Here is a 144,179-nt window from a genome sequence, read left to right as displayed (position 1 = left end):
GACGTTTGGCGGCCCAAGTGTATGAAGGAGGAAAACTCCGAACGGATCTGCAACTCGGGAGGCTCCGTCCGACTTGCGCGCGTGAGTGAATGGGGGGTGGTACCTGCAAAGACACTCCGATGCCTAAGTTAGCAAGAGTGTAAGCAGGTCTAGAGAGTATTGGGCTTAGAGATACCTGAGGGATGTCAGTGTATTTATAGTGGTGAGCCAATAACCACCGTTGGAGTAGTGCCGTATCTTTAGGATATTAACCGTCCCATTATCTTAGGGAGGTTAAGATATGGCTTTATGAAGTGGTTAGAGAGATTTTAGGGGCGGTTACTCATTCAAATGAGTGTTTATCTGCCAGCTAATCTCATATCCGACTTCTTCATACTAAGTCGTGGTTGACTCCGACTTCTTAAGTGGAGGTCGATACTTTGCTAGGCTTAATCTATTGGATCAGGCCTTTTGGCTGGACCTGGGCCCTTAGTGTTGGGCCAGGGTATGAACAATATGTATATATATATTAATTTATTTTTAATATATAATTATACTTCATATATATTTATATTAGTAGCTTATTTTAATAATTAATTTTAATATATATTTAGCATAGTTAATCATTATATATCAATACAAGTTTAATTTATACATCTTTTTTACACTAGTTATTGATACGAAAATAAATTTATTAATATTAGTCAATTCTTAATTAGTTAAAATTAGTCAATTTTAGAGAATTTAAGTCTATAATTTAAAATTTAGGATTAAAATATTATAATTTAGAGTTTAGATTTAAGATAAATAAAATAATTTTTTAAAAATAAAAAAAATTATATATAATATAGTTATCAGAATTTAATTAGTAATTGGTCAAATTATTAATTAGATCGAAATTCAACTGGTTTATCACAATTCTATTAGAGTGTGAATCTCAGGCAACTAAGATAACTGAAGTTAGTGAACCACTGCCCAAATCAGTTTCAGTTCACCTAGCTTGTACTTAGTATAAATATTTAAAATGTAACTGTATCCATTTATTAATTCAATGCACAAGACTCTCTCTCTTTTTCTCTCTATTTCTCTCTCCAACTCAAATTTTTTATACCTTTCATGATATTATAGCTTCAGTTATGATCTATGGAAAAATCCACAATTTTCGTTCCTAACAATCAAGCATTGTCGTTAATAGCCAACTTTTCAACAACAATCAAGCTCGATGAAAATAATCACAAAGCATGAAAATGCTAAGCCCTAGCATGCATTAAAGCGAACCAATTGCAAAATCACATCAGCAATGGATTAGTTCCAAGAAGGTTTGTCAATGATAAAGACAAAGCAGAAGGAAACATCTCTCAGGAATTCGACGATTGGGAGCAACGAGATCAATGCTTAGTCGCATGGATACTATCAGCGATGGATGAGACGTTTGTGAACAAAATTGTAGAATACGAGTTTGCATACGAAGTCTGGGAAGCGTTAGAAGAAAATTTTGCAGTAAGATTGAAATCAAATATGAGAGTGCTAAAAACTCAGCTCAAGTCAATCAAGAAGTTTAATTCTAAAGCCGCATAATATATAACCAAGATTAACAAGGTAACAAATGCGTTAGTAGCTTTTGGAGCACTATTGTCCAAAGAGGAATATTTTGAGTTTGCATTAGGAGGCTTAAATGTAGAGTTTAGTACTTTCATCACCATGATCAATGAAAGATCTGAGCACATGTCAATCAGTGAGTTTGAATCCCAACTTCTTGCTCAAGAAGAGGTAAACGAATGGTTTAGAAAGTCATATTTAACTATGATGCATGCTAATTTAGTTAAAAAATAACCAGAATCTGAAAAAGAAGAAACCAGATATCTTGAGTATGATAACTATGGTAGAGATTATGGAAGAAGCCAAACTAGTAAAAGAGGTAGAGGAAGACATTTTAGAGGAGGACGCTCTTAGTGGCAAGGTCGCGAACCCCAATGCCAATTGTGCGGAAGGATTGGCCACACTATCTGACAATGTTACCATAGGTTGAACCCCAATTATCAAAATCCTCAGCTGCAAAACTCAAATGACCCTCCCCTACCCAATGTCTATTTTCATCATGAACTCCATCTTTAAGCCCTCCTTATAGTTCCATCCAGCAACTTGGATTTAGGGTGGTATCCAGATTCAGGCGCCTCTCACCACATCACTTTTGATTAGATGAACCTGGTCTTTAGCTCAGAATATGATAGACCTAAATAGGTATTTAGAGGTAATGAAAAATGTACGAGTATTGCTAATATTGGAAGATCTATCATGCATGCACCTAAATCAAACAAGTTTTTCAAACTTTAGAATTTGATATATGTTCCAACTATCTTAAAAACTTTGGTCAGTGTTTCAAAATTCGCATTAGACAATAGAGTAATTTTCGAATTTTGGCCTTATACATATACTGTAAAATGCCAGGAGTCAAAGAAGATCCTCTTACAAGGCAAGCTTAGAAACGGTCTGTATAAGTTTGAAGATGTTCAGATTCCAATGTCAATTTGGAATGCATAAAAAGTAAAAAAATTCAGCAATGATTAAAAGCATATGTATGCAAACATTGCTACAAAAAGACTAATACAAAATTAAGAAAACATGACAAGCTCAGAATCAGCAAAAGACTATAATATCACAGCAAAAGTCACAAATAGTAGTGGGAGTAGCTTAGATTGTAACATTGATAGTAAAATTGACAATGAATCTGATGAGAATGTTGTAAACAATCAAAACAATTATGACAATGTAACATTTTCTTTTGCAAATAAATAAGAGCCAAATAAAACTTTCAATAAGTGTTTTATAAACTCTGACCAATCTAAACATTCAATTCTTACTGCATCTGCAAATTCTGAACTCAAAATACATCCATCTCATCTCATACTGTATTTGCATAACTCTGTAACTTCAAACCTTGACAGCAACTCTCACACTCCAACAGATTCACCACAAATAAACCCACACCAAACCTCTACTACTACTCCTTGCCATAATCCCTCACCCCTTCACCTCATCATATCAGCATCTCACTTGACCCATGGCATAGAAAGCTTGGTCATCCCTCCACCCAAATAACCAAATACATACTGAGCAGCAATAATATCTCCATACCAAAAATTAACTCAACCACAAATCCTCAACCTTGTAAAGGCTGCTACATTAATAAAATCCATCAACTACCTTTCCTCCCGTTAATACTCAATACACTCAATCTTTAGAACTCATCTATTCAGATATTTGGAGATTAGTACTAACCCCTAGCAAGTCTGGTCCTTTATTGATGCCTTCAGCAGATATACATACACTTATATCTTAAATGCAAAATCACAAACCTTCAATATCTTCTGTCAATTCAAAACATCAATAGAAACCAAAACAAGCCATAAAATCAAGTCTTTACAAACTGACAATTGGGGGGAGGGGAATATATGTCCACAGCCTTCACCCGGATTATTAACTCCCACGGCATCCAACTAGGCTATCATGCCCATACACACACACACACACACCAGCAGAATAGTTATGCTGAAAGAAAGCGCAGGTATCTAACCGAGACCTCATTAACACTCTTGTCTCAAGCATCCTTACCTTTATTCTTTTGGGATGAAGCCCTTCTTATTGCAACCTACCTAATCAATCGGTTATCCATGTAAGTGCTCAATCTCAAATAGCCAATTAAAATATTTTTTTAGCAAATTTCATATTATAATTTTCTCAAACCATTCGAATGTGCCTGTTTTCCCTCCTGAGGCCATACAATCACCACAAATCTAATCACAAATCTCACAAGTGTGTTTTCATTGGCTACAACCAAAATCATAAGGGATACAAATATCTATCCCCAACTGGCAGAGTTTACATAGCTAAAAATGTCGTGTTCAATGAAAATGAATTTCTCTTTCTCTCCTTATTCAGCAAAGTCTCTCCGAAATAAACTCTCTCATCCACAACAACTATCCTCACAATGACATATACAATCCTTCCCAAATCTCAAAACCAATCCCCTCCCTCACAGTCCAACCACACCAACCCACAGTCTTAGATGTTTATGATGCATCTCCCACTAATATCAATACTATATATACTTCATTGCCTATTACATTAGTTTCCTTTCCTAAAAATTTTGCATCTTCTACTACTTGTGAATTTTTACATACAACACCGAATGAGGCTCTCCCTTCACAGGTCATGCCCAGTTGACAAGCACCAGCGGCTTCCGTTCCTCTTCAGCAAACCTGAAATATTTATCCTATGTAGTCCAGAAGCAAAAGTGATATCTTCAAACCAAAGACACTCACGGCCACAGTCTCCAAAGCCGCTGATTCTGCTGCCCAAATAGACACTGCTTAACTTCTTCTGAAGACAATTTCTAAAGCCCTTGCCCACCCCCAGTGGAAGTGGAAGGCCACAATGGAAGAGGAATATAACGCGCTTTTAAAGAACAATACCTGAAAACTTGTTGATCCACCACCAAACTCCACAACAATTGGTTGTTGATGAGTTTTTAGAGTCAAATGGCACCCTAATGGGACTATCCAAAAATACAAAGCTAGGCTAGTAGTCAAGGGTTTTCATAAAAAAAATAGGGGTAAATTATTATGAGATTTTCAGTCCGGTAGTAAGACTAGCCACAGTCAGAGTAGTATTAACTGTAGCACTTGCAAAAGGGTGGAGAATCCATCAATAGGATTTCAACAATGCCTTCCTTAACGATAGTCTCCATGAAACAGTTCACATGTCACAACCAGAAGATTTTGTCTCGCAGTCATCCCATCAAGTTTGCAAGCTTCAGAGGTCTATCTACGGTTTCAAGCAGGCTCCTCGAGCTTGGTTCAACAAGTTAAGCTCGACCCTTCAACAATTCGAATTTGTCAACACAAAGTTTTCCTTATTCACCAGATTCTCACCCTCTTTTACTACCTACATTGTTGTCTATGTTGACAACATCCTGGTCACCAAAAACTCAGAATCAGAAATCAACAATCTCATTTCACAATTACACAGTGTCTTCTCACTAAAAGTCTTAGGTGAAATCAGCTACTTTTTTGGAATCGAAACTAAAAGAGAGCCAAATGGATCTATGACTTTAACACAAACAAAAATACATCAAAGACTTAATGAAAAAGGATGATATGAGCAATGCTAAGCCAATGCCCACGCCCATGACTGTGATGAGCGGATAATTTGTACGCTTTTTGGCATTGTTTTTAGTATGTTTTTAGTAGTTTTAGTTTAGTTCTTAGTATATTTTTATTAGTTTTTAGTTAAAATTCACTTTTCTGGACTTTACTATGAGTTTGTGTGTTTTTCTGTGATTTCAGGTATTTTCTGGCTGAAATTGAGGGACCTGAGCAAAAATCTGATTCAGAGACTGAAAAGGACTGCAGATGCTGTTGGATTCTGACCTCCCTGCACTCGAAGTGGATTTTCTGGAGCTACAGAAGCCCAATTGGCGCGCTCTCAACGGCGTTGGAAAGTAGACATCCTGGGCTTTCCAGCAATATATGATAGTCCATACTTTGCCCAAGATTTGATGGCCCAAACCGGCGTTCAAAGTCACCTACAGAAATTCCAGCGTTAAACGCCGGAACTGGCACCTAATTGGGAGTTAAACGCCCAAACTGGCATAAAAGCTGGCGTTTAACTCCAAGAGAAGTCTCTACACGAAAATGCTTCATTGCTCAGCCCAAGCACACACCAAGTGGGCCCGGAAGTGGATTTTTATGTCATTTACTCATCTTTGTACACCCTAGGCTACTAGTTTTCTATAAGTAGGACCTTTTACTATTGTAATAGATATAGAGAGTCTTTTGATCATGTTTTGATGATTGAACTCACTTTGGGAGGCTGGCCATTCGGCCATGCCTAGACCCTGTTCTTATGTATTTTCAACGGTGGAGTTTCTACACACCATAGATTAAGGTGTGGAGCTCTGCTGTACCTCGAGTATTAATGCAATTACTATTGTTCTTCTATTCAATTCCGCTTGTTCTTTGTCCAAGATATCACTTGTTATTCAACTTGATGAAGGTGATGATTGACACTCATCACCATTCTCACCTATGAACAAGGTGACTGACAACCATTCTTGTTCTACAAGCATTCGAGGCTTGGTGAATATCTCTTGGATTTCTGATTGCATGATGCATGGTTGATCGCCTGACAACCGAGTGCTCGCCTGACAAACGAGCCAGCCATTCCGTGAGATCAGAGTCTTCGTGGTATAGGCAAGAACTGATGGCAGCATTCAAGAGAATCCGGAAGGTCTAACCTTGTCTGTGGTATTCTGAGTAGGATTCAATGATTGAATGACTGTGACGTGCTTCAAACTCCGAAAGGCGGGGCGTTAGTGACAGACGCAAAAGAATCGCTGGATTCTATTCCGCGCCTGACCGAGAACCGACAGATGATTAGCCTATGCTGTGACAAAGCATCAGGGACGTATTTTCACTGAGAGGATGGGAGGTAGCCACTGACAACGGTGAAACCCTACACGAGCTTGCCATGGAAAGGAGTAAGAAGGATTGGATGAAGACAGTAGGAAAGCAGAGAGACAGAAGGGAAGGCATCTTCATATGCTTGTCTGAAGCTCTTACACCAATGATATACATAAGTATCCCTATCTTTATCTTTATGTTTTGTGCGTTCATCACTATACCCATTTGAGTCTGCCTGACTGAGATTTACAAGGTGACCATAGCTTGCTTCATACCACCAATCTCCGTGGGATCGACCCTTACTCGCGTAAGGTTTATTACTTGGACGACCCAGTGCACTTGCTGGTTAGTTGTGCGAAGTTGTGTTTATGCCATGGTATTGAGCACCAAGTCTTTGGAGCCATTACTAGGGATTGTTTATGTTTTGAAAAGTATTGATCACAATTTCGTGCACCAGACTGCTGCCCTAAAAGTATTAGCCTTTGAAGGCATCCCTTTCGACAATCTAACCCTATACATGTTGGTTGTTGGAGGACTATAATATGCTACAATAACCAGACCAAAAATCTCTTATGTTGTTAACAAGGTAGCTCAATTTCTGCACTGCCCACTTGAGACTCACTGAATGGTAGTAAAAAGGATCTTACGTTACTTGTCAGGAACAATGCATCATGATCTCCACTTCAGTTCGGCTCCAAACCTAAGAATCTACAGCTTCTGTGACTTAGATTGGACAAGTGATGTTGATGATAGAAAATCCACAAATGAATTTAATATGTTTCTAGCTTTGAACTTGGTGCCCTCGGCCAGTAAAACATAAACGGCAGTATTGAAAAGCATCATAGAGACTAAATTCAGAGAAATTACTGACACATTATGAAAATGAAACTAGTCTGTTCCACTAAGCCAATCATCTATTATGATAATCAAAGCGCAGTGATGCTATCAGCAAATTCAATCATGCACAACAGATCCAAACACTTTGTTTTCAACCAATCTTCTGTCAGAGATTATGTTGTTAGGAAAGAAGTTTTTGTCTAATACATTCCAGCACAAGATCAATTAGCCGATACTCTCACCAAAACTTTGTTAGCATCAACCTTCCTAAAATTTAAAAAACAACTAAGAGTTTAAGAAGTACAGCAACAATTTTAGCTAAAATGTTAGACAATTAGAGTATGAATCTCAGAATAACCGGTGCAGGCAGAGTTAGTTAGCCACTGCCAAAATCAGTTTAAGTTCACCCTAGCTTATACTCAGTATAAATACCCAAAATATAATTGTATCCATTTATCAATTCAATACACAAAACTCATTTTCTCTCGCTCTCCTTCTTTCTCTCCCTCTCTATTTTTCTTTTATCTTTTTTAAGCTCAAACTTCTGTTAACTGAATGATTCAGAAAAAAAAAAAAACTAAATAATTATGTAAAAGTAAACTCTACCGTTTATAGTAATAAATATCACTTTTTAAAAACAATGTTATACGTTTTTTTTTGTGTCTCAAATTTTTTTTGTTTCTAATGTTATACTTATTACATTCTTTTAAGTATTTATTGAAAAAAATAATAATAATAAAGATCATAATAAAAAAAAAGAAAATATATTTTTATATTTTTCTTTTAAATATGTAGGTATTTAATAAAGTTTAATGATTATTTTAATAATTATATACAATTAAAAATTAGTCCCAAATAAAATTGAGAAGGAATAAATAGGTTAAAAACTAAAATTTAATAAATATATAAGTTATTATTAAAAATTATATAAAAATATTATGTATACAATAAAATCAACCATTTTATATTTTTGTATAAATATATGTGTAGTTTAATTTATTTTTAATATATATTTTATATTTTATGTGTATTCTATATTAGTAGATGATTTTAATAACCAATTTTAATGTACATCTAATATAGTATGATTAAAAGTTATATATTTTTGTGGGTTTTTTTACGGGTTGTTAAGCTTTAGACTTTTTAATTAAAGTAATTCGATAGCTGATTATATTAATTTATGACTCCGCTAGATAACCAACTAGGAGTATAACCAATTAGAACCAATTAATTGAAAAATAAGAGGTCTATTATAGAAAAAAAATTATTCCTCACTATTCTAATTTTTCAAATTTTTCTAGACTTATACATTAATTTAATAGTTAATAAATAGAGCCATGCTACATATACAAGTCTTACAAGTTGTTATGAATGCGTTATTTAACCGTTTCATGTTTTCAAAGCGCTACATTCACCATGTATTATGAATGACTTTTCGTTTTTTTTTTTTTCGATTTTCATGGTTTATGAAATCAAACTTTGAAATCGTTTTGAAGATAATGGAATTACAGAAATACACCCAAACGATTACAGAAATATATCAAAAGGATTACAGAAATACACCCAAATAGTTACAGGAATTCACCCAAACGATTATAGAAATACACCCAAAAGATTACAGAAATACACCTAAAGGATTACAAAACTACACCCAAAGGATTTAAGAAATACACCCAAAATTCGTTGAAGTACACCTTATGCATAATTCAGAACTCTTTCTCTTTCTCCTCTTCATCTTCTACTGCTTCTTCTTCTTCAAAAACGATTTCAGAGCTTGATGTCAAAAAACAATGGAAATTGAGAATAATGAAGAAAGAAAATAGAGAGAAAAGCACGTAAATGAAGAAGAAGAAGAGGAAGACGAGGAAGAAGAACGTGCAGCAAAAAGAAGAAGAAGGAGAAAGAAAAGGCAAGAAACGAAAGAAAAGGAGAAGAATAAGAGTAAGAGGAAGAAGAACGTGCAGCAAGAAGAAGAAGAAGGAGAAAGAGAAGGCAAGAAACAAAAGACAAGAAGAAGAAAAAGACGAAGAGGAAGAAGAACGGTTCGAAGCGTGTTTTGAGCGTTAGTTTTAATCGCTTGTATGCGAAGAATTTTTCTAAAAAATAATATCAGATGTCCAATAACAAATAAAGGAACTTACAACAAACGGTTTAACATTGTTTTTAAAATAGTTGGTTCAGCAGCTATAGATCAAATAATTATTTGATTTTTGAGCTCAAAAGGCTAGGTCTATTAAGCTATAAGCTAGTCAATGAAATGGATGAGTTATACCCAAAATCACGAATCAGTGATAGAAAGTAGGCAACCCTAGTTCAACCGATTTGATGGTCCAATTGACTAATCACTAAGGTAAGTAATGAGATGTGTGGGTCCACCTTTCATTCATGCTAAAGTTGTTATTGATATATATACATTTCCCTCATAGATCAGATACTAGAGAAGAAGCTAATTAGATATGAAAGATTAGGTCCACAAACATATATCTAGAGTGATGAATATATTTCATCAGAATCATATATAGTGATAGTGGTAATTAAGTTTATACACTAGAATGGTTGTACATGCATGTGTCACTCACAGCTTTATGATGAAGAAATTGCTAATTAGACCAATGAATAATGGAACAGATGGAGAAGGTTCCCCACTCCCACTTTCTTCAATTTCATTATATGTGACCAAGGTTTAAACTTTTAACAACTTTGGATTCTCCAAATCACATCATGTTGAAGTCGACTTTAATCTTAAACAACCAAACAAATTAAACTTCAGTCAGCTTCACGCATGCCACACAAATTATATTATTCGTGCAAGATCACTATTCAAGAATTGAATTAGATCAGATGATTGCCACTTTTTAACCGTGTATGAGTACGTACGGTCCATGATATAGTTTGTATATGATTCTTATTTCCACAAATTTTCTTTTTTTCGAAAAATCACTGCCTCAACATCCAAATATGACTTGGTCCAGATATATATGACTTAGTCTCATCATTCATAAAATGCACATGGTAGAAATGTCATGACTAGTATTAACAATTAACAACTATTTAAATAAAAATGTCAAAAATATTTTTTTTGCAGATATTTTGTATACAAATATAATTTATTTATTTAGCCATACTCTAAATAAAAAAATATTTTTATAATATATCAAAATCTAGTTACTATATCAAAATCCACTATTACTCAGCTCTGATTTATGCTATGTCTTAATTAGTTGGTTTGTTCGTAGAATATTTTGTGAGCTTGAATGTGCGCAGCAAATTAATTAACGAGGAGTGCTAGGGTCAGCGATAATTTAATAAAGTTGCTGGCTCTTAACCTTTTCTTTAAGGAAAAGATATAGTATCTAAAAGCTTGATTAAAGCTTCTGCTTTCAGAAGTCCTCTAAGTGTATGTGAAGTAAATCAACCTTAATTCTAATGGAAAACAATGACAATTAAATAAACTAGTTTTGCATACTGCACCATAAAGCATAGCAGCGATGACTGATGAGTGAACCGCGCACAGAAGCTGAGTTGCGAATATTAGAGCATTTGGATCGACAATGCTCAACACGGAACCATCTTTTCCAATTCTTCCATCGTCTTTTTTAACTAAGAAAGAAAATGGACACTCTTGATTTCTTGGTGATCACCAATTATACATATTATATCTTCATTTTAGACATCAGTTTGGGCATATATATCTTTGGTGGAATTAAATGGTAAAGAAATTAAAATTAGATTTCCAAACCTAATACAAATTAAACCAGAAAAGGAAATGACGAAATTAAACATTAGGTGGTAAACTGGTAATAATTAATAATATGATGATGGAGATGGTGCAATGCAATGCAATCATGGAGGAGGCATAGGGTGGTTCCATTTGAGATGTGGCCATTGATTTGGTGTGATGAAAGAAGGAGAAGAAGAAGCTTCTGTTCTTGGCATGATATTGGTCTGTGACTGAGAAGAGTTGTTATTATTAGCGCTTATGGAAGAAGTGGTGCAGACAGTAGTACTCCAGAAAGAGTAGTTGGCATGAGAGGGCCATTGATGATGAAGGTGAGAAGCAGCAGCAGTTGTATATTCTGCCATGCTGCTCCCTGATGATGATGCTGCTGCTGCTGATGATGATGATGCAGTAGAAGCAGCAGCATGATGATGATAATAGAGTTTGGAGGAGGAGGAAGAAGAAGTAGTAGTAGCAGTGTTGAAGGTACGCTTGTTGGGCTTGTTCTTGATCTTGTTCTTGGAAGCACCAAGAGGAATATTCCTGAGGGTTCCACCTTGTGTCCAGTACCTCTTACATGCTTTGCACAAGTATCGAGGCTGTGACAGGCTGTAGTTGTTGTAATAGCAGAACTTGGTGTTGTCTGAATCACACCGTGGGCATTTATGCTGTGGCGGCGGCCGAGGCGGAGGCGGAGGCCCAACAACTTGCTCTTTACTGACCTCTCCTTCTTTCTCCATAGTGAGAGACAGTGAGACAGCTAGCTATATATGCATGGTATCATATTTGGAGGACTGAGCAATGATTGATTATAGTTGGCATGTTAAATTAATTAAAGGAGTAATGAAATTGCTGCATGTCATATAGTATACTATACAGTGCACAAGAAATAATAATGCACTGAAAAAGTGCAAAGACCAAACCTAATTTTCTCAGAAGGGAGGGGAGGGAGTGGCGCGTTCTCTTGCTGCTTCCACTCTTTTCGTACATGCATGTGCTATTATATATAATGTCACTTTCTTTTTCTACTAGATAAACAATCATTATAACGTCACCAATAGTCTTTATCGACATTTCTTTTCAAATTTTAGCAACAAACATAACCACTTACTCTAAATTATTTTATATGACTTACTTATGAATCAAAACTTATTATAAGAATCTGGTTCATTATCCCCTTCTATGCTTGTTGTTAATCTTTTTTAAAAGCAATAATAGATTATAGGTACCTATGTGAAGCAGATCTATATTCCGGCCTCGTTAAGCACATGATGGAAAGAGAGTGGGAATTCAATGTACTTCACAAACTGCAAGGAGCATACATGTGTGTCGTGTATGTATGTCATCCAGAAAAATCTGGGAACAAGCTAAGTAATGCAGACATTATACATAACAATAACTTTTGAATAGTCGTAGTCGTAGAGATTAGAGAATATGGATATATGTATAAATGATGTTATATTATACCCACCTCATGGCTTGTTTGTGAGTCTATAATGATTATGCGTAGTTAAAAAAGAATGATAGGTAGGTTGAAATGACGCATATCTAAGGTTGTGGTCTCATCCAGATGTCATGCATGAGATGCCTCCTTTGACCAACTGCTCCAACCACCTGGCTTTTCACGCTAGTGCCTACACGTTGTCTTAAGTAATCCTTTCTGTGAATGAGGAGTTGGGTAGTTGTTATGCATAACTGTTCCTATTGAGCGACATTAGATCTCGCCCGCCAAGTTCAACTCTTTTCCTGAATGGAGCTATTAATCAGCCACAGTATGCAGATTTTGCCGCTTTCTTTCATGTTTCTTGTTTAATTAAAAATTTAGAGCTAGTATTAGGAAATAGAAACTCTTGTTGGAACTTTCATTTCTTGCCTCATTCATTCTCTCGCTCACTGCTCTGTTTCACGCCCTTCCTTTGTAGCATCTCACCCTATTATAACGTTTTTACCTGAAACCAAACCCCCCAAAAGGGAAAGACCTATACATACATGCTGAATAATTTGAAGCGCTGATGGAGACTAGCCTATAAGGGAACGCCAAGGAAAGCTTTGCGAGACATCGTTGCCAAACAGTGCAAGTGCAACTGATCGAAACTCAAGTCAAAAAGTATGGTGGGGGGCTAGACGGCTAACGCGTGGAGATGTGCACACTGCCACGTTCTAATTGTTCATTTTTCTTTGTTGGATAACCTGTATTATTCAGTATTGCTTATTGAATGTATCTACCAATTTCATCAAGCCATCGCATTATATTCGGCTGCAGTAATGTTGAAGTGAGTGTTTTCATTACATGTAATAACACTTGAGATCAGATCCACCCACTGCAAACATACAATTTCAAGGCAATAATCAAAGTAATCCATTCGTTAGGAAATTTCAGCTAGACGAAAATCTTCAATTCAATTTAACTCTCAAACAAATAGGTGCCAAATCCGTCAATAAACTCAACATAATAAAGAAACCATTAATGTTTATCACAATCACCCTCATGGAAAATAAGGACTACCAAAAACTAGGATGAAGTTTACAACTTCACCACACTACCCCTGAAAAGAGGGCCTATGCAGTTGCCTTGGCAGCCGCACTGGAAAGCTTGGATCTCCTCTTGGCCAAGCTCTCACTACGGCGCTCCCTCTGTTCCTTCAACCTCGATGCAAGCAACTTCTGATACTCTGCTGCTTCTGACTTGGCCTTGGCAATTCTCTTCTTCTTGTCAGCAATCCTTGCTCGCTTCCTTTGGAGTGTCAAAGGTGTCACCAGTCTTTGTATCTTAGGCGCCTTGCTCACCTTTTTGCCTGAAACCAAACATCCACTACTCAGCCTAGAATTCATCACTAATTGAACCAATATTGGTTCATATCGACAGAAGCATAAAGAGACTAAGAAATTTCGGTGCATAAGAAAATTACCATTTTGGTTGTAAAGGTTCTGCGGTAGGTGTTAACATACTTCCTCACATCATCCTCCTTTGAGAGGTTGAACAGCTTGCGGATTTTGGATGCTCTCTTTGGCCCCCTCATCCTTGGCTTCTCAACATCAGTCAGGCCGGGAAGATCATTGTCACCCTTCTTCACAATCACCAAGTTCAAAACTGAGAGATCAGGGCTGACAATGCACCCGCGAACAGACTTTCTCCTACGCTCTCCATTGCGCCTTCCATATCCACGGAAGCAAGGAGTTCCTGCCCAGTGCATGGCAATCAACATTAAGTCAAAAGAGCTAAAAAAACACTTGGTAATGAAAATCATGAATCATGCACCCTACTTATTGCAGGACAAAGCCAAAATGAATGGCGTGTATTATTTAACAGTTTATAGTCAACCAAGGAAGGAACCTTTAAGCTTTACAATAATCATACCTCTGTGAAGCAAAAGACGAACACGACCAGGGGTCAACACTCCTTGCTTCATTGGGAATCCTTGCTTGTCACAGCCACCGGTGATTTTGAAGACATAGCCTTTGAATTCCTGTATGAAAAAGGTTTTATAAATAATGGATCAACTATTGAAGAGATAGAGAAGACATCGAATATTCAATGGGAATCCAACATACCTCTCCAAGAGCATCACCAAGGACCTCCTGTGAGATCCTCTTGTCCCAAAATGCACGTCTGCATTTTAAAGTAGAATAACAATATGACAAACAAAATTCAGTATGAACAAATCTCTACCGAAAAACTAACAATCTAACATCATCTATCGAAAGTCAGCATAATGAACAACCAGAAGAACAAACTCACAATCAATCTAAAGCACGAACATGTTGCCATAAGGAAACTAGGGTTCATTATGTAATCGATATCAATAGACGAATCTGAAAAAAATACTACATTTGCACTAAACAGCAATGGGGCAAAAAATACAAAGCTTCAAATTCTAACAAGAAATCCGGAGCACGATAATGTATAAAGCAAAATTAAAAGAAGCACTGTTCCAGAGCAGCGCCACTTCAAAGTGGCAATCTTTAACATAACACAGTATACAACACAAGAACAACAACAATAGCAATAAGAAAGAATTGAAAAGAGGAACGGAGAAATTACAGCTTCTGGTCATCGTCGATCTCGAGCTTTTTCTGGCATCCAGTAGTGGGATTAGCAATGTTGAACTGCAGAAAAAAAAAATTCGAAGATTGTTGCTCAGCCACAAAAACATAAAAAAAAAAAATCGAAGCTGAAGATAAAGTAGGGTTTTGAAAGAAGACCTTCATTGTGATGCCGCCGCTGCAAGCTCTCTGCGTGCCTTCCGATTTTGAGCTTAGAACATGCGGCTGGTCAGAGAAGGTAGGGTTAACTCGTTCTCTGGTTTTATATACTCTACTCCTCTCTTAAGGGCCGCTTAATTGGGCTTCATAAGCCCATATCCTAACAAACCCAGGCAAAAGCTTGGAAGGAGTATGGGCTTCATATTCTGTACGAGGCCCACTCATCCGTAGTTTAAGTCCCTTAACCTTTTTTCTTTTCTGACCAAAAAAAAAAAAAACCTTTTTTCTTTAAATTTACAGTTTAACTTTAAGTCTTTAACATTCCCTTTACCTGTTATACTATGTGGCTATGTGCACTTTAGCCTTAAAATGGTTTATAATGCAAATAGTTCCCTCTTAAACTTTGAAAATTTTTAAATATGCAAATTTATAACTTAAATTTTTGTTGGTTTTATTAACATTTAATCGAAAAATGACAGATAAATGATTAGATCAAAAGAGATTGTATTTAATGAAATTTTAGTTAAAATTTTGAGAATGGATTAAAAATCTAGGATCAATAACGGTAATAAGGTAGATAGGAATTGTATAATTTGAAGAAAATTAATGTTAAGGATCCATATGAATAATTGATTAATTACTAATTTGGATTATTGACATTTTTTATCTACAAATAATTTTAACGAAATGAATATTAGTTTTTTTTTTAAAGAAAAGCTCAATAGATAAAGTGAAACAACAAAGACGACACAAAATTTAGTTAATCTAAAGTTATTATGAATAACATAAATTCAAATAGAAGGACATATAATATAACTTTTGCATATAAAACTAGTAGTTTTTTTATTTTTGTTTTAATCTTAGTATCTATGAATATCTTATCTTGGAATTATAGAGGAGCCTCTTCGAAAGGCTTCAAATATATCTTAAATGATCTTCTGTTTAGATATAAAACTAATTTTTGTATCTTGTTAGAAACCCACGTCTTGGGATCTAAGGCTGAGGCTATTATCAAAAAATTGGAGTTTGATTCGTGGTGTATTAGTGATGCTGAAGGTTTTTCAGATGGCATCTGGTGTTTATGGAGGTCAAATTTATGGAACATAAAGTCACTCATTATTCACAAACAATTTGTGTATATGGAAGTACAGTGACAAAACAATGCTCCTTGATTTTTTACTGCTATTTACGCCAGCCCTAGGGTCGGAAACAGAAGAGAGCTTTGGATAAAGATTAAGGATTTAGCTAAAAATGTTAATGGACATTGGTGTTTAGGAGGAGATTTTAACTCCATTCTTTCGATGAATGATACAGGGGGCTCTTCTAATCTTTCTCTTGATACTAGTATTTTTAATGATGTTTTACTTAATTGTGAGCTCAAAGATCTAGGATTCTTTGGACCCTTTTTACTTGGCAAAGAGGGAATACAAAGAGAAGACTAGATCGTTTTATTAGCAATGTTAATTTTTCTGATTGTTTCTCGGATGTAATTCCTTGCTCCTTAGGTTTTGCATGAAGATTATAATAACATGGCTAAAAGTAGCTAGCTGGAACAAAATAGTTTATTACAGAATATCAGCAACTTTGTCAACACTGCTAAGAATTGGAATAAAGAAGTCTTTGGGCATATTTTCAGAAAAAAACAACGCATTCTCCTAAAGCTGGAAGGGATCAACAAAAAAAACTCCTTTAACAATAATCCCTTTTTGGATAAACTCCAAAGAGATTTGTGGAAAGAATATGAGACAATAGCAATTCATGAAGAGACTTACTGGCAACAGATGTCTAGATGTAATATCATTCGTTTCGGTGATAAAAATTCAAAATATTTTCACTCAAAGGCAAATGGAAGACGTAAGATAAATAAAATCACAGCCTTAAAGAGTGAGGAGGGCGAATGGGTGGATAATGTGGACACTTTAAAAAATTGGGGTATTAATTTCTTTAAGAACATATACTGTTCAGAATCTGGATATAATGACTTTGCTGTCACTAATCAGTTTCCTAAGTTACAGGATATAGAGTATCAAGATATGGTTAAAAAGGTTTCTAGTGAAGAGATTAAGAAAGCGATTTTTTTCATGGGAAGCTGGAAGGCTCCGGAAAGCGATGGCCTCCCAGCCAAATTCTATCAAAAAGCCTAGGATGTAGTGGCAACTTCCCTTACGACTTGGGTGAAAGAAGTTTTTAATGAGCCTCACAACATAACAGAAGTGAATAAGACCCTAATAGCTATTATTCCTAAAATTCCCTCACCGGAAAATTTTGGGCATTTTAGACCTATTAGCCTCTGTAATGTTTGCTATAAAATAGTGACTAAACTCATTGCATCTAGATTAAAAAATATATGCCTTCTCTTATTTCTAATACGCAGTCAAGTTTTGTGCCTGATAGGGTTAGTGCAGATAATATCTTAGTAGCACAAGAGGTAGTTCACACCATGAAGAATAAAAAATATGGAAAAGACTTGATGGCGATAAAAATAGACCTTGAAAAGGCCTATAACAGACTGAATTGGCTCTTTGTGATGGACTCCCTCAAAGACGCAGGGATCCCAGATCAAATTCGAAGAGTTATTAGCCTTTGTATATCAACGACATCCATGAATCTTATTTGGAATGGCTTTCCTTCAGAAAGCTTCATCCCAAATAGAGGAATCAGACAGAGAGATCCTCTTTCCCCATACCTCTTTGTTTTGTGTGTTGAACGCTTATCCCATTTGATAAATAATTTAGTTCATGATAAGAAATGGGAAGCTATAACTCTATCAAGAGGGGGACCTAAAATCTCTCATCTCTGTTTTGTAGATGACCTAGTTCTTTTTGCAAAAGCGGATAGGAAACAAGTTCAGATTATCAAGGAGGCTTTAAACCATTTCTGCGAGTGTTCGGGACAGAAAATCAACCTTGGAAAGTCTTGTGTGTACTTCTCCAACAATGTTAATTATACCATGAGACAAATGCTGAGCCAAGAACTTGGAATCAACCTCACAGCTAACTTGAGAAAATACTTGGGAGTCCCTCTCATTCATGAAAGATGCAATCAACAACACTTTCAATTTGTTATTGACAAGATGCAAAGCAAGCTATCTAGCTGGAATAGAAAGACTCTCTCCTTAGCCGGAAGGTGCACACTTGTGCAATCAGTACTATCAACTATTCCTAGCTACTGCATGCAAACCATTGAAGATTCCATGAAGATAGACAAAATTTGCAGAGATTTCTTATGGAAAAGTAGTGATGAGGAGAAGAAAATTCATCTTCTTAGTTGGGACAGCGTGTGTAAACCGAAAGAAAAGGGGGGGGTTAGGCATCCAACAGGCACAAGAATCAAATTTCCTTTTCCTAATGAAGCTTGCTTGGGGCCTCATCCACAATAGAGAAGCGCTCTGGGTCAAGGTTATGCGGGCAAAGTATGGTTGTGGCGAAGGTAGCATGCCTAATATTAAACGCAGATCAAGTAATTCTAATGCATGGCTCGGGATTACTAACGTCTGGGAGAAATTCAAAAGTGGCCTTATTTGGAGGCTGGGAAATGGAGGTATGGTCTCATTTTGGAAAGAACAATGGGTTCCAGGCTTTACAGAGCTATCAGAGGTGTCTCTGGTTGAGTTAGATGAAAACAAACTAAATGAGAAAGTAGCAGATTATGTAACGGAAGAGGGCGAGTTGGACTGGGAAGCATTAAATAGGGTTCTACCTGAGGAGGTCACAGACATTATTCATACTATTAAAGCACCCAACCCCTATGTTGGAGATGATTTCATCAGTTGGCTAGCTAATCCGAGCGGTAATTCTTCAATCAAATCAGCATATGAAACTTTCTACAGTGATAGGGGAGAAGACAACAGACTCTATAAACATATTTGGAAAGCAAAATTCCTACAGAGACTCAAATCTTTTAGCTGGTTGATTACTCATGATGCTCTGATGACAAATTTCAAGAGAAAAAAGAGAGGACTTACCGAGGATGGAAGCTGCACAAGATGCCGAAATGATTATGAGACTCTGCTCCATGTGTTGCGTGACTGTCCTTTCATCCACACTGTATGGAATAGCATTGTCAATAGTAACCTGAAGCCTGACTTCTTCAACCAAACCCACGAGAAATGGCTGGAGAGCAATCTTCTAAAGGTTACTCCTTCCTACAATGGTACACCATGGACCATCATCTTTATTACTACCTGCAACACAGCTTGGAGATGCAGGAATCAGCTTGTTTTCAATAATCAGAATAGTCAACAAGCCCAAATTCAACATATGGTTACAGTTCTAGCAGCAAACTACAATTACATTCTCAGTATTACTGAACAGAGTAGCAAAATTCTCAGACTCACCAGGACTGTGGAGATTGGGTGGGAACCACCTGAAGAGGGCTGGGTCAAGCTAAATGTTGATGGCTCTGTCTTACAACCGGGTAGCAGAGGAGCTAGTGGCGGCATCATCCATGACCCCATAGGTAGGTTTCTCGCCGGTTTTAGCATGAATATCGGGAAGTGTACAATCACAATTGCAGAACTTTGGGGGTTCTTTGTGGTTATGAAATTAGCAGTGGAAATGAGCATCCCTTACCTTGTGGTGGAGTCTGATTCTAGTTGCGCCGTTCACCTTCTTCAAAGTGCCATGGTGGAGAATCATGTGGGAGCTTCGTTGGTGCGTTCCATAAAGGAGCTGATGACTAGACCGCACAGGATGGTGATTCGACATGTCTTCAGGGAGGCTAACCAATGTGCTGACGCTTTGGCTAAGCAAGGACAAGTGATAGAAAAGGGGATTAGGTGATTTGAGGAAGTTCCAGCCATGGTGGTTCCGTTGGTTTGTGCAGATGAAAGAGGGATGAAGTTTTCACGAAAATTTGTTGTTTAGTTTTTTCTGCTTTGGGCCTTAAGCCCCATTTAGTATAAAAAAAATCAATGCCCTCTATATATCATTCATTTCAGTACGAGTAATCTTTTTACCTCACGACAAACTATGAATGAAATCTGAAACGACTTCATTTCTATTATTCGTCTTCCTCCTTCATTCTTTCTTCTTCCTCCCTACGACATTTTGGATTTTCTTGATCACTTGCCAAGAATATATAGATCATTGATTCTCTTCCACCTTTGTTTGTATTTCTATAGACATATACGGCGTAGAACATAGATCACCATTCTTTTAGGAATCCTCCTTCGGGTGCATCAATCTCTGAAAGTAACTAATAAATTTTAGGTGAATTTCAAGGTTTGCATACTGCTCTTTATTTGTACATGGCCAGATTCCCCATACAAACCAAGAAACGATGACAAAACTGTCGACATTTCAGCATTGTTTCTGAATCAAAAGGAGTAGAGGTCCATTCCCTTTTATAAACAAGGCCACTTCTTAAACTCCATAGTGTTTTCTAAGTTTTACTTATCATTCTCTGTATTATAAGAGGATTTCTTTATTCTTCTGCGAAATTCCTTACAGTGAAGCTTCCACAAACAATATTCAGCATCTTAACGGCTGCGTAGGGACACAAAGACACAAAACAGAGGAAATATGGATAGAAACAATGTGTTCAGGGATACTAAATTAGTATATTTTGTGTTCACCTTATAGGAAGGACACAACTTATTTTTCATTTTTTTATTATTTTTGTTGATTTTTTATTATTATATTTTTCGTCTCAAACTTTTTAAATGAAAAAATGATAATAAATTAGATTTTTATAATTTGTTCTAGTTTATCATCGAATAGAATACAAGAACACAAAAATTTATATCTCGTTCTCAGTATTTTGTCTTGTCTTGTTCTCAGAAACAAACGAAGCCAAAGTTTTGGATGAGTGTGGCTATCCAAGATTGTTCTCTCATAACAAGTCTTGCGCGTCGGAGTCTAATAGGCCTTTAGAATGGATCAGTCCCCACAGCTGCTTCTCAGAGTTAAGGATGTTGAGAATATATTTCTTGAGCCTATATCATAACTAAGAATGATAGTTATAGAAATTCAACTCAATGAGAATCTGTTCTTCTTTGGGATGTGTTACAGGAAGAGATGGATTAGTCGTCATAGTCGAAACGGAAGGGCTCCTTTCAAAGGTTATGCATTTGCTTGGCACAAAACGCACTACCTAACCTAGCACTATGCTTGGTGGTACCAATCTTGACCAAAGGGAAATAAAAAATATTTGGGAGGCTAATCTTGAAGATATAGTTCAGAAAAACTTGTTTGGAGTTTTAATTCCAATTGGTTAAAGACGGCGATCAATGCAACAATTGAATTGAATATTCCACTACAGTATAATACATGTAACAAACACATAGTATATTTCTTTTTTTGTGAATGTAAAAAATGAAATATCTGATGTTAATGCAGTTTTATACCTTAAATAACCATTGTAGGTTGAGATCTCAGAGAAGTGAATCCATTTGAGAAAACAGGTGACAGTGAAATATGAGCCAGGATTTCAGACTAATTAACAAACAAACCAGTTTTCTACCTTATCAACATGCATAAATAAAGACATAATTAGGTTAAAGCATATGAGAAAAGGAGATAGGAAAGTAGAGTGTTGATGAACAGAGTCACATGCATGCCAGGTGGCAAAGCTGGAATAGTTACTTGAAACCAACGACAATGAATGAATGAATAGACAAGGTTTCATTATATTATGGTCAAAAGAAAAAAACCTGCACTCAAAACAGTGTATAACAAAGAGTTTAGGAACCAGAAAGAAAAGAAGATTACCTATCAGTAGTAGTAGTAGCAGCCAATGCTTGAACCAGAAGACACACACATTCACTGAACCGCCTAATGTGAAATAATCCTTTTTTTTATTTTCTTTCTTTGAAAACAAGAAACTTCTTCTACTTCTCCTTTCTTTCTTTTATTTCTCGTTCTCAAAATAGGAGCCATGAACGCCATAGTTAGTTTATGGAGACACAAAACCAGCCATATATAATTATTACTGACTACTATTGGCATTAAGACAATTTTTTCAATCGCAACAGAGATTTTTCTCATGACAAAGAAGAGACTGTAAATATAGTTCAAGTAACAACTAACAAGTGATCTATGCTGTTCGAGTCAGTAACTTTTAGTTTATGAGACGACATGGCAAATGAATGCAAATGTAATCTCAGTTTTTTTGTTCCCAAGATATTTTCCAAACTAGTAAGTTAAGGACCAATTTGTTACATGTACTGATATTTATTTAAAAGTTTATCGTTGACCAATAAATTACTGCATTCACAAGATAAATTTTAAAATTCCAATACTTACTTAAACAAATTAACGAGTTAACACTACATCAGCCCAACTTAGTTGATGTGATCTCAGTTTTGTTAATGTAAATTATTAGTTTAAGTCTCTTCATTTGCAATTTTAGGCCTGACAGTTTTTGATTTGTAAGGGCCCACCTACGGTGTCCTTTTGGGCATCCTCCAGTAACATGGTACGGGCCTTAATTAGTCAGATCCCCCAATTGGGGGCCCAGTTCTGCTCCTCCTTACTAAACTATCCTAAGAACTCCCAAACAAAACAGGGGAGATATTTGCGTTCATGGGTAGCCTTTTAAATCGAGTAATAGATATTTGCAATAAACTTATATAGTTATGTGTCCTTGAAAACAATATAAATTATTAAAACTAATATTTTTATCCGTAATAATATTATGAATATTACTAAACTGTAAGGTTTTTAAAATAAGCTGTTGCTCAATATTTATTTTTTATTATAAAATTTTAAAAACTAATAGTACGTAATGATTTTGTAATAAATATTAGAGATTTTATCAAATAAACAAAAAAGAGTGTTATCGTAACAAAACAGTAGCATGTAAATAAATAATTTAAAAAGAATAATATTTTGGTAATAAATTTTAGAAATTATAGTATATAAATTAAAAATAAAAAAATAAAATGAAAAAATATTTTAATTGCAATAACATAGAATAACATGTGATATATTTTAATATTAAATTAATAATATATAACAAATTTTAATAACATAGAATGTCATGTGATATATATTAATTGTGAAATTAGTAATTAATAATTAAGAATAATATATAAGAGATTGAATAAGTAAAAAAAATAAAAAAATAGAAAAGAGAGAAAAAATATTCAATTCAATTATAACGAGAAAATATTATGTAATATGTTTTAATTATAAAATTAATAAATACATATAACGGATAAATTTGTCTGTCATTAACTTTAGAAAAGGAGTTTAGGAATATTTTTTAATTACAACGTATGTCCATTTTTTATATTCTAAATGGTTTTTGGAATTCCCATTCATTAGTACTTTTAAGATTAATTGTGATGCTAGTTATTTTGGTTTGGGTGATAATATTGGTTTTGCTTGTGTTATTAGAGATTATAATGAGAGTTGATAAAGGGGGTGTTTAAGAATGATTGAGAGTAATAATATTTTTTTAGGAGAATTGTTTGCTATTTGGAGAGGATATCTCTTAGCTTGGGATGTGGGTTAACGAGATATTATTTGTGAGACGGATTGTGTGGAAGCATTTAATCTTGTTACTCAAGATGGTTTTGGGTTTATTGATTCATTGGTACTCAAAATAAGAGATATCATGCGTTGGAATTGGCGTGTTGATTTTCGTTTGATTATGAAAAATGCAAACACAGTGACAAATACTATGACAAAGATGACGATGAAGTTATAACTTTTGCATGTGGAGCTTCTTTTATTTTAAAAGGAATTTAAGAATAATCTTAAACAAAATTATCTCTCTATTTAAATAATTCATTTTTTATTTATTTTATTTTTCTTTGTTTAATTTATTTCCGTAACCAAAAATAGATAAATGTTTACATAATTTTATACAACTCACTGAAAATAAGCATCCAACCAAAGACAATTTATACAGCACATTATAGATGACAAAATACCTACGATTGGGATGAGCATGCGATGAAGCGATACTCTTTTTGAGTGTTTGATTTCTTGTGACTTTGAGAATGGTGGGGGTGAGGTCATCTTAAAGTACGTGATTGCAGCAGAGCAGAGTCTGGGTCTTTGGCCTACGACAATGCACTCAATAACACACGCCACTTGTTATTGATATCAATTCAGTGTCCAAATTTACGCTCACTTGTTCCACGTCACACACTCACTACCTCAAAGGGCAAATTAGGCATTTCAAAATTCATACCTAAAATAGATCTACGTGGCTATTTGAAAAGCAAATGTATGAGGCTAAATATGCATTTATTTATTAATTCTTTAACAATAGTTTCTTGAATATTGATATTAATTAATAATTTGTGGATAGTTTTGTCACTATCTTCATTGGTGCTGATGCATCTGAAAAGTCGAAAGACTCAATTCTGATTTGGCGGCAGATAAAGAATAACCAACTTTGCTAGCTACTATACTACTACGCTACTACTACTCCTGCTTAGTTTTCAAAGTCACACATGGAATAATAATATTCTAACTCAAATTGCATTGTACGTTCGAAAATCCAAACTAAGGTTAGGCAACTTGGATCCTTATCGGTTGTCCTTATGCAGTTAAAGTACCACTATTTACATTATTATTCATTTTATTAGTAAACAGAATATATAGCAAACTAACATAACATGCTAAGGCGCGCGTTTAACCATTATTCTAAAGTTAGTTCTGCTCACAATTCACAAACAATGCCAAACCTATTTATTTTTAGGGTGCATCCATTTCAAGTATTATTTTATTATTTAAATTTTATTTTTATGAAAATAAAATATATTTTTAAAAAATTAAAAATTAAAATGATAGTATTTTAATTTTTTAAAATTAAATTTATTTAGAAATAACCTTTTAAACTTTAAACTAAATATAAAAATATGATATTTTTATTTTAAAATTTTTAAGAATTATTTATAATTCTTTCCATCACACACATTTTTATAATAAAAATTTAAATATAGTTAATTTTATATAAATTTAATAGTTAAAAATTATTAAATAATTTAATAAATTTAATTAAATTATTATCTAACGATTTTTAACTATTAATTTTATATAAAATTAACTGTAGTTAAATTTCTACGTATTTTTATTCTTTTGCAAAAGATTTAGTAAGAGTTAAAAGACTGATGGTTAATTAACGTTGAAATTGCTCTTGCTTTATTGTGCTCAGATCACTATTCATAACTATATTGTAATCATCATTATATTCTTTTAGATTATTGATGAATGGGACCGTATTAGTTCACTTCCCTAATATACCTGTGCAATCTCATTTTGATTGAATCAATAATTGTTCAGTCTTCCCACCCGTGATGTATGATTCGTTTGTATAATTTGATATATATGGTCATGTTCATATCATGAAAAAGAAAAGAAAATTCCACATATATATGTTATTGTTAAATGAGCGGGGCTCATATTTTTGGATATGTAAATTTTGTATGTGTTGTATATAATTATAGAAGTGGGTGTATCACGTGATTATCATGTTTATTGCCTAATTAAAATAGTTACTAAATTAAAAGTGATTAATAACAATGTAACCTAATTAGTCATAGCTTTTATATATATATATTGGTACTGTTTATTTTTAAATAAAAAAAATAAGAGGATTCTGCCGTTTAACCTTTATATGCTTCTGTTTCTTTTTTTTTGGTAATTTTTCATTCTATTTCAGTCATTGTTAGTGTGCTCTCAAAGTTTCAGTGCTTTATTATAGTGCGGTGAACCTTTCTCCCCTTCTCTTTTCCTGCCTTCACACAATTTCCCAATAGAAATTGCTAGAAGTGCATCGCCTTCCTTTTCTGCAATTGTGTGCAAGACGGCGACTCCGATCAACAAATAAGTTAAGGAGAGATTTTGATTTGTTCAATTTCGTGGTAACTCCATAGTAGACTCTGTTTCCAGTGATGGTGCTTTTCCAGGGTTTGATGTTCACACTCTATCTCATCTCCTCAATCAACTCACGCACTTGCAGTCGCAATTGAATCGTAAAAGTGTGAGTCCTCTTTCTGATCCCTCAAGTGTATTCTTTCTTCATCCAAGCGAAAATCCTGGGGTTTCAATTATTTCTGTGAAATTGGATACCAAGAACTATAATGAATGGTCCAGAGCAATGTTAATTGCGCTAAAATCTAAGAATAAGCTCGACTTTGTAGATGGCACATTATCGAAATCTAGTGTAGATGATCCCAATTTTTCAGCTTGGGACAAGTGTAATACCTTTGTTGTGGCATGGATTCTTCAATCCCTGAGTAATGAAATTTTAAGAAGTGTCATTTGGAATGATATAGCTGTGGATATCTGGAATGATTTGAGGCATCGTTACTATCAAGGTGATATCTTTAAAATTGCAGAATTGGAAAAAAAATTGTTCTCTTTGAAGCAGGGGGATTCAAGCATCACTGCTTACTTTACAAAATTGAAGGCTATTTGGAAAGAAATTGAAAATTTTAAGTCTATTCCTCTTTGTGTAGCATGTGAATCCATGTGTGTTTATGGGCTGGAAAAGCTTCAAATTCAAAAAAAGGAGACTTATACTGTTCGATTCCTTAGGGAATTAAATGAGCAATACCACAATGTTTGTTCTCAAATCATGCTTGCTAAATCTCTTCCAGATGTTAATGAAGTATTTTCTTTGCTCACACAACAAGAGAGACATTTGAATTTGACTGACAAAAATGTACATGATCCACAAATCGTGCTCGTTGCTGCAAATTCTGATAGCTTTGTTAACCGTGACGGTAATTCAAGATTCAATTCTCGTGGTAGGGATGGATATGGAAGAAGCAATAGAGGGAGGGGTCGAGGTAATTTTGGTCGAGGCCACCCTAAAATATGCTCATTTTGCAATAAGGCTGGGCACTTGGTAGATGTTTGCTACCAAAAACACGGGTTTTCTCCCCATATGAAGCAACAGCCTAGAAGCGCTAGCATCAATATGGCCGCAGAAAAGAAATGTGATGACAAGAGCAGTTCAAACTCAAATCAACTGGCAGATCCAACTAGCTCTACAGTGACATTGTCTCTTGAACAAAGGCAACTTCTTATGTCTATTCTCCAACAAGAAGACACTCAGCCTCAAGGCGCCAATCCAGCTCCTCACTCAATCAACCCTTCCAACACCTCAGGTAACTTTTATGCTTTGTCAATGAGCACACATACTTCTTACTTGCTTACAATAAAAAATTTCTTTCAAAATCTTGGATTGTGGACCCAGGAGCCACTGACCATGTTACTCACACCATATCAAATTTTGCAAGTTATAGACACATCAATCCTGTTTTAGTTAAACTTCCCAATGGCTCACAAATTACAACATAAATAATTGGCACCATTTTTTTCACCAAAGACTTATTTCTCACCAATGTATTGTATATTCTATCATTCAATTTTAATCTCATTTCAGTTTCAAAATTAACTAAAAATTTGCATTGTAAGTGTTCTATAACTGACTCAAGGTGTGAGATTCAGAAATTGAATACCTGAAAGATGATTGGCATAGCTGAGGTGGATCAAGGACTTTACATGCTCACACTGCCTGCAAATCAGAATTTGTTTTCTCCTCCAAATCAAGTCATATCACACATAGCACAAATAGACATAACACATGAATTAGATAATAAAGAAGTTTTGTGGCATTTTAGACTAGGACACATGCCACAAGATAGGATGCATAGCATTCAGAAACTGCACCCATTCATTCATTGTAAAAACATCATACCATGTGATTCTTGTCATTTTTCAAGACAAAGAAAATTACCTTTTATTGACAGTGTTACAGAAATAAAATGTTGCTTTAATCTTATTCATGTGGATATATGGGGACCCATTACTACTCCTTCCATTAATGGTTACAAGTATTTTTTTACTATTGTAGATGAAAAAAGTAAATTTACATGGATATTTTTTTTGAAACTCAAATCAGAGGCAGGTTCCTCTTACAGGCTTTTGTTAATTTGATTCTAACTCAATTCGAAAAAATTATAAAATACATAAGAAGTGATAATGGACCTGAATTTCATCTTAAAATCTTTTTTGATTCCAAAGGCATACAACATCAAACTAGTTATGTTGAGACTCCACAACAAAATGGTGTTGTGGAAAGGAAACATCAAACCATTCTCAACACAGCTAGAGCCCTGATATTTCAATCCAATGTTCCTAAAATTTTTTGACATTTTGCTGTTAGCCATGCTGTCCATCTTATCAATCGAATGCCTAGTAAAAAATTGCATGAAAAATCTTCATTTTAAATTTTGTTTCATGAATTACCTGATCTAAAAAATTTGAAAGTGTTTGGGTGTTTAGCTTATGCTTCCACTTTAACTACTAATCGAAGAAAATTAGATAGCAGAGCTAGAAAATGTATATTTTTGGGATTTAAATAAGGAACCAAATGATACATTCTATTTGACCTGAATTCTAGAGAACTTTTTATTTCAAGACATGTACAATTTTATAAGCTTCATTTTCCATACAACTATACAAGTTTAAAGACAATAACTCAAACTCCCAACATGCATCACATACATGCATACCATCTCACAACATTACTAACCTTGATTTATTCGCAATATATCTTGAACCACCACATATTACACACACTCCCACACATACTCCACACGTTATCAGGGAACATTTCATGCCTTCCCCTACACAAGCACCAAGCACTTCCTCACACACTTTAGGTACAACACTACATGATACACAAGATTCACAAATATCTTTAGCACATTCAGAAAATGTACAACTGGTTGAAATACACCACACCCACATATGGCACCGAGAAGGACCACCAGAGAAAGAAGACCCCCTTCTTATTTGTAGGGTTATCATTGCATGCTCCTGTCCACATCCACCAAAGCTTAAGTGCCAACCACACACAGGTATTCACTCTCTGAGGCAGTAGATTATGATGCTCTTTCGCAAAATCATAAGTGTTTTGCACTACATCTCTCATCCGACCTCGAACCAAAATCCTATTAAGAGGCTGTGGTGCACGAATGTTGGAGAATAGCAATTCAAGATGAACTTTTAGCTCTTGAGAACAATAGAACTTGGTGTCTAGTTGATTTACCAATTGGGAAGAGACCCATTGGCTGTAAGTGGATATTCAAGACAAAATACAATCCTGATGGTATAGTAGAGCGCTATAAAGCGCGATTGGTTGCACAAGGATTCACTCAGAGGCCTGGCTTCGATTTTCTCGACACGTTCAACCCCATAGTAAGGATGACCACTCTACAAATGTTACTTGTTGTTGCCACGAGCAGAAACTGGTTCTTTCATCAACTGGATGTCAACACAGCGTTCTTACATGGAGACTTATCCAAAGAAGTTTACATGCGAGCAGCACCAGGTCTTGATGCTCCAAAAGAAAAAGTCTACAAGTTGGAACGATCCTTATATGGACTAAAACAAGCAAGTAGAATGTGAAATTTAAGTTGAGTGGAGTGCTACAAAGAGAAGGTTTTGTTCAGTCAAAAGATGATTACTCTCTATTTACTAAAGCCACCGAGAATGGATTTACAGCAATTCTAGTTTATGTAGACGACCTTATTCTCTCTGGAAATGACGTGGAAGAAATCAGTACTGTGAAAAAGGTATTGGATGAGAAGTTTAAAATCAAGGATATCGGCAAACTGAAGTACTTTCTAGGACTGGAATTTGCTCACAGTTCAAAAGGATTGGCAATTTGCCAATGTAAGTACACATTAGACCTCTTAGAAGAATTTGGTGTATTGGGTGCCAAGCCAGCAAGCACTCCTATGCAATATTCAGCTGCCCTCTCCAAGAATTTAGGGACGAAGTTGAGTGATTCACTACTGTACAGGAAACTAGTTGGCAGGTTGCTATATCTCACCAATACTCGACCAGATATTTCATATGCTGTAGGATGTTTGAGCCAATTTCTTGACTACCCCACTGATCAACATTTCCAAGCAGGTCTCCATGTACTTCGGTATCTCAAGGGTGATCCGAGTTCAGGTTTTTTTGTCCAAAGGCAATAACTTGAAACTCACAGGGTTTGTTGATTCAGACTGGGCAACTTGTCTAGATACTAGAAGATCTGTAACTGGTTATTGTTTTTTCTTGGGTGGAACTCTTGTATGTTGGCGCAGCATGATGCAAACTACTGTCTCCTGTTCTTCATCAGAGGCAGAATACAGGACAATAAGCCAGGCAACTAGAGAAGGACAATGGCCAGTGTATCTTCTGAAAGAACTCCAGGCTAAGCATAAGACACCTTTTAGTCTCTTTTGCGACAATCAATCCGCTCTTCACATAGCTGCGAACCCTGTCTTCCATGAAAGGACAAAGCATTTGGAAGTGGACTGTCATTTGATCAGGGACAAGGCTCAAGAAGGAGTGGTGAAGTTGTTGCCCATCAAGACAACTGAACAAACAGCAGACATTCTTACTAAAGCTTTATTTCCGGCTCCCTTCAACATGTGTCATAGCAAGCTAGGATTATTGAATCTCTATACTCCTAACTTGAGGGCGGGTATCACGTGACTATCATGCCTATTGCCTAATTAGAATAGTTGCTAAATTAAAGGTGATTAGTAACAATATAACCTAATTAGTCATAGCTTATATATATATATATATATATATATATATATATAGGGGAAAATACTAAAATAAGCCAAGGGGAGGAAATTTTTACGCAAATCTGCCAAACCAAAATCTGGTTCATGAATCAACCAATGCATGTTTATATCTAGTTCGAATCAACTAGATTCGAACTCGATCTATACATAATTCGAATCATGTTGCTTCGAATTATACACAAAACTCACACACACACTAATTCGAATCAACCTGATTCGAATTACACACATACAATAATTCGAATAAGGTTGATTCGAATTACACCCTAATTATTAAAAAAATAATAATTTATTAAAAAATTTATTAAAAAAAATTAAAATTAAAAATATATATTTTATTTCATGCATTAAAAAAAGTTAACAAAATATTTAATTACAAGACTTCTTTAAAATATTAATGAGTTATCAATTTGAATTCCATACGATACTCTTTTGTCCATTTTTAATAGCTCATGAATATTTTTTAATAATTTTTTTTAAATTATATGGTGAGATATTACATGATTTGAATTACGCATGGGAAGTTCAATCACTCTGATTCGAATTATATGATAAGCAATTCGAATTCTATACAATACTCTTCTGCCCATTCTTGATAGCTCATAAATATTTTTTAATAAATTTATTTGAGTTATACCACAAAAAAATATTTTATTCTATGCAAAATAATTTAAAAAATGGCTTAAAAGATGTTAGGAGTACTATAAAAATTTGTAATGACTTAGGACATTAAAGAAATACTCTATATACTCGATAATAATTTAGAAATTAAAGAAAATATATTTTTATCATGTATTTACCTAAATCACTAGAATATTACAAACTTTTATAATACTCATAACATTTTTTAAGCCATTTTTTAAATTATTTTGTATAGAATCAAATATATTTTTTAATTATTTTGGATGGAATAAAATATTTTCTTTAATTTATAAATTATTATTGACTATGTAGAGTATTTTATTTAAAATTTGTATACATGCATATATTTACCTAAGTCATTAGAACATTACAAATTTTATAGTACTCCTAATATTTTTTAAGTCATTTTTTAAATTATTTTGCATAGAATAAAATATTTTTTTGTGGTATAACTCAAATAAATTTATTAAAAAATATTTATGAGCTATCAAGAATGGGCAGAAGAGTATTGTATAGAATTCGAATTGCTCACCATATAATTCGAATCAGAGTGATTGAACTTGCCATGCGTAATTCGAATCATGTAATATCTCACCATATAATTTAAAAAATTTTATTAAAAAATATTCATGAGCTATTAAAAATGGACAAAAGTGTATCGTATGGAATTCAAATTGATAGCTCATTAATATTTTAAAGAAGTCTTGTAATTAAATATTTTGTTAGTTTTTTTTAATGCATGAAATAAAATATATATTTTTTTAATTTTAAATTATTATTTTTTTAATAAATTATTATTTTTTTAATAATTAGGGTGTAATTCGAATCAACCTGATTCGAATTATTGTATGTGTGTAATTCGAATCAGGTTGATTAGAATTAGTGTGTGTGAGTTTTGTGTATAATTCGAAGTAACATGATTCGAATTATGTGTAGATCAAGTTCGAATCTAGTTAATTCGAACTACATATAAACATGCATTGGTTGATTCATGAACCAGATTTTGGTTTGGTGGATTTGCGTAAAAATTTCCTCCCAATATATATATATATATAATAACAAAAAAAGGGTTCTGCCATTCAACCCTTATATGCTCCTGTTTCTTTCTTCTTGGTAATTTTTCATTCTATTTCATTCATTGTTGGTGTGCTCTCAAAGCTTTTATCAGGGTGGTACTAAATATGAATGTGGGGATAATTTTTTTTAAACTATGAAGTGAAGAAAATGGATTGTCTAATTTTTTTATTAAAAAAATTAAAAACCCAAATCGAATGGTTCAATTTGTGTGGGAGAAAAAATCAGAGGGTCTGATTTGTATTTTTAAATTTTTTTTATTTTAAAAACAAAAATCGAATGGTCTGATTTTAATATTAAAATTTTTTAATTGTCTAAAACACTACCACAAATTTTTATAATTTTTTAAATACAAATCGGAGGATCTGATTTGCTCTTGACACCACAATTATATAAAATATTTATACACTCTATAACTGTGTCCTACACTATTTTTTTATATCTAAGTTAAAAAGTGAATGAACATAATATATCTTTCTAATTTTTATTTAATTATCTTCTTAATTTTTAAATTTTATATATAAGTTAATTAAATATTTATTTATTTACTTAATGATTTATATATAGTAGCCCAGTCTAGCTACAAGATGCACTCAACAGTCTATATAATTATTACATTAAACATAAAAGTGTTTAAAAAGAATTGCTGCATTTATGATTTATCTTTTTCTTTGCGGGATTTACGTTCTTTCTAAAAGGGATGGCAATTACCCTCCAAAAAATAACAAAACAAAAATTGTGTAACCACAACAATATAATTTAGAGGAGTATTAAAAATCAGCAAATTTTGTAATTTGTAGTCATTAATTAATTATTATTAATATTTTTAATAGTATTAAATTAATCTAATAGTATAGAATTATTTACTTTCTTTAATAATTAAGTATTGTCTAAATTTTAATAAAAGTACTAGTCTCCTAAACTTTTTCTATAATTCAACGATACACACAAAATTCTTATGAGTATGTAGTATAGCTGTGTGTCACGGTAAATTTTAGAAAGTTAAATTTAACAGTGTTTGTATAGTTTTCTAGAGTATTTGAGAATGTTCTAGATGGTTCTGGAACGTTCTAGAATGTTCTAGAAGGTCCCGGAATATCTTAGAAGGTTCTAGAAGACTCTGGAAGGTCATAGAGTGTTCTAAAAGAGTGTAGATGTATATAGAAGTATAAAGAGTGGTATGAAATAATCTAGAAACATTTAATCTGTGGTAGGATAGATATTTGTAAAAAGGTTCTGGATGATTAATCTAGACCGTTGATTAGATTTAATCCTAACCATCCATTGAGGATGTGGATGGCTATAAATAGGAGATGAGAGTTAGTGTGAATAGTGTGTGAATCATTTGTCACAAACACTTGACCAATAAAGTGTCTTTTCCACCAAGCTTCCTTTCTCTTGTGTTCTCTTATGTTCTTAGCTTTCTTACTAAGCATTGAGGGTTAGGCTGACTTGGTCTTAGCTCAAGAAGTTGAGTAAGTCCGAGTGCCGGCACAGTAGCATTGGAGTGTGTCCAAGGCCGTGACAAATTTGGCATCAGAGGAAGGTTCGAGAGAGAGCACAAGTGGTTTGTGGGTATGGCTTCTAGTATCACCATAGAGCATGTTGAGTCTCAAAGGGGAAGGGATGCTATTCCTTCTCAATGGGGAGGCAAGAAGGTCCGTTCTTCAAGTGAGCCTAGAGGTAAGGACTCTAACTTCTTAGAAGAAAGAGTTTCTATGTTGGAAAATGTTCTATCCTCTATGGATAAGCGCTTCCAAAGGATAGAATATGACAAGGAGACCCTCAAGGCTCACATGTTGGGAGAACTAGATGCTTTCAAAGAAAGCATGCTCCAAATCGAAGAGAAGCTTGAGAATTTCTTGAAGCTATTTGAGGAAGTTCGAGTTTGGTTCAAGGAGGCAAAATCTCGACCAACCATTATAAGGGAGACGACCAAGATTGATCTCCCAAAGTCAAAGGAGTTCAAGGGCGTGAGGGACGCTCGAGAGGTGGAGAACTTCCTATGGAAAATGGAGAAGTACTTTGAAGGCCAAGGGGTGGTTGAAGAAGCAATTAAGGTACGCATTACAGCTCTCTACCTTTCTGATAATGCTACTTTATGGTGGAGGAGAAAATGTGTAGATATGGAGAAAGGTACTTGCAACATAGCCACACGGAAAGATTTCAAAAGGGAGTTGAAAAGACAATTCTTCTCTGAGAATGTGGTTTATGAAGCAAGGAAGAAGTTGAGGGAGTTGAAGCACAAGAGTACGATTAGCGATTACGTAAAGGAGTTCACTACTCTCACGCTTCAAATCCCCAACTTAGCATTAGAGAATGCATTGTTCTTCTTCATTGATGGACTCCAACCTTGGGCAAAGCAAGAACTACAAAGAAAGAATGTTAAGGATGTTGATGAGGCCATCGTGGTGGCTGAATCACTCACTGAGTATCATAGGAGAGACTCTAAACCCAAGTTTTCCTCCAAACCTAGTTCTACTAAAGGTGGGAGAGACAAGGGGAAGAGTTTCTCAACCAAGAAAGAAGAAAAATACTCTTCAAAGAAAGAGTACGAGAAAAAGAAGAAGGCTTTCGTGCCCAAAGCAAGATGTTTCGTGTGCAAGGGACCACACCAAATGAAAGACTGTCCCAAGTTAGGGACTTTGGCATCTATCGCCGAGGAACGAGAAGCTCAAACTCAAGTAACTGAGTGTGTTGGATCCATCCAACACATAAATGCTATGAAGGCCAAAGAGGCAAGCACTGCAGAAAAAAAAAAGGCTTGATGTATGTCAAAGCCTTTATCAATGAAAAACCTGTCATGGCTATGATCGACACTGGTGCTACACACAACTTCATCATGCCTAATGAAGCAAGGAGGCTTGGTTGAAGATAACCGAAAAGAATGGCTAGTTCAAACCCGTGAATACCAATGGCGAACCCCTTAAGGGAGTAGCAAAAGGGGTTAAGAGGACTCTTGGTTCTTGGAAGGGCCTTGTAGATTTCTCAGTAGCACCCATGGACGATTTTAAAATAGTCATTGGGCTTGATTTGCAAAGGAAGGCAAATATAATACCTATGCCATACTACGACGTGGTATGCGTCATGGAGAAAGGGTCTCCATGCATGGTTCCTACAGTCTCTAAAGTTGGTGGACCACCGATACTTTCTGCTATGCAACTCAAGAAAGGGTTCAAGAACGGAGAGATTACAAATTTGGCTCTATTACAAGAGGAGTCAACACCTAAAGGAGAAGACATTCCTCCCAAAATCAAGAAAATCCTTGAAGAAAATAAGGATGTGATGCCTCCCGAGTTGCCAAAACAACTACCACCTAGGAGGAAGGTGGACCACAAGATTGAATTGGAGTCAGGAGCAAAGCCGCCAGCCTCAACACCTTATAGGATGACACCGCCAGAACTCGAGGAGTTGAAGAAGCAACTTAAGGATTTACTAGATGCTAGGTTCATCCGTCCATCGATGGCACCTTATAGCGCACCAGTCTTATTCCAAAAGAAGCATGATGGTTCATTGAGACTGTGCATCGACTATCGAGCACTGAACAAGGTAACCATCAAGAACACATACCCATTCCTTTGATAGCCGATTTGTTTGATCAACTTGGTAGAGCCAAGTGGTTCTCTGATGAGCGGATAATTTATACGCTTTTTGGCATTGTTTTTATATAGTTTTTAGTAAGTTTGAGCTACTTTTAGGGATGTTTTCCTTAGTTTTTATGTTAAATTCACATTTCTGGACTTCACTATGAGTTTGTGTGTTTTTCTGTGATTTCAGGTAAATTCTGACTGAAATTGAGGGATTTGAGCAAAACTCTGAAAAAGGCTGACAAAAGGACTGCTGATGCTGTTGGATTCTGACCTCCCTGCACTCGAAATGGATTTTCTGGAGCTACAGAACTCCAAATGGTGCGCTCTCAACGGCGTTGGAAAGTAGACATCCAGGGCTTTCCAGCAATATATAATAGTCCATACTTTATTCGAAGAATGACGACGCAAACTGGCGTTGAACGTCAAGTACACGCTCCTTTCTGGAGTTAAACGCCAGAAAAACGTCATAATCCGGAGTTGAACGCCCAAAGCACATCATAACTCGAAATTCAACTCCAAGAGAAGCCTCAGCTCGTGGATAGATCAAGCTCAGCCCAAGCATACACCAAGTGGGCCCCGGAAGTGGATTTATGCATCAATTACTTACTCATGTAAACCCTAGGAGCTAGTTTATTATAAATAGGATGAATTATTGATGTATTAGACATCTTTGGTCTCAGTTTTGTTTTATTCTTCATCTTAGGAGATCATTGATCACGTTTAGGGGGCTGGCCATTCGGCCATGCCTGGACCTCTTTCACTTATGTATTTTCAACGGTGGAGTTTCTGCACACCATAGATTAAGGGTGTGGAGCTCTGCTGTACCTCAAAGATTAATGAAGTTCTATTTTCTCTTATTCAATTCTCTATCTTATTCTTATGCCAAGATATTCATTCGTACTCAAGAACATGATGAATGATGATGAGTTAGATAACCCTCATTATTATTCTCACTTATGAACGCGCGTGATTGACAACCACTTACGTTCTACATGCACCACAAGCTTGAATGTGTATCTCTTAGATTCCCCAACAGAATCTTTGTGATATAAGCTAGATAGATGGCGGCATTTGTCTGGATCCGGAAAGTCCAACCTTGTCTGTGGTGTTCCGAGTAGGATCCTGGGAATCCGGAAAGTCTCACCTTGTCTGTGGTATTCCGAGTAGGATTCCGTTCATGAATGACTGTGACGTGCTTCAAACCTGTAACCTGCTGGGCGTTAGTGACAAACGCAAAAGAGGGATTCTATTCCAGTAGGGGAGGGAACCAACCGGTGATTGGCCGTACTGTGACAGAGTGCGTGAGCATTAGCTTTCACTGCGAGGATGGGATGTAGCTATCAACCATGGGTGATGCCTCCAGACTGGTTAGCTGTGCGAGTGACAGCCGCACAGGATATTTCCCCGTGAGGATTGAAAGTAGCCACAGTTGATGGTGAACCCCTATACAAAGCTTGCCATGGAAAGGAGTAAGAAGGATTGAGTAGGAGCAGTAGGAAGGCAGGCGTCCGAGAGCTCTACAGCATCTCCATTCCGCTTATCTGAAATTCCCACCTATGAATCTACATAAGTATCTCTATCCCTTTTTAATTAACTTCTTTCTATTTTATTTAAACCCATAAACCTTTAATCCTCCTAACTGAGATTTGCAGGGTGACCATAGCTTGCTTCATACCAACAATCTCTGTGGATTCGACCCTTACTCACGTAAGGTTATTACTTGGACGACCCAGTACACTTGCTGGTTAGTTGAACGGAGTTGTGACTTCAAATAAGGACAATTATTGAATAAATCCAATTACAATGAATCAGATCAAATAACAGTGATCACAATTTCGTCCACCATTCTCAAAGCTAGATTTGAGGTCAGGATATCACCAAGTGAGAATTACCGATGGTGATGAGCCTAAGACCACGTGTGTCACGAGGTATGGATTGTATGAGTGGTTGGTGATGTCTTTTGGCTTGACAAATGCTCCTGCAACCTTCTGTACCTTGATGAATGAGATCTTTCGACCTTATCTTGATCGGTTTGTAGTGGTCTACTTGGATGACATTGTTGTCTATAGCAATACTTTGGAGGAACATGTAGAACACTTACGAACCGTGTTCAAGATCTTGCGAGAGAATAACCTATATGTGAAGAAGGAAAAGTGTTCCTTTGCAAGGGACAAAGTCCACTTCTTGGGACACATCATTAAAGGTGGAACTCTCTACATGGATCATGGAAAGGTAAAGGCTATCAAAGAGTGGGAGCCGCCAAACAAGGTATCTGAATTGAGGTCATTCCTTGGATTGGCTAATTACTATTGAAGGTTTATCAAGGGATATTCTGCCAAGGCTGCACCATTAACTGATATTCTCAAGAAGAATCACTCTTGGGAATGGTCAAAGGAGTGTCAAAAGGCCTTTGATGAGTTGAAGGCTGCTATCACAGAAGGACCAGTACTAGCATTACCCGACTACTCAAAGGTATTTGAAGTCCACACTGATGCTTCTGACTATGCTATTGGAGGAGTTCTGATGCAAGAAGGACATCCTATTGCCTTTGAGAGTCGCAAGTTGAATGATACAGAGAGGCGATATACTATCCAAGAGAAGGAGATGACAGCGGTAGTGCATTGTCTGAGAACTTTGTGTCACTACTTGCTTGGTTCACACTTCATCGTCAAGACAGACAATGTGGGTACAAGCTACTTCCAAACTCAAAAGAAGTTAAACCCCAAACAAGCTAGGTGGCAAGACTTCTTGGCTGAGTTTGATTTCGAATTTGAATACAAGTCAGGCAAGACTAATGTGGTAGCTGATGCGTTGAGTCGCAAGGCTGAGTTGGCGGCCATTTCTATGGTTGAAGGAGATATTGTGCATACCATCAAAGAAGGGTTGCATCATGATCCATTATCCAAGAGGTTGGTGGAGTTGGCTAGAGAAGGTAAGACCAAAAGATTTTGGCTAGAAGACGACCTTCTCTACACTAAAGAGAGAAGACTATACGCCCCTAAATTGGAAAATCTAAGAAGAAAATTAGTGAGAAAATGCCACGATACTAAGTGGGCTGGTCACCAAGGTCAGCGAAGGACCTTGGCACTCATTGAATCTTCTTATTATTGGCCTCAAATGAGAGATGAAGTGGAGAGCTATGTGAAGACTTGTCTTGTGTGCCAACAAGATAAGATTGAAAACAAGACACCAAGTGGGTTGTTGGAACCTCTGCCTCCATCAGGGCGACCGTGGGAAAGTGTATCTCTAGATTTCATCTCTGCCTTACCGAAATCCGAGGGGTTTGGATCTATTCTCGTGGTAGTGGATCGATTTTCGAAGTATGCTACCTTTATACCCGCTCCTACTGACTGCACTGCAGAGGAGGCAGCATGACTATTCTTTAAGAATGTGGTGACATACTGGGGATTGCCTAAGAGCATCATTAGTGATCGAGATCCACGCTTCACAAGACGACTATGGACAAAACTGTTCAAACTCCTTGGGTCGGAGCTTCATTTTTCAACAAGCTTTCATCCTCAAACCGATGGGTAGACTGAGAGAGTGAATGCCTTACTTGAGTATTACTTGAGGCATTTCGTAAGCGCTAATCAGAAGGATTGGACAAAACTCCTCGACATTGCTCAGTTCTCATACAATTTGCAAAGGAGTGAGTCTACAGGGAAGAGCCCATTCGAGATTGTGACTGGACAACAGCCGCTTACACCTCACTTTATTTCTTCCTCTTACTCAGGAAAGAGCCCTGGAGCTTATCATATGATTAAGTCATGGGAAGAATAAGCAGATGTTACTCATTCTTACCTCGACAAAGCTGCAAAGAGGATGAAGAAATGGGCAGATAAGAAGAGGAGGCATGCAAGCTATCAAGTGGGAGATAAGGTAATGATTAAACTTCTTCCATAACAATTCAAAGCCTTTCGCAAGGTTCATAAGGGTTTAATCCGCAAATACGAAGGGCCATTTGAGATCATTGGACGTGTTGGGGAGGTTGCTTACAAAGTACAACTCCCTCCCTCTATGAAAATCCACCCGATCTTCCATGTGAGTATGCTTAAATCATATCATGAAGACCAAGATGAACCGAGTAGAGGTGACTCAAGTCATGCTCCACCCGTGGTGATTAGATCCTTTGATAAAGAAATTGAAGAGATCTTAGCTAATTGCATTGTGCGACGAAGAGGGGTACCACCAAGTATTCAATACTTGATCAAGTGGAAAGAGCTCCCATTAACTGAAGCTGGTTGGGAAGCTTGTGAAGATTTGTGGCAATTCCAAGAACACCTAGAGCGCTATCATGAACAGAATGCAATGAGGACGTTTGCACATTAGGTGGGGGAGAATGTCACGGTAAATTTTAGAAAGTTCAATTTAACAGTGTTTGTATTGTTTTCTAGAGTGTTTGAGAATGTTCTAGATGGTTCTAGAATGTTCTAGAAGGTCCCAGAATACCTTAGAAGGTTCTAGAAGACTCTGGAAGGTCATAGAGTGTTCTAAAAGAGTGTAGATGTATATAGAAGTATAAAGAGTGGTATGGAATAATCTAGAAACATTTAGATTGTTGTGGTAGGATAGATATTTGTAAAGAAGGTTCTGAATGATTAATCTGGACCGTTGATTAGATTTAATCCTAACCATCCATTGAGGATGTGGATGGCTATAAATAGGAGATGAGAGTTAGTGACTTAGTGTGAATAGTGTGTGAATCATTTGTAACAAACACTTGACCAATAAAGTGTTCTTTCTACCAAGCTTCCTTTCTCTTGTGTTCTCTTGTGTTCTTAGCTTTCTTGCTAAGCATTGAGGGTTAGGCTGACTTGGTCTTAGCTCAAGAGGTTGAGTAAGCCCGAGTGCTGGGACAGTAGCGTTGGAGTGTTGATGATTGGATTTTTGACGGTTTAGAATTTTACTAATGAAATCTCGTTGTAAAGTATAGTTTCTAAACCAAACAATAATCCTTTCATACAAAAAGTTGTTTGTCACTAGTACAAACCCCTAAAATTTATAAACTAAAGTATTTAAACCTCGGGTCGTTCTCCCTAGGAATTGTAATGAAGTGTCTTGTTATTGGTTATGAGTTATTTTGGGGTTTTGGATAAGAAGCATGAAAAGTAAATGGTAATGAAAATAAACTAACAACTAACAAAGCTCTTGGCAAGATGTGAGAACTAGAAATCCTATCCTAGTTACCTTTCTCAATTGTGATGAGAATTGTTCATTGCTACCATTTAGTTAACCTCTAACTATGGAGGTAAGTCAAGTGGATGAATCAATTTGATTCCTCAAGCCCTAATCATCTCCTAAAGGAATGACTAGCTTTAGAGATATTCAAATTAATTAGCAACTTCTAATTATCAATCAACAAAGGAATTAGATAACTCAAGAGTCACTAATTACTCTCCCTAAGCCAAGAGGAACAAACCTACACTATATCTAGAAGAGACATTTCATTAAACACATAGAGTGCAATACAAGTAAACATTATTAAATGCAAGAATTAAAGGAATCTGCAACTACAAAAACAAGAGATCAACAATAGGAAAGCCATGAGGAACAATTATTATGAATTACCTCTTATTGAATTGAAAGAAAATGGAAGTAGCAATAGTAGATCTACAACAAAGTATAAGAACAATATAAAGGAAATTACAACAAAGGAGTAGAAGAATGATGAATGTAACAACAATGGATTGAGAAAGTGAGAGTAGAAGAGAAGATGAATCAAAACTTAGATCTAAGAACTAAACATAATCCTAATTCTAGAGAGAAGTGAGAGCTTCTCTCTCTAAAACTCTAAACTAATCCTAAGTATCTTCTATGTGCTTCCTTAATTGATTGACTAATGCCTTCCCCTTAATCCTTCATCCTTTTATTCCTTTCCCCTAGCAATTGGCGCCAAAATTGGGTTCAGGAAACCTCTTAAATCGCCAGGCACGTGTTGCATTAATGAGGTCATGTGCCGTCATCGACGCGTACGCGCACGGTACGCGTGCGCGTCCCTGGCTTGTTTCACAATGTGCGCGCGAGCGCCTTGTGCGCGTGCGCGTGCATGGCCTAGATCAATTCTTTGGCTTTTTTGTGCTTCTCTCCACTTGCATGCTTTCTTCCTTGCTCCCTTGATCCATGCCTAACCTATTTCATCCTGAGATTACTAGCAAACACATCAAGACATCTTATGGAATCAAAGAGGAATTAGAATTCATCAAAATAAGGCTTAAAAAGCATGTTTTTACAATTAAGCACAAATACGGGAGAGATTACAAAACCATGCCAATTCATAGGTTAAATGCGAGAAAAGGTTATCAAAATGCCCTAAATTCAATACAAGATAAACCCTAAAAATGGGGTTTATCAAGTGTGTCCAAGGCCGTGACATGTGGCTACTACGTACGACAATATGTACATGCCAATATACAATCTTCATCATATGTACAAATAACTAAAGTCAAAGATGCCACACTTCACTACAGGAAACACAGAGGATAGTGGCGACAAATTACCTACAGTTTTTTATATATTTGTCGTAATTTACTAAGATAGCTGCGAGTGGCATCCAATCTCTTCAATGTGACGCAGAATCAACTAGGATTAGCGTCCATTTCATGAAGTCCTGCCGCTAATCCTATCCCAATATAGGGATTTCACCCAAAATCAGTTTATTTGACCCAAAATATATAGTGGGGAACGCGTGAAAGGAGAGTGAAAGCAGCAAACCCTTGTTTTCTGCTCCACCGTGCGCCGCCGTGTCACCGTGGAGTCACGCGGCTGCCGACCCAACCTCCTTTCACCGCCGTCGACCGTTGCCCTCTACTCTACTGTGCATTAAACCCCTAATTCCACATTCACGGTGTGCATAACCCACCTCTGTTTTCTGCACCACAGTGCGCGTCTGGGCCGTCTTCGAGTAGCGTGGCTGCCCAGACATCCTCTTCTCGCCGTCATCAACCGTTCCCCTCTCGTCCACCCCTTACTCCCTCCTCCATCGTTCTTCCATCCGAATTTGTTCCCTATTTTCATTAAAATTTTCTATATCTTCTTGGTTCAGATTATGCTTTCAGGTTAATTTGATTTAGATTTTGTCTATATCTTCTATTAATTTAGGTTAATTATTGTTGTATAGAGTTAAAGGATTTAAAGGTACCACTATTGTGTTTTTGGGTTTGTCTGATGGAATCGGAACATCAAGTTTATATATAATTTCTCTTTTTTTCTATTTTCTTGCATTTGTGAATTATGACATTGGAGCCCATTTTGTCTCATGTCCTTAAGTTGTTTGATGAAATGCAACAAAGTGATACATACCAGACGTGCTATTAAACTTTTATATTTTGCAAAATGAGTTTTTGTTGGCATATAGTGTCAAATCTGCAATAGGTTAAATATAGAACTCGACCTGGGGGATAGCACTTACACTACCTTGGTAGATTTTACTGCTTTTTCTAGAGAGAGAAAAGAGAGTAACACAGTGTAGTGCCACTGTGTCACATATTAGTCTTTACAATGATGTATGGACATTGAAATTGCGTAAAATTAAAGAAAGTCACGATTGTTGATTAGGAAAGAAATTATAACTTCCATAATAAGAGAGAAGATATACAAAAGGGGGATTCAGTTAATTTTTGGATAATGGAAACCGTATAGAGAATATTTAGATAGAATGGACCAAAAATGCTTAACAATTTCATATGAGGAACTAATGGTAAGTAGCATTTGGTTCTGATTAAATAGAAATAGAAATTTAACTAAGAGAAAATATGTCTTCTTTTGCTGGCATTGAGATACTAAACTATGCCTGAAGCTATGTACTTTATTGGATTAAATTTATGACTATTGACATATCTGTGTTTAAAATATAGGACCATATATTTATTACTTGTCAAGAATTGTGATTTTTTGTATTAAGCTAGGGGTATTCGAATTTAAAGCTTGCTTAGAGTCATTAGTATGCTGAATAACTAGCATAAGGATCCTCCGTGTTCTTGAAAATTTTGAGCCTTTTAATAGGATTGCCCATGGGATTTTCAGAATGGAAAAGAAGTCATTTATCTTGTAAAAGTGTCTCTTTACCACCCAAAAATGTGAGTTAAAACTGACCTGTGGCAATACACATATCACATAATGGAGTTGGATAAATTTTCTTCAATTAGAAATTTAGAATGCTTTTATACTATATGCAGTCTACTAGTTATTAGTTAAATAGTAAAGCACATCGTTTGGTTTTGGTATGCATCCCATAGTCTCACTAAGCATGTTGTTATGTAGTTAATAAAAATAAAATGAAACACACCAGGTCATGCGATTAATTTGATTTTCTTAATGAGAAAACTGACCTCAACAAAGAGTGTACACACCAAGTCATGTGATTAATATGATATTCTTTCTTATCTTTGTGTTTCTCATCATTATTCTGATGTATTATTTAGTATCAAAATAAATGAATTTGATGTGCAAATATATATACTTTGTTGCTAATGGTATTCATGTTTCTGAGTTTAGATGATAATGTTATATTTTTTTTATTACTTTGTAAAAAGAGTTGTGAACTCCATGATGCATACCTTACCAAAAAGAACCTTGGTGCATGCATAGGGTGCATACAAATGCAGCAAACACCAAATTCATGGTTACACATGCTGACAGCAATTTATTAATGGTTTTCATAACGTTTCACCTCACCTGCTTTTAGGTATGGCTTTTATGATGACTTGTAAAGGTTGTAGTTGCTTATGGAGGAGCTCCAATCAACCAATAGGTAATAACTTGTGATATTTTGCACTCTGATTCATCCGAAAATCTTTTTGCTTCATACTATTGATTGTTTCTTTTTTCCCCTCATCTCCTTGACTTTGCAGTTTATACAAATGAATGCAATGTAGTTTGTTAGCTTGATGAGGTCACATTTTGCGACCGTTAATCTGTTACTCAGATTCTCAAGTGGATACATTAGTATTTTACTATTTTCCCCCTCAAAAAAGCTTTAAAATTGCTTTTGAAAGAAGAAAAATAATTTAGAGATAAAGTTCCAAGTCTGAAAACACGTTTTTTGAGGAGCTTTTTTCAAATATAACTTCTCTGGAACTCTTTAGAATCGTATATTTGACATGAGTAAAGAAGTGCTTTGTACTTTAATTTTTTACTCAAGGAATTGGCAATAGTAAACTAGTTTAGCTCTACCTTTGTTGAAGCTTTCTAATTCATCAAGTTACTTATGTCAAGCTTTGTTTCGCTGTGAACTCAATCTATTTACACTTTATGCTGGGAGGATAATCCCTTGAGAGCAAGTTGGAAATTCCAATTAGTAGAGTTTGGGATGTTGACATCCGAGTTGCAATCGAGGATCTAGATATATTTTTCTTTTAGCAATGCTAATGATAGTGCTTGCTCTTATGAAATGGTGTGTTGTTTTAATTGATACTTTTCTTTTTGCAATTTTTTCTAATTGCAGCGACTTGTATAGGATTTTCTTTCAAGCTATGTGTTTCTGGCTGTTGGAAGGGTTGGTTCAAAGAAAAGAAATCACAAAAGATTTCCTCTGCTTTGTTTTGTTCAATTCAGGTTTTTTCTTTCAACTATTTTCCCTCTTCTATTCGAATGGATGCTCCAGTAAATAATAAATACAACTATTTGTAGAATATAAATTTTGTTCCTCTAATTTCATCTATGATGGTGTAGCTAACATAGTGCTTCATTTCTCACTCGATCATTTATTTATTATGTAGGTGTACTATAATTTTCAATTGAGGAATAAAAGAAATAAAGGTAACAATTCTCTTAAATATATTCCTATTATTATATCCAAGTACTTCTTCAAAGAGGAGCAAAGCTACAGATTTCCAAAATTTGAAATTTTTTCTTTTCTCTTAACTAAGCTTTTTATGTGTAGTTTAAATACTAAATGTGCTTTTTATATTGTAATTCACACTGCAGGTGAAGGAAAAATTGTCTGTTGGAAAGGTGGTTATTGATGAAATTGCTGAATTCATTAGAGAATCTTATCCAAATAATGAATTAGGAATTGTATATTGCTTCTCTATGAAGGAATGTGATCAAGTACCTCTGATTTTACTTTCTTTTTCTAACATACATTTCATATATTTCAAATGTCAAATTTTGCTGTCAAGAAAGCATAATGTGCTCATTTCAAGAGTTTCTAAGATTGAGTAGTATTTACCCTTAGAATGGATTTCACTAGAAAAATTTTTTTTCGATGGTGTTTTTCACTTATCCTTTACATTAGAGGCGGTTTTGTGGTAAATATAAAGTGTTGAGTTATTTATTATAACTACTATAAAGTATTGAATGATTTGGTGCTTGTTTCCATTTGAACTACTACTTTGGTATGAGTTTATAAATGTGGTTTTTTTTAAAGCCCATGTATGAAATTGCGGTGGATCAAAACCATCGCATTTTTTTTAAAACAAAACCTCACATAGATTTGCGGTGGTTTTAAAATCGCTGCAATTTTTTTTAAAATACACTGGCCAAATAGCGGCGGTTTTGAAACCGTTGCAAAATTAGTTATTTGATTTGCTGTGGTTGTGCCAGCGGTTTCTTAGAATCGCCGCAAAATTAAATCTCCACCCCAAAACACGCAACTAGGGTATACAAGGCCTGATCCGGCCTAGGCCCGAAGGATTTTGGGGCATGTTGGACCGGACCCGAAGTGGCCCAGGGCTGACCCGAGAAAAAAAAATGAAACCAAACGGAGGAATGAAACTGGGACTGGACCATGGCTCGGGTCACCCGGCCCAACCCGGTGGGGATCATAATTTCTAATTTTCTATTTTCTAGCTAGGGCATGCATTCACTTCACGCAAGCTTCACTGCCTCTGTGCCTCACAAGCCCTCTTATAAGCACATTGACCCTGCCACAATGCCACCCTGAAAGCCCAATCCCCTCTCAGCCCTAACCCTCAGGCCCTGACGGCGCCGCCGCCAGCCCGTCGCAACCCTCTCTATGCCTCTCACCAACCATCGCACTCTTTCCCTCTCTGCCCTCTCTTTGTCTCTCAACAGCCACCATGATGGCGCCAATCACCGATCCCCATCCTCAGAGTCACAAAGGTGGTGCACTGCTTCTCGGTTCCCAGTGATGACATCTCTCGACGACGACGACAACTACAAACGGCGACGGAGCTTCTCTGACCCTCAAGGCTTGAACAACGATGGCGACAACGACTGCTTCTGCTGCTGGTCTTCTTCTTCTTCTCTTCTCTAGCCCCTGCTCAAGTTCAGTTCAGGTAAATAATTTTTGTTTTGAATTTCTTATTAGGGATTTGGTTATTAGAATTTCTGATTAGGGATTTGACTATTGGAAGTTATGATTAGGGATTTAAGATTTTGATTATTGGAATTTCTAATTAGAAATTTTGATTATTGAAATTTATGATTATGGTTTTGATTATTAGAAATTTAAAATTTTTGATTAAGAATTTTGATAATTGTTCTGATTCTGTTCCTCCTGTTAGCGTTTTGATTAAGTCTTTATTATTCTTTCTGTTATTGAAATTTCTGATTAGAAATTTTGATTATTGAAATTTATGATTTTGATAGGATAGAAAACATAGGAACATTGAGATGGTGTTGACTGAAAATTTATGTGTTTATTGTGTGTATTTGTCTTGTTTTCAAAACAGATTTGTGTCTTGTAATGTGTATAGAAATGTTTGGATTTTGAAGTGGAAGAACACTAGAACTTAAGGACAGTGGATATAGATAGTTTAGAGGTTTAAATTTTGGTGGAGAAATCATAAGTTGATAGTAAAAAAACTTTTATATATCAATTTAATCGAATATGTCAAATTACTTATAGATTTTTAACTATTAACCTCTAATGAAGATGCATCTGATTTTTTACCTTAAAATTAGGATATTCTAATTAAATATTGATTTTATTTGTTTACGATACGAACAATGGGAGGAGAAGATAATTGTGTTCCTCTACCAATCATCGAAGAGAATAAAACAATAGAAATTGAAGCTGAAAATCTTGCTACTCCTACTCCTGCTATTGATGCCTCCACAATCACCGAAGATAATTGTGTTCCTCCACCTAATGCACCACAACTAGATGAAGAAAACAAAGATGCAAACAATGAATATCTAGAAGTTATTCGTAAGGGGAAAAAAAATCATATGTTTGGCAGAATTTTACTGAACTTCCATTGATTGAGACAAAGGGACAACATCAGGCTAAATGTAATCATTGCCAGGAAAATATAGTTATCACCCTGTTAAATAATCTCTTATATGAAAATGAGTAATTTTATATGTTTTGTAATTTTTAGGTTTTACTAATGCATCCATATCACAAGGAACAAGTTGACAACATTAATAGCAATTGATGGATGATGACTATTCTTCTGTGGTTAATGTTTTGTGTTATAAAGACTATGAATTAAAGTTCTATGTTTAGGAAGTACAAGACTTTAGCATAATATTTTGTGTTATTTGTATGTGACTTAATTATTTGGTGTTATTAGACAATATTAGTATTGATTGTGGTTATGCTTTAATTTTAGATAATGGTTGGTTCTGTTATAATTTTTTAAGTGAATTTTACTATGTGAATTGTGAAATAATGATTGAAAATTTAGAAATTTTTACATGCTAAAGACTCGGTTTTCACCCGGCTCGAATGTGTGTAGGTTTCATTGGGTCTAGGCTCGGATTAGAGTCTAAAAATTAGACTCGGTATATTTTTCGGGTCGGGTTTGAATGAGGCCAAACCTGGTTTAACCCGGCCCATATACATCCCTACCCGCAACGTTTTTGAAAATGATGATATGTCGTTTTGTGACGGTTTAAAACCGCCGCAAATCCATAAAAAAATGTCGCTATTCAGCTTGTCTCGCTTAAATTTTATTCATCAGAAAAGTATACGGAACAGATAGAGTTTGCTAAGTTTTACCAACAACAATTAATTATTAATTTTAAAAAGAAAATTTAAATAATTAGTATTAAATAGAATTTGAAAGAAGGATTAGGAAAATAGTAACCGCCCTATAAACGTCTCCACCCCTTCTCATCGTAACTTCGGAAGTGCCATGGCTTCCATCATGCAGACCACTGCATCGCCACCTCTGTAGTGCGCTGTGCACATCACCACTCTCCCGTCGCACCGCTAGCTAATTTGTGTCACTCGCATCCACGCCGCTCGCCTGTCGCATCCTCGCTGCTCGCGGCTTGCATACCCAAGGCCAAGCCTGCATTTGCGCCACCGCGGCCTCAACCTTGACGATCCTTTGCGCAGCACTGGTGCCCTCCGCAACAAATCCCCGTCGCTGCAAAGCGCTCTCTGCAAGCGCAGTTTCCTCTTCCGCAGAACCACCGTAGTTCCCTTCCCTTCGTGATTTGCATCGCCGCCGACCATCGCAGCGTGCTCTCTCTCTCTCTCTCGTATCCACCTTCTCAATCCTTTTTACTTCCTTTTCGGTGAGCCAATTCATCTTCTTTTACTTTTTCTTTTCCGATTTCTTCCTTTTTTCTCTAATTTAATTTAAAAATCAATTTCTTTTTAAATTATTTTGGTTGTTACAATATACATGTTATGTCTATTATAGACCAAGATGATGAGTGTGGAAGTCGATGGATCTGTGTCGAAATTCATGATTTTTTTTTTTGGTTGTTGGTTCATTTTAAAATTTGCATTATTTGTTGATTTTGTGTTATGTTGTTGCTAATGAAGATTTAGGTATGCAATTATTTTTGGAATATGATTTTACCTTTGTTGTGAAGTTGTTGCCCTATCAAAAATCATGAAAATTTTGCCGAATTAAAGATGTGAATATTATAAATTAGGTTGAAAGTTTTATGTTTCAAAATGTGTTTTTTAACTCCTTAATTTTGACATAAATTATCGATCTGATAAAGACTATTTTGACATAAGTTCTAGCCAGATTTTTTCTCAACTAATGACCAATGAAGGAAGATAGAGAGATAGGATCAAACATGCTACAAATATTGTAAATTCTTGCTGATGTAATAAAAAGTATCATTTATAAAGAGGTAATTATAGTTAGATGCATTTACTTATAGTTTGTGATACAAATATTAGAGTAATCTTTGTTTTTATCATGTTTTAAGATTTATAATATTAAAACCTTTCTATGATATAAGTATCTTCTTCTGCTTCAGTTGAAAGATGAACAATTGTCATAAAATCATAAATCTAATTTTTGATAATTACTTTAATTAATTTCTCTTGTACAAAATATTAAGAATAATGTTATCACACATGAGGCCATGAATGAAGGAGCAATTTCTTTAATTTTTTCAAAGAAGCATTTCCATCAATTGCTAAATCATTGAACTGATTCTGCCCAACTTTATTTCTTTACATTACTTTTAGAGATGAGCTTTTCAAACACTGCCTAATAGTATTTGATAAGAAGGTTCTTCTATTTGGGTCTAATAGGAAAAAAGAAGGTTAATTAAAAAGATAACAAACATGTTAAAAAAATCTATTAGTTAGAAACTCAAGTGGAACCACCTACAAACAAATTGTGGAAACTTTGTAGAACTATAGTTATGCAATAATGTTATTTTTCTATTCATGATATTTTATCTACTATTAAATATAATATAAATTTTATTTAAATTAAAATCATATTTCATCAAACAATAAATAAAATTTAAACTTGATTGTTGCTTAAAGTGTCTGACTCATTTTGGTATAAAGATAACTGATTCAGGTTGATGATTATGTTTCTTAGTTCTGGAATATAATTGGTGCTCGATTACATAAGTTACTAACCTTCAAATTTAATCTCCTTATCTATATTAGCCGATCATATGTTAGGAGGAGCAACTGAAGTAGATAGATCAAGACATCCTAATCCATATGAAGACCCTGCGGTGCCCTCTGATGCTGAGACTGACCAAAATAATAACTAATTGATTTGTTTTAAAATGTTTTTTAAATCCTTTGTGTCAAATTTTTTGCTTTTTGCATAAGTGATTGTAAAGCTTTCAATATTTTGTTGAAATTAGATGCCAACTATAATGTAAAATGGTGTTGCTTACAAGCCTTTTATTTATACATGATGTTTGCTCGTGTATTATCAACCTTAGAATACGACATAATATTCTTCTCAAATTTAAAGTTTATTGTTTAGTTTCATGAACCGTGAACTTTGGGTTGTAGTCAATTATGTTCAGATTATATGACAAATCATTATTTATTTCTTATTTATTTTTGTGGTCTTGATCAAAAGTTGGTCCTCTTTGCTAAAGGTAGGAACTTGTATTCAAAGATTAGATTAGGTGCACCAGAATGAATTAAATCGTACCTGATTTTAAGTAGTTATGAAATTAATGACATATCCAATCAAGTTTTAAACAAAAGACACATCCATCACAAAGAAGTTTGAAACACAAGACACATCTATAAGGACATATCTAACAATTAAAGACACATCCAATCATTAGTCGGTTAAAACAAAACAAGTGTTTAACAAATACAAAAAGACATATCAATGTCTTAACAGAGAAGGCACATTCACACTTAAATTTTTTTTACAAGAGATAACCAAAGAAATTTCACAAGTCTTAAAAAGCAACATCGAAGTTCTAAACAGATGACACATCCATTAAAAACACATTGAAATAAATTTTAAACAGAAGACACATCTATTAAAGACACTTCCAATAGAAGACACATTCATTAAAGACACATCCAAACAAATTTTAAACAGAGGACACATCCAACAGAAGACACATCCAAGTATAAACCGGCTAAAACAAAACAAGTGTTTAACAAAAGCAAAAAGATATCATCTGGAGAAGCATCTTTTAACATATCAAAAAAATTAAATATCTCTGCCGTCTTCATTTCTAACAACTTCTCGTTGTATGCTAATTAATCAAACAAAGCATCTTAAGAAACTACAATAGAATAATTTAACTAAAAATAATGAAATACTAAGCTAGTACAATTTCTGCCTAAATGAAATCAAAGGACACAAGGGAATGTTATGACATTCTACTTTTCGTTCCGAAGAACATACAAGTTGGCTTTTAACAAGTTTTTGAGCATCTAATTATTTGTAAGATCCGGTGAGCAAGGGTCTTATCAAAGAATTCTCTATACTGCACAAGCTTTTGTTTCTTCTCCATCTATGCATCTCCCGGAAAATTAGAACAAGCTTTTTCTTAGGAATTCATGTCAAGCACCATGTGATCAACCATTTACAAGTTCTGACTTTGCTCCTAAATCAACAACAGAATAGATTTTCCATAGTTATAAACAAAGACTAGCCATTCATGACTAATTCAACATCTCATCATAAGCATATAGAGCATATAAGCATACTCTGCAACTGGATCAATTAGGTATATATTAGCAATAAAGCTTTCCAAAACAAATAACTTGAACCTTAACTCAAATTGACACATCCCAATAGTCTAAACTAAGCTGCTAGATACTTATCATGATTCATGGTGGTCATTACTTCTCCTTGAATGGTGATGCCATTCAATTTGAATAATACCCAAAAGTTTTCCAGAGAACTTACCCGGGGAAATGTATTCATATGATCCAGCAACCTGGACATGGCACCGGCACCAACATCAGCACCTCTGTCACCCGCCTCACGCTACAAGGTCTTAGCAAGCCCAAAATTTGCTACATGAGGCCTAAACACATGATCAAGCAATATGTTATTGCTCTTCACATCCGTATGAACTATAGCAGGCACACAATCATATGGAATTAGTGTTTAGTAATGATAGATTTTCGGTAAATTCAATTCTATGTTGTTTCCATTATAGCATATAACTAATAAAAAGACAATGAACTCATCATAGCATATAGCTAAAAATAGCAAAGTTACACTAAACATACAAATAACCAAGTAACAAACACATAGTGGCAAATAAAAATCAAATGAAATTACACGATATGAAAGTCCAGAATCAAAATTCGACCTTAAAATCAATATATAGCATTATATTCCCATTAAAATAAGCATGAACTAAAGGAGCTCAATGAATTGCAATTCAGAAAAAAGTTACAAGGAAATTATATGAAACTATCTCAGGAGAAACATCCAACTAAAATCAATGAAAAATTCATGAATCCAACAAAAATCAAGACCATCACATAAGAACCATGAATACCAAAATCGAAACAGCTATTGTTACTTAAAACCCTAATAATATACTAACCAATTGGAGAACACCGGGATGATTGCAGAGAGTGGTGTGCGACGGTCGGCAACTAGACGTGACGGAGTGGCATGGACACAGAGGTTGTTGTTGTTGCGGCCTGGAGGAGGCAATGCGTCGTCGACGCCTTCAGACGAGAAGGACACCCGCAACAACATCAACCTCCATGAGAACTAGCATCGGCGGCGTCGACCTCTGTGAGTAGCAGCATCGGCGGGGTTGTGTTGTGGTGTTGAAGATGACGGCGTCCTCGCGGGTGGGCGGAGCAACTCGGGCTGCGCATGTGGCAGGTAGAGGCAGCGTCGAGGAGACCTGTCGACAGGGCTAATGGGTATGTGGCACTGGAAAAGGATATGGGGGTTGGAGCTATAGTGTGTCCATGGTAACAACAAAAGAGTATAGGGTAAATTAGAGTTAGTGTGGTAAACTAGTGAAATTAGAATTAATTTGGGTTAATTGAGGATGTGACTTTTGAAATTAAGTGAGTTTAGGGTGTGTTTGGGGTTCACGTTGAGGAACAAAAAAGCTCGTTTGAACGTCTTGAACGCTACATTGTTATGTTTGGCAATTTTTTGGAATCCCTAACCCAGAATTGCTTTCACCTGTGAACGTACGTTCATGAGAAGTTAAAAATTCAAGCTTTTGCGTTCACGTTAGGAAAATTAATGACCGTTGGAAGAGTTAAGTAACAAATCTATTTCATATCTACCAATTGTACCCTTCCTTTCTTCTATAAAAAGGATGTCTATAACCACATAATTTCACACAGTAGTAGTTCTCTCTATGTTCTTCGTTACATAATTTTTTTTTTATCAAACTCTTTTTCAGATTTGTTTCCATCACTGCCAAGGTAAAGATTTTAATTTTCTTTTTAATATTTTTTAGTTCTTTCTTTCATATTTTAATTTTTATGTTTTTTATTGTATTTTTTATTTATATGATAAATATTTTTATATTATTTTTTTAGTGTTCTGATGTTATTTTTTTAATTTTCTATTGTTATATTTTTATTTTTTTATTTATATGACAACTATTGTTGATAAAAATTTTATTTTTATTAATTTTTATTATGTTTTGTTTATATAAATTATTTTTTCTATCCTTTATTGTACTATATTTATGTTATGTATAAAATTTTTTATTTTTGTTATTTGATTATATTCATATAAATTTTATTTACTTTTTATTATAATTTTTTTGTTCATATGATATATATTGTTGGTTGTAATTATTATATACTATGTTTGTATAATTTTTTTTTGTTTTTGTCTTTTATTTTTATTGTACTTTATTTGTTTTTATTATATAGTAATTATAAGTAATAAAAGAGTCATAAATAATAAAAATTTATAATCCAAAATATATTAAATTAAAGAGTACTCACAGAACTAAAATAAATTATAAAATCTTTTCTTCTTGTTTAACATTATAAAATGTATAGTACTCTTTTTTATATTTTTATTTCTTATTATTTTTTAGTTCATATGAATTTTTTTTATCCTTTACTGTTCTTTATGTTTAATATGTAAGGTGTCTTTTTTATTTTTATTTGACTTTGTTCTTTTTTATTTTTTACTTATTTTTATCATTGACCTTTTTTATATTATTTTTCAGTATTGTAATCTCTCATCTCTCAGGTATGTTATTAATTTTTTTATGATATTTTTTTATTTCTTGTTCATATAAATTTTATTTTTCTTTTTTTTATGCCCTGTATTTATATTGTTGGTTTTATATGATATATATTGTTGATATATATTGTTCATATGAATTTTATTTTTTCTCTTTTATTATATTTCTTTTATTCATATGATATATATTGTTGGTTTTATATATATTATTTTTATGAATTTTTATACATGAATTCTCGTTTTATATTTTATTATACTTTATTTTTGTTTTGGCTGAAATTTTTTATTTTTTATTCGACTATGTAAAATTTATAATTATAATTTTTATATATTATATTTTATTGTAACTTTTTTTATAATATAGATTATTGATCCCATCAAAAAAGACAAACTAAATAAAAAATATTCATAAGTATTAATAAAATTATAAATGTTGGATGTCAAAAAAGTCTTATAAGAATAAAATTATTGAGAGTATGGTATAAAAGGGTAACATATTTGATTAAATACTCTTTTATATATATATATATATATATATATATATATATATATATATATATATATATATATATATATATATATATATATATATATCCAAAATTTATATTTTTTTTAATAAAATAATGAATAACAATGAATTAATAAGTAAATATTAACTTTATTATAAAATGAATTAATAAGATATATTCAAATATTTAAAATAAAAATAAAAATAATAGAATAATATAAAAAATTATTTTAATTGATGTCTCTTTTAGTAATTTTTCATCTAAAAGTGATTTTAAATAGTATAATTCAAACAACATTTATTTTACTATAATCAATTTTGATATAAAAATTGCCAAACATAAATCACGTTAACACAAACTTACTTTTCATCAAAAGCAAATTTGTAAAATCACTTCTATGCAAACTCTCGTTTGCAAACTGAAATCCAAACACACACTTAGAGTCCAGTCCAATTAATGAGAAGGGCAATGGATTATGTTGATGATTTTGTTAGGGGAAGGCAAATTATCGCATGCGACAACAAAACAAATTAAACTATACTTCATTTATTGATAGGTAATGCACCCGTATCAATCAATATTGTTATAAAGGTAATATACATTGTTTAAAATGTAATTTTATAAATAAATAGGGTATTATTTATAATCAAAATATTATAGAAATCCGTAATGAGTTCTATAAGAAGAAAGGGGGTGGGTACGTAGATAATGGCATAATGCGACCAAGGGCTTCAGAGCAGTGCACATGTTAAGTTTCAAATTCCCAATAAATGTAGCACCAACCAAGAGTTGCAAAGTCCACAAAAATCATGTAACCCTCAGAACCAAACAAACGAACAAACAAACAACAAACACAAAGTTGTCACGTCAATGCCATGTTTTCTGGCTTTCCCATTTCTATCTTTTTCTTTCCTTTCATGATCACAATTTGTAGTCCCACTGGATTCCTCTGATCTTCTTCGCCTTTGAGTAAAAAAATACTGAATCCGAGGGCGGAAAAAAAAAGGAACTATCTATCTTTGCATCATTGCTTTTTACGGCTGCTCAACCTTTTTCCTACTACACCCTGACTCAAATGAAATGGGGTCCCTACTCCCTACCACAGATGATAAAACAAAATAAAATAAAAATTTCAACGCCCCTTCATCACTAGATATATTTATGGGTACTAGTAATCATCATTTCATATCTCACACAATCAGGGAACGATAGAATTCTTATCGGTATGAATAATCCAAACATTACTACTCTTCCATATTAAACAGTCATTTACTAAACTTTTAAATGATTTTCCTTTTAAGGATTTAAGTGAATAAATTTTATACACGTATTCAATTACGTATTATTGCGAGAATATATTGAGTCGTAGAGAGCTTCAAGTAGTTTACTTTTAATTTGGGATGAAATAATGTTTAAAATGAGTCGTTGTCATAAAGGAGAGTTTTGGTCGTGTGTTGAAAGGGTTTTACTAAAAATAATTTCAATTATATTTTGTGTGGTGTATAGAGTTCATACAAGAGAAGAGAAATTTGCTGTGTGGGAGAAATTGAGTTATATTGCAGAGTTATGTCAGCCTTTATAGGAGATTTCAACGAGATTGTGCAGGTGGAGAGAGAAAGGATGCTGTCAGATTAACAGAGTTTTAGTAAGAATTGGATAAAAGAAGATATGCAACTGGTGCACTTCCGCTTAGCGATCTTACAATTGGATTGACAGAATTTTAGTAAGATTAGAGTGATTGAAGATATTTCCATGAATACAAAATTAGGAGTACAAAATCAAGAATACACTATAAAAAGGAGGAGCACAAAAAATGGTTGATGAATTTTTTTGTAATTTTTTTTTAATTTTTTTATTTGCTTGTTCTTCTTGCTCCACTTATTATGTTGAGTTCTCTTGTTAAAAAAAAATACTTATTTAACATAATGTATTATTTTTTTAATTTTTAAAATAAGTTATACATATTTCTTCATTCTTTTCATATAAAAATCTCTTTATTATTATAAAATTGTCCACATTATTAGTGAGGAGAAACTCATAAAAATTATTAGAGTTCTTTTCAGACAAAGATACAAGTTCAATGACACACATACATGTATTATGTTGCGGTATGCTAAAAAAATTGATTTATTTTTTAGGAGTAATTTATTTAAATCAAATTAAACTAATCGATTTTTGTTTTCATATTACAACTAGATCGTTCTTTAAAAAAACAATTTTTTAGTTAAAGTGTAACATAATAGGTATCAATAGTTGAGCCTATATTTTTACGTTAAAAAATTCTTACTATAAAAAGTTACTTTATTAATTTGTAAGAATCGTTGCAATGCTGAATTATGTACACAAACTACGTTGTATATTAAAAAACAGTGGATGACTCTATTGATTGAAATGAAAACCAATTTGATTCTCTTGTTCTCTGTGAACGAAAACCGCCCTGCGCTTTGTTATAACATTCATTATTGTTATATTTATTGTTGCCAATTATTGATGCGTGCCCTCAGATTGAAGCAACCACAGAGACACAGTTGAATCGCAGAAGAAGAAATTCAAACACGCCCATTAATGCATGCAAACATTTCATCACGCACACTAGTGTAAATTTAAAGTCCCTCTGAATTTCATAGCCACCCTGCACGACCTACATTCAAGAGGCTAGAGAAAGAGAAACGAATTTATGATCGTTGTTTATTTCAAACATTGTCTCTTACAATATTAATTTCCGATTCATCACCATGGCTTCAAATAATAATTATGTGTGTGTTAATTATGGGAATATTATATCATTAATCAGTTTCATATTTTTAAACGAGAACTTGCCTTTGTATTTGTTTTTCTGCACGCCCATTTAAAGAAGGATATAAAAAGAGTCAAAGTTGGGTTCTACTTTCTCTTTCACTCACTCATTCACTCAGAACAGAGCAGGAAACAGAGCAAAAGAAAGTAAAGAAAATAAAAGGAAACCTAGAGTACTATTTTGCAAATACAATTAATTGCATAATAATAATAATAATAATAATAATAATAATAATAATAATAATAATTTATTTGATTATCGATCGGCAATGTAAAATAACCCCCCATTACAATTTTAATCTCTCACCCTGTCTCCTGAGTCCTCATCCTCATCAATGCCATTGATATAAAAGTCTTAAACAAAATCTAAAGGAGAAACCAAACCCGAAAAGAAATTTAAGAGAGGGGGGAATCTAAGGCGATGAAGGAGAAGCTGCAGTTGGGAAGAGAGGGAGGAGGCGGGGTTGAACCTCCCTAGGAGTGGTTGCCGGAGAAGGATGGAGGTAAAACCCTTTCTCGTTTATGGCCCTCTCTTCAGCCTCCCTATCCAAAACGGGAGTGGCGGCGGCGGGGGAAGAGGAACGACCAAACGGGTCCGGAATGAGTGGAGTGACAGGGCTAAGAACCAGAGCAGGAAAATCGAGGATGCTGGGTGACAGCAATTCATGATGATGATGGTGGTGGTGATGATGGTGATGATGATTCCGAGGAGAAACAACGTTAATAACGTTAACGTTAATGTTGTTATTGGATGAAGCTCGACCAGTTGGGGGGAGCAGAGGATTCAGCTTGAGATTGTTCCTCCTTTCGTAGAGCTTGAAACCCGATTGCTGCTGCTTCTTGTTGGGAAATGTCTTCATCGGAGGGATATGGTGCTGGTGGCAGCTCTTGCTTCCGCTGGCGGTGGCGTCCTTGCGGCCGGTTAGCATCTGAACAACGTGCTTGAAGGAATTACGGTCAGCCTGAATGAATGTTGTCGGGAAAGAACTTGCCGGTTCGGATCTCCCGAGGTTCCTCTGAAATGGCGGCGGAGGAGGTGGCGTTGGCGGCAGTTGGAGGAGGACATTGCTGTTGTTGCTACTTGTGCTGCTGTTAGGGCTGCCATGGTGGTGGTGGGTGTAGTACCTTCTTGGAGAATCCATAGCTTAAGGTTGAACTCAAACTAACTAAAGAGAGAAAAAAGAGTGTGTTTTGTTTTTGGTTTGGTAAGAAATGTTTTCGTAATCGCAAGGGGTGTAGGGCCCTCTCCTCTATTTTTTTTTTTCTTTTTCTTTTTCGCTCTCACTCACTCTGTTCACAAGAATTTCTCTACGCGCCTTTTATAGCGTCACTGCCTCACTGCTGCTAGCTCACCCTTACTCAGCGTTGAACTCATTAAATTTTATTTTTAATTTCTCCTCATTTTCAAATTTAATTCATGGATCTTCCTTCCAATTTTTTCTTCTCCTATTTAATGATCTCTTTGGATTTTTCTTTTCTTCTTTTGACTTCAAAATTAAATCACACTCTCTCCCCTCTCTCCTATATTATATATGAATAAATTTAAATCTTTTAAATTTTATTTTAAAGAATAAAATATAATTTTTCATCATTTATTTCATAAGCAAGACAAAAAAAAATATAAGAGAAATCACATTTTATCCCCTCAAATAAAAATTTAAAATTCAAATAATCCAAATTCAATATAAATAATATTTGAGAGTCATAATTTATTTTTTTAGCTTTTTTTAAAATATATTTATTTTTTTATATTTTTTAATTATTGATAAAATAAATGAATAATTTTAGAGGTTACAAAATTTAGAAATGAAATTAGAATGAGTGTTATACCTTAACGTGGTAATTTTTTGTATTTTTTAAAACTATGAGAGGTACACAAATCGGAGGATTTGTGTTTAAAAAATTTTAAAATTTTGATTTGTGTTTAAAAAATAAAAAAAATTGGAGTACACAAATCGGACGGTCCGATTTGTGTACTCCAATTTTTTTTTTATTTTTTAAACACAAATCGAACAGTTCGATTTGTACTCCGTAAATTAAATCATCCCACATTTTAAAAAAAAATTATTACGATAGATCACAATTTAAAAAAAGACCATTATTAACCAAATATTAAAAATAAAAATGTGAATTTTAGAAGTAATAAATATGTAAATTCTAAATGTTATATACAAAGAATAGTATTTGAATCAACAGACCGAATTTCTCAATCATGGAGCATCTTTTAAAAGTTAAAATGCAATAAAAGAAATTATTATTATTATTATTATTATTATTATTATTATTATTATTATTATTATTATTATTATTATTATAGGATAATTAAACTCAACAAATATATTAGCAACTAGTTACTATTTTTAAAATAACAATATAAAAAAAATCAAACAAAAGGTTTTTTTTAACTAATAATTTTAATTAGTATAGTTTGGAGAGAGATTTAGATAGTATATAATATTTATGAGATTATAAGTTCAAAATTCATTATTGTCAGTCATATAAAAAACAGTTTTCTACTTGAACCAAAATCTATACAAGCAACTAAAATTCAGATGAATTTAAATTTTTTTTAGGAAAGCAAACTTTGATTATGTTATACAAGAAATTAATAATTTTTTTACAAAAATATTATTCTTATAATAAAATTATCTATTAAAATCAGCTATCAATATATTTATATATAAATATGTAATTTAATTTATTTTTTAATGTATATTTATATTTTAATATATATTTTATTCTGACAACTAATTTGAAAAACTGACTTTGATATATACGTAACATATTAGTTTTTTTTTATGATAAAGAGGAACATTCTATTATAATATTAATATAGCAGGTAAACAAGACTAATTTCCTTTTCGCTCCCACTCTCGATCAAGATAGTAAAAATCTTAGAAGGTTTTCGCCGCCATCTCAACTTACAAGGCGCCGGCAGCCTGCCCTAGTTTCATTCTTTTCCCTCTTACTCTTTCTTTCTTTTATTGTTTCTATCTTTTTTATCTCACTTTTTTTTCTTATTCTCTCGTTTTTTTGTTATTCCTATCTTTTATTTTTTTATTTTCTCTTTTTCTCTTCTTTCTCCTCTTCCTTTGGTTCATTTGTTTACCGTTCTGGTCTTAGTTTTATGTCCTGTAGGTTTTAAATTTAATAACTTTTTTATGGTGTATTTATTTTTTTTTGTGAGTTAAGTCCTACTTTAATTCTTGAGATTAGTAAGTTGCATTGATTTAATTCCTAACTTTTCAATTACTACAATTTGGTTCACCAAATTCAAAAAAGTACACCAATGTAGTTCCTTGTGTATTTTTCATCGTCGAAATTCAATGCTGTTAGTGATGTGGCTCAAACCTTACCATGTTGAACATATTAAAACGACATCGTACACGTTTTGGCGCTAAAAAAGCACTAAACGACTTCGTTTTAGGGTTTGAATAATATTAAAACGTTACACCCAACTCTTTTGAACAATACTAATTGTTCAAACCCTCAAACAACGCTGTTTAGTGCATTTTTTAGGGCCAAAATGCGTACAACGATGTTTTAATATGTCCAATGTTAAAAGGCTTGAGCCACGTCACTAACGGCGTTAAGCTCTAACGACGGAAAATATACAATGGACTTAATTGGTGCACTTTTTGAATCTGGAGAACCAAATTGTAATAATTAAAAAGTTAGAGACTAAATTAGTGCAACTTGTCAATTTCAGAGACTAAAATGGGACTTAACTCCCCTTTTGTAGAATTTTTATTTTCATCTATAGATAATTTTGATATGGTTGTACATATCTCTTCAGATCTGAGAGAAAGATATAGTGAGAAATAATACTTTTCTTGCATGAAAATATTTATATATCAAAAAAATGTTCAAATTTATTCGTGTTAGAATTTATGATACTCAAGAATAATAAACTTGATAATCATATGCTCTTCAAATATGAGATAAGATACCACCTATGTATAGGTGATGAACAATCGAAAAACAATTATATAATAAATATTAATGCCTAATAAACTCATAAACGTACGGATAAGTCAAACAATTATCTAAGCGCATATTGTGTCATAATTTACGAGTTAGAAGTCAATGTCTTAAAACAAATTCCTTTTGAAAATAATGTTTGTAGTGATGACAAAAAATAAGATTATTACATTTAATAAAAAAGACTTATATTGGAATAATAGAATGTAATAAATTCTACATTTAAATTTGTTGGAGAATAATAAAAATGGTGCTTTTTGTTTTAGACAAAAAGTTCTTTATTTACCACTTTAATAAAAACTAACAAGAATTACATAAATAATCATTACGTTCTAATTTTATAAAATTGCTTATAAAATCAAAAGATGAAGTTTTATTTTTTCATTTTTACAAATAGTGCCAGCGACATTGAATGATTTTTCTCATTTTTGTTGTTTTTTTATTTTATTTATATCCTTTGTTTGTAAAAATGGCGTGAATTTTATTTCTCATTTTCACAACCTTTATTTATTTCAATGTATGCGTTTTATTTTATAATCTTTATTTATTTCAAACGAAATTGTAGAAACTTGAGGTGTAAATGAAAAGCTTGAAAAACATGTAAAGAATAATATCATAAATGAATTTAATTTGAGCAATGAAAAAAAATCAGAGAGTTCAAGAATGTTAACAAGGTTCTCATACCATAATAGAATTCATGATAATAATTCAACTATAATAAATTTGATAATCAAATACTACACAAATATGATACAAAGTATCATCTATGTATAGCTAGGTAATGAACAAATAAGAAAATAACTAAATAATAAATGATTAATACCCTATCATGAACAAGAATATTAATCAAGATCAATTTAATTAATATAATATTCCCCAACCATTTTGACAAAAAAAAAAAGAAAAAGCTTTCTCCCAATTTCGCAACACATTTATGGATATTGAAATTAAAGAGACTTGTTAAAATTCTTTATAATCGAAATTTGTATCCACTTTTAGTACATAATTCAATATAAAAAATATTTATTTTATTTAGAATTAAATATAATATTTTTTTATCATCATAAAAATATAATACTTTTCTTTTATCTATAAATGCCATTTTATTTCGCTATATTTTAAACATATTTTTTTCTACAGAAAAAGATAAACACTGTTAAAAACAAAAAAAAAATTCAAAGATACATGTCTACAGAAATAAGCATGGACATGTAATTCCAATTATTTAAAAAGTGTAATAAACTCATAAATATACCTAGGTCACACTACTATCTAAACGTATGTTGCCCCGTAATTTACGATAGAAGTCAATGCATGTCTTATTAAAATGATTTTCTTCTGATGATAATATATTAGATTATCTTAAAAAATAAATGTAAAAGAGTTGTCTTGGAATAGAATATAATAAGTTCCACATTTAAAATTGTTGGAGAATAATAAAAATAATGTGTTTTTTTTAATAAAAGATTCTTTATTTACCGCTTGAATAAAAATAACAAGAATTACGCAAATAATTTTTACGTTATAATTTCACAAAAAATTCATATAAAAATGAAGGAGAGAGTTTTGTTTCTTATTTTTACAAAAGTGCGAGTGACATTAGATGCTTTTTCTCATTTTTGCAACACTTGCTAGTTTTCCATTTTCGCATCCTTTGTCTAGGAAAATGGAGTGAATTTTCTTTTTCATTTTCACAACCTATATTTTATTTCAATGCATGCATTTTATTTCATACTTTGTTTTATCTTATTTTATTTTAGATTTTATTTTATTTTATTTGAACTTTATCATTTTAGAGTAACAGTTCATTTATAAAATATAAATAATTCTAGTTAGTCCTATGTTATTATATGAAGATATTAAATTAGGATGTAGACGGAACTGTCAAAATGGCACACAAACTGAACTAACAGAATGGAATGCATATGAAACTATAGAAAAAAGGCGTAAACAAAACAGTTAGAATGGGGGCACAGATGAAACTATCAAAATAAGGCTCAGATGAAAATGGACACACATGAAATTATCGGAATGGAGCGTAGACGGAATTGTCGAGATAGGGTGCGGATGAAAGTGTTGGGACAGGAAGCAAATTAAGGAGGATACTAAGGCTCTGATACTATATCAGAATTCATGTTTATAACTCAAAAATAATAAGCTTGCAATTTAAATGCTGTACCAACATTATACAAGGTCCCACCTATTTACAGGTGATGAAGAAATAAACAAAGAATTAAATCATAAATGCATAATATCCTATTTATATGGGTAATGATTCATTCATTTTGTATGCAATAACAGAAATTTCCTCCACTTCCTCTCCCAATCATGCATCATCTAGCATCATTAACAAGAGTACTAATCAAGAACAATTTAATTAATATTCAAATATCCTAATATTCTCTAACAATTTGAAAAAAGGTAAAGATTTTTCACAATATTGCAGCACATCTGTAAATATAGAAACTGAAGAAACTTGTTAAAATTCTCTATATTTGTACACCTTTTCAATACGTGATTAAACATAGAAAATGTTTATTTTCTTTTGCATTGAATATATTATTTTTCTTTTATTTGTAAATTTTGTTTTATTTGACTATTTTTATGGATATAACTTTTATTTTAAAAAAGAGAAACACTCTTAAAAAACAAAAACTTTAAAGACCGTATCCACATGGATAAGTATGGACTGATGGACACATAATTCCAATTATTTAACTCATAAAGTGTAACAAATTGATAAATATACAGATAAGTCAAACAATTATCTAAGGGCATACTGTGTCGTAATTTACGAGTTAGAAGTTAGTGTCTTAAAATAACTTTCTTTTGAAAATAATATTTGTAGTAATGACAAATAATTACATTATTACATTCAATGAAAAAGAGTTGTCTTGGTAATAAGTTCCATATTTAAATTTGTTGGAGAATAATGAAAATGATACTTTTTATTTTAAACAAAAAGTTCTTTATTTACTTCTTTAATAAAAAAATAACAAGAATTACATAAATAATCATTACATTCTAGTTTTATGAAAATTCCATACAAAATCAGAAGGCGAAGTTTTATTTTTTTTTCATTTTTACAAATAGGGCAAGTAGCATTGGATAATTTTCACATTTTGGCAGCTTTTCTAATTTTTTTATTTGTGCATCATTTTTTTGTGAAAATGGACTGAATTTTATTTCACGGACTTTATTTATTTCAAACCGAATTGCAGGAACTTGATATGCCAAAGAAAAACTTGGAAAACATGTAAAGAATAATTTCGTAAAAGAGTTTGAACATTGAAAATTTTAGAGAGTTCAAGAATGTAACAAGGCTCTGATACTATCGTAGAATTCATGATAATAATTCAAGATAATAAATTTAATAATCAAATACTCTACAAATATGATACAAAGTACCACCTATGTATAGGTAATGAACAAATCAGAAAAAAAAAACTAAATAATAACTGACTAATAACCTATCATGAACAAAAATATTAATCAATATCAATATACTTAATAAAATCTTCTCCAAGATTTTTGACAAAAAAAAGAAAAGATTTTTCCCAATTTCGCATCACATTTATAGATATTGAAACTGAAGACACTTGTTAAAATTCTTTATAATCAAAATTTGTATCCACTCTCAGTACAGAATTCAACATAGAAAATATTTATTTTACATAGAGTTAAATATAACATTTTTTTTTATCTGTAATTGCCGTTATATTTGGCTATATTTTAAACAGTTTATTTTTTTCTACAAAAAAAGAGAAACACTCTTAAAACCAAAAAAATTCAAAGATCCGTGCCTACATAGATAAGCATGGACATGTAATTCCAAATTTCCAACTATTTAAAAAAGTGTAACAAACTCATAAATATACCTATACGTCATACAACTATCTAAACATATAATGCGCCATGATTTACGATAGAAGTCAATGTCTTATTAAAACGATTTTCTTCTGATGATAATGTTGTAATAGTGATAATACATTAGATTATCTTAAAAAAGAATTTTAAAAGAGTTGTCTTGAATAGAATGTAATAAGTTTCACATTTAAAATTGTTGGAGAATAATAAAATGATGTGTTTTTTAAAATAAAAGATTCTTTACTTACTGCTTGAATAAAAATAACAAGAATACACAAATAATTTTTACGTTATAATTTTACAAAGAATGCATATAAAAATGAAGGAGAGATTTTTGTTTCTTATTTTTACAAGAAATGCCAATGACATTGGATAATTTTTCTCATTTTTGCAACATCTACTAGTTCTCCATTTTCGCACCCTTTGTCTAGGAAAATGGGGCTGAATTTTCTTTTTCATTTTCACGGCCTATATTTTATTTCAATGCATGCATTTTATTTTATACTTTGTTTTATCTTTGTTTATTCTATACTTTATTTTATTTTAGAGTAAAAGTTCATTTTACTCTCTAAAGTTGTTATATATCCGTGATTAAAATAGTTTTTTATATTTATTTTTTAGGATCTTAAATTACAAAATATAAATAATTCTAGTTAGTCCTATGTTATTATATGGATATATTAATTTAGGATGACGGAACTGCCAAAATGGCGCCTAGACAAAACTATTAGAACAGGATGTTGACGAAACCATGGAAACAAGGCGTAAACAAAACTGTAAGAATAGGGCATGGATGGAACTATTGAAACAAGGCTTTGATGAAATTGGGCACACACAAAACTATCAGAATGAGACACATGCATAACTATTGGAATGGAAGACATACATAACTACCGAAATGGTAGATTAGCATGGACATGTAATTCCAACTCTTTAAAAAAGTGTAACAAACTCATAAATATATCTATACATCATAAAACTATCTAAACGTATAATGCGCCATGATTTACGATAGAAGTCAATGCCTTATATATTAAAACAATTTTCTTCTGATGATAATGTTATAATAATGACAATATATTAGATTATCTTAAAAAAAATTGTAAAAGAGTTGTCTTGGAATAGAATGTAATAAGTTCCACATTGAAAATTGCTAGAGAATAATAAAATGATGTGTTTTTTTAAAATAAAAGATTCTTTACTTACCGCTTGAATAAAAATAACAAGAATTACGCAAATAATTTTTACGTTATAATTTCACAAAAAATGCATATATAAATGAAGGAGAGGGTTTTGTTTCTTATTTTTACAAGAAGTGCCAGTGACATCTGCTAGTTTTCCATTTTTGTACCCTTTGTCTAGAAAAATGGATTTAATTTTTTTTTTCATTTTTGCAGCCTATATTTTATTTCAATGCATGCATTTTATTTTATACTTTGATTTATCTTAGTTTTTCCTTAATTTTTTTTATTTTAGAGTAAAAGTTTATTATTTTACTCTCTAAATTAGTTATATATATGTGGCTTAAAATAGTTTTTTATATTTATTTTTTTACTATATTAAATTACAAAATATAAATGAGTCTAGTTAGTCCTATGTTATTATACAGATATATTAATTTAGGATGCAGACAGAATTGCCAAAATGGCACCCAATCAGAACTATCAAAGATTCAGAATAGGATGTAGACGAAACTATAGAAACAAGGCGTAAACGAAACTACAAGAATGGGGGCACAAATGGAACTATAGAAACGAGGCTCAGATGAAACTAGACACAAACAAAACTATCAGAATGAGGCACATGCATAACTATCAGAATGGGAGACATGCCAAACTACTGAATTGGGAGATAAACATGGACATATAATTCCAATTATTTAAAAAGGTGTAACAAACTCATAAATATACCTGTACGTCATACAACTATATAAACCTATGTTGCGCCGTGATTTATGATAGCGGTTAATGTTTTATTAAAACAATTTTCTTTTAATGATAATGTTGTAATAATGACAATATATTTGATTATCTTAAAAAAGAATTGTAAAAGAGTTATCTTGGGAATGAATGTAATAAGTTCCACATTTAAAGCTGTTGAAGAATAATAAAAATGATGTGTTTTTTTATTTAATAAAAGATTTTTTATTTATTGCTTGAATAAAAATAACAAGAATAACGCAAATAATTTTTACGTTATAAATTCACAAAAATGCATATAAAAAGGAAGCAAAGAGTTTTGTTTCTTATTTTTACAAGAAGTGCCGATGATTTTAGATAATTTTTCTCATTTTTGTAACCTCTGTTAGTTTTCCATTTTTGGACCCTTTGTATCGAAAAATGGAGTGAATTTTCTTTTTCATTTTCGCAGCTTATATTTTATTTCAATGTATGCATTTTATTTTATACTTGGTTATATCTTAGTTCATTCTAGAATTTATTTTATTTTAGTGTAAAAGTTTATTTTACTCTCTAAAGTTGTTATATATACATGACTTAAAATTGTTTTTTATATTTAATTTTTTAGTATATTAAATTACAAAATATAAATAATTCTAGTTAATCCTATGCTATTATATGGATATATTAATTTGGGATGCAGACGGAACTACCAAAATAGTGCCCAAACAGAACTATCAAAACAGGATGTAGACAAAAGTCACAAAACTATGGAAGCAAGGCATAAAAGAAACTGTAAGAATGGGAGACAGGGAAAACTACCGAAATGGGAGATAAGCAGGGACATGTAATTCCAATTATTTAAAAAAGTGTAACAAACTCATAAATATATATGTACGTCATGCAACTATCTAAATGTATGTTGTGCCGTGATTTACGATATCAGTCAATGTCTTATTAAAACAATTTTCTTCTGATGATAATGTTATAATAATGACAATATATTAGATTATCTTAAAAAGGAACTGTAAAAGAGTTGTCTTGGAATAGAACGTAAGAAGCTCCACATTTAAAATTGTTGGAGAATAAAAAAAATGATGTGTTTTTTTTTAAATAAAAGATTCTTTATTTACCGCTTGAATAAAAATAACTACTTCGCAAATAATTTTTACGTTATAATTTCACAAAAAATGCATATAAAGAAGAACGACAGAGTTTTGTTTCTTACTTTTACAAGAAGTGCCAGTGACATTGGATAATTTTTCTCATTGTTGCAATTCTGCTAGTTTTCCATTTTCGCACCTTTTTCTAGGAAAATGGAGTGAATTTTCTTTTTCATTTTCACAGCTTATATTTTTTTAAATGCATGCATTTTATTTTATATTTTGTTTTATCTTAGTTTTTCCTATACTTATTTTATTTTAGAGTAAAAGTTTATCCTACTCTCAAAATTAGTTATATATCCGTGACTTAAAATAGTTTTTTATATTTATTTTTTTACTACATTAAATTACTAAATATAAATAATTCTAGGTAGTGCTATGTTATTATATAGATATATTAATTTAGGATTCAGACAGAACTGCCTAAATGGCGCCCAGACAGAACTATAAGAATAGGATGTAGACGAAACTATAGAAACAAGGCGTAAACGAAACTGCAATAATGGGGGCACAAATAGAACTATCGAAACAAGGCTCAGATGAAACTGGGCACAAACAAAACTATCAGAATGAGGCACATGCATAACTATCAGAATGGGAGGCGTATAGAAATACCGAAATAGGAGATAAGCATGGACATGTAATTCCAATTATTTAAAAAGGTGTAACAAACTCATAAAATATACCTATACCTCATACAACTATCTAAACGTATGTTGTGCCGTGATTTATGATAGCAGCCAATGTCTTATTAAAACAATTTTCTTTTGATGATAATGTTATAATAATGACAATAATATATTTGACTATCTTAAAAAAGAATTGTAAAAGAGTTGTCTTGGAAATGAATGTAATAAGTTCCACATTTAAAGTTGTTGCAGAATAATAAAAAAATGATGTGTTTCTTTTAATAAAAGATTATTTATTTACTGCTTGAATAAAAATAACAAGAATAACGCAAATAATTTTTACGTTAGAAATTCACAAAAATGCATATAAACATGAAGGCCAGAAGGAGAGAGTTTTGTTTCTTACTTTTACAAGAAATGTTAGTGATTTTGGATAATTTTTCTCATTTTTGCAACCTGTGCTAGTTTTCCATTTTTGCACCCTTTGTCTCGAAAAATGGAGTGAATTTTCATTTTCATTTTCGTAGCTTATATTTTATTTCAATGTATGCATTTTATTTTATACTTGGTTTTGTCTTGGCTAATTCTAGACTTTATTTTATTTTAGAGTAAAGATTCATTTTATTCTCTAAAGTTGTTATATATACGTGACTTAAAATAATTTTTTATATTTATTTTTTTAGTATATTAAATTACAAAATATAAATAATTCTAGTTAGTCCTATGTTATTATATGGATATATTAATTTAGGATGCAGACGGAATTACTAAAATGGCACCCTGACAGAACTATAAGAACAGGATGTGACAAAACTATTGAAACAAGGCATAAACGAAACTGTAAGAATGGGAGACCGACAGAACTACTGAAATGGGAGATAAGCATGGACATGTAATTCCAAAAAAGTGTAACAAAGTCCTAAATATACCTATACGTCGTACAACTATCTAAACATATATGTTGCGCCGTGATTTTCGATATCAGCCAATGTCTTATTAAAACAATATTCTTATGACGATAATGTGGTAATAATGACAATATATTAGATTATCTTAAAAAAGAATTGTTAAAGAGTTGTCTTGGAATAGAATGTAATAAGCTCCACATTTAAAATTATTGGAGAATAATAAAAATGATGTGTTTTTTTAAATAAAAGATTCTTTATTTATCGTTTGAATAAAAATGCATATAAATATGAAGGACAAAGTTTTGTTTCTTTTTTTTACAAGAAGTGCCAGTGTCATTGGATAATTTTTCTCATGGTTGCAACCTCTGCTAGTTTCCATTTTTGCACCTTTTGTTTGGAAAATGGAGTGAATTTTCTTTTTCATTTTCGTAGCTTATATTTTATTTCAATGCATGCATTTTATTTTATACTTGGTTTTATCATAGTTCATTCTAGACTTTAATTTCTTTTATTTTAGAGTAAAAGCTCATTTTACTCTCTAAAGTTGTTATATATCCGTAAGTTAAAATATTTTTTATATTTATCTTTTTAGCATATTAAATTACAAAATATAAATAATTCTAATTAGTCCTATGTTATTATATGGATATATTAATCTAGGATGCAAATGGAGCTGCCAAAATAGGGCCCAGATAGAACTATCAGAATTGGATATAGAGGAAACTATGGAAACAACTAACAAGGCGTAAACGAACTGTAAGAATGGGGCATGAATGGAACTATCAAAACAAGGCTCAGATGAAACTGGACACACACAAAAATATCAGAATGAGGCACATGCATAACTATCGGAATGCACACAAAAATATCAGAATGAGGCACATGCATAACTATCGGAATCCATGGGAGACAGACAGAACTACTGAAATGGGAGATAAGCATGGACATGTAATTCCAATTATTTAAAAAAGTGTAACAAACTTATAAATATACCTATACGTTATACAACTATCTAAACGTATGTTGTGCCGTGATTTATCATATTAGTCAATGTCTTATTAAAACAATTTTTTTCTGATGATAATGTTTTAATAAAGACAATATATTAGATTATCTTAAAAAGGAATTGTAAAAGAGTTGTCTTGGAATAGAATGTAATAAACTCCACATTTAAAATTGTTGGATAATAATAAAAATAATGTGCTTTTTTAAATAAAAGTTTCTCTATTTACCATTTGAATGAAAATAACTATTGCACAAATAATTTTTACGTTATAATTTCAAATAAAAATGCATATAAAAATGACGGACGGAGTTTTGTTTCCTATTTTACAAGAAGTACTGGTGACTATATAATTTTTCTCATTTTTGCAACCTCTACTAGTTTCCATTTTTGCACCCTTTGTCCAGGAAAATGGAGTGGATTTTCTTAGCTTATATTTTATTTCAATGCATGCATTTTATTTTATACTTCGTTTTATCTTAGTTCATTCTAGAGCTTATTTTAATTTAGAGTAAAAGTTCATTTTATTCTCTATTGTTGTTGTATATCCGTGACTTAAATAGTTTTTTATATTTATTTTTTTAGCATATTAAATTACAAAATATAAATAATTCTAGTTAGTCCTATGTTATATGCATGGATATATTAATTTAGGATGCACATGGAACTGCCAAGATAGGGTCCAAACAAAACTATCAGAACAAGATATAGACGAAACTATGGAAATTAGGTGTAAACGAAACTGTAAGAATGGGGCACAAATGGAACTATCGAAACAAGGATCAGGTGAAATTTGGCACAAACAAAACTATTAGAATGAGGCACATGCATAACTATCAGAATGGGAGACGGATAGAACTATCGAAATGGGAGAATGGACATGTAATTCCAAATATTTTAAAAAGTGTAACAAACTCATAAATATACCTATACGTCATATAACTATCTAAATTTATGTTACGTTATGATATGATTTACCCGTCAATGTCTTATTAAAAAAATTTTTTTCTGATGATAATGTTGTAATAATGACAACATATTAGATTATCTTAAAAAAAAATTGTAAAAGAGTTGTCTTGGAATAGAATGTAATAAGTTCCACATTTAAAATTGTTGGAAAATAATAAAAAATTATGTATTTTTTTAAATGAAAGATTCTTTATTTACTGCTTGAATAAAAATAACAAGAATAATTATGCAAATAATTTTTACGTTATAAATTCACAAAAATGAAGGAAAGAGTTTTGTTTCTTATTTTTACAAAAAGTGCTGGTGAAAATTGGATAATTTTTCTCATTTTTGCAACATCTCCTTGTTTTCCATTTTTGCACCCTTTGTCTAGGAAAGTGGTGTGAATTTTATCTTAATGCATGCATTTTATTTTATACTTTGTTTTATCTTAGTTTATTCTAAACTTTATTTGTTTTTGAGTAAAAGTTCATTTTACTCTCTAAAGTTATTATATATCCGTGACTTAAAATAGTTTTTTATATTTATTTTTTTAGTATATTAAATTACAAAATGTAAATAATTATAGTTTGTACTATGTTATTATATGGATATATTAATTTAGGAGGCAGATGAAATGGCACGTAGATAGATCTATCAGAATAGGATGTATAGGATACTATGGAAACAAGGCATAAATGAATCTGTAAGAATGGAGGCATGAATGGAACTATCGAAACAAGGCCTAGATGTGAAACTCAGCACAAATAAAACTATCAAAATGAGGCACAAGCATAACTATTAGATTGGGAGGCGTACAACAATACCAAAATGGGAGATAAGCATAGACATGTAATTTCAATTATTTAAAAAAGTGTAACAAATTCATAATTAATATACCTATGCGTTATACAATTATCTAAATATATGCTGCGCCTTGATTTATGAAAGCAGTCAATGTTTTGTTAAAATAACTTTCTTCTCATGATAATGTTGTAATAATAACAATATATTATATTATGTTAAAAAAAATTGTAAAAGAATTGTCTTGAAATAGAATGTAATAAATTCCAAATTTTAAATTATTGAAAAATAATAAAAATGATGTATTTTTTAAATAAAAGGTTCTTTATTTATTATTTGAATAAAAATAACAAGAATTATATGCAAATAATTTTTACGTTAATGCATGAATTTTATTTTATATTTTATTTTATCTTAGTTTATTCTAGACTTTATTTTATTTTAGAGTAATAGTTTATTTTACTCTCAAAAATTTTTATATATCCGCTGATTTAAAATAATTTTTTCTAGTTAGTCCTATGTTGTCCGAATGGGGCACGGATAGAACAAATAAAAAAATAATTACATGACAATGCAGTTCAAACTTAAGTTCTTCTTGTTATTGTATACTTCCTTTGATAATGGACTATGCTTTTTCATATATATTGTTTTGTACGATAATTATTAAATTATATAATAAAAACGTACAATATTTTATTAGATATTATTTTAATTTTATATTCACTTATATTTAAATTAATAATATTTGTTATTATACATAATTATTAATATAAGTATAAATATTATTAAACATGTATAAATAAAAATATTAAATATTTGTATTATTTGTAATTGCTGTTTTATTTGACTATCTTTATTAATAAAATTTTTATTTTAAAAAGAGAGAAACACAATAAAAAATCCTCTTAAAAGACAGATATCCATAGAGATAAATATGACACCTAATTCTAATTATTTAGCTCATAAAGCGTAACAAGCTCATAAATGTACGGATAATTCAAACAAGTATCTAAGCGTATAATGCGTTGTAATTTAGGAGTTAGAAGTCAATGGCTTAAAATACACTTCTTTTGAAAATAATGTTTGTAGTAATACAATTAATGATATCATTACATTTATTGAAAAAGACTTGTGTTGGAATAGGATGTAATAAGTTTCACATTTAAATTTGTTGGAGAATAATAAAAATTATGCTTTTTGTTGTAACTAAAAATAACAAAAATAACAAAAAGTTCTTTATTTATCGATTTAACTAAAAATAACAAGAATTACATAAATAATCATTACGTTCTAGTTTTGTAAAAAAATTCATATAAAATCAGAAGTTTTTTTTTTATTTTTACAAATAATACGGTGACGTTAGATAATTTTTCTCATTTTTATTTTTTAAATTTTTTATTTTTGCATCTTTTGTTTGTGAAAATGGCGTGAATTTTATTTCTCATTTTCACAACCTTTATTTATTTCAATGTATGCATTTTATTTAACACACTTTTATTTATTTCAAATGGAATTATAGGAATTTGAGGTGCCATTGAAAAGTTCGGAAAACATGTAAAGAATAATATCATAAAAGAGTTTGAACAATGAAAAAATTCAGCAAGTTCAAAGATGTTAACAAAACTCTCATACCATGATAGAATTCATCATAATAATTCAAGTATAATAAATTTGATAATCAAATACTACACAAATATGATATAAAGCACCACCTATGTATAGATAATAAACAAATTAAATTCGAAAACAACTAAATAATAAATGACTAATATCCTATCATATACAAAAATATTAATCAAGATCAATCTAATTAATATAATATTCTCCAACAATTTGACATAAAAAAAGATTTCGCCCAAAACTATCATAACTCTGCTGTTTATTTGTGTTCTTGTAGGGTTTAATTACTCTGTTGATCCCTATAGTTTTGTGAAATTTTTAATTAGATCCCTATATTTTTTTTTCCTTTTAATTAGGTCCCTGCACCAAATTTTTTTTCAATTAAATCCCTACCGTAACAAAACCGTTTGATTTAACAGAATATTTCATTCCTAAATTGAATATTCTCTCAATTTTTTCTAAATTCATAAATTGTGTCCCTTTTTTTATTTTGAAAAAGACAAAATTAACCCTTTACTCTTCTTCTACCTTTCCGTCTCCCTCCTCTATTCCAGCCTCTCTCTCTCTCTCACCTTCATTCTCACCATTTTTTCTTGGAAAATCACGGATTTTGGAGCTCTGAACTTCGATAGTCCTGTATTACAGGGACGATCGTGGCCGACTGGATTATATTTCACAGTCATAGTCGGAGATAGAAGCTCTGAAATGTCGCCATTATTTGGATTTTAGACATAGATTCGCATTTCTGCAGAGCCTAGGAACTGAAATCGGGAAGCTTTCTCCGTCTCATGCGACAGTGGAACCAGATTTAGGTGAGAAACTAAACAAAGTTAATCAGAGCTGGAACTGTGTACGTTTGATTCTCCTCATTGCAACCTTGCAGCGGTGAATCCAATTTTGATGTTTGTTTCTATCTGCTGGCTATAGCTTCTCTGATTCATCTCTTTTTCTCTCCTTCCTTACGTTTTCTTCTTCTGCAGGAAATCGAAAACTCGCTTGTTTATTTTCATTACTCCTTTGCGGTTTCCTCGATCTCTTTTCCTCATTTCTATTTTCGTGGCTTTCTCTGTTTTCATTCTTCTTATTCTTTAATATCAATTAATGGCTTGCAAAAATCTCTTTTCATTTTCCCCTTTTCTGTATTTACAACTTTTTCTTCCACCTCCTTGTTCGATTTTTTCACATTGTCTTGGTTTTAGAATTGGGGGAAAACAATTCGAACTTGGAGGCTTCGATTTTCAATGTAAAATTGGATTACCAAAAATATTCAATAATATCTGCACCTCCCTCATTTGTTTGCCATCGTCCATCTTTCGATGCTGACTCAGTGAAGATGTAAAAGATGTTTCCGTCTCACGCCTCACACAATTCTCATCTCTTTTATCCTTTTTCTATTCATTGAAGATCGTAGACACTTGGATGCACATCTCGTAGACTCACTACAACAAATATGGGCTTTAGCAACGCCAAATTTTGCAACGCCTTAAAACCGTTCTCTAAGATAGTTTTAGATAACGGTTTTTTGTAGTGTTACTGTTGAATTCAATTTTTCATTATTTTATAGCAACAAATTAAAACCGTTCTCTTAGACTATTTTAAAGAACGGTTTTATAACCGTTCTTTAAAAATTGTTGTCAAAACTGTTGTCTATACCAGTAACTTTGGCAACGATTTTTTTGTTATCGTTGCCTTAGGTAAAAAACCGTTGCCAAAGCGTTGCCTAAAGTTTTGGGAACGGTTTTTCAATCTAGGCAACGGTTTTTGACCGTTGCGAAAACCCTTATTTGTTGTAGTGACTATTAAGTTCAAAATCAATTGCTTACATGAAAAAAGATGTAGCAAAATTGATTGTGTTAAAAAATTCTGATTATGAGTTCTGAATATATATGTGTTTTGTTTGTAATTAAATGATTATGTCACATGACAAAAATTCTATTTTTGATCATGCTAAAAATTAATTATGACAAAAATTTTAGTTTTGAATTTGTGTTGTATGACCATTTCTGCCATGAAAAAAGGGAACTTGTTGGTAGAAGAAGGGTAAAGATAAAAAAGAGGGCAAGAAGATGATGGAAGTGAGGGTGAAAGAAAGAAAAAAAGGGATGAAGATAAATTTGTAAATTTATATTTTATAAACGTTTTTTTTTTTTAATTTTTACCGTTAATAAGGATTTAATTAAAAATTTTAATATGGTATAGAGACCCAACTAAAAAAAAAAAGTATAGAAATTTAATTAAAAAATTTACAAAATTATAGGGACTAAGAGAATAATTAAACCTTCTTGCAGTGCTTGTATGCTCATCTAAGTATGTGTTTTGTTGTATGTCTTTTGGTTTATTTATTGTTCTTTATTCTTTATTGGGAGTTTTATGAGTAGTGTTTTATAAAAAAAAAATAAAAGTCAAATTAAAAAAATTAAATACAGAGATAGCGGTTACAAAAATCATATTTGGTTTGTTTGCATCAAAATTCTCTCCTATGCATGTCACTCTTTTGCTTGTAAAGTTATAAAATACAAATAAATAAATGAAAATAAGCAGAAGCATATAAGCATTTATAAGTTTTATGGTTTCCACTACTTGCGTAAACTAACTCTTCGTCTTCCTCACTGTTATATTTAAGCAACTAATTTTTCTTTTTTATAATCCATTCAAATTCTTAAACACGGTGATTCTTTTCTCTTTTTAATTTATTTTTATTATTTAATTTTCAAATTTCAAAAAAGATTACCATCACCATCTTGTTCTCTTTTATTATCGCACGCTAAGTTTCATAGACTATATTTATGTTCTCAGATTTATTTTGTTAAATTTTTTTAATCCAATTATCCAACTAAAATATTTATTAATATTTTATTCGATCTAAATAGAAATAAATTATATCAATTTTTTATTTTTTAAATCGATACAAATTAAATTATTAATATTTTTTATTATTTTAAAAATTATATTTTTATAATTATAAATATTTATATTTTATTTACAATATAAACATAAATAAATTAACTATAAATAAAATATGTAAAATATATATGTCAATTTTTAGTATTACAGTACATATTTAAAATTTTGTGATTTATTTTATTTATAGTATAAATAAGATATAAATATTTTTATTTTATTTATATAGTAAATAAAATATGTAATTTAATGTAAATTGATAAAAATATTTTAAATTATTTATATTCATAAATAAAATATTTATTTTATTTAGAAAAATCCGTTTCATTTGATCCTAAGTTGTGAGTCGTGAAAACACGCGCGGAGGGAGAGGTTGGGATTGGTCATTGGTGCAAGAAGGGTTTCCAAATGGTAATGTTAGTGATATTTGGAAGAAAAAGTATATGAACCAACTTCACATTATTCAAGGATAAAATAATTTAATTAATTATAAATATAATAATTAATTTTATTTATTTATAATTTAAAATATTAATTATTAAATATTTTATTATATTTAAATTAAAAAAAATATATTTAATATCATTGCAATGTAAATTATAAAAATTAATTTAATTAATTTTTGTCTTTTTACTTTTTTTATTTAAAACATAATAAATCAAAAAACAGATTTAAAATTATCCAATTTATAAAAAAAAAATCCTAATATCTAACATAAACATTATCTATATAAAAATTTTAAATTTATACAAAAACATTTAATTAATTTTTGGGCTAAAACCATCTTAATTTCCTACCATTATTATATTCGGAATTTTAGAGAAGCACGGGTGGGGCTATTTCTTTATGTTATAAGACAGAGAAAACAGAAATTGTCAAATTGAGTTTAATATTTGGCGTTGACTCTCTCTCTCTCTCTCTCTCTCTCTCTCTATGATATCATGCCTCTGACGACGGCTAAGCAAAGGCATTGCATCCATTGTGCAATGTTTCCCACTTTTTCAATCTTTATCTTCCCCTTCTGCATTAATTATCTATCATCTCTGTTTATACAAATCGGCTAACTGTCTTAACCATATTATATACTAATTTTATTTCCCTTCTTTTGACCAATATCAGATCATTCTTATTCTTATTCTTAATATAATAATAAAATAAAAAGGCTTTAAAAATATTAATAAAAAGCGACACATCTTAAAGATTCATAGAAATTAATGTCCCCACCATCCCGCTATATGATAATTTTAGATACTAAAGTTTGAAAACCATGCTATATCTGGCTTTGTTATGTAAAGATGAAGAAAGTTGTGAATTCGGATAAAAAGTCAAAGATTAATGGGAGATTATATTAGACAAATGTAGAATTTGTTTTTACACCTCTAAATGTTAACGCTAGAAGCATCATTAACTTCAATTCCTAGTATTACAATAGCATATATAGTATAGGAAACATTTCAAGTGCACCAGGGAGCACCGGTACACCAATTGTTTTAATCGTTGATTTTAATTAATATATATTATATATATTTTTTATAATTCAGAACAACGGTTAAAACAACTGGTACACCGGTACTCCCGATGTACTTGAAATGCTTCCGTTAGTATATTAGGTTTGAGGTTTCTAATAATTATTACTTAGCAACATCCATGACTAAATTATTCATCATAACCAGATGAAGGATAAAATTACCATTAGTCAACAAGTAATGATAACTCTTCAAGAATTTAGTTAGGATGTCAATATGCAGAATGTATTCTTTCTAAGTCGCTTTCTTTTTCTGTTCTTTTTTTTTCTAGAATGTAACGTGTGTATAGTCTTTTTTTCTCGTATTAGTAAAAGAACTACTCTTATATATACTTTTAATACATCTTTAAAAAACAAAACCTTCGTTTCAACTTTCAAGTCTTGATTTTCACAAGGTGCGCGAATGAATTTAAAACCAAACCTAACAAGAATGGCATTATGGGACTTTGTGTTACATAATTTCTTAAATTCTAAGCTCTAATAATTCATCAATGGCATTATGGGTGGGAGTTGAGAGTTGATACTTAATGGTAATTCCTAGTTTTAGCATCCTAAGTGATGAAAGAAGGCTAGAAGGCAAGAAAAAGTGATGAAGGTGAGTGAGTAGACGTAGCTAATCCAAGAATTCCCTACTTTTTATGTAAAAAGGGAGGGATCGAAAAGACTCCATAATGGTACGAGGGAATTAAAGGGAAGGGACCACAATCTATGAACGTTGAAACAAATTGCAATTTGCAACACTTAGCAGCATATGGAGCTCCTCTAATCATAAAAAATGACTCCGTTATTTATGTCTGGACAAGTACAACATTTATTCAAATGAATTGACAAGCCCTCACGCATTAACAAAACTCAAAGTTCTTGCATTCATGTTGCTGCACATGCTTTTTATTCATACTTCTTTTCTTTCTTTTCCTGATGGGATGGATGATTTATTACAAATACCATCATCTTTGTTTTTCTTTTTTCGCTTAAGCAAACTAGTGAATAACTAATCACTGAACCAACTCAATTTTTTATAATCTCTATACCATGTTTTTTGGTTCACTGACCAAACATTTTACCGAACCAGTCATTATGAATCTAATTGTTATACATTATGGGCTTGTTTGTACTTCATTTAAATCGATAAAAAGATCTTTTTTCAATGATTTTTTTAGTGTTTAATAAATTTTTAATAGTAAAAGTTAAAGTACTAGAAAAATAAAAAATATATATATTTTGATAAGCAATAATTTACATTTTTTTTAAAGATTTTGTTTCTTTAGATGTTTTTTACATAGTAAACGAACAAAAAATACTTTTATCTTATTTTACCCAAACATAATTGATAAATAAAAATATATTTTTATATGAGATATCCAAATATAAAATTACTTTTATTTTTGTAAAAGATATTTTAAAAAAATATTATTTAAAAAAAGATTTTTTTCGAAAATGATACCCAAACAAATCCATATATTAACAGCATAAAAGAGTTTTATATTATTTATTATTTAAACAAATTTTTGTACAATAATAACCTATAATATCTTTGTTGTACAATACATAATCAAATAAGGATCTCAAATTTTAGTGAGTTTTAGATAAGGATTCATGTATTTCAAAATGGAATGAGCTAGAGCTAGAGCTAGAGCTAAGTAGGAGTTGACATTTCCCTTATCTTAGGCTCCCTTATTGCCTCATTTAGCCTATTCTACATTATCCTACTCCTCCAGTCCCACATATACATGTCGGCCAACAATCATGGAACATGCCAACTGTTTATTGTACTTTATTAATGAAATTGTTGGTGCATCGCGGTCAACCTTCAGCCTTCGGAATCATGGGAGTATACTTTCCATTACTAACTTGCTTTGCTAATTGGTTGAGTTTCCTTCATCACAATTGACACACCTGTCATGGATAACAGGTTCATGTAGAGTCTCAACGATATATATATAACATTATGACGAGTACTCCTTCTCATCAATCCAAACATTCTGATGAGAACTAATTTGTATCAGTTCATAAGAAAAAGGAATTAACACATTACACCTTTTCTTAATCACATTCAATAACACATTGCAGCAATGGAGCGTTCGTGTTCTGCCATCTCTGTTTAATGCAGTATGCAGTACGAGTGAAAATAGTTCATAGTCGTGTTTCAACTTTCAAGATTACTGTTTATTTTGAATAATCCACCTCTGAACATATATGGTACCATCATGAGTAGCAGTGGATGAACTGTTAGTGTTTGATAACTGACAGAGTGACACTTCAGAACTTTTGTCAATGATTAAAACCATGTGGGGGGTGACAGAAGTAATATAATCTTGAAAGCTTCCATTTCTCTTGAACACTGAAAATAATTCCACCAAGAAAGACATTGGTGGGAACACATAGAACACAAGGCCTATCAAAAGTAACAGGGATTGCACCCTTTGTTAGACACAGGCCCAGATTCATTTCACATTATAATTCTTGAACACCACTATGCTTCTATTTATGTAGAATAAAATGCTTCCCAAAGAAACATACTGCATGTGCAATTAGGCAATTGTCGATTTTGGCCCTTGATCCCAAAATTTGTGAGTGAACAAACCAAAATTATGTCCTACTGTTCCTCCTGTGCTACATTGACTTCCCTATTGGAGTGTTGAGCTGTTCTGCTATTTTAAGGATTGTTGGAATTATAAGGATTCTGCACAAAATTACTGTCAGTTGAGTTGTCAAAGCAACCAAAATAGCAAAGTAGAAGCTACACATATGCCAAAACTTGGGCACAGTTCCAATGCTTCCCGGCCCCTTCTGCCTACATTATTTTATAGTACTGCCTGCTAAATTCTAGCATAAGAATAGATTGAATTAGCATTTATTCTGTGACATCACCGTGAAACTTGAAAGATTAACCTGACATATCATCTCTCAATCTTGAGGTCCATTCATACAATTAGCCAAAAAGAAAATTTAGTACCTAATCCACCTATCTTGGATTTTGGTCTGGACTCCCCCGCTCCAATACCTAAACTATTGTTTTTCAACCCATTTTTTTTCATCTCAAAATAAATCAGTCAGCCCAAAAATAAAAGAAGCTAGAAAAGATGGGTATACTTCCACATGCATGATACATCCTACTAGGAATATCATTGTGGGAGAACTTTATTTCGTGTTCCTCCTAATTCAGAATACTAGTAACTGATAATGTATAAGAATAGGCCATTTAACACATTCAGCAATTTGAATGGATGAATTTCAATGTTTTGTATCCCATGATTTCTTGTTATTTAGATCTAAAAGTAGAGGCATTATCAGAAAAAATTCCTACATTTGAACATAATCAATACGAATATTCGCATCACCACACCATTTAACCAGATAAAGCAAATCAGCATACCTTTTTAACGAGACCATGAGCTGCCATAACTCCATAAAGCTTGTGCATAAGCATTTCTTCCTCTACCTAATAACCAGAACACTAAAATTCAGGACATTCAAGATTTTGTAGATGCTCAGACGAATTTGCGTGCTCAATATATTACTCACCAAAGTAAAAAATGACATCACTTCATTATGTCCCAGAATATTAACAAACGAAGAGAAAAAAAATAACAAAATTAAATTAAAACAACATGACAGTAAACAGCATTAGAAGCGGGGACAAATTCTACTAGGAAATAGATAAGAGACCAAAATTGCAAAATCAAGAGTATATGGCGGTCTAGAACTCGAGCTAGTTAACACAACACAATTTTTAAAGGCTTTGGTATCTGCCTCCATCGACTAAACAGTAAACACGTATGCAATCAAGGCAAATTGAACAATTTCGAAATGATATCATAATCATGAATGGCTTCCCAAAAAATCATGCAAGAGAATTAAATGAAATGCTCTAAATGCATGGGGTGCTGAATTTACTATCAGATATGAGTATCAAAGTGTAAATACAAAGAAGCAATGTATACTGTTTTTTTTTTTGTTTCCACAGTATTCCCAACCTGCAGAGATCAAAGATTAATTTGTCGCAGATCGAAGTTCCATTTAAGGTTTGCCATGGCCAATTGGTTGCTGCATATACAAGACGGGATTCGAACTCAACATTTAAGCATGTATACCGTAATATAAGCATAATAGACAAATGAGACAGAGAGCTGATAAACCAAGACGATATTAAAATCAAAGCCGCCACAATTCTAGGTTACGAATTTAGCATCACAAAACAAAATCATATTCCAAAAGACAAAACCATCATAAAATTAGAGGAAGGTAGAAGAACCTGAAGCTTTTGGGCTTGATGCAACAGTGATCTATATGCTTCTGTAAGGACATGGTTGTGCTTCTCCATATGCCTGTTCAGCGCAAACAACAATATATATAAAGAACTAATTTAAAGGGGAAAATGAAAAGATGAAGTAGAAAGGGGGAATTTACTTGAACAAGTCCCCTGAATAAGCTGGATTAAATTTTCCATGAGGATTCAGGTGTGGAAAAGGGAAGCGAGTTCATGAAAAATGCAAAAAGCTTTCACCTTTGTTGCACCTCCAAAATTTATCGTTCATTAGCATATTCAATTAGTATACTATATATTAATTGGGCTGATATTTGGCTATTTGCACAATTAGTATACTCAAGTATACTTTTATGAATATTTTACTATTCTAACACATTTCTAGTAAATTTTAAGTAATTTAATACTCTATGGTGAGAGATTTGTTGGTACTTCCTAATTTTTTTTTAAATAAATGTAATGAGTCCAACAATAATCGCCGTAACACTATTGCACAAGCATGTGATCCACGAATAATGTATTTGGTATATGACAATTTTTTATTACAAAGATTTTCATATTCATTCAGACAAAATTAAGTGATTAGCAGATAAGATTTCGAGGTATTAAGTATTGTTTTTGTACTATAAACTATACATACTATGGTATTAATAAATAATGCTATCTTAGATTAGAGATAGAGTAGATCATATGAAAACAGGGTTTTGACTTGGGAAGGCATTAATAAAATAGACAAAAGAAACTTCGAATGCAACAATAGCTTATAGACAAAAGATAAATGAGAAATATAAAGTAGACGCTGCAGCAGATTAAACAAAAGACAACAAGAGTTTTTTATACGAAATATAATCACAACCAGATCCATCTATTACTATCACTCTTATTGTATAGTAATAATCGAAACCCAGACACACTACACTAGAATACAAACATAATTATTCTAGCACTAGAAAATGGAAACACCATATGCGACTTAGACTAATTTAAATTCTTGGTTCATTTTGGGCAATTGGGCTGAAAAGCAAGAGGCCCAACAGTGTAGAGGAAGAAGGGAAGCTTGGAGTCTGAGACATAGGGTTTCTGTGGCCTTAGAAGAGCACCGGTGATACCGCCATGGAGGTTAGAGGGTTTGAGGCCATTGGGCGCACTGACCAACACGACATTGCATTTGTGAGCACCGTAGGTGGTTATGGACTTTGGTGCCTCAAGGAAGAAGTAACCGTTCTTGTCAGTCTTGGCTGTTTGGACCAACTTGTACCTTGTGTTGTTGCATTGGAGCTTCACAGTGGCATCTGCAAACACAAAGGGCACACACGTCATTTGCCGTTTTGTTGTCGTTTTGCTCTCAACGACAATGTACTATAGATGCAGCTTTAATGAAACCACTTAAATAGACAAAGCTTCTGCTGTACCAACACTACCTACCATTCTCTCTCTCACAGTTCCCATACCCTCACTCAATTACGGAAAAAAGGTACTTTATAAAAATAATTGTAATTACTTACATAAAAACAAATAAAAATATGGTTGGATAGTGGTCACGCTTGACTGGAGTCTTTGTCATGCGCATTTAACTCTTAACTATTATCATAAGGGCTATTTTAAGTTCTAACCGTTATGTTAAAAATAACGCTATATATTTGTCTACTTTAACGGCCTTTTTTGTGCGCATAAGGCATAACTGCATAATACTTGCATTAAAAAAAATTTATTATGGGAAAAAAAGATTTTGATTTTGATTTGTCGAAAATAATTTGTTAGTAAGTATACAGTAGATCTGCATATATAGAAGAGAGGAGGAAGGTAAAAGTTATAAGGAAAGATAAAAGTAGTTGTAGTTGATGAATAAAGTGTTAAAATGAAGAAAAGGCTGAAACTTTGGACTAACCAAGGAGAGGTAGGGCTCCCAAGAGAGTGTCAACAGAAGCATACTTGCAGGACTTGACATAGACAACACCTTGAACTGCTACAAAGCTTCTTGGAACAGGAGAAACCGGAGGGTGTGCCACTGGAGCTGGCGAGTGAACAGGAGGGTGTGCAGGTGCAGGTGCAGGGGTGGGACTGTAATGTGAGTGGAGAGGAGTGGGGGTCGGTGTGGGTGGAAGGTGGTGATGGGCCACTGGAGCCGGTGCTGGTGAGTGGTGGTGGTGGTGGTGGTGTGGTGGGTAAGCAGGAGAGTGGAGTGGTGCTGAAGTAGGAGAGAGAGGGTGTGGGTGGTGGGGATGGTGGTGGTGATGAGGTGATGCAGCAGGTTGTTGAGTGGGAGAAGAGGATGGGAGAGTGTGAAGGTCTTGAGCAAAAACAGTGAGGAAGGAGCTCAGAAGGAGTAGCACTGGTACTGCCATTTTCTTAAGCTAACAAAGAGAGTGAGTGAGTAAGTAAGTGAAGAAGTGAAGCAGTGTATGTTGGAAGTATGGGTGGGTTTCATTTATAGGGGTTGATGCCATTTTCTGCGCTTTTTAATCATCCAATATTATTTGAACGAACAATTTTATAAAGTAAAATGTTGATTATCATTAATTTTATAATTTTTATAAAATATATATTTTATTATCTTAATTTATGAGCGATAAACTTGGCTCAATTTTTTGGTTATGGAGGAGGGGTAGGTGTTGTGCTGGGTTATGGAATAAGGGGTGTTACATTGAAATGTGGGACAGTTTTTGGCTGAGATATGGCAGAAAGAAGTTGGACTTTTCGAGTTCTTTGTTTTGAAAATTTTGTAAGTAAATCGGAGGGTCTGTTTTGCTCGTAGTATACAAAATGCACATAAAAGAAATTGAACCGTGCGATATGTCCTCATCAAAACGGATGGTCCATTTTCTTTGTTGGATTTTTTCTAATTTGGTTATACTAGTCGCTGGGTCCGATTTTTGCTTGAAAATTTTTTTTAATTTACAGTAAATGAAATCGGACGGTCCGTTTTTATTATTATATAATTTTTTCGAATTAGGTTACACAACTCGGTTGGTCCGACTTGTGAGTGTATATATATACTTGCTAAGGTGTGCAAACCAAAGACAGCCGACCAGATCCAACTTTCTTCATCTTGTTCGAGTTCTCTTCTTCTTTCTCTGGGTTTAGTGTAGGGTTACTTGGGTTGGGGAAAAAAAGTTGATGGTGAAGTTGCTATTTTTGTTTAAGTGAGTGGAAAGAATGGATGATAGAGTCTTTTTGAAAGTGCATTATTTTGGTCAGATTTTGTTGCAGATACTTGAAAGAGTAAAATTTGTTTGTGAAGATCCGTTAGATGTTGTTATTCCCTTCACAATTTTATTTGAAGAGCTTAAAGGCGTGATTTGTGAGAAGATAGATTCGGAGATGTCAAGAAAAATATCATGTATTTTATACAGATATCCGGAACCAGTATTTGGTGGATTCGTCCAATTTCAGACCAAATATGTAACGGACGAAGCAAGCATGCAAGAGATGTTTTCAATGTATATTGAAAGTCGTGCTCAAATTTTGTTCATCGAGTTGTACATTGAATTCAAACAATCTGAGGCCGATCGAAATATTTTATGAGAAGACTACGATAGTGAGAGTGAGGAAGAGTTCGAAAGCAATTACGAAGTTGTTGGTGAAGACGGAGATGAAGATTAAGTCGACGGCAGTGTGGCTCCGAATGTGACAGATGTTGCAAATGCCCTCGCGAATGAAGAGCCATTTGAGGAGCCATCTTTCATGTGAGTTTTGGATTTGGAAGCCATGTATGATCCGGAGTTTCCGGACTATATGAATGCAGATACTCGTTTATCATTTATAAAAGAGGTTATTTAGACAAGTTTAAAATAAAAAGAGTTTGAGTTAATTAGTATTTAAGGTCCAGTATTCATTTAGTTAATATGTTGAATAGGATTTATCAATAAGTATTTGTTAGAGTATTTACGAAATTATTTAGGCAATTGTTACTTATTTTTAGTTATTTAGTTAATTTATATTTGTTTAGTTACTTAGTTAATTGGGGTTTATTTATTAGTTTATTTATTAATGAGTATTTATTATAGTCTTGATGAAGTTGATGAAGTTATGTAGGTGATTAGTATTTATTTTTAGTTATTTAGTTAATTTGTATTTATTTAGCTAATTAGGATTTATTAATGAGCATTTGTTATAGTATTTATTTTTAGTTGTTTAGGTGATTAATAATTATTTTTTGTTATTTAATTAATTTGTATTTATTTAGTTATTTAGTTAATACAGGGTTTATAACTGATTGTTTATTATAGTATTTATGAAGTTATCTGGAAGGTTAGTATTTATTTTTAGTTATTGAGTATAATTTGTATTAATGTGTTTGTATTTTTATGTAATTGAGATTTAGATAATAACGTAATGTAAACCTTATCTATATAGTTATTGATGATGTGAGTGATGATTTAATATTTAATTTTGGCCATTAAACAATCGTGTATTAAATACTTATGGTATTGCTGCCTTTCTGGCAGAAGTTCCTTTTGTCGCAGATGGTGAGTTCGCCGTGGGGATGGAATTCAGTTCCAGGGAAGCTGTTATTAAGGCGATGAAGGAGTATACCCTCCGAAGATCTGTAGACTACCGTGTGTATAAGTCGGAGCTGTTGACATTTTATGCGAAGTGTACACAGTACGGGTCAGGATGTGATTGGCTTATCAGAGTTAGCATGATCAGCAGAAAGCACTGTTGGATTATTAGGAGGTACAACGGCAGTCACACTGTACCAGAGCAACCATTTCTCAGGATTATTCGAAGCTGGATTCAAATACGATTGCCGAAGCCATAAAACCGTTGGTTGAGGCTGACCCCTCTTTAAAGGTAAAATCAGTTATTGCAGAAGTGCAGTCGAAGTTCAACTACACCGTCAGCTATCGAAAAGCATGGTTGGCAAAGCAAAAGTCCGTTGAGAAAATATTTGGAGGTTGGGAAGTGTCCTACGAAGCGTTGCCCATATGGTTTGAGGCCATGTGTTATAAGGAGCCATCAGCTGTCGTACATTTTGAGACTATGCCTGCATATCAAGGGGATGACTTGGTAAGTGATATTCGGGTATTGCATCGAGTCTTTTGGAGCTATTACCCCTGCATTAGAGCGTTCAGACACTGTAAGCCAGTTGTCCAAGTGGACGGGACTCGCTTGTACGGAAAGTACAACGGTTGCTTGTTAGTGGCCGTTTCGCAGGATGGTAACAACAATATCGTCTCGATTGCATTTGCTATTGTCGAGGGAGAGACCTCTAATGCTTGGCACTTTTTTCCTTAGTAACCTGCGTTAACATGTTGTGACTCGGAATGGTGTAGGGCTTATATCGGACCGACATGAGTCCATAAATGCAGTTGTGGAACGTAGTCACGGAGCTTGGTCACCTCCTAGAGCTTTCCATATGTTTTGCATCAGGCATATAGAGTCGAACTTTTTGAGGAAATCCAAGGCACCTTACCTGCAAAAGCTTGTCGTCAACATAGGTACCATTGATTCCTTCAAAGTTTGTTATTAATGAAACTGCGAACAATCTAGACATCCTGAAATTTATTTCTTGTTTGGTATATGATATTGTTTAGGATATTCGCGGACGGTTCACGAGTATGAAGTGTGTTACCAGCGTTTACGAGAGCGGGACGAGGCGTACACTAACTGGTTAAACCGTATTCCCTGTGAACAGTATGCGTTGGCCTTCGACGGTGGCTACCGATGGGGTCACATGATGACTAATCTAGTGGAATGTATCAACTCATTCTTGAAGGGTGCACACAATCTCTCGATCACTGCACTTGTGAAAGCAACGTTCTACAAACTTAATGAGTTGTTCACACGGAAAAGAGAAGAGGCGGAGGCGAGGATTAATGCAGGCCATGTTTTTACTGAGCATGTGACCTCCAAAATTTATGCAAATCAACTTGTATAAGGAAACATTCAGGTTAATTGTTTCGACAGACAGAATGAGGTATTTGAAGTGCGTGAGATGCCAAGTGGAGTGGAGTATGCTGTTGACCTCCATCGTCAAAGATGTGACTGCGGTGAGTTCCAGGTGGACCGGATTCCTTGCCGGCATGTGTTTGCATGTTGTGCAAATCAACGACTAGATTGGCAGGTGTATGTGCATGACGTTTATAAGATGGACCAGGTTAGACACGTTTATCGGGCTAGGTTTAGGCCACCAGGGAATCATACTATGTGGCCTTCTTACAATGGTCCTCAATTCGTACCGAACCCGTACCTGAGACGCGTTTCTAAAGGTTGGCCCAGGATGACGCGCTTCTTGAATGAGATGGATACACGTATCTTACGCCGTCCGAGGCGATGTAGGCAATGTGGATCTAAGGGACACAGTCGTATTAGATGCCATTAGGGAGGTGGTCCAGGTACCGACAATAATGCGCAGTAGATGTATATGATATTTGAAGCATTGTAACCTATGTAATGCCTTGTATGATAAATGAATCATTGCTACCTGTGTCACTGTACTTTATGATAATTGAATCATCGTAACCTGTGTTAATGTACTTTATGATAGCTGAACCAGTGTAACATTTGTGAATGTACTTTATGGTGATCAAATCATTGTAACATGTGTCAATGTACTTTATTATATTTGAACGATCGTACATAGTTGTCAGAACCGAACCGGTGATCGAACCGGTCAAACTACTAGGTCACTGGGTTTTCAACAGTTCATTCTAGGTTTGACCGGTTCGTACTGATTTTCTGATCGAACCGGCCGGTCTGGTCTGGTTCACTGGTTTTTCAATCGAACCGGCCGGTCTAGTCCAATTCATCGATTTTCTGAGCGAACCGGCAGGTCCGGTCCGATTTTGATAACACTGCCATCGTAACCTGCGTCATTGTACTTTAATGAACAGAAGGAACATCAACTAAAACATACAATACAAGACTTAGTTGGGACTTAGGAGACTTTAGTCATACATAAATAGTTAAAGTTTACATTAAGAAAGATAACAGATACATAGATAAAACTAACTACAACATAACTACTTTCTCGCTGTCCACTTTCCAAAGTTCACGATGTTCTTGCATTTCTTTGCGGCCTTTTTGAACACAGACAGAGTGTATCGACTCGCGCTACGATGCGGTGGATCAATCCTGAGATTGTAGCCTTTGCCTGTCTCACCTAGAGTACAGGTGTCACCTGTACATAAAACCATCAAACCAAGCAAGTATATAGTATAATCAACCATAACCAACATACCATACATGAATATAATATCATCAACTGAGAAAGTTAAAGTATACAGTATAATCAACTGTACATAAACATACCATACATAAACATACTATCATCAATTGACCAAATAGGTATAAAGTTTAATCAACCTTAACCAACGTACCATACATGAGCATAATAATTGTACCTGCATTATTTCGGGATTCTTCATCCTAGTCCATGTCCTCATCCTCTTCCTCCTCCATGTCCTCCTCCTCATCCTCCTCGTCTTCTTCGTCATCTGGCTCATCCACTAAGTACTCATCAAATGCATGCTCAACAATCTTAGCATTTTCTTCAATCAGAGTCATTGAAACACGGTTCGGATTTTGACTATTAAGAACTCGTCGACCACCATCACTCCTGCTAGAATCAACAGATACAATCCCTCTAGAAGCACCCGAGTAGGTATAAAATGAATACCTCGCGTCAAACGAATACCTACCCACCATGAAGTCGGCCTAGTGGCTTTATTGTGCTTGGTCGGCATCTGAGATCATGAACCCAAGCAACTGGCTAAAAGAACCTCCCTCTCCTGAGTTAAAATGTGGCAGATGTATCGGGAACGACGTAGGAAATTGTGTCTGATATACATACTGGCTTGTGGAATGAGGTTGTTCTTCTGGCGGTGGAGGTGGAGGTGGAGGTGGAGGTGGAGGCGGTGGTGACTATGGTTCTTGCTCTTCATTATCATCATCCATAACCTGGTCACCCTCAACATCCTCTTGGACCGCAAGATTCGACAAGTTCAAGTAATCGCCATACTTTGAACGGTACTAGTACATATAAGTATCTAATGGCTGCTGTGGAGCCATGGGTTCCTTAGTAAGAATGTGATTATACCTGTTTGTCTACTGCATCACCCAAAATAAATGAGTCGTGGCTGTGGTCCAGTTCAGATTCTTATGACCACTTAACACTTCTCCGTGTGCACGGTCTAGATTTCATTCCTGATGAGGAACTCCCTGAACGAAACCGAACTGTCGTCTAAACCTGTCAGTAGCATGTCATTCAATACACTCAAAAGATACCAGGCACCGTTGCACTCCAAATCACCGAGTGCATGTAGATATCAGTAGGAATTATGTCCGGATCAACACGATCAACAGAATATACAACCCACAAAAACTGGTAACAGTAAAGCAAGCAAATAATTAAAATCCAAATAAGTAAATCACTAGACCTGACCCACATACAATGTCAATGCAAACACACCTGGCCTTCCTAAAGTTCATCCAAGGCCTTCCTAAAATGAGCAAGCTTAAGATATCTATAGACTCTGTCTCCACGCTCCCAGTTTCGCCACCTAATATAACGTATCTTATTAACACAATTAGTTTCTAAACATGAAGATACCAGGTAAATGTAAGATAGTCTAACCTGTTTGAAAGCGGAAAACTGCGAGGTTCCCTAAGAACCGGTGCTAGATATGGTAGGCACATCTATGCCCAACACATTAGAAGTGTCAGCGGACCATCGATTTCCTTACAATCAAAATGTGAGGCCCTGCATAAACTCTTGTACAGGTGTGCTAGGCAGGCTGATCCCCAGCTATACTTGATTAGTATTATACAAAAGAAATCTATTATAGACACTAATATAATTAGATCTGCTCTTCATAGACAAATTTGGGATTTGCGATCCCAGGTAAGATCGGTTCAGGATCATGGGATCCTTTTCCAATACTAGCAAAATCACTCAGTAGAGGTAGAAATTTCCAGTGGACAGATGCCCCAGACTTGTCTCCAAACAAGATCGTATCGATCAACAACATGATGTGGCACTTAACGTACACCTGTATATTGTTCTCATCAGTCAACTGTAACCGTTCTTTTAAATCCCGTAGCCACGTCAATTTTATGCCGCTTCCTCGACAATCTGACTTTCTCGGTGCGACCCCAAATTAATGCAGACACTCTGCCTCTGAGGCCTCAAAACTACTCAAAGTCATGCCTATCACTGGAAGGCCGTCGGTCGGAAGACCAAAGATCATAGCCACTAGGGGTGGCAACACTACCCGAACCCGCGGGTACCCACCCCGCCCCTACCCGTTCGGGGCGGGTAATTACCCGCACCCGCACCGGTGCGGGTTTTAGCGGGGCGGGTTCTTGGGCGGGGCGGGGCGGGGTCGGGTTTAGGTTAAACCCGCCCCTACCCGCGCCCCTGTATATATAATAGATATATAAATATATATTTTTAATATATAATATATGTAATATATATAAAATAATTAGTAAAATGATTAATAACATTGTATCATATTTAAATTTTTACTTTAATTTATGTTATGAACGTAAATAATGGTTATATAATTTTTAAAATTTTATTTTATTTTTTGGATTTAATAATTATTGGGGCGGGTTAGGGTTTAACATTTTACTACCCGCGGGTAGAAGCGGGGCGGGTTCAATGCGGGTTTTTGTTGAGCGGGGCGGGGTCGGGTAGAGCAAAAACCCGCCCCTACCCGCCCCGTTGCCACCCCTAATAGCCACGTCTTCCAGTGTCACAGCACATTCACCAACTGGAAGGTGAAAGGTATGTGTGTACGGGTGCCACCTTTCCACTAAAATATTTACCAGTGCTTTCTGACATTGAACTACTCCAATCTGACTAACATGGTAAAACCCAGTTGATTGTAAATGCTCCTCCACTCTCTCATTGTACCGATCCGGAGGGACAGGGTGATCACATGTCATCATCCGTAAAGCCTACAAAAGCATAGCAAAAGCACGATTCAAATTACACAATTATCATACATAATTTTAAAAATATCATTAAAACATATAATTATATTGAATCTGATTTACTAAGTAATAACATTTTCATCTCTAATTTTAATTAATGTACATAGAGCCTATATCTAAGTTGCTGCAGATAATAGTTACTAATACATAGTTTCACTTTCTATCTAACTAATAATGTTCCAATGTAATAATCATAAAACCTCAACTAAAATAACATACTTCTATACATTAAAAGGCTAATAGGAAACAAGTTATTACTACCAAAACCGCAAATAAATTATACTTTACAGATCGTAATTTACTATTTAAAATTATCAACATTGTTCTAGAAAAATATACACCAAAAGTATCCTAAAATTATAATTTTTAGAATTAATTATAACAGTTAACTAATTAATTATTATTTCTAAAATTATTATAAAAAATTATAAACAAATTATTCTTAATACTAATCTATTATATTGAATTTAATTACAACAGTTAACAACTATAATTTCTAATATTATTACAAAAAATTCTAATATTAATTTTTTTACTTCTAATCTGTTATTAAAAAAGAATCTAAACAACAATTAACTACATTTAAACATATATATTTCTAAACAAGAACCAACTACACTTACGCCTTATTTAAACATTTATTTTTAAATTTCTATCAATAAATCTATACACTAATTCATATATATGTTCTTAGATCAACTCCTAACAACTATAAATATCCTAACAACCATAAATATAATTAAATTTCTAAAAAGAATAAAAAATCTGCAAAAAATAAAAAGAAATTAAAAAAAAATTTACCTAATCAGAATAGGTCAAATATTTTACAATGTGAAGTTCCGGATGATCAACATTTCTAAGATGGAGCTCTATGTGTTGGGTGGAGAAAGAAGAAAAAGTGAATTTAGTTGGTACGCATGCAATGACTCGGTTTGGTAGTGTTAAAGGGGCACCATTTGTGGAGAGCAAGCATTTAGCGACGTGTGGCTTGGACAAGCGCAAATCAGATGGTCCGCTTTTGGACCAGGAAATTGGAGGGTCCGAGTTTTCATCATCAAATCGCAAGGTCCGATTACTGTGTTCCTGATACCACAGCCCGATAAAACTCCCCTGCTCTCTATATCCCTGTCCTACACTAACGTTGCCATTTTCTTAGGGTAACAAAGAGAGTGAGTGAGTAAGTGAGTGAAAAAGTGAAGTAGTATATATTGAAAGTATGGGTGGGTTTTATTTATAGGGGTTGATGTCCAAATTTTTTGCGCTTTTTAATCATCCAATAGTATTTGAACGAACAATTTTATAAAATAAAATGTTAATTATCATTAATTTTATAATTTTTATAAAATATATATTTTATTATCTTAATTTATGAGCGATAAACTTCTCACTTTATTATTTAACTAATTTTTTAGTAAAATGTCCATAGTACATAACGTTTACATATACAAAAGTACAACAATCAAACAAATAGCTTTCATTATAGATATTGTCTCTCTTAATTTTGCATCGATCATCACACCTTTCATGAAATGCTTTTATCAAATGTTTTTAGCTGCATCAGAAAACAAAATGTTTTCATGAAATAACTCAACAAATAATTTGATGACCAATCTAAATTCTCAAAGCAACTTTTAAGTAAAAATGAAAACATGATGTGGTTAGACAAATGCCATAAGAAGTGCACATGCATAGGTGCTTGTTGGGCAATATTTGGAATTTTTCACTACTTGCTAGGCAGATATACAAGTTTCCAAGGTCTTCGGTAATAGCACTGTTCTTTTTTAGTAATTAAAAAAAACCCTTACATCAAATAATTTGCCTAACCTCATCATCACAATCATCAAACCAAGACAAAATAAAAGACAAATTACTTAATAAAATCCCATGGATTTAAAAAGTAGTAAAAGCAAAAGTTAGAAATAAAGAGAGTGGGGACATGGAACAAAGCATGTTCAAAGCAGAGAAGTGAGAAAAATCAGGGGTTCTGAAAAGAAGGCGAGTTCTATAAAAATGGAGTCCAAGTTAGCATAATGCATAATCTGTGTTTGGTCACTTGTGAGAGTTTTCAAAGAGAGAGAGAATATCTTAGACACACATGCATGGTCTTACGACCCTATATTTACGTAATAAAAGTAGGGATAATTATAAGAAACCACTCAGATATAGGATTAGAATTTAAAATTTTTAAAATTAATATATATAATAGAAATATTTTAATTATTTTTATAAAAATAATATTAATTTAGACTAATTAAATTTGATTTATTTTTTTATTAAATTAATTTGTTTGATCTAATTTTAACAAAAATAATATAATTTAACTAATTATATGTATTAGATTTTAGTTATTAAAAAATATCTTTAAAAAAAATTTTAAATGACTTTATTTGAATAAATTTTTAATTATAAATACAAATTTTGATAATAAATATCTTAAGAATACTACTTCAAGATACAAAACTGGAGATTTTCTATTAAAAATAGTATTGTTAAATGTTAAGTTTCAATTACATTGAATAAAAGAAATTGCTTTATTAAATAACGGAAAAGCTCTGCATACAAGCCATTAGGGCTTGTATGCTTTACAAGTTTATTAAATAATAAATTTAAAATACTCGCTCCTCCAGCTACGTTGATCACACGCGCTATATAATATGCCGCGTATATCTAACTTCCAAATTTAAAATATTTGTTTCCTTCTTCGTTTTCGTTATTTTGAGATTTGGTTGTTCTTCTTCTCGCGCGTTTTCGCTCATTCTTCTCCATCGATCTTTTCCTCTTCTTTTCTCACTGGTATGTTCTTCGTTTACGTTCTGTTTTTCTCTCTCTGCAACTCGAGCTTCGTTTTCTCTGTTGATTTGTTGTTTTCTGAAATCAAAGTTCGAACTCGTTTTGAAGATAATGGATCCTTCAAGCTCAGATTCTGCGCTGAATCCAGGCGATGTGGATTATGAATTTGAATCTAACGAAGTTCCTGAGGTTTGATTTACAGTAATTTGTATAGCATTGTGTTGTTTAAAAATTGCTGAACATTGTTTAATTATCTGGAATTTATAGCAGACGCTCGGGTGTAGATCAATCTCTTCTTTGGGTGTATTTTAGCTATTAGTGTGGGTGTATATACACTTTACTGGTTTTTTGTTATTTTTAATTGAGTTGTTGTTGTTCAGTTGTATTATATGTATTATATCAGACATGATTGTGTGTGTTTTAGTTTTTGAGATGGTGTATTCTGCAGTCTGTGTATTCACAGTTTATGGCTTTAAAGGTCATTCTGTAGTTGAGTTGTTTCGGTTCGGGTGTATCATATAAGACATGATTGGGTGTATTTTGTATCATATCTATGGGTGTATTCACAGTTCTGACACGGTTTATTGTGCAGCCTCTCTCTGTTGTTGATGATGAGCTTGTTCCGAAGGTCGGAATGACCTTTAGGACCCTTGAAGATGCCGGAAAATTTTACAGGAACTACGCCAAGGCTGCAGGTTTCTCTACAAGAGTTCGGTGCACAAATAGGAAGGGAAACGAGATTAAGAATCAACTGATTACATGTAGCAGAGAGGGAAAATGGAAATCTAAAATATCTCCAACCGAGAAGACCAATCCGACAGCCGGTTTAAACTGTCCTGCAAGAATTTATATACACACATTGAAGGATGTCGGTGCTTGGATCATTTCAAAGGTTGTGCTGGATCATTCACACCCCTGCTGTCCAAGCAAAGCAGAGATGCTCAAACAGCACAGGGAACTAAGCATGTCCATTCGTCGTACGATAGAGAATAACGACGAGGCCGGTATCAGACCAAGCAAAACCTACCAATCATTTGTTGCGGCTGCCGGGGGTCACCGCGAGTTAAATTTCATCGAAAAGGACGTGAGAAATTACATTACCAGGGAAGTGCGGAATGTTTCCGAACAAGAAGATGCAAAGGAATTCGGGAAATATTTGTTAAGGATGAAAGAGAAGAATCCGAATTTCTTTTTCGAGCTCCAACTCGAGGAGGATCAATCGATTAAGCTGGCCTTTTGGGCCGACGCAAGAAGCAGAGCGGCCTGTGAGTATTTCGGAGACGTCATTTCATTCGACACCACCTACAATACAAACAGGTAACAAATTGTCCCTTTTTATGATGCTAAATTAATTTATTTTTACTAATCCGCAGCAGAGGTGTATATTGGCCGTGTCATTGGGTGTATTCTAAGCATTTGTTGGGGTGTACCTAATGATTTTGCATTCTGGACCATGGCACTTCGTTTCAGGTATAATTTGGTCTGTGGTTCTTTTGTCGGGGTGAATCACCACGGCCAGTCAACACTTCTTGGATGCTCTTTGATGAAGAACGAAGAAATTGAATCATTCAAATGGTTATTTCAATGCTGGCTTCGTTGCATGGGAGGAAACGCTCCGAAAGGGTTTCTCACCGATCAGTGCGCATCAATGAAAAGGGCTTTAGAGGCCTGTATGCCAACAACAGTTCACCGCTGGTGTATTTGGCACATCATGAAGAAGATTCCAAGCAAATTAAACGGGTACAAGGCACACGCCGATGTCGAACAACAAATGAGCCATGTTGTTTGGAACTCTCACAGCAAAGACTCATTCGATAGGAATTGGAACGATTTTCTGGTGAATTTTGGTCTTGCGGACAACAAGTGGCTCTCAGGTAATGTGTTTTTAAATTCTGCAGCAGAGGTGTAAATTGTACTGTCTCTCGGGTGTATTTTACAGTGTGTGTTTGGGTGTATTATGCAGATCTGTACGAAGACCGTCACATATGGGTTCCTATCTATCTGGACCACCACTTCTGGGCAGGGATGAGAAGCACACAAAGGAGCGAGAGCATGCATTCATTTTTTAACAAGTACATCACCCGTAACAGCTCGCTCATTCAGTTCGTCAAACAGTACGATAATTGCCTCGGAAGCAGGGAGCAAGCAGAGAGAGAATCAGATGCTGCAGATTTTCATACGGTCATACCATGTGCAACCAAATCCCCCATCGAAACTCAGTTTCAAGATGCGTACACCCAAGCAAAGTTTAGGGAAGTCCAAGCCCAATTCAGAGGAAAGGCGAATTGCATCACCAGATTAAAGAATTCTGCTCTAGGCTATTCAGTATACGAAGTCGGAGAACAAGTTTCCAGCTCAATATTGGACAAGTTCGCGGTTACCTACGACTCAGTTGCAGCCGAGGTAAAATGCCAATGTTTATTATTCGAGTCGAGAGGGATACTATGCCGTCACGCACTAAGCGTGTTAAGCTTCGAACAAGTAAGCCAAGTGTCCCCTAGGTACATACTGGAACGATGGAGCAAGAAGGTAAAGAGGCGACACACACACATCAAGAGCAGCCACGACGAGCCACTAATTGAGCCAAGAAGCAAGAGGTTCGACCAACTTGTTTTCCGTTCGCAAAATATTTGCGAATTTGCCTCCGAATCAGAGGAGCTGACTGCAATTCTGCACCGTGCGTACGACAACGTCATGGCCGAGATGGAAGCAGTAAAAGCCAAAAGGAAGGGGACATCTTCTTTATCCCACGAAGACGCCAACTTGGAATCCGTTAACGAGCTTCAAAGCCCGCCAAGGATTCGAACAAGAGGACGTCCAAAAAACAGGCTAGGTTCAAAGCTGGAGAAACAGATTGCAAATGCCACAAAGAAGAAGAAGACAAAAGTTTTAAGCGAGGTAAATGTGATGTTCTTTAAATCTGTGGCGATTGAGTTTATTTTTCTAGTTAATTGTTTAGCTAATGCGTGAGTGTTATATTCAGATAAACCTGTTTGATGCTGCATCAGCGGCGCATTCAAGTAGCAGCCAATACCAGGGACAAGTTATAAATTATCAGTTCAGGGTACCAGCAGCAGGGGATAACTCTTTGGGTGTATAGTTATAGGGAGTATGGGTGTAAAATCCCTGTTACCTTTGGGTGTATTTTTGTTAATAGACAATTTACATATAGACACATATATAGATACATATAGAACAAAAGCTGTAAAAATTCACAGGTTATGGGCGTATTTTTCAGTTGATGTTTTTTTTTTTCATATTTTAGTAGTTGTAATTCATTCATTTTGAATACTGCACAGACAGTTGGGTGTATATTATTACTCAACCTCGGGTGTATTATTAGACTAGCGTTGGGTGTAACAATTTATAATATGCGTATGCCTTGATTTTTTGCTTTATGTTTTACCACCTGTAATACAGTTTTTAAATACATCACAGACAGTTTATTAGCACAGATAGTTTAACTATGGGAAAAAATATACATTGAATAAATTGAATGGCAAACATTTACATCATTTGTTCAATTTACAAACTACCCAGTTTCTATATCCTCAGAATTAATCTGACAGAACGGACTCAATAATACAGAGGATGGCTTCGACAGCCTTATAGCACTAGTCTCTCTAATTGCCTGATCTCTCTGTCTATTCAACTCACTAAATAGTATCCGGGAAGCATATTCCACTCTGTAGTGGTCCACCTCCTCCTACAATTAAAAAGTATGTTATGTTTAAACAGAAATATTAATTCAGTAAAGTAATACAGAGTTATATACTTCTAAAGACAGTTACCTGTGTCCAGTTATCCCATTCATACTTCCCCTTTTTAATGTTTTCCGGCTCTATTAACTCAAGCCACTTCATTACGTAAATAGCGCAGTCATAGCTGAAAACGAAGAAAATAAATTACAAATCTCATTTAGGAAAGTTTAAGGTTCAGAGTCACAAATCTATACCTTGTTTTTTGGCCTGAAATTTTAACATATGGGGCTTTAATTTCCTTCTCCTTTTCGCCTTTCTCGAGAGGTTTCCCGCCGGCATATGCTATCAATCTCGAAAATACATATCCCTTAAATACCAAAACAAGTCAGTAATACACCCGAGTCAATTGACAAGACACACCCAACTTAATATGGAATATACACCCAATTGAATATGGAATATACACCCAATTGAATATAGAATATACACCCAACTCAACTTTCAAAACAGACGTATCTATTAAAGTAAAGAAGACAGAGGGAACTTACAGTGAATTTATTAATGTCTTTTCTCTCATGGCTTGGAGCTTTTTTGTGCAGCGGGTCAAGTATTTGACATTTCCGCGTTCTTGTATTTATCAGCCATAACCACCAATGTCCCGAGTGGCAAACAGGAGCAAAAATCTGAAAGATTGCCACATTTCAACAGTCTGTTATTTTACTTGGCATATAAGTAAATAAGCGTACTAACAAATTTACGAAACAAAAACTTACATATGGATGCGAACTTAATTTTTTCCTATCTATGAAGGGGATGAAATTGGGGTAGGCTTCCACCCTGAATTCTCTGTTCGTTTTCGGAGATATGAATTCCCCCTTTGGGTGATCAGAAAGTGCCATGCTCTGCAAGAATTGCAATACAAGAAATGAAAACATGAACATAAACAACTTACACCCAATCTAAGCTAAAAAAATACACCCAAACCAATGCATAAAATACACCCAAAGTTCGTAGAAGTAACACTTACCACAATATCTGGGGGGAGACAGTATATTTGTGCATGAAACCTCTTTTCCTTTTCTGGTTTAGGATGAGGCAGATGGCAGATACAACCTAGAAATCAATTTTAAATTAATAACCATTGCAGTTGACTTTGGTGTAAAAACATTAATGTTAGTCTAAAATTACCTGACATTCTATATCACTGTTTGCCTGGAGGGATGCAAGGTGCGTTCTCATCAAAATGTACTCTCCTTGGCCAGTCACAGTGCATATCTCCTCAAACTCGTTAGTATCGCCCTTTGCATCCTCCTTCAGTCTCGTCCCTCAGATGTAGCACTTTTCTTTCATATCATCCGGAATTTGATTTGTTCCCCCCGGTGTTTCAAACTTAGCAGAACTTTCTCCCCCAGTCTCCCTCCGAATTTGCGGACTTTCGTCTTTTCCCTTTGCTAACTTTTGGACCAAACTGTCCAATTGTTCCAGTATAGTTGCAGTTTCTGGAGATTTTTCCCTTTTTGTCTCCTGCGTCGACGCTCCCTCCTGGCTTGAATCTGTCAACCCGAGGCTGAATGATGGCATCGGCAGATCTGTTTTAGGAACATAGCTTGCTGTCCGTGCCATCATCAACAGGGCAGCAGCGTCCTCGGCGTCTGGATGACTGCATCAGTATGTATAAGAATGAGAGTAAGAATAAGAATATACGGATGACAAGCAAGGATTGATTCTAGTCTAATTAACTTACATTTTTGTTGGAGCTGGGGGAAGCTTGGGTGTTGTTTCTTGATGTTGTTTGGGGGTTTCAGGAGTGCTGCACAGTTGCACAAAATCGATCAGGAAGAGTATACACCCAAACTCTTAGCAAATATACACCCAAACATTAAGCAAATATACACCCAATACTATTTTCTTACGTTTCTCTAGCCCCTTCAATCTGTAGCATAGGGGTTGGTTCGGAATCTGCGTCAGTGGTTGTTTGCTGGGATGGCGGCACAAAAAATTGGATCGGGACTCTAAACAAGAATAAAAATGAAAGGTTAACAACATATTTGAAAATATTAAGGTTATAAGGTTGAAATATTCTTGCATGTCTCACATTGCAAGCGCTTCCGACGGCGTTTGTTCCCTAACAACCATCATATTCGAATCGTCCGGAGTCAACCTAAAATACACGCAAAGAAGGTCAACAAATACACCCGAACAATTCAAAAAGAAGACGGGCTTTGTTTTTTGAGAACTTACATAGTTGCAGTTTTTGCTTTTTTTTGCTGCCTTTTTTTCTTGAATAAAATAATAAAGGGCTTTTTTTTCTAAAAAAAATATATACAGAATTAGAAGTAGAAGTTATTAGAAGAAGAAAAGTAACGGTTATTTGAAAGAGAAATTACATGCTCTGAGACGACAGGGTTACACTACTCTGTTCTGTGCGTCTTTGAGAGGAAGTATCATCACTTCCCAAGTTGACAGCCGGTAGTCTAAACAGATTTCATGTTATTCAAAACAAATATACATCCAACTTAGTGAACAAGATACACCCAACTTGATGCACAGAATACACCCATATTGTTTCACAGAATACATAACAAGATTTTATTAAATAATAAAGCTTCTTACGTTTCAGAGGACACATAGCGATCTTCTGTCGATCCCAGGTCAGGCTGGTTGTCCCTGCGAAACAAGATACAATTATTAGCAAACAAAAGTCACCAAAATCTCAAATACACAGCACAGCAAGACATACCCCTCTGCAGCAGATTTACGAACGTTTTCCCCTAGCCATTCATCGAGTTCGTCACTCGATATTTCATATGTCTCACTACATTCATAAAATAAGACGTTAACAAAAATAATTACGATGATAGACCATAGTATAGCTTACGAGGTACTGTACCCGTCAAAGTATTGATCTTCTTCAGGAGGTGAATCCTCCACAACTACTTTTTTCTTTTTTTGTGGTGTTCTGGGTGGAAAAAAAAAACAGTACCAATCAGAAATAAAAAATTAATTTTATCACAGAATTTTATCCAAAGAAGTGCTTACTCTTTTGGAGTTGTTTTTGTTTCTTTCTTTTTCTTCTCCTTCTCCGCAGGCAATGATTCTTCGCTCCTATAAGTCAATAACAGACGCTTCAGTTAATACACGAAATCTTTATAACGAAGCCAAAAGAAAGGAGTAATAATTTCAGGACATTACTCGTCACTTGGTTCAGATTCAGATTCTGAATCAGAATCCGACTCCTCTTCCCTCTGCTTTCTTTTTCTTGAGTCCATTCTGCAGGCAAACAATCATCATTTAGAACATACTAAAAATACACCCAATTGAATTCATGAGACACACCCAACTGAGTATACAATATACACCCAACGCAGCAAAAGAAACACACCCTGCTTAATAAGCTACATACACCCAACGTGGACAAGCAAAATACACCCAAACCCTATAAAGAAATTACACCCAAGTATGGTACCTACTTTTTCCCCTTTTTGCCGGGGTGTTTAATTCCCGAATCCTCCGAGTCTTCTTGAGCCTCAGACTCAGAGGTAGAAGTGTCACTCTCGGTAGTTTCTGTCTCCGAAGACGATGTTGAGCTCGCCTTCCTTTTTTTTGTTTTTTTTATTTCCTGTTCTTTTTGTTTTTTTTCTTTTTTTCTCATTTTTTCTTTTGTCTCTGCCAAATTCAGAATCCCCTGAAACATGAGATATTTTAGTTAGCACCATTAGGGTAAATAAAGTACACTAACTTATTATGATTACTCACCAAAGTTTCCTCTCTCTCTTCATTCATTCTTTTCACCAACTGCTCCTTAGTCCAGTTGGCAATCCATGGCTTTGGTGGTCTTTCACCCCTGTTGTTGCGTTTGTTTTTTGAAAGGTGAAAGTAGATTATCATCAGGGCGAAGAGGTAGCCATTGATTGCCTTCTTCTTCTTCTCCTGGTAGTCTGTTATGCCCCTGATCATGAAGGTCAAGACATGCCCCCCCCCCCAGTTTCTCTCCTCTATGCCCTCCATCTCAAAAATCGGGACCAGGTGCACCGGCGATATTTTGTTTATCGTCGTTGGCAAAAGGAACGCCATCTGTATGTAGAGGATGAATATCCTCTTGAACATCAGGCGTTCCTCTTCGTTGCCAACGCCGATTTCCATCATTTCATCGGTAAGACTTTTGAGGGTCTTACCCTGGAATCTTTTATAAATTATTTTGTCAGATTCAGAAAGTTTCTTGTAGTCAACTTTCTCAGGAAATAGATCTCCTACAAAAAGGAAAACAACAAAGCAACCAAGTCAGTTCAGATACACCCAAGCATCAGGTTAATATACACCCAAGCAACAACTTAATATAAATCTATAATTTTGAGCTAATTACCTGTTGCATTGATGCCAAGCGCATCACCTATTTTTTTCGGGGTTATATGGAAAGAACCATATCCTGTCCTCAGTTTGTTCTCCCCAAGTTTGAAGTTTTTTGCCAACTCTCTCAAGAGTTGGTGATCCACCCTCAGTGGTGGGATGTGCATCAACCCACCGAATCCAAGATCCCTGACAATGGCCTTCTTCTCCTCAGTCATGTTTCTGAACTTATCATTCAGGAGATGTGTGACACATTTGAGGTCTTTGGTTTGGTTTCTTGCTGCCATTTTCTCTGAAACTAAAAATACACCCAAAGACATCAGTAATATACACCCATATATATGACTCAGATACACCCATTGATAACAACTAAGATACACCCATTGATAACAGTAAGATACACCCATATATGAGTCAAGACAGCCAGATATTCGCAAGATACACCCATTCATAACAGTGAGATACACCCATTCATAACAGTGAGATACACCCAAAGATCTCAAACAAGATACACCCATTGATTACAGTGACATACACCCATAGATATTATTCAGATACATCCATATAGATATCAGACAGATATCACTCAGCCATGCTTCAATATAAAGCCACATTACAAGGTTAAGCAGTTTACACCCCCGAATATACGCAATAAACCCCCAAAAATCAACAAAAATAGCAGGAGAACTTAGAACGACGTAGAACTAAGAAGAACGACGTATAACTCAGAAGAACGACGTATAACAAAGAAGCAACAGTAACAGTAAACCCTATCAGAACGACGTAGAAGAAAAGTAAAATATACAGTATTTTAATGCACTTACGTTGAGTATTCTTGGTTTGTTTTTTCTTCAGATTCTTCTTCACAGAGAGGTTGATGGTGTTTTGATGCAGTTTTCGAACTACGATTTCTATATTTTGAAAGTTGATCTTCGCTCGAAAATGAGAGGGTTTCGTTGATTTGAAAGTGCCTTGAGAAATGGAAGAAGTGGAAGAAGTGGAAGAGTCTCCCATACGTAACCGTTCGAATGCTGAGCGCGTGATTTGGACGCGGCATCTTGTCTCTCTTTCGTGCGCGTGTTTCGTGTTTGGACTGGGCCAACTTGGTTGCTTGTATGCTTGTATGTGTAGCAGGCCCGATTAAATAAATAATTGATTATTAAATTCTTGAAGAATGCCATTATGCGCATGTTAGCAGACATTTATAAATACTTGATGGGATAGATTATCATTCGTAATTTTTACCAAAATCCCCCCCCCCCCAATGCTCGTTTCAAATATGTAAATAACTCTAGTCTACAAAGCGATCGAATGATAACATTAAATAATTCTCTATTTTCTAAGAATACTCTCATTTTATCAGATTTATTTATTTTAGATATATATTTTATATTTATCTCTTAAATATTTATATAATTTATTTTTATATTTAAAAAATGTAATATTAAATTTTTTTATTTAAAATATATTTTTATATTATTTTTTAAATTGATATATTAGATTTTTTTTAAAATAATATAAAAAATAATTTTTTATAAAAATAATTTATTTAATTATTAATTTTAATAATATATTTATTTTTTAAATAATTTATATATGATAAAAAATATGCTTACTTGTTTAGAATATAAATTTTATTATTATATTTGTATGTTTATGATTTTAATTATACTTTTAAATATTTTGAATAGATTTACTTTATTATAGGTGGAAACTCAGGTGAAGTCGATTTCACGTAAAATTGATATATGAGAGCCGTTAGATGAAAATTTACTCAAATCAGTCAAATCATCTAACGGCTCTCAGGTATCAACTTCACGTGAAGTTCGACTGCACTTGAGTTTTCACCTTTATTATATTATATTTTACATATAAATATATATTTCATTAGGTAATTAAATAAAGATATATTTTTTTAATAAAAAATTTAATAACCAAACTAACCATTAATTATGTTGGTAAGAAGTGATCTACGGTAGGAAGAGGGATCGAGTGAGATGACGGGAGATAGTGATGACGTCCACGCTAGGACAGCGAAGTTAAGGGCGATGAGAATTCAATGACATCGTTAAGAGATGATGTGCTAAAAAAAGAGAGATTATGTGAAAGGACAGTAGATCGCGACGACTTTGGTGCTGTTTCTTATCACGACTGCGATGGCGATGCTTAAAACACTACTAGAAAAGTAATTATTACAAAGGGATATTTCCGACGGATTTTATCCCACGAAAATACAGATGGAATTACAGAGGAATTTTTTGTCGGAAAACAAAAAATATGAATTAGCATAAATTACAGACGGAAAAAGAAATCCGTCGATAATTCCGTCGGAAAAATTAATTTTTTTTTTCATGAAAAATAGTTACAGACGGAAAATCTGTCTGTAATTAAATAGACAAAACGCTGCATTTTATTAAATTATTATAGACAGAAAATCCGTCTGTAATTTAAAATTTTCCGTCGGAAATATTTGATATTTTAGGTTTATGATGGTTGGGGTTATGTTTATCCACGAGCTCCATTCATTCACATCACACAAATCAAACCTAGCATTTCCCACAGCGCCACCGCCGACGAGCTTCTTCTTCTCCTTTCCTCACCCACAGCGCCACCGCCGGCCACTCTAACCGCCGCAGCTACTTTCTCCTTCTTCTCCTCTTCTTTAAACACGGAACCAGTAGAATACAGCCCCTGTGTCTCTCGTTCGCAGAACAAAGCAAGCTCAAGCTCCACCACCGCCGTGCCTCTCTCTCCTTTTATCCCCTTCAGTTCTGGCTCGCATACCTTCGCGCAAGCCCTAGCTCCGTGGCGACTAAAATCGGTTCCACCGTCAGCCGCGGTTCCACCTCTCTCTTGCCCCCTGTTCGAACCGATATGGTGCGTGAACTAGGGTTTTGGTTTTGTGGCAGTGGTTGTTCATCGGAGAGCCACTGGCGATGCTCCTATTCTCAAGCATTCTAAATTCAAGGTGATCTTCGTATTGGCAGCATTATATTTTTCCCAGACTTCAACTCAAAATTCATATGATTTTTTTTGCTTATCGTAATCGCTCTGCTTTCTCATTGTTTATTGTGATCTATGTGCTTTCTCAGTTCCTTTTTTAGTTACTAATTCAAACTTTTGATTGAGGACCATGATTGGTTTGAATCTGAATTATAATTGTTTACAATATTTTGTCAGTATTAGTTTGGGAGGGAACTTGACAATGGTGGATCTTCCTGGTATAACTAGGGTTCCTGTTCATGGCCAGCCTGAAAATATCTATGATCAGATCAAGGATATTATCATGGAGTATATTAGGCCTGAAGAGAGCATTATTCTGAATGTTCTTTCTGCTACCGTTGATTTTACTACTTGTGAATCCATAAGAATGTCTCAGTCTGTGGATAAAACTGGTTTGAGAACCTTGGCTGTTGTAACAAAGGCTGATAAGTCTCCTGAAGGCTTGTTGGAAAAGGTAACTGCTGATGATGTTAACTGGTTTGAGTTTCATCCAATGCTTTCAAAGATTGACAAATCCATTGTTGGTGTTCCTGTTCTGGCACAGAGGCTAGTTCAAGTTCAAGGCATGATCATATCCAAAACTCTGCCCGAAATTGTGAAGAAAATCAATGAGAAGCTGACTTACAAGCTGACTTAATTTCACCAAGATGCTCAACCAGAAGTTCTCCCTCAATCACGGGTACCTCTTCATATCTTTTAGCTGACTTCAAATTAAATTATGCAAAAATATTTATCTAATTTGTTTATTTGGTTCTTGGTTGGAATCTGATTGCGACCAGCGTTTCGATGGGGTCTACTGAGATCCCTTCTCAGTCAACGGAGACTATTAAGATTCCTACCGCTAACTATGAGTTTGGTGCAACCTTCATTGATCATCCCAAGGTGCTTTTCCCCCCTCTGATTTTGCTTAGTTTCGTTTCATTGTTGTAAGTTCCAACACTCATTGACGATGATATTATTGTGCTTGGTGTTGGGGAGAATATTGACTAATGGAAGGCTCAATGCAAGAGTCAAGTGCGACGTCTCTGAAAATCTCACTCTTAAAGCCAATGCTCAGGTATTTATGCTCCTTTTCTATTATAAGGGAAATGCCACAATTTTTCTGTTGTTTATGAGCCTTTGATATTCTGCTACACAATTTCAGAGGAGTCTCAATGCACAACATAAACAGTCGTCTTAACATGATGAACAAAAACAGAGAGATATCCCTTTGTGGACTGAAAATGAGGGCTGTTCAGCTTTCAACAGATCACAGCACAAGTATTGAAGAGGTGTGTTTCCTTCTTTTTTTCAGAAAAAAAAATGTTTTTGTTGATCAATGAAGTAAATAACAAATGGTATTTATTTTGAGAAGCTAAGGAATTGTGGTCACATCTTGAAATTCTGAAATGTGATCCACTAGACATACATTAGTTATTGAATTGCGTTCTACTACTTGGTGCTTGCATGTGTATGTGTGAGTTGTTTGGAATTTGAATAATTTTGTTTATATTTCAGTTTTTTCTGTCTCATTGGCTTTTATTCACATTTCATCATCATAATATTTTTTACTATCCCCTTTTTGTGAGCAATGTCTGCATATTTTCATATCCATGATTTACGCATGCAACACATATTGCAGTCAAGAACAAGATTGACCTTATTATTTAGATGAGATAGCTTGATTGAAACTTCTAAAAATGGATAAGAGCAAATTAAAAGGAAAAGTTTGTGTGGTGCTATTTATGAACATAATTAATTATAAGCCTTTACTAGAAAGAAAAGTTTTCGTATTTTTAAGATGTTGGTTTTATTCCTTTGCTGATTATTTTTTTTCAATTTTTCTTGCAGGAAGTGTTTAGAATAAGAGCAGAACACCCAGATGATAATCAAGCCATATTGAATGATAGAGTGAAAGGTCAATTAAAAGTCACCAGAGCATTTGGTGCCGGATTCCTGAAGAGGGTCAGTTGATCTTCTGACTTTGGCTATCTGAAATTTAGTTTGCTGTACTCCTTTTGTATTAAAGACTCCTCTGATATTAACAAAGCATTGAAGTTAAGGTGCTTTTCTTTTGTGTGGTATATTGGTATCATGGAAGGGAGCATGATAACCATAGTGATTACGGCGTATTTGATGAGAACATGGAAGGGAGCATGATAACCATAGCAACTATTTTCTGCAATTCAGATTTTCACTAGCAACACTTTCAGGTTTCTCTTATACTTGATGGTTGGCATATTTCCTTTTTGTTAAATTACAGTTTAACTTCCTTGGTAAAGATTCTATCAAGTATGAGAATACAATTGAGGTTGAGCTTCCTGTTTACGATGCAATTTTGAAGTTCCAAAAAGGTCAGGAACTGTCTTCCCATCACTAAAAAAAAAAGAAGAGAAAAAGACAAAGAAACTTTATTTGTTACCATTATAAGTGAGAAGCTTTCAAATACATTCCTGTTATTAATTTTCAGATAAGCGCCCCGGGATGATCTTTTTGACAAGTTGGATACAAGTAAATTAAATGCTCATCTGAAGGAACTCATGCCTGGCCTAACTGCAAAGGTCTTCCGTACATTCAATGCATCTATCACGTTGGATGATATGGTAAGAACTGCTTTATTGAAATGGCATGTTCTGTGTTGTAGCAATTGGCATTTGTATATTTTGTTAATAATTCTATGTCTGACATTGAAAGTGCTCTTTCGTCCACCCTTATCCATTTAGGTTAGAGGGCAATTTTAACTATTGAAATTTTCTATTAGCTTTTAATTTTGGCACCATTGGAATATTGGATTACCTCTTTACATGTCGAAGGTCATAAAAATGTACAAAGCACAGAACTATGTGCCAATAAACATGGGAAAAAACACAAAATCTTCTCTTGGAGCTACTCACCATGAAATTCTATAATAAATCCTTGTGCTTCTAGATATATTCCAAGTGGAAAGTTCATTTCTTATGTATTTATGATGATTTCTTGTCTTGGATTATATATGGACATGCATGCTTAATTTTCCTGGAATCATGTGACAACAGTTGAATAAGGAAACTAAAGAGGGTGATGTTGTCGAAAAGATTCTTGTTTATCAACATGCAAATAAACAGGTAATTTCACTAAGTGATCAATTCTTTATACCAATGATATTGCATTTGTGTAATTTTTTTTTCATGTTCAAGTTTTATTGACTTGTGTTTTCCGTAAAAGGTTGCAATCATTTGTAATCATCAACGCAGTGTTTCAAAATCTCACTTGTCACAAATTGAAAAGTTAACAAACAAGATTGGTGAGCTTCAGGTAATGGACTTGTTACTGGGTGAATTTCTTGATTGATATGCTTGAATTTTACAGTAGACTTGCCTTGTGGCTCATAAACATATAATTGGATTTGGCTTAATCTTGTAGGATGTTCTGAAGGAGCTAAAGACAGATTTGGACAGAGCAAGGAAAGGAAGGTCCCCTCTAAAGGGTTCAGATGGAAAGACAAAAAGGAACTTAGCCCCTGAAGCATAATATACCTTTTCCGAAATTCTTAATGATTGTTTTGATTAGATGTGATGTATAATTTTGGTAAATGTAATGCACAGGCTAGAGAAAAGATCTCTCAAACCAATGCAAAGATTGAGAAAATGGAACGTGATATGAAGACAAAAGAAGATCTGAAAACTGTGGCATTGGGCACGTCCAAGATAAACTATCTTGACCCTAGGATTACAGTTGCCTGGTGCAAACGGAATGAGGTTCCCATTGAAAAGGTGCTGGCTTCTTTTCTTGTATATGAAAAGTTATTTTGTTGTGTTTCAGCATATTTTTGGATAAAATCATTAAAAATCAGTTTTTGCATACCTGCATTAATTTTAAAAAATCATTTAAATATGAAACTGAATATATAAGAAAATGCATGAATGAAGAATGAAAGATACCTTGTGAAAAGAAGAGTCTGTAAATTAAGTTATTAAAGAAAATATTAAAGAAAAAAGACTTTTTATTGGTCAACTAAGTGGAACATTTGGCTTGCTGCACTTTCTATAGTTTTGAGATTAATGACCTTAATTCAAAGCCAGTATATGGTGAGCATGATCATGATTTTCCTGTCCGGCCAATGAGAGAATTTCCTGTCCAATTTTTCTTGAAGGTTATTGTAGAAGAGATCAAGCACTCCCAAACTGCTCATGTCACCAACTTGTGGAGGGACTTTTCCAGTGAATTAATTGTGGGAAAGATCAAGTGCTTCTAATTTCAACAGATTCCCAAGAAAAGTTGGGATTTCACTTGAGAGATTGTTGTATTTGAGGTCTAAATTGATCTGGAGATTTTGGAGTTTTTCAATTTCTGTTTTAGTATGGAAAATAACACAGCTTTTAGTATAGTTGATAGTTTTAGTATGGTTGAATAATACATTGAGGATTATAGTTGATGTATCAATACATTTTGTTTGTATTTTGAATTATATTGACTTGTTTGTTTATTATAGTACTTTTCTTTTAGTTTGATAATACAATGAATTTGTTTATTTTTTTGAAATATTATAAATATTTGAATACAAATTAGATAAAAATTTGTATTAAATTTATATCTATTTAGTATGAAAACAAGTTTATTTTGTAATTGAAAAAATAAAAAAATTCAATTTTATCTTACTGACGAATTTACAGACGGATTTTCTGTCTGTAATCAGAGTGTGAGATCATTTTCCAAGGTTCAAATTACAGACGGAAAATCCGTCGAAAAATCTGTCTGTAATTACAGACGAAAAATCCGTCTGTAATTACAGACAGAAAATCCGTCTGTAATTACAGACGGGAAATCCGTCTGAAAATCCGTCTGTAATTACAGACGGAAAATCCGTCGGAAAGTTCGTCGCCTTTGGGAAATGGATAGAAAATTTACAGAGGGAAAATCCGTCGGTAACTGATAAAAATCCGTCTGTAATTTTTCGATTGATAATAATTTCCGACGGGGCTTTTACAGAGGGACAAAATCCGTCGGTAACCAAAAATCCGTCTGTAATAAAGAGTAAATTCGTCTGTAAATCTGTCTGTATTAATCAATTTTCTAGTTGTGAAAAGATGGAAACTATATGATGAAGAATGAATGGAGGAGTGGAAATGTATTTTAATTAACGGGAGTAGAATTTTAATATTTTAAAAAATTATACCATTACCATCTTAAATAATAAATTACAAAATAACCTAATTAAAATATGACAAATAATTTATATATTATTTTAAAAAGAGTTTGATAGAATTCACCTCAATTTTAATATCTGTCATATATCTATAATATAATGTGGTGTTTTGTTTGAAAGATTTAGTTTGGTGTCATTACAATACAAAATAGCTTTTTTATGGCAACGTTGAAAATAGCTTTCGTTGCCCCTTACAATTAAACTCTTTTAATTTCTCCCCTCCTTTTGAGTAGAATAATAACAATATGTAAAACCAATCGTAAAAAAAAAGGAATTTTAATTTGTATCTTTCAAGCTTTTCATTGCATGTGCTAAATAACCAAACATTTTTGTTCTAAAATATTTATAAGTGATCATTTAAAATATGCTATGTAAGGGGAAACATGGGAAGGGTGAGAGAGTCCAATGAAGCAACAATAAAATGGAGAAGGAATACTGATTACAAGGATTCAATGAGGGGATTGATGCCAAATAAATTCAGTGCTTAAAATGTGTGCATTGGTTTGAACTTTGGAGTCTACAACAAGAAATGACTTATTATAAACAATTCAGTTTCTTATTGCTTCTTGATTCGTTACGTTACACTTATGAAGTTGACTTACTTGACTAGCTAGTACATTCATTTATTAGACTTCTCTCAATCTTTATATATATACAGTAAAATATTAAATTGGTTAATTAAATTATACCGGATTGACCGTACCTTCCACGTGAGTCCAATCAGATGGATCAAGAACTGGTTCTACCTAAACTGGTGCAATTATATTATTATTATTATTGACGTTAATTGTTATAAATTTTATATTCAGTAAATAAATATAAAGATCTTTTGAAATTGAACTCTTACTCTAAATTGGGTTCAAGTTCACAAGAAAACTATATGAAAAGGTTCAGAAGTTACTATGAATATACAAAGTAGTGATGGTCCAAGAAATGAGAAAGAGACTAGGTCAATTAAACTTTGGATTCTTGAAATTTCAAATAGGGTTGGGAAGGGTTAGAATAGGATAGGTTTGGACTTTATCCGCGGATCGAAATTTTTTTAATAATTTTATCTTATTTTATATGTAAGTTGAAAATTTTTCAATTCTAATCTTATTTGTATCTTAAAATTCTAAATCCTATTTTATCATACTCTATTCGCAGAAAAATATAAATTTTTCAAAATAAATATAAAATTCAATCATTCCAAATTTTATATATATTAATAAAATTCAATAATTTTAAATTACTAAATTAACTAATTAACTTAATGATTATTCACTTACTTTAAGCTATTATATGAGAGAAATCGTAGATTTAACTCTCACTTCTTTTACTATATATATAGTTTTTAAAATATATGTGTTATATATTAGTAATACGGATAAGATAGAATAGGGTAGGATATACCTTGAACCCGCACCCGACTATATCCGTAAACAAACCCTAACCACTCTTTACCCTACTCGTGAGTACGTATAGCCAGCCTTAAAATGATTATAAGCGGATATATTTTAAGCCATAAAAATTAATACTATTATCTATAAATTAAACGACAAAGAAAATAATTTAAATTATTTAAAATGAAAAAAATAATAAAATAATAAAATAAATTAATCACTATTAAACTTATAATTCTTATGTTACGTGAATCTTACTATTTTAAATTAAAAATGAATATATATCCTCTCATTTAGTACTTAACTAATTAACTCTATTAAATTAGAAGATTTTGATCCCTATAAAAAGGCTCTCTCTGTACTGGTTTAAGGTAATAGTTAAATTATTGTAACAAATATTGATAATAAAAGTAAAGTTGGAAAAAAGAAAATCAAGCTTTATTTTGTCGGATCAATTTTGGAAGAGTAAAGGAAATGACAATGCTGAGCCCCATGTTAAACAAATAAATAAGTTCAATATAACATTTAAATAATAAAATTTTCCCACTTAAAATAAATAGTTAAGTAATCATTTCCTATGTTACAAATATCATATTAAAAAATTCTCTCTCTTAAAAATTCAAATTGCTATATAGACGAACATGAATATTTTCTATATATGAATATTATATGTGTTGGTAGCAATGGTCGAAAAAGTGGCAACCGACACGGACATATTTTGTTTGAAAGATTTGTCCAAAATTATACTCATAACATTTCATCATTGTATGAGGACCATAGGAGAAAAAAAAAAATTCAAGCTTTTTTCACTGTATGAATGCGACGAGCAAAGAAAAAGATATAGACATTCATGATTGTACCGCTCAAAATCAAATTGCTTTTGTAAATTTTCCAAACAACAACGGCCACATATATATCTCTCTTTGGCATCCATCAAAGTATTTAGAAAACAACAGTAACAAATATATAGATTGTGACCCCACACTACAAATTTAATGGCTTATCCTGTTATCCAAATCTTTTCGAGTTGTAATTAATTTGCGATCTTGTGCCTCTTTTACCTTGGAAACGCTATAAATGAATTTTGTGGGGCTACCCTCGCAATATCTACAAGTTTAGACTGGAATATTCTTTCATGTCAACATAGGTAAATTTTTCTTATCAATATTGTTAAGTTATAAGGACAAAAACATTCTAAAACGAAATTAATTAACTAATTAATTAATTAATTAATTAATTCAAAATTGTTCGGATACATTGATAGAGCTACGACTAACAATGGATATGGTAGAATAGATTAATTTTATTCGCAGGTTAAAAATTTTATTGAAATCAGAGGCGAAGCTGAAGCTATATTGTAGAAAAGGGGACAATGGTTCTCTTAATTATAATTTTTTATATATAAATTATATGTAAATTTTAGTTTAACCTCTCTTAAAATTTTATTTTAGTTTTATTTTATTGTGTAAATATTTTTAGCCTTTCTATAATATTTTATCTAGTTTCGCCCCTGATTGAAACTCTACCCTATCCTATTCGTAGATTGAGAATCTCTCAACCCTAACTCTACCCGCATCCTAAAGTTCTAAACCCTACCTTACCCTACCCTACCTGCAGAAATATCAAATTTTTCAAAACAAATATAAAATTCAATCATTCCAAATTTCATACATATTAATAAAATAAAAAAAAACTAAATTCAAATTAAAATTAAAAATAATAAAATCTTAAAGAAATCTAATATAAAATTACAAACATACATATTATTATAAATATACAAATGCTTTAAATTACTTAATTAACTAACTAGTTTAGTGGTTACTCACTTATTACAAGTTATTATATGAAAGAGGTTATAGATTCAAATTCAAATTCAACTCTCACTTCTTTTACTATATACTTAATTTTTATAAAATATGTGTTATATATGAAGTGCGGATACGATAGAGTAGGATACACCCTAAACCCATACCTTACCCTACCCGTAGGCATACCCAACTCGAACGAATTGGACCGGATTGAATACCTGCGGATAGGGTATGTATTGTGAGTCCTAGATAGAACACTTGAATACTAAGATTATTTTGAGTTTAGAATTTAAAAGAAATTCAGTGATTAGAATGACAAATCTAAAAAGAATTGACAAGAAGAATACCTATAAAAAAATTTGAAAATTTCATGTTGGCAACTAAGCATGAGGGTTGCGTTCGTTGTGGGACTTAACCCAACACCTTACGGCACGAGCTGACGACAGCCATACACCACTTGTGTCTGCGTTCCCGAAGGCACCCCTCTCTTTCAAGAGAATTTGCGGCATGTCAAGTCTTGATAAGGTTCTTCGTTTTGCATCGAATTAAACCACATGCTCCACAGTTTATGCGTATCCCGTCAATTCTTTTAAGTTTCATTCTTGCGAACGTTAAGAGTTTTTTATGTAAGGTGTTAGAATTATAATTATCAGAAGATGAATTATATGTTAGAAAGTTGTTAAGGTCTCGTATTTATATTCTTTGATTCGTTAAGAGATTTTCGAATTTATAATTATTAACTCATATAACAATTTATCTAGAATTTTAGAATATTTGGATAAGATACTATTTAACCCACGTTATACTTAAGAATTTATATTCAACATTTGGTACATTCGCTAAGATTTGAATTTAAGTGCAGTGTATTAAAAGATATATAATTTTATCAATTGAGCTAGGTTTCAGCTGCGCGTTATTAAAACTTATGTAAAGCTTCCAATCTGTGTTTGACTTGGACATTAGGATAATCTTAGGCATTATGAGATTCTTCAAAAGAAAAATTAAAATGAAAATTTATATGTATTTATTTTTATATAAAATTGATTGTTAAATAATAATTTATTAAATATATTTAATCATCTAATAATTCGCAACTATTAATTTTATATGAAGATCTCTGAATGTGCATCTTTACCAAATAATAAATTCACAAGCTTTGGTATATTATGTAGAAATCATGCTCAATTTATTACTAATTAAGCAACCAAAATCTTGGCCAACATGATTTATTAGTGCAACGTTAAATGTGGAAGTACGAAGGAATGACAATGAAAAGGAAGGTATATACAAAGTGCCTTTGGGCCCTCATCATGAAAAAAAAAAACAGATAACATGAAAAGCCTACTATTTCTTTATTGTTTCCATATCAAAAGATAATAAGGGAATGCCCAAAAGCCCAAAATCTATGGAAGTTTTTTCCCATTGTAAAAGCCCAACAATGAGAATCACCAGTCCAGAAAAGACTCCTAGCCCAAAAAAGGAAAAAGAAAAAGAAAAATAAAAGAAAAGTAAATACATTGAATTTTCTACAAGATGATAGTCAACTCTGACGCCTTGACGTTGACAACAATCATCTATCATAATCACATTGAATCACGTTCGCTTAATTTGAAAATTACAACTAACATGCTTAGTCACGTTGTTACTTGTTACATGGCATCTAAACAAAGAAAGTTAGGCTTTAATTTACTCAAACGTGGATAGAGTAGTCATGTAAACCTATTAAAAAAAATGAAAAGCATAATACTAAATTCTTAACTAGTCCAACTGATCCAATTGAATTTAGTAAAATCACGTGAAATCATCTCCTATGGATTCATTGCACATACTTATCTTATGTAATATTAAACATTGTTAAAATCCGAGAACATGACTTCATCACAAAGTGAGAAAAGTGTCATGAATGTGACTTGTTCACAGTGATAAACTTTTTCCACAATTTAGCATTAAATGAGAGAATAACACATTTTGAATAAAGTTAGTTGATGCCACACGGAATTAACAAAAGCGAAAAGAACTCATAGGTTTTGATGGTAACATACATGCATGAGAAGAAACCTACATGTGAATTAAGTTACTCTGAATACTCTCTCATATTGCTAAGTTAGAGAGGAACAAAAATATCAAATATCTCGGAATTTACTTTAATATTCTCAAAAATATATACTAATCAATGCTAGGGGTGCACATGGGCCGGGTGAAGCCGGGTTTGATGGGACCCAGACCCAGACCCGACCCGAAATATACAACGGGTCTATTTATTAGACCCGAACCCGACCCTAGACCCGATGAAACCAATACATTTTCGGGCCACAATTATACCGGGTGAAAATCGGGTGAAAACCGGGCCGGTAACATTACATTACGTTGATACCTTCTTGTAAGCTAGCATGTAAAAATATCCAAATTTCCAAGACTCCAACCATTATTTAACATGGTAAAATTCACTTAAAAAAATATAACAAGAACCAACCCTTCTTTAAAATTAAAGCATAACCACAATCAATACTAAAGCAAAACCACAATCAATACTAATATTGTCTAATAATATCAAATATTTAAATCAATACAAATAACACAATATTATGCATTAGCCTAAAGTCTTATTCATTCTAAACATAAAACATTAACTTATAGTCTTATAATGACTAATAACACAAAATATTAAGGTTTACAATACTTAAATTCCACATAAAAATAGTCATGATCCATTACTACTAATAACACAAAATATTAATTATGTATGATGACCGGGCCACCGGGCCGACTTCGGGTGACCCGAGCTATGGCCCGGACCCGACCCGAAATAATGACCGGGTCTATTTTTGAGACCCTAACCCGGCCCTAAACCCGATGAAATCACACCAAATTAGTCCCTAAAGTGTTCGGGCCCGGGCCGGACCTTCGGGCCGGGCCGGGTCTGTGCACCCCTAATCAATGCTATGCTTATGGCCCTCTTGTCTTTTCCGCATTTTTTGCTCCCTTCACTTTCATCCTCTCTTCAAGTTGCAATTGAATTTTGCTAACTGTACAAGGCACATAATTGAAATGTATAATAGATTCGGCTTTCAAATCTTAAAACATCTACAGAGTTAGGTGTACTAGACTAAAATTGACTGATAAATTACACTAAAAATAATCTAATCATATAAGTTTAAACAATCTTCAAATAATATTTATCACATAATTCAAATCTATACACCAAATTTTATTGTATGCATCACAACATTGTCCAAGTTAATTTTATTCAGCCATGCTGAAATAGTACCTCAAATTCAATAAGCACAAAATAGAGTTAACTAATTAATCTTTGCCGGTTTGTTATGCAGATTTCATTGCATCAATAAGTTTCCTTTAAAAATAAATTACTAAAAGAATGTAGAGCTGGGAGATATTAGACTATAAAGAAACAAAAGAAATATGAGTATTTTATAACTGTATTAACAACAAACAAAAACAGGAAACTGTGGTCAAGAAGAAAGACTGCTCCTAACCCATTGCCATAGCTTCAATATAATTAGTGTGTATGCACAATAGGGCAAATAAACACGCTTTCGCCTCAATGTACACAAATCAATTTACCCTCCATAAGAATTTCATAAAGATTACTACAACCAGAGCATTTAAAAAAAGTAATAAAAAACTTTCTTTTCTTTTCTCGACTAAATTCCCATTTTGGTCCCTGAGATTCACGCGATTACTCATTTTGGTCCCCGAAATTCAAAATTACCTATACTGGTCCTCCAGATTCAAGTTTTGGCACCAATATGGTCCCTCGACTCTTTCCGATGATGATTAGGCAAATGGAATGCTGAGATGACACCCTTCCTGTCACGTTGAACGCTGTAACGACTAGTTAATGTGGCGAGGGTTGTATTTGTATCCAATTTAGTCCATGAAACCCTAATTATCTTATTATTTATCTGAGTTATAATGACAAAGTTTTAATAAGGGGGACTAAATTGGATACAAATACAACCCTCGCCACATTAATTAGCCGTTATAGCGTCCAACGTGACAGGAAAGGTGTCATCTCAGCACTCCATTTGCCTAATCATCACCGGAAAGAGTTGAGGGACCATATTGGTGCCAAAACTTGAATCTGGAAGACCAGTATAGGTAATTTTAAATTTCGGGGACCAAAATGAGTAATCGCGTGAATGTCAGGGACCAAAATGGGGATTTAGTCTCTTTTCTCCTTTTTCTTCTTGTCCTTTTTTACACTCCAAACTTACCATTTTTTAATTACAATGGACCTGGGGTGCTATCACTACTACAAAAGCCAGGCTACTCAGAAGATTCATGAGAATCTAGGTTTAAGTGCTGGACCGCTATTTGGATGAGAAGGACTAAGCTTTTGAATCCAATGAAGAAGCCCTTTCTTATGATCCTGGTACAAAGGGTTTTGCAGCAGAGTCAAGGTTCCGTCCAATGCAAGTGATGATTCGAATTGTTCTAACACCTTAACAACCTGCCAGAACTCAGGCCTCTTTTCTGGATGCACGGACCAACATTGCTCGATTAAAGCGCGCATTGCAGGTGGGCAATTGGAAGGAATAACAGGCCTTGAATTCTGAATATATACAAACATCACAGAAGTGTTAGAATTGCTTGGGCAAATCCTATAATTTGAAATGTCATAATAAGAGAGAAGGAAAATCTATGAACAAGAAGGCTGATCACCCTCAAATTTAATAAGCTCCATTCATGGTAATCGGTATCAGCGAGAATGAAGAAGCCATTTGCGTAAAATTATAATGCAAGTTATTTCATTTTCTAACTAGTGGACCTTCCCTGCCAACTTTGCCAAGTATAGATGAATATAGTTTCTACCACTCCACCACTATTTTAAAAGTCATGCAGCCAAAGAGGTACCTCACCTAGGAATTTTGCTATAAAATATAAGGTGTTTTCAGGCCATCAATGGGATACAAACATAGATTAAAAAGTGTAAACAGTCGTCTTAAAGACTAGAGAAAGCTTAGAAAAAATAAGAAAATGTATCATCAACTACGTGATAAAATCTTGGAGAAAAACAAGGCAAAAACCACGTAAGCATTGACAATAATAAAAGCCATATTGATAAAAGGCAATTTAGATATTAGCATATTACAAAACATATCAGTTAATGGAGCATGCATTCGTCTAGCAGAAAGTGAAGTGAATCAGTAACACAAATCCAGTTTTCAATACTCTTACATGGTTGCTATTCAAACAGATCCAAAACAACCACTAACCCCAAATGATACAAAGTGATCATAGCAGAAGGAGGATTTGGATGAAAGAAAAGGGGCAATCATGCTTTTCCTATCCAATTATGAATAAGATTAAAACCCAATGTGCACAGAAGTCTATACATGAAAGAGAAATAAACTTGAGGAACTTTACAAAGAGGTTATGCATTAAAAAGACTTAATTGCAAAGGAGCATACCTTATTTACCACTGCAAAAGCAGCCTGGATGGGAGTCATATCCTCATATGGTATTGTTCCGGTTACCATTTCCCACAGGATAAGCCCAAAACTATATACATCAACCTTTCTCCCATAGGATTTACGTTTGATCATCTCAGGTGCCATCCAGCGGTACGTACCAGGGTCATCAGCTAATAAGTCGCAATATGCTTCCTCACAAGCAATCCCAAAATCAGCAATTTTAAGGTGAAAGTCTTCGCTAATAAGGACATTCTCTGGTTTAAGGTCTCTATGAATGACACCTTGAGAGTGTATATATTCCATCCCGCGCGCAATATCCAGAGCAAAAGCAATTAGTTTCTGCATAGAAATAGTCTTTTTCTCCAATTTATGCAAATATGCTCTTAAGGAACCTTCTGCTAGATATTCAGTGATAACACAATAAACAGGTGGTTTTCTGCACGCTGCTACAAACTGTTGAATCAGAAAAAAATATATATATTAGACAGTTCTCTAAATTACCAGCCTTGATATTATATTAACTTTCTCAACAATATGTGAGCCAACAATCAAACTAAAATACAAGAAAGAGGATGCATAAAGTAGTGTCCTTATTTCTACATCACTGAAGGATCAAGGAACTAATGGATTTGCCTTCCTTGCATTCAACAGAATAACAGATAGTACTCTGTAGTTGCACAACCAGAATTTGTGAACATGATGTAAAAAAGAAGGGAAATGGATCAACTTGGTTACCTTTATAACATTCTGATGGTGGAGGCGAGACAAAAGCGAGACCTCTCTAATGAACTGATTCTCCAACCGATAAGCCATGTTTCCATTTTCGTCGTCATCTGGCACGCGGATAATCTTCACAGCAACAGGCTCTTCGTTATACATACCATGGTAAAGTCGACTGTGAGCCCCATAAGCGAATCTGACACCAAGGAACAGCTTAGAGAGGTCCACAGTCCACTCTTCAGCTGTTTCCACAGCAGTGACCCTTCCTCCACCATGGTCAAAGTATTTCGTCCACGCAGATTCCTTGCGGTGCTTTGACTTCTCTCCCAATTTCATTGATGCAAGTTGCCCAATTGGACTACCTTGAGGCGATTTTGAATTCGACAACGCCTTGGTTTCTCTACAGTCCTTAGTGTGCTGGTTCATTAACTTCCCCATAATTCTCTTCTCCTGGTCTTTCCTCCGAGGAGTGGTTGGAGTTGAGAACCTCTTCTGCTCATGCTGGGCTTCCTTAAACGCATCGGAGAGAAGAGTTACCGGCAAAGGGGACAAAGATCTCTGCCTATTCGTTATTGGATTTCTCTGAACCTGTGACACGTTAGATACAGAGTTTGGATTATAAGGAACTGCAGGTGCCGCAGCCGGCGCCGGCGCTGGCGCTGGTTGTGCTGCTGCGGGCCTTGATTTCAGAGTCCCTGAGTTCTGCTGCCGCTGAATGCTGTTAGGAAAAGAGCCCAATCTGGAATACTCCAATCGGTGACAAACTGTGTGAGAGAACTTAGCCCTCCTTATCCAAGAGCTGCTGCTATCTTCATCCATCTTATAACCCCAAAGATCCCCCCCCTAAGAGACAAACTCTAGAACACCTTGCAGGCACAAATCAAAACTATCTTTGAAGAAGGCTCAACGCTAAAGAGACCAGTTTTCCTCAGACCCATCAATCAAAGACAACAGAGTTTGGAGAGTTTTGAATTATAAAAAACCAAACTTGTGAACAGTAAAAATGAGGAACCATTCAAACCAGAGAAAACGAGGCAAAGGGGAGCTGCTGATCTTGTATGAAAGATCCAGCTCCATTCAGTGAAGGAAGATTCCAACAGACATGAAGAGTTTGAAGAAGAGAAATGCTTTATGAAATCAAAGAAGAAGACTTGGCCTTTGGTAGCGTCCACAGCCAACAACACCCTCTTACCATCCAAATTATGAAAGTCAAAGACCTCCCCACCTTCCGTAAAAGCCTGAAAAAACCCACACAGATACCAGAATAAACTAATCCATCGAAACAATGTATTTAACTTCAAATCAAATTTACTTTTTATTTAAAAAAAATTATTTCCTTTTTAATATTGACAATGAAGACACAGGCATGATTGCGTCCCCCATTGACTACACTAATCAGTAATAATTACTATTAAATAATCACGAGACCATTGAGATCTTATAGCAGATAAACAATTCCCAGATACAGAAACAAAACAAACTACGTCACACACAAAAAAAAAAGTCGTCTTTTTATTAGAAAAAAACGGAAAATTAATTAAGGGAGAAGAAAAGGTTGCTGCTTTGTTACAGTGTTAGAACTGCTAATATTTTTTTTTAAAGGAGTCGTGAGAGAGATATTTTACCTTGAAATGGATAAAAGAAAGGGCTTTCACAAAGGTGGAGAAATTGAACCGGCGTGTGCTACAAGAATTGATGTTTCTGTATTCTGTTAAGAATATGCTGGCGATGCCAGAAAATTCCTGCACCTAATTCCATTTTCCGCACAGAGAAAGACAGACAGAAAGAAAGAAAGAAGGAGACGAGGGACTCTCTTTTTCATTATTATTATTATTATTATTATTAATTAAACGAATCATATTATAGTACTATATAATACGGTGTAAACTAGTATTTTCATGTAAAGTTATTAATTAAAAATTATTAAATAATTTAATATATTTGATTAAAGTTAAAAATATAAATATAGTTAATTTTTTGTGAAGTTCATAATTTAGAATTGTTAGATAAAAATTTAATTAAATTATTTAAACTATTTAACGATTTTTAACTATCAACTTCACATAGTAATACTAGTAGTTCTGAATGGTCAACGTAAAGAAACCCTGAAAATAATGACCATAGATTCTGAGATGGACAATATGTTTCAGAAATAGTAACGGTCATGATTAGTTTTGTGGTGTTGATGGGGATTACGCCTACGGGATAGAGTAGCGTAGCGTATATGGGTATCTTGTGAGTAATTGAGAACATCACTAATTTAGTAGTATCTTTAGTTTCAACTTTCAGGGGTAGCGTTATATTTGTTGATTTTCACAATACTAATATTTGATTTGATTTGATTTTAAATATAAATTGGATTGGATTATGCTTATATGATCTTCTGCTTTGTTATAATAACCAAACTAGAAAAGCTTATCAGACTAATGTAAATTGAACTAAATATGTTCTATGAAAAAATAACTATTAATGATATATATAGATTTGTTTAAAATTATCGAGATGGTCATAATACAATAACGCTTTGTTAATGGGGGTAAACTAACCTTCTGTCTGTAATAGATTTTTTCCTCGTAAACTTAGAGAATATTTTTTGTTTATTTACATGTGATTGTAATAAATAATGTATTTTAAAAATAATTCTTTAGTAGGCACAAATTATTGTAGCACGTGAAATATTGTTGTAATGTGTATAAAGTTGGTTAAGGACACAAAATAGAAATGTCAAATTATTAAGAAGAACAAGGTACATCATACCTGATAACCATAATAAGGAGAATAACAGAATGAATTCTCTTAATTGTTTTTTTAATTATTTTATTAAGTATGATATTTAATTTTTTTATATTTTTATTTTTAATCTTATTTAAAACAATGTATAATAAAAAATAATATTTAATAAAATAACTGAAAAAAATTAAAAAGATTTATTTTTGAGAATAATAAATAAAATTATCTTAAATATTATACAGTTTTTCTTTATTTTTTAAAAATTTATTTTGAATAAAAAAATGTTTTTTTATTTATTTATATTTTTTCTAGGATGAGATTTGAATATAAAACTTGAAAAATTGGAAACAATTTGACTATTACTAGGACTGACTAGGTCAAACTGCTTGTTGTTATTTATTATGTATTTGATTAAATATATTAAATAATTATATATTATAGATTTAATTATTCAGTTAGTCTTTATAATTTTATAAAATTTATAATTAAATTTTTATATTTTATAATTAAATTTTTATATTATTTTTAATTTTATAATTAAGTTATTTTTATGTCAAAAATATTAAAATTAGTGAAATATTTGTTTTAAAAAATATATGGTCAAAGATTTAATTAGATTTTTAATTATGAATACTTTTAATTTGCAGAAAAATATTCAGTTAATTCTAATATTTTTACATTAACAATGACCTAATTATAAAATTAAAAATAATATAAAAATTTAATTAAAAAAATATATAAAGAACCTTAATTATAAGTTTAAGAAAATTATAAAAACTAACAGAATATTTAAATTTATATTATATTTTCTAATTGATATATATAATTTAAAAAATTTTCAATTAATATTATTTTTATATTTAATTAATTTTATTTCTATTTGTATTGATTTATTCTTAAATTAAATATTTTTTATTATACAAAATTATTAAAATAAATATTAAATTTTATTAAACAGTAGCAGATAAATAAAAGAGTTCGAAAAGATGTTATATAATAACTAATAACTGATTAATCAGTTAATATAACAAGTGATGAGAGATTTCAACTACAGTTGAATGAGATATTTAGAAAAAAAATATTTCGCTAACAAAAAAAAAATTACCGACGTATATTTATTTAAAATTGTCCAACACCCATGTGATAATAATTTAAAACGAAAATCATTGTGCCATATTACTTATGCGTGACATAATCAATTTAATAATTAGCCTACAAACTTTAATCTATAATTTTTTATGTATAACGTAAGAGTATTATGATACAATAAGGAAATATAATTACAAGTTGTTTTCAATAATTTTGTGAAGGCTGAAATACGTGAATTATTGTTGATTTGAATAAAAAAATCTTGGAGCGGATGAGGGCCCTAAGAGGTAGGAAACCACAGAATAAAAAGTCAGAAGAGACGGAGAGAGAGAACTTTTGGTTTTGGTTTTTTGTTTCTTGTTTTTGTTGTGTTCTGAATGAATGAATGAGAGATTGGTAAGTGGAGGAATCCAAGTGTCGCTATCGGAGAGAATAAGGTACGGATAGGATTTCATTTGAATTTACGGTAACGCTATTGCTTCATTCGTGAAATACAATACTATTATAATTATATTATTATTTTTGTCTATTTCAAGTTCTCAACTAACCACGAAGCTACGTTCGTTGTGCTTGGTTTGGTACGGTTTGCACGGTTCGTTTGGGCTTCGTTCTTCGCCGGATTAGTGGATCCCACTTGTTAATGGGCCTCTATTGATGTTTAATAAAAACAGAATATAAGTCCAATTAAATTATATATCAGTTGGAGAAGGACAAATTAATATGTGGACGTGATTGATCAATTGATGACTACCTTGGTTTCCCATTGAGAAAATAATAAAAATATTCAACTTTCATATTATTAACGGGTTTTGGGATATTTTATTTACAAATATGTGTATGCTAAATGTATTTAGGTTTTACATTGTTATTATACATCTCTGAGTATACAGACCAAAAAACTATTAAGTATATAAACCGAAAGCGGTGTACTTTCATAATATATAAGAGAATATTTCATATTTCAGAGGCAACATTGACAGTTTGCATTTTGAAGTTTTTTTTTTTGGTATTTAAATAGGGCTAAAGCCCAAAATTTCAGAGTAAGGAAGTTCCTCTACAATCATCAAACAAAATTTGTCTCAAAAGTGCTGGTGGCACATCAACAAATTTTGAAGTTTTTCAATTGGTAATGGTAAGTTTTTTTTTTTGGAAGTACTAGACGGTTTGCACTTTATTGCTATTTGCTAGAGCCTAGTACTAATGGAGTAAAGAGTAAAAACAAAACGAAGCTGGCAAAATCTACTAATGCTTGCTTGGTCTATTTCATATTTTCATTGGTTGGTCTAATTGGGCTTATTAGTAGCAAAAGCCTAGTCATGTTTTCGAATGGGCCCAATCAGTTTATAAACGCTGTCATTTTATAAGTGCCTTCAGCTGATATTAAATGGGCCTGCTTCTGCACTTCACATATCGCCCTCGCTAAGAGAGCTTGCCCAATTGACCAAATTGGATATGAAAAAAACACGCAAATCAAGAGCACCAGATTAGAGAAAACTTCCTGACCCAATTAAAAAAATGTTTTTTGACAAAACTATGAGAGGACGTGACCAAAAATTAAAAACAAAAAAGCTCAAGAAGTCACCTGACATAAATGATCTTTGTCCTGCAATAGATGCACTCGGATTCAAGAATTGATTGAGGCCAATAACAAATAGAAACTTTAGGGCTTGTTTCTAAGAATAGGATAGGACAAGATACTGAGAATAGAATAAAATAAGACACTGATGGATAAAGATATAAAATTTTGTATTCTTATATTTTATTTGGTGATAAACTAGAATAAATTATAAAAATTTAATTTATTCTCATTTTTTTCATTCAAAAAATGAGATAAAAAATATAACAATAAAAAATATAATTATAAAAAATTAAAAAAAATAATGAAAGAAAAAATAAAAAATACGTTGTTTTTCTTGTTAGTGTCTCTGTGTCCTTCCTGTTAGGATGGACACAAAATACATTAATTCAGTGTCTCTGAACATATTATCTATATCTATGTCTTTTCTGCCAAATACAATTTTGTGTTTTAGTATCCCTATCTCAATGTCATATCTCTATAAACAAACGCAGCTTTAATATTAATTGCGTGAATGTATAGTGTATAGGAATATTCACGGATACGGATCATTCGATCATCAACCGACCAAAATTGTTCAAACCAAATTATACTAATTTTGTGCCTAATGGATAATCGGGTATCCAAACCAACCGGCTTATCCGATTAGGTTTAATTTATATTAATTCAAGAACATATTTACTCCTCCATTTGAGAGACCAAGAGTGACAAGTTCGACCATAATGAAACATGTGCGGACAACTATAAGTATGGCATTTGAGAAACAATCCCGTTATATTATTAACAGTATTTTTGTTAATTTTTACTAATTTTTATTTATAATGGTATTTAATAGAAGTGTCTTTGTGAATGCGTCTAATAAAAATATTTTTTTTATGATAGTGTCTAAAAGAACTATAAAAGTGTCTTTATATATATATTTTCTGGATGTATCTCTTTATATATGTGTTTAAAATATAATAATTAATTATTATTAATAATAAATTAACAGATAGTATATTAGTATCCTATACTTTTTTTTTTTTAAACATAGATAGAATAGGAGAAAAATAAAAGAGGAGCTAATGTGCATGGGCATGGCTAATGTGGGATATTGCCGGGCATATATATTGGAAAAGTAAAAGAGGAGCTTATTTTTTTGGTGAAAGAGAGTCTTAAAGAAGGAGACAAAATTTATACTCTTTGTAGGAATGATATAAAAAAATTCTCTTTTTTATATAGAATTTAAGTGAGTAATTATTTTCATTATGACTAATTATGTTGACATAATAATAGACCTCATCATAAATTGGATTTCTGTTTTATTATTGTTCGAAAAATAACGACTCAGTTGTTTCCCATCTCTTCTTGAGAAACAAGCGGGCTATTTCTTTGCAAAATTGTGCTCAATTTCATATGTGGCAATTCCGCCAAGATCTCTTCGTTAGTTGGGGGAAGAATCCACACGAATCGGATTTTTTGAGGAGCATATCGAGCTATTAACCATTTAATCTAAATTTATTTTTTATTTACAAAATATATAGTAAATTATTTTATATGGCAATATTGTTTAAAAATAAAGGGTTGTATGATATATAATAAAAAAAATATTTGTGTCATAAGTTTTATATTATTAAATTGTATTAAAAGTATGTTTACCGTCACAAAATTTAAAAATTGTAAATAACAATATAATAAATAATATTTTTTATTGTTAACTTTTAATTTAATTAAGCATATTTAGTGAATTTAGATGCTAGCAAAAATTAGTGTAATTTATTTTATTTTAATAATAAAAAGATCATTAAGTATGTATTGCTCATAATATAAAAAAAAATTAATTACAAATGGATATTGTTAGTATGACTAATTATGTAATATGTGAGTCATATTTCTGGAATACATTACAATTGTATTTTGGCTTACAATATAACACAATGAATATATTTTTTATTTGGAGCTTATTTATTTCATTGATTTCTATAATTTTATGAAATTTTTAATTAAGTTTTTATATATTTTTTTTTAATTGAGTCTTTGCTCTAAAGTTTTTTTAATTGAGTCTCTATACGATAAAAAGGACCTAATTAAAAAAAATTAATGCAGAAACCAAATTAAAAAAATATAAAGACCTAATTAAAAATTTTACAAAATTATAGAAACCAACAAATAATTAAACTTTTATTTGGATTTAACAAAGTTTACTATAATAGTAATAACAATAATAAATATGGATTAAAAGATTAAATGATTCAAAGTTCAAACAAAATAAAATATATAAACTGAAGCCTTTTATTGTAGTTGTTAAAGATCGATAAAAAAATAATTTTGTAGTGAGGTTTATCATCTTACTAAATTTAATTTTAATTAGTATAATTAGTCAATCAAAATTTTGACCTAACCACTTGCAGAAAAAATAAGGCCCTTGTACTTCTCCTGCAAAGAATACATATTTTGTCCCCCTTTAAACACTTGTCAAGCTCTCCAATGAACCAACACATATCTATAGGTATAGAAATTTTTTTCTTTCTACACCATAGAACTCACCTTGTCCTTATGGTAGCTTAAGTTTAATTTTAGATGATGATGTAAGAGATTGTGTCAACCCTAAAGTTGCTGCATTATAATTCTTTTTTGGGTGCTAAGTGTCGATGATATACAAAATATATATAATCTTATTTCTCTTCAATCCAAATTATAATATTTATTTAAATATAATTTTGATGATATATTATTCTTTTATTTTTTTATTACATATTTTTATATTAACTTTTTTTTATTTTTATAATTTTCTAGATTTTTTTTAATTGGATACACAATTACCAAAATCGATGTAATTCAAATTTAATTAGTTTGAATTCATTAAAAAAAACTATATCTAATCTGAACCAAATGGAATCAATTAAAATTTAACCTAATGTGATTCTTATTATTCGAATCACCCTGTTGCTTAAATACATCTAATGGGGTGCGTGATTATTGTGCTAACAAACATGGAAAACTAAATATTAATTGTTTATTAGCTAAAAAAATATTAAATCCCAATCCTTTTCCATTTTTTATAACAAGACCTAAGTTTCAGGAATAGTCGATTTTTCAATACAAAACACTAAGGGTGCTTAAATTTAAACCGATTTAAATTAAACCGTTTATTCAATCCAATCTAAATCGAAAACTGATTAAAACTGTATTAATTTGGATTTGATTAGATTCTATTTTTTGTAAATCACTAGATTGAATCGAATTTCGGATCTATTTTTCATAACCGATCCAATCCAATCCAAACCGCACAATGTGCTATAATATTATTATTTTATTATTATATTTATAATTATACTTATAACATGTTCAATTTGTGATACATTTTTCTATTATTCATGTATTATTATTATTTAATAAATATTTTATGTTCAAAATATTATTTATTTATTTATTTATTTTAACTAACCTATAATTTTATTTCTATTGTTATGTTATTGTTGATTTTTTTAAGATATTGTTAAGACTTGTTATGTCATTGTTGGTTATTTAAAATTTGATGTTGAAAGTTGTTATATGTATTTAATTTTTTTATTTAAAAAACCGTAAACCCAAACCGATCTAAACCGCTTGTAATCGGATCGAATTTTCAAAAAAATTCATCCAATTTAAACCGCACCGCACATAAATTAAGCGTTCGAATCGGATGATCTTTTTCCTTAAAACCGAATCAAATCGCACCACAAACACCCATACAAAATATCACTTCGGTGAAACTTATTGCTATCAAAATTTATAGATAATAGATAAATAAAAAAACAATCTAGCTACGTTATCAACAGTATTTTTGTCAATTCTTATTTATAATTGTATTTAATAGAAGTATCTTTATAAATATATCTATTAAAAATATTTTTTTATAACTGTGTCTAATAAAAATATTTTTATAAATATATTTTTTAAATGTATTTTTTTATACATGTGTTTAAAATATAAAAATTAATTATTATTAACAATAAATTAATAAATTAATAGATCGTATATTATACCCTATATTTTTTTATAGAAAAATTTTAACCCAAAAGATAACTACTCATTTAAGAGAATAAATAAATAATTGCTGTGATCACTAAAGGATATATAGTATACAATATATGCAAAAAACTTTGTTTGGTCGAGACTACGTATTCGTTTTATTTGAGAATTAAAGATCTAAGGCATGATTCTCCCAATAATATTTTTTTATACTAAAAGATTTACTAGAAATCTAGAACTACTGATCCATACCTTTATATAATAATGCAACACTATTTTGTAATTTCGCCTTGGATTTTTTTTTTTTTTTTTGGCAATCATCCACTCAAGGTTCTGAAAACCGAACCGGTCATCGAATCGCTCTAGCTACTGGTTCACTGGTTTAGAGGTTCAACCGATTCGACCGTAGTTAAACCAAAAAAACCGTTTTATAATAAAATAAATAAATAAATAAAATAAATAAATAAAGTGGTGGTACTACATTTGTACCGGCCTTGTTGTCTTGTTGGTAGTAAGACATACATAAACTTCAAATCTCTCTACATGGTAGTACTACATAGTTTTACATAATCATTTTGACTCTCATGCAATGAAATCCTGGACTAGGATGAGTTATTAATGAAGGTAAAATTGACACAGAAAGTGTGTTGTATCTTTGATTTCTTTGATCTACTTTGTTTTGATTTTCTTAATCAAATGATTGTCTTAAACCAATGGCCTGAACCCATACTTGATATGCAGTAAATAACTTCTTTCAAATAGACATAACCCTAGTAATAATTTTAGTTGAAACTATGATCTACCTACCATACAGAACAACAAAAAAAGCAATAACAAAACTGCTGACCAAAAATAAAAATACATATTAAGAACTGATTAATGAAAGTATGAAACCAAATACATGTTGATCCAACAAACTAAACCAAACAAAAAGGAGAAAAACTATGAAGAAAAAGATACAAACTAAACCAAACAAAAAGGAGAGAGAACAAACAGTATATACAGGTATACACAAACACACACACACACACACACACAAAATCAAAGAATCAACCAGCCATTTTATGCAGAACAGGAGAACATTAGGCCCACAAGAGAAAAGAGATGGCCATTGGTGTACATGTTTAGTCTCAGAGACTGAGAGACAGAATAATGTAAAATACTACCAGAACAATTCTAAGCAAACTTCATTATTCAATGTGTATATCCTGCAGTAAACCATTATACAACTAATGTGTATTAGAAGCGGGTGATACATATTCAACTATTAATTGTTTTCTTATTAGTGTAAACTCTAAGAGTTCAAACTACAGGTCCCTCTATAGGTGAGCCATAAATACTTTGAAACTTGAAAGCAAAAGTTTTAGAATAAAATTAATTTTGGTGTGTTGCTCTTACTCTTCTGCAAACCTTTTTCTAATTTGTTACCTTAGACATCTACGCTGAAGTCTGCAATTAACCTTAAAATTCAAAGTGCAACTCAATAACCCCTCTTGTATATTCAATATTTACTCTTCTCTTTGTTCCAATTTTACAAAAACTTCCAACAATTTTGAGATTTCACTTAAGAAAAAAGAGACTGAGAGACAGAGAATATTGATGTGCATGTTATGTGACAGTGTGACACTATTGGTTGGGAAGTTTTGGTGAATGCAAAGTTACAGCGACAAACACTGCACAACAAACTGTGAAGAAAATTTATACCTAGGGTTAGTGGAAGGGTCGAACAGAGTTGGCGGTGGCGGGAAAACACTGCGCGACGGCAAGTGGAGCTGGCGACGGCAAGTGGAGCTGGCGGTGGCTGCGATTTCGACGGCTGACCGCGACGGAGAGTTGCTGCCCGAACAGATTTGGCTGACGTTTGCTCCACGGACGTTGTAACGGCGGCGGTGGCTGGACAGAAGTTGCGCCGGAAGCTCGCGGTGGAAACTGGAGACTTGAGAACTGAGAGCGAGAAGTTAGAGTGGAAGGCTGGAGGCTCGAGAGGAGAGGGCCAGAGGAGTGAGTGGGTGGGTGACTAATTGGGTAGGGTTCCTTTCAGCATGGAAACGCAAAACGCAACGTTTTAGGCAAAATTTAGAAAACCGACCGGGTCACGGTTCGGTTTGACCGACCGGTTTCCGGCCGGTTCAACGGTTTAATTCCGATTCTTAAATTAGACGGTTTTGCCTTCTGTTCGAACCGTATTTGCTAACGATTCGCGGTTCGACCGGTTCGACCGGCCGGTTCGAACCGGTTTTCAGAACATTGCATCCACTTCTTTTTCCCTCGTAATTTAAAACAAAAAAAAAGGCCAGTTAGTATCATCATTAAAAAGTTGAAAAAAAATTATTTTAAATAAAGAACATTATAATGTGTTTTGACAGACATTATTAATGCTCGTAACACGCTCATTCCAATAATAGTTTTATTATTGTGCAATATAAATTGGTCAAATTACAAAGTAACTGAATTGTCAAATTATAAAATATTGTGCTTCTGTGTCATTTTATGTAGATTTAGTTGATTTGAATATTATTTTAAATTCATATAATGTTATGCAATATAAAAAATAATAGAGATATATGTGACTGGTATTTAAATGTATGTGATTAATATTTGAGTGTATATCAATTGAATTTGAGCGTAATTAGTGCTGTTGTCCTATATATAGTGTAACTAGAAACAGAGTATTATCTTGTGCTTTTGGTGTTATTTTATACATGTTTAGTTGATTTGAATATCATTTTGAACTCATATAATGTCATGTAATACAAAAAATAATAGAGATATATGTGACTGGTATTTAAGTGTATGTGGCTGGTATTTTGGTGTATGTGACTAGTATTTGAGTGTATATTAATCGAATTTGAGTGTAACTGGTGCTGTTGTCCTATACCTAATGTAGCTAGAAATAGAGTATTGTCTTGTGCTTCTAGTGTTATTTTATGCATGTTTGGTTGACTTGAATATCATTTTGAACTCATATAATGTCATGTAATACAAAAAATAATAGAGGTGTATGTGACTGGTATTTGGGTATATATAGTTGGTATTTGGGTGTATGTGACTAATATTTGAGTATATATCAATCGAATTCGAATGTAACTGTTGATGTTTTTATTTATTAATAATTTTTTTTCTTTCCAATAAAAATGCAAGCAAGAACTATAGTGGAAAAAAATCCAATGTAAGCACATATATGTTAGACCAACTCTATTTTTCATTGTATAAATATAGCTTATTTAAATGATTATCGTTTTGTTTCTTTACAGAAAACTAAAAATTTGAGATGCTCAACAAGATTATTGAATGAAAAGTTTCAATACATGAGCGATGAAAGAGAAAGTCATCGTCCGAGAATTGAGATTTGATGGTTTGATGCACATCCCTCCGATAAATCTACCACATAAACTCTTGAAGCAGTTGGCATATAGCTTTAATGTGATAAGAAACAAATTGGACACCCGACACGGTGAATTGTCCATCAACCCCGAAAACATAGGAGCTGCACTTGGCTTGAATGCATCTGGTAACTGATTGCACAAAACCTTTATATTTACATTCTTTGTAATATATTATTCTTTGTAATCTATTATTCTGAACTCATATTATCTCATGCAAGGTAGTGAACTCGTAGTTTTTATGTTGACTCGGAAGGCCAATATAAAATCGTAATTCGTAAAATCGTAAGACGAAACGTAAACATGACTCGTAAATTTTATAAGTCTCAAATAAACCAAATCAGTGAAATCTGAAATCACACATAATTCACAAATTATAACTAGTCACAATTCTTCACAACTCAAGTTCAGACAATAACACTAAACTAAATCCAAATAACAAATAAAACACCCAAATTGTTAGATGACATTCTTAATTCTAAATATATATCCTAACAATATATTAGATTCAAAATCTTAAGCGGCGCTAAGCCCACAACATAAAAATAAAAAAAAAAAGAAAATAGAGCAAATTAAAAAAAAAAAAAAACAGAGCAGAACATATGTATATTACATGCTAATGGCTATAATATATGCTAGCAAACCAGATTAATAACTAAGCAATGAAAATTGAAAAAATTAATAGAATTCATTTAAATTAAACACAACAAAACTAACACAAACACCACAAACACAAACACAACAAAGAAAATGAGGAGGAGGAGGCTAATAGTGAAGCAGTCAGTGACATCCAGCAATTCGAAAAGAAGAGGAGAGCTGCAACAGCATGACCAAACCACCTATGGTGCTTGAGTGATGGTGAAAGGGCAGCAGTGCAACCAAGCTACACTTACGTTGCTTTAGCAATGGCAAAAGGAGAAGAGAGGGTTGAAAGAAGAGAACGAGAGACATAGAAAATTGTCACATCAACCACCACCACTAGTACCCCATACTTTGATTTCAGAATTGAGAAGAGAAAGGATTCAGATGCAGAATGGGAGAGAGAGAGAGGGGAGGGGAACCTAGGGTTCCAATCCTTTTTAAACACAAATTGGGGATTGAGCTTGGGCTTGGGTTCGGATTGGGTGCTTACTGGGCTGTGCAAAACTGAAATTATAGACCAATTTTCTTCATGAGACGTGGGTCGTCATAAAACTCTCGCTTCCAACGAGTCTGTGATTTTCCTCGGTGTTTCTGCGCGGTTGCAACTCCACCAACACAGATAGCAGAAGCGCGATGGAAAGATGGAGCAGAAGCGTAGAATCATGCGTTTTTATGAGTAAAAACGCGATTTTGTCTACCTTGATCTCATGTAATCAAAAAATAAATTGAGGTGTACATGGCTGGTATTTTGGTGTATTTCAAGTGAATTAGAGATCTTATTTTGCTGTTTTTGTAAGGGATTTGTTTTCAAAAAAAATTAATTTTAAAGAGTTATCTGAGGAGGAAAAAGAAGTTTTTAGAAGGTTCCAGGGCAAAACATTGAAAAATCTATATTCAAAAGGGTTTTCATCATCTATATTCAAATAGCGTTCTTGTTGCCAACAACGATAAACAAAGTTTCTTTAGTTCACATGTCTCCAATTTTTCATATGGACAACATAAATGAGTGGAATTGTGGTAGTTATGTCCTCAAATTCATCATCAAGGGCATAGGCGATCACACTTGAAAAAGAAAAAATCCATTAATGGCTGCCTCTATGCCTTGATGATTGTATATTTTCCTGAAACAAAACACAGAAACAAAAATGCAGATGCAATCCCTGAACCTCCCTGGGTGAGGCATTGGAATAAGGAGTTACTGCTTCAGAGGATCAAATCTAAAATTGACGGTCATATAGTAACTAAACACAATCTTATCAGTGTTTGGGTGTATTTGTTTTATGTACATGGTGTAAACTAATGTTTTAACTGTTTCAGTGTATTGTCAAGAGGGCATAACTAAAAAGGAAATTGAAGACAATTAAAAAGGAAGAAAGGAGAAAAAAAAAGACAAAAAAAAGGACATTTCATCAGAGAGTGATATTGTTATTTTTTGGGATAAGTATGATTTTGGTCTCTAACGTAGAGGCCGAAAATTTATTTCGTCTCCAGCCTTTTTTTCGCTATAAAATGGTCCACAAGGTTTCAGTTTGTTTTAAAATCGTCCTTTTTACCAATTTTATTTTTTATTACTAAATTACCTCTCATTAAAAAAATTTAAAATAAAATAAATATAAAATAAAAAAAAGAAAGAAAGGGATAAAAGAAGCAGGGTGGGTGGGGAGAGAAAGAAAGAAGGGGGGAGCGAGAAAGGGGGGAGGGTAGAGGGGGGAGAGAAGGGGGACGCCATGCCGCCTCCCGCCGCCCGCCGTCCGCCGCTTCTTTTTCTTCTACTTCCCGCCGCACCGCTGTCCGCCGCTTCTTCTTCTTCTTTTTACCGCTGCCCCACCGCAGCACCGCTGCCCGCCGCTTCTTCTTCTTCTTCTTACCGCCACCCCCACCGCCTTCTTCTTCTTACCGCCGCCCCTACCACCGCACCGCCGCCCGCCGCTTCTTCTTCTTCTTCTTCTTCTTCTTACCGCCGCACCACCGCACCATCGCACTGCTGCCCTGCCATCTGTGATCCTGCCACTGCCCACCCGCTTCTTCTTCTTTATACTGCTGCACCACCGCACCGCCGCCCTATGGTGCGCGAAATTGTGAACAATACTTTTTCACAACTCAAATAATCCCCGGTAATGGCTCCAAGAACTTGGTGGCTCAATACCATGGCATTACACAACTTCGCACAACTAACCAGCAAGTGCACTGGGTCGTCCAAGTAATAAACCTTACGTGAGTAAGGGTCGATCCCACGGAGATTGTTAGTATTGAAGCAAGCTATGGTCATCTTGTAAATCTTAGTCAGGCAAACTCAGATGTATATGGTGATGAACGAAAATAACATAAAAGATAAGGATAGAGATACTTATGTATATCATTGGTGTAAGAGCTTCAGACAAGTGTATGAAGATGCCTTCCCTTCCGTCTCTCTGCTTTCCTAATGCCTTCATCCAGTCCTTTCTTACTCCTTTCCATGGCAAGCTCGTGTAAGGTCTCACTGTTGTCAGCGGCTACCTCCCATCCGCGCAGTGAAAGCTAATGCACACACTCTGTCACAGTGCTGCCAATCACCGGTTTGGTTCCCTCCCCTACCGGAATAGAATAACTCTTTTGCGTCTGTCACTAACGCCCAGTAGGTTACAGGTTTGAAGCACGTCACAGTCATTCAATCATTGAATCCTACTCAGAATACCACAGACAAGGTTAGACCTTCCGGATTCTCTTGAATGCTGCCATCAGTTCTTGCCTATACCACGAAGACTCTGATCTCACGGAATGGTTGGCTCGTTTGTCAGGCGAGCACTCGGTTGTCAGGCGATCAACCATGCATCGTGCAATCAGAAATCCAAGAGATATTCACTAAGCCTCAGATGCTTGTAGAACAAGAATGGTTGTCAGTCACCTTGTTCATGGGTGAGAATGGTGATGGGCGTCAATCATCACCTTCATCATGTTGAAGAACAAGTGATATCTTGGATAAAGAACAAGCGGAATTGAATGGAAGAACAATAGTAATTGCATTAATACTCGAGGTACAGCAGAGCTCCACACCTTAATCTATGGTGTGTAGAAACTCCACCGTTGAAATACATAAGCATAAGGTCTAGGCATGGCCGAATGGCCAGCCTCCCAATGATCTAAGATAGCATAAAACTCAAAGATAGCTACCAAGATGTGTTTTTTTACAATAGTAAAAGGTCCTACTTATAGAAAACTAGTACATAGATGAGTAAATGACATAAAAATCCACTTCCGGGCCCACTTGGTGTGTGCTTGGGCTGAGCAATGAAGAAATTTCGTGTAGAGACTCTCCTTGGAGTTAAACGCCAGCTTTAGTGCCAGTTTGGGCGTTTAACTCCCATTTGGGTGCCAGTTCCAGCGTTTAACGCTGGGATTTCTTGAGGTGACTTTGAACGCCGGTTTGGGCCATCAAATCTTGGGCAAAGTATGGACTATCATATATTGCTGGAAAGCCCAGGATGTCTATTTTCCAACGCCATTGAGAGCGCGCCAATTGGGCTTCTGTAGCTCCAGAAAATCCGCTTCGAGTGCAGGGAGGTCAGAATCCAACAGCATCTGCAGTCCTTTTGAGTCTCTGGATCAGATTTTTGCTCAGGTCCCTCAATTTCAGCCAGAAAATACCTGAAATCACAGAAAAACACACAAACTCATAGTAAAGTCCAGAAAAGTGAATTTTAACTAAAAACTAATAAAAATATACTAAAAACTAACTAGATTATATCAAAAACATACTAAAAACAATGCCAAAAAGCATACAAATTATCCGCTCATCACAACACCAAACTTAAATTGTTGCTTGTCCCCAAGCAACTGAAAATCAAATAAGATAAAAGGAAGAGAATATGCAATGAATTCCAAAAACATCTGTGAAGATCAGTATTAATTAGATGAGCGGGGCTTTTAACTTTTTGCCTCTGAACAGTTTTGGCATCTCAATCTATCCTTTGAAATTCAGAATGGTTGGCTTCTTTAGGAACTTAGAATCCAGATAGTGTTAATGATTCTCCTAGTAAAGTATGATGATTCTTGAACATAGCTATTTATTGAGTCTTGGCTGTGGCCCAAAGCACTCTGTCTTTCCAGTATTACCACCGGATACATACATGCCACAGACACATAATTGGGTGAACCTTTTCAGATTGTGACTTAGCTTTGCTAAAGTCCCCAATTAGAGGTGTCCAGGGTTCTTAAGCACACTCTTATTTGCCTTGGATCACAACTCTTATTATTTTTCTTTTTCTTTTTTTTTTCGATTTTTTTTTTCGTTTGCTTTTTCTCTCTTTTTTTTTTTTTTTTTTTTTTTGCTTCAAGAATCATTTTTAATGATTTTTCAGATCCTCAGTAACATGTCTCCTTTTTCATCATTCTTTCAAGAGCCAACATTCATGAACCACAAATTCAAGATACATATGCACTGTTTAAGCATGCATTCAGAGAACAAAAATATTGCCACCACATCAAAATAATTAAACTATTATAAAATTCAAAATTCATGCAATTCTTCCTTTTTCAATTAAGCACATTTTTATTCAAGAAAGGTGATGGATTCATAGGACATTCATAACTTTAAGGCATAGACACTAAGACACTAATGATCACAAGACACAAGCATGGATAACATAAAGCATAAAAATCGAAAAACATGAGAATAAAGAACAAGGAAATCAAGGAATGGGTCCACCTCAGTGATGGCGGCTCTTCCTTGCCTTTGAAGGTCCTATGGAGTGCTTGAGCTCCTCAATGTCTCTTCCTTGCCTTTGTTGCTCCTCTCTCATGATTCTTTGTTCCTCTCTAATTTCATGGAGGAGAATGGAGTGTTCTTGGTGCTCCACCCTTAGTTGTCCCATATTGGAACTCAACTCTCCTAGGGAGGTGTTTAGTTGCCCCCAATAGTCTTGTGGAGGAAAATTCATCCCTTGAGGAATCTCAGGGATCTCATGATGAGTGGGATCTCTTGTGTACTCCATCCTTTTCTTAGTGATGGGCTTGTCCTCATCAATGGTGATGTCTCCCTCTATGTCAACTCCCACTGAATAACAGAGGTGACAAATGAGGTGAGGAAAGGCTAACCTTGCCAAGGTAGAGGTCTTGTCCGCCACCCTATAGAGTTCTTGGGCTATAACCTCATGAACCTCTATTTCTTCTCCAATCATGATGCTATGGATCATGATAGCCCGGTCTATGGTAACTTCGGACCGGTTGCTAGTGGGGATGATTGAGCGTTGTATGAACTCTAACCATCCTCTAGCCACGGGTTTGAGGTCATGCCTTCTCAATTGGACCGGCTTTCCTCTTGAATCTTGCTTCCATTGTGCGCCCTCTTCACATATGACTGTGAGGACTTGGTCCAACCTTTGATCAAAGTTGACCCTTCTAGTGTAAGGATGCTCATCTCCTTGCATCATAGGCAAGTTGAACGCCACCCTCACACTTTCCGGACTAAAATCCAAGTATTTCCCCCGAACCATAGTAAGATAATTCTTTGGATCCGGGTTCACACTTTGGTCATGGTTCTTGGTGATCCATGCATTGGCATAGAACTCTTGAACCATCAAGATTCCGACTTGTTGAATGGGGTTGGTAAGTACTTCCCAACCTCTTCTTCGGATCTCATGGCGGATCTCCGGATATTCACCCTTTTTGAGTGAAAAGGGGACTTCGGGGATCACCTTCTTCAAGGCCACAACTTCATAGAAGTGGTCTTGATGCACCCTTGAGAGGAATCTATCCATCTCCCATGACTCGGAGGTGGAAGCCTTTGCCTTCCCTTTCCTCTTTCTAGAGGTTTCTCCGGCCTTGGATGCCATAAAATGGTTATGAAAAAGCAACGCTTTTTTCATTGTTTTTGTGACTTCTTATGATCATCAACCTACAAAAAAGATAAAATAACAAAAGAAAATAATTAATTATAAAACATTGGGTTGCCTCCCAACAAGCGCTTCTTTACTGTCATTAGCTTGACAGAGGACTCTCATGGAGCCTCAGAGTTGTTCAGAACCGTGTTGGGACCTCCCAACACCAAACTTAGAGTTTGAATGTGGGGGTTCAACACCAAACTTAGAGTTTGGTTGTGGCCTCCCAACACCAAACTTAGAGTTTGACTGTGGGGGCTCTGCTTGGCTCTGTTTTGAGAGAAGCTCTTCATGCTTCTTTTCCATGATGACAGAGGGATATCCTTGGGCCTTAAACACCAAGGATTCTTCATTCACTTGAATGATCAACTCTCCTCTATCAACATCAATCACAGCCTTTGCTGTGGCTAGAAAGGGTCTGCCAAGGATGATGGATTCATCCATGCACTTCCCAGTCTCTAGGACTATGAAATCAGTAGGAATGTAATGGTCTTCAACCTTAACCAGAACATCCTCTATAAGTCCATAGGCTTGTTTTCTTGAATTGTCTGCCATCTCTAGTGAGATTTTTGCAGCTTGCACCTCAAAGATCCCTAATTTCTCCATTACAGAGAGGGGCATGAGGTTTACACTTGACCCCAAGTCACACAAGGCCTTCTTGAAGGTCATGGTGCCTATGGTACAAGGTATAGAAAACTTCCCAGGATCTTGCCTCTTTTGAGGCAGTTTCTGCCTAGACAAGTCATTCAGTTCTTTGGTGAGCAAGGGTGGTTCATCCTCCCAAGTCTCATTTCCAAATAACTTGTCATTCAGTTTCATGATTGCTCCAAGGTATTTAGCAACTTGCTCTTCAGTGACATACTCATCCTCTTCAGAGGAAGAATACTCATCAGAGCTCATGAATGGCAGAAGTAAGTCCAATGGAATCTCTATGGTCTCATTTTGAGCCTCAGATTCCCATTGTTCCTCATTGAGGAACTCAGAGGAGATTGGTACACGCCCACTGAGGTCTTCCTCAGTGGCGTCCTCCTCCTTTCTTTCCTCTCCATATTCGGCCATGTCTATGGCTTTGCACTCTCCTTTTGGATTTTCTTTTGTATTACTTGGGAGAGTGCTAGGAGGGAGTTCAGTAACTTTCTTGCTCAGCTGACCCACTTGTCCTTCCAAATTTCTGATGGAGGACCTTGTTTCATTCATGAAACTTTGAGTGGTCTTTATTAGATCAGAGACCATTGTTGCTAAGTCAGAAGTATTCTGCTTAGAACTCTCTGTCTGTTGCTGAGAAGATGATGGAAAAGGTTTACCATTGTTAAACCTGTTTCTTCCACCATTATTATTGAAACCTTGTTGAGGTCTCTCTTGATTCTTCCATGAGAGATTTGGGTGATTTCTCCATGAAGAATTATAGGTGTTTCCATAGGGTTCTCCTAGGTAATTCACCTCTTCCATGGAAGGGTTCTCAGGATCATAAGCTTCTTCTTCAGATGAAGCATCCTTAGTACTGTTTGGTGCATTTTGCATTCCAGACAGACTTTGAGAAATCAAATTGACTTGTTGAGTCAATATCTTGTTCTGAGCCAATATGGCATTCAGAGTGTCAATCTCAAGAACTCCTTTCTTCTGACTAGTCCCATTGTTCACAGGATTCCTTTCAGAAGTGTACATGAATTGGTTATTTGCAACCATTTCAATCAATTCTTGAGCTTCTGCAGGCGTCTTCTTCAGATGAAGAGATCCTCCAGCAGAGCTATCCAAAGACATCTTGGATAGTTCAGAGAGACCATCATAGAAGATACCTATGATGCTCCATTCAGAAAGCATGTCTGAGGGACATCTTCTGATTAATTGTTTGTATCTTTCCCAAGCTTCATAGAGGGATTCTCCATCCTTCTGTCTGAAGGTTTGGACTTCCACTCTAAGCTTACTCCATCTTTGTGGTGGAAAGAACTTTGCCAAAAAGGCATTGACTAGCTTTTCCCAAGAGTCCAGGCTTTCTTTAGGTTGAGAATCCAACCATATTCTAGCTCTGTCTCTTACAGCAAAAGGGAATAGCATCAGTCTGTAGACCTCAGGGTTAACCCCATTAGTCTTGACTGTGTCACAGATTTGCAAGAACTCAGCTAAAAACTGATGAGGATCTTCCATTGGAAGTCCATGAAACTTGCAATTCTGTTGCATTAGAGAAACTAATTGAGGCTTAAGCTCAAAGTTGTTTGCTCCAATGGCAGGGATAGAGATGCTTCTCCCATAGAAATCAGGAGTAGGTGCAGTAAAGTCACCAAGCACCTTCCTTGCATTGTTGGCATTGTTGTTGTTTTCGGCGGCCATTTGTTCTTCTTCCTTGAAGAATTCGGTCAGGTGCTCTAAAGAGAGTTGTGCCTTGGCTTCTCTTAGCTTTCGCTTCAAGGTTCTCTCAGGTTCAGGGTCAGCTTCAACAAGAACGCCTTTGTCTCTGCTCCTGCTCATATGAAAGAGAAAAGAAACAGAAAGTGTGGAATCCTCTATGTCACAGTATAGAGATTCCTTGAGATGTCAGAGGAAAAGAGAAATAGAAAGAAGAAGGAGAAGGAGAATTTGAACTTTACTTAGATAAGGTTCGAATTGTGCATTAAGAAGGAGTGGTACTCCATAAATAGAAGGATGTGGGAAGGAGGGAAGTAATTTTTCGAAAATTAGTTAAAATATTTTGAAAACATTTTTGAAAAACACTAATTGATTTTCAAAAATAAAAGTGGAAAAGAAATCAAGTGATTTTTGAAAAAGATTTTTAAATTAGAAGTAAAAAAGATTTGATTGAAAACTATTTTGAAAAAGATGTGGTTAAAAAGATTTAATTGAAAAGTTATGGTTTTAAAAAGATGTGATTGAGAAGATATGATTTGAAAACAATTTTAAAAGATATGATTTGAAAACACTTTGAAAAGATATGATTTTAAAAATTAATGA

The 144,179-nt window shown here is 33.6% G+C and overlaps 10 protein-coding genes, 2 long non-coding RNA genes and 1 other non-coding gene across 20 annotated transcripts; 4 read left to right on the top strand and 9 right to left on the bottom strand.

Moving 5' to 3' along the window:
* Nucleotides 1–10,985: 10,985 nt before the first annotated feature.
* On the bottom strand, nucleotides 10,986–11,994 carry LOC130969649 (dof zinc finger protein DOF1.6-like). Its single transcript, XM_057895481.1, has 2 exons — nucleotides 11,919–11,994; nucleotides 10,986–11,759 (listed from the first exon to the last, which is right to left on the bottom strand). Exon 2 carries the CDS (start codon nucleotides 11,733–11,735, stop codon nucleotides 11,121–11,123), a length of 615 nt encoding a protein of 204 aa, XP_057751464.1. The 5' UTR covers nucleotides 11,736–11,759; nucleotides 11,919–11,994; the 3' UTR covers nucleotides 10,986–11,120.
* Nucleotides 11,995–13,361: 1,367 nt separating this feature from the next.
* On the bottom strand, nucleotides 13,362–15,277 carry LOC130969650 (40S ribosomal protein S6). Its single transcript, XM_057895482.1, has 6 exons — nucleotides 15,199–15,277; nucleotides 15,038–15,102; nucleotides 14,548–14,605; nucleotides 14,354–14,462; nucleotides 13,908–14,176; nucleotides 13,362–13,794 (listed from the first exon to the last, which is right to left on the bottom strand). The coding sequence occupies exons 1-6, from the start codon at nucleotides 15,202–15,204 to the stop codon at nucleotides 13,555–13,557; spliced, it is 747 nt and encodes a 248-aa protein (XP_057751465.1). The 5' UTR covers nucleotides 15,205–15,277; the 3' UTR covers nucleotides 13,362–13,554.
* Nucleotides 15,278–58,388: 43,111 nt separating this feature from the next.
* Nucleotides 58,389–59,345, bottom strand: LOC130970508 (VQ motif-containing protein 4-like). The gene has a single exon (XM_057896620.1). The coding sequence runs from the start codon at nucleotides 59,299–59,301 to the stop codon at nucleotides 58,573–58,575; it is 729 nt and encodes a 242-aa protein (XP_057752603.1). The 5' UTR covers nucleotides 59,302–59,345; the 3' UTR covers nucleotides 58,389–58,572.
* A 21,580-nt stretch (nucleotides 59,346–80,925) lies between these two features.
* LOC130968086 (uncharacterized) lies at nucleotides 80,926–83,992 on the bottom strand. 2 transcript variants are annotated; one of them, XR_009081508.1, is made up of 5 exons: nucleotides 83,817–83,992; nucleotides 83,662–83,734; nucleotides 83,384–83,453; nucleotides 82,783–82,848; nucleotides 80,926–82,089 (listed from the first exon to the last, which is right to left on the bottom strand). It is a non-coding gene; the product is annotated as an uncharacterized LOC130968086 (long non-coding RNA). The 2 variants fall into 2 exon arrangements; XR_009081509.1 differs by lacking the exon at nucleotides 83,384–83,453.
* Nucleotides 83,993–84,375: 383 nt separating this feature from the next.
* On the bottom strand, nucleotides 84,376–86,058 carry LOC130969846 (non-classical arabinogalactan protein 30). Its single transcript, XM_057895742.1, has 2 exons — nucleotides 85,562–86,058; nucleotides 84,376–84,965 (listed from the first exon to the last, which is right to left on the bottom strand). The coding sequence occupies exons 1-2, from the start codon at nucleotides 86,016–86,018 to the stop codon at nucleotides 84,670–84,672; spliced, it is 753 nt and encodes a 250-aa protein (XP_057751725.1). The 5' UTR covers nucleotides 86,019–86,058; the 3' UTR covers nucleotides 84,376–84,669.
* Nucleotides 86,059–86,829: 771 nt separating this feature from the next.
* On the top strand, nucleotides 86,830–89,998 carry LOC130966989 (uncharacterized). The gene is made up of 8 exons (XM_057891810.1): nucleotides 86,830–87,152; nucleotides 87,288–87,359; nucleotides 87,914–87,924; nucleotides 88,122–88,309; nucleotides 88,393–88,834; nucleotides 88,950–89,114; nucleotides 89,211–89,503; nucleotides 89,588–89,998. Exons 1-8 carry the CDS (start codon nucleotides 86,830–86,832, stop codon nucleotides 89,996–89,998), a joined length of 1,905 nt encoding a protein of 634 aa, XP_057747793.1.
* An 8,004-nt stretch (nucleotides 89,999–98,002) lies between these two features.
* Nucleotides 98,003–99,505, top strand: LOC130966987 (protein FAR-RED IMPAIRED RESPONSE 1-like). The gene is made up of 3 exons (XM_057891808.1): nucleotides 98,003–98,279; nucleotides 98,369–98,808; nucleotides 99,389–99,505. Exons 1-3 carry the CDS (start codon nucleotides 98,006–98,008, stop codon nucleotides 99,503–99,505), a joined length of 831 nt encoding a protein of 276 aa, XP_057747791.1. The 5' UTR covers nucleotides 98,003–98,005.
* Nucleotides 99,506–101,432: 1,927 nt separating this feature from the next.
* On the bottom strand, nucleotides 101,433–103,706 carry LOC130966986 (uncharacterized). The gene is made up of 11 exons (XM_057891807.1): nucleotides 103,577–103,706; nucleotides 103,299–103,376; nucleotides 103,146–103,211; nucleotides 102,997–103,065; nucleotides 102,847–102,921; nucleotides 102,720–102,773; nucleotides 102,494–102,580; nucleotides 102,202–102,267; nucleotides 102,020–102,118; nucleotides 101,851–101,916; nucleotides 101,433–101,766 (listed from the first exon to the last, which is right to left on the bottom strand). The coding sequence occupies exons 2-11, from the start codon at nucleotides 103,373–103,375 to the stop codon at nucleotides 101,433–101,435; spliced, it is 993 nt and encodes a 330-aa protein (XP_057747790.1). The 5' UTR covers nucleotide 103,376; nucleotides 103,577–103,706.
* A 48-nt stretch (nucleotides 103,707–103,754) lies between these two features.
* Nucleotides 103,755–104,687, bottom strand: LOC130966984 (uncharacterized). Its single transcript, XM_057891804.1, has 3 exons — nucleotides 104,470–104,687; nucleotides 103,863–104,356; nucleotides 103,755–103,772 (listed from the first exon to the last, which is right to left on the bottom strand). Exons 1-3 carry the CDS (start codon nucleotides 104,669–104,671, stop codon nucleotides 103,755–103,757), a joined length of 714 nt encoding a protein of 237 aa, XP_057747787.1. The 5' UTR covers nucleotides 104,672–104,687.
* Nucleotides 104,688–106,979: 2,292 nt separating this feature from the next.
* On the top strand, nucleotides 106,980–111,903 carry LOC130969249 (DNA topoisomerase 1-like). Of its 7 annotated transcripts, none has more exons than XR_009081831.1 (12): nucleotides 106,980–107,421; nucleotides 107,634–107,910; nucleotides 108,001–108,135; nucleotides 108,236–108,338; nucleotides 108,435–108,513; nucleotides 108,601–108,727; nucleotides 109,287–109,400; nucleotides 109,537–109,789; nucleotides 109,906–110,038; nucleotides 110,471–110,539; nucleotides 110,640–110,729; nucleotides 110,838–110,995. XR_009081831.1 is itself a non-coding variant. In XM_057894894.1 (12 exons), the coding sequence occupies exons 11-12, from the start codon at nucleotides 110,990–110,992 to the stop codon at nucleotides 111,667–111,669; spliced, it is 300 nt and encodes a 99-aa protein (XP_057750877.1). In that variant the 5' UTR covers nucleotides 106,980–107,421; nucleotides 107,634–107,910; nucleotides 108,001–108,135; nucleotides 108,236–108,513; nucleotides 108,601–108,727; nucleotides 109,287–109,400; nucleotides 109,537–109,789; nucleotides 109,906–110,038; nucleotides 110,471–110,539; nucleotides 110,640–110,729; nucleotides 110,838–110,989; the 3' UTR covers nucleotides 111,670–111,903. The 7 variants fall into 7 exon arrangements, 2 of the variants coding, with proteins under 2 accessions (XP_057750877.1, XP_057750878.1); XR_009081830.1 differs by having other exon boundaries at nucleotides 108,236–108,513; nucleotides 109,537–109,648; nucleotides 109,718–109,789; XM_057894894.1 differs by adding an exon at nucleotides 111,568–111,903 and having other exon boundaries at nucleotides 108,236–108,513; nucleotides 110,838–111,187.
* Nucleotides 111,904–119,210: 7,307 nt separating this feature from the next.
* On the bottom strand, nucleotides 119,211–123,798 carry LOC130966747 (serine/threonine/tyrosine-protein kinase HT1-like). The gene is made up of 4 exons (XM_057891572.1): nucleotides 123,591–123,798; nucleotides 121,981–123,203; nucleotides 121,243–121,698; nucleotides 119,211–120,383 (listed from the first exon to the last, which is right to left on the bottom strand). Exons 2-4 carry the CDS (start codon nucleotides 122,782–122,784, stop codon nucleotides 120,111–120,113), a joined length of 1,533 nt encoding a protein of 510 aa, XP_057747555.1. The 5' UTR covers nucleotides 122,785–123,203; nucleotides 123,591–123,798; the 3' UTR covers nucleotides 119,211–120,110.
* Nucleotides 123,799–131,626: 7,828 nt separating this feature from the next.
* On the bottom strand, nucleotides 131,627–133,376 carry LOC130969946 (uncharacterized). Its single transcript, XR_009081964.1, has 2 exons — nucleotides 133,058–133,376; nucleotides 131,627–132,561 (listed from the first exon to the last, which is right to left on the bottom strand). It is a non-coding gene; the product is annotated as an uncharacterized LOC130969946 (long non-coding RNA).
* Nucleotides 133,377–143,048: 9,672 nt separating this feature from the next.
* On the top strand, nucleotides 143,049–143,156 carry LOC130972030 (small nucleolar RNA R71). Its single transcript, XR_009083233.1, has one exon. It is a non-coding gene; the product is annotated as a small nucleolar RNA R71 (small nucleolar RNA).
* Nucleotides 143,157–144,179: the final 1,023 nt, after the last annotated feature.

This window comes from Arachis stenosperma, chromosome 3 (assembly GCF_014773155.1).
Source record: "Arachis stenosperma cultivar V10309 chromosome 3, arast.V10309.gnm1.PFL2, whole genome shotgun sequence".
In the NCBI taxonomy this organism is placed as follows: domain Eukaryota; kingdom Viridiplantae; phylum Streptophyta; class Magnoliopsida; order Fabales; family Fabaceae; genus Arachis; species Arachis stenosperma.
The sequence above is the reverse complement of the archived record's forward strand: the minus strand, read 5'-3'. Positions and strand labels throughout refer to the sequence as shown.

Bases quoted from the DNA above. Each gene is read 5' to 3' on its own strand.
- LOC130969649 (XM_057895481.1), bottom strand. From the start codon at position 11,735: ATGGAGAAAGAAGGAGAGGTCAGTAAAGAGCAAGTTGTTGGGCCTCCG.
- LOC130969650 (XM_057895482.1), bottom strand. The intron at 14,606-15,037 runs GTAATTTCTCCG...TTTAAAATGCAG, and splicing joins ATCGACGATGACCAGAAGCT to ACGTGCATTTTGGGACAAGA. The intron at 14,177-14,353 runs GTATGATTATTG...TGCACTGGGCAG, and splicing joins TCGTCTTTTGCTTCACAGAG to GAACTCCTTGCTTCCGTGGA.
- LOC130970508 (XM_057896620.1), bottom strand. From the start codon at position 59,301: ATGGATTCTCCAAGAAGGTACTACACCCACCACCACCATGGCAGCCCT.
- LOC130969846 (XM_057895742.1), bottom strand. From the start codon at position 86,018: ATGGCAGTACCAGTGCTACTCCTTCTGAGCTCCTTCCTCACTGTTTTT. The intron at 84,966-85,561 runs GTTAGTCCAAAG...TTGTGTTTGCAG, and splicing joins GGGAGCCCTACCTCTCCTTG to ATGCCACTGTGAAGCTCCAA.
- LOC130966989 (XM_057891810.1), top strand. From the start codon at position 86,830: ATGGATGATAGAGTCTTTTTGAAAGTGCATTATTTTGGTCAGATTTTG. The intron at 89,115-89,210 runs GTACCATTGATT...GATATTGTTTAG, and splicing joins AAAGCTTGTCGTCAACATAG to GATATTCGCGGACGGTTCAC. The intron at 89,504-89,587 runs GTTTTTACTGAG...TTCGACAGACAG, and splicing joins CGAGGATTAATGCAGGCCAT to AATGAGGTATTTGAAGTGCG.
- LOC130966987 (XM_057891808.1), top strand. From the start codon at position 98,006: ATGGGAGGAAACGCTCCGAAAGGGTTTCTCACCGATCAGTGCGCATCA. The intron at 98,280-98,368 runs GTAATGTGTTTT...TGTATTATGCAG, and splicing joins GGACAACAAGTGGCTCTCAG to ATCTGTACGAAGACCGTCAC. The intron at 98,809-99,388 runs GTAAAATGCCAA...TGTTATATTCAG, and splicing joins ACGACTCAGTTGCAGCCGAG to ATAAACCTGTTTGATGCTGC.
- LOC130966986 (XM_057891807.1), bottom strand. From the start codon at position 103,375: ATGGACTCAAGAAAAAGAAAGCAGAGGGAAGAGGAGTCGGATTCTGAT. The intron at 103,066-103,145 runs GTAAGCACTTCT...TTTTCCACCCAG, and splicing joins ACAAAAACAACTCCAAAAGA to AACACCACAAAAAAAGAAAA. The intron at 102,774-102,846 runs GTATGTCTTGCT...CTTGTTTCGCAG, and splicing joins CGTAAATCTGCTGCAGAGGG to GGACAACCAGCCTGACCTGG.
- LOC130966984 (XM_057891804.1), bottom strand. From the start codon at position 104,671: ATGACTGAGGAGAAGAAGGCCATTGTCAGGGATCTTGGATTCGGTGGG. The intron at 104,357-104,469 runs GTAATTAGCTCA...TCCTTTTTGTAG, and splicing joins GCTTGGCATCAATGCAACAG to GAGATCTATTTCCTGAGAAA.
- LOC130969249 (XM_057894895.1), top strand. From the start codon at position 109,976: ATGCCTGGCCTAACTGCAAAGGTCTTCCGTACATTCAATGCATCTATC. The intron at 110,039-110,470 runs GTAAGAACTGCT...ATGTGACAACAG, and splicing joins CTATCACGTTGGATGATATG to TTGAATAAGGAAACTAAAGA. The intron at 110,540-110,639 runs GTAATTTCACTA...TTTCCGTAAAAG, and splicing joins ATCAACATGCAAATAAACAG to GTTGCAATCATTTGTAATCA.
- LOC130966747 (XM_057891572.1), bottom strand. From the start codon at position 122,784: ATGGATGAAGATAGCAGCAGCTCTTGGATAAGGAGGGCTAAGTTCTCT. The intron at 121,699-121,980 runs GTAACCAAGTTG...CTGATTCAACAG, and splicing joins ACCATCAGAATGTTATAAAG to TTTGTAGCAGCGTGCAGAAA. The intron at 120,384-121,242 runs GTATGCTCCTTT...GTATATATTCAG, and splicing joins CTTTTGCAGTGGTAAATAAG to AATTCAAGGCCTGTTATTCC.